This window comes from Ostrinia nubilalis, chromosome 6 (assembly GCF_963855985.1).
Source record: "Ostrinia nubilalis chromosome 6, ilOstNubi1.1, whole genome shotgun sequence".
NCBI lineage: Eukaryota > Metazoa > Arthropoda > Insecta > Lepidoptera > Crambidae > Ostrinia > Ostrinia nubilalis.
In genome coordinates this window covers 14576265-14720443 of record NC_087093.1, presented here as the reverse complement: position 1 = coordinate 14720443, position 144179 = coordinate 14576265, and the positions used below count along the sequence as shown (strand labels likewise).

The following is a 144179-nucleotide window of genomic DNA, read 5'->3' as shown; positions in this document are numbered from 1 at the left end:
TCTTTAAGGCTGTCAGTCACGATATGTCCAAGATATTTAAATTTATAAACTCTTTCTAAGGGTTCATCATAGAGTTTTATAGGGGGAACTACATTAGGGCATTTACTGCCAGCCTTAAATACCATGAACTGAGACTTTTTGGCATTGTATAGCAAACAATGCGAGACAGCGAAACCTTCACAAACTCCGAGAAGCGCTCTTAACGCACTGACCGAGGGCGCCAGCAGGACCATGTCGTCTGCGTAACTGATGTTGTTAACGCACACGTTTCCATTATGGCAACCGACACGCATGCCGCTGAGCTCCCGAACCAGGTTCGTTCTCAATGCAACAGGTTAGTTACTGTAAATCCGTAGACTCTACCTATATTTTCGTGTAATTCATGACTACTAAGGCTGAGTTGCACCACCTAATTTTAACAGTAACTATGACGATAACCGGTGCTTTTTGTATGGAGTTTGACAGATTTTTGACGTTTGTCAAAGTTAAAGTAAGATGTTGCAACCCAGCCTAAGAAGTCTGTAGGTAAATGTCTGTAATCTTAAGTATTATTGTCATTCAATGTAACGTTTAGAAAATAAATACTAGCTTGAGTCCGCGGCTTTTCCGTTTCACTTACATTTTTACAATCGCAATTTTAAAAAAATCTTGCTTTTTTTATATTGCGCCATCTTTTCCCAAGCAAAGCTTGTTCTAATTCAAATTCTGATAATCCAACCAATTATTTTCTTCCAAAATTAAAATAGATTGTTCTGGCTGATTCTTTTCAACTATCCGGTATGAATGGAGACGTGAGCAGACCGGTTCCGAGATTACCCGCCGGTAATTATCAGGGGTTTCATTATGACGTTACGTGACAACCCTGGGGACGGTGCCTTGCAATTTGTTGGCAGCATTAAATTATAAAGTGTGCGCTCATATTGCATGGGCGGAGTGATATCGGTATCTAGTTTCATTATTACTTTAAATAACTTCAGCACAATCAGTGTCGGTGTGGGAAAGTATGGATTGGTAATTAGTTTTCATTTATGAATAATGATATTATGAATGTTTTAGTTATCTATTGATATTATTCATATTATTATTTATATATCATGTATTATTTTTAGTTCCTTTATGAAAATATATCTGTAGTTTCAATGCCGAGATCGAATCCCCGCTCGAGTAAAGGAATCAGAATCTGATTCTTCATCTAATGAAAATTAAATGACTATTAGGTACAATTAATAAATAAATAAAAAAGCCTTTTATTTCTTACTATACACAAAATTAACAATAAAACTAATAAACATGCTAATAATGAACATACTAATATTTAGAAGTATACTTTATTATTGAGCAAAAAAAGAAGTAAGAACCCCCCGTTAGTTGGAGGCTTGGAGGTGAAGGCCTCCTCTAGAGAATGCCAAGTGTCCCTGTCGCCTGCCACGTTCATCCATTGCTCGCCAGCCACTTGCACTATGTCGTTAGCCCAATTACGTTAGTTAGGTACAATTACGAATATTTAATTATTTTCCAATATAACCATTGAAAAAAAATATACATACAGCTTATATTTTTACAATATATTTTAATTCAAGCCCCCAGCGAAACGATCTCACCAATATCCTCAAACTTAATAGATTACAAACTTATTCGCCACCCGTCCATACAAATTGGTGTTTTATTCATAATGCACTCCCGAATTTCGGGTGCATTATGGTAATGACGTAATAATGCGCGGACGTCGCTCTATACCCTCGTCAAGTCTAAATTGCCTTGGTTATGGAAAATAAATGGTAAACTTGGGATGTTTTAGGATGCAGCCACACAATGCGTCGTGTCTAAGGCTAAATTGCACTACCTAACTTTGACCGTAACTGTAACGATAACTGGTGTTTTGTATGGAGTTTGACAGATTTTTGGCGTTTGTCTAAGTTAAAGTGAGATGGTGCAACCCAGCCTTAGAGAATAAAAATTTAGTTTTGTCATGAATAGACTTATACTTGTTTTCTTCATAAATCCCTAATTTTCTAGTGACCCCTATGATAACACATACCAGGAATTTTGTTTACATAGGGGTCACTTATAAATTAGGAATTGATGGTGAAAACGGGTATTAGGTACTTCGTTCGTTCGTTCGTTTCAGTCGAAAGACGTCCACTGCTGGACAAAGGCTTAGTTAGGTACTTAAGTTTAATTATTTAATTGAAATAGTTTTTGATTACAAGACCTACGAGTGTAAAACTTTTACCAAAAAGATTGATACAAATATTGCGATTATAGTTTACCATGATTATGGCCTTAAAAGAGAGCAATTTCAGTTTAAAAACTGTGCCTCTTATTGTACTTGAACTAAAAATAAACCCTTGTAGACTGTCACCAGAGTAGATGTTACAACTAACATGACATAAGATGACCAAGTGAGCTGTAACAGCTGACATCAAATAAGAAGAAAAAAAATTTCTCAGACGTGCTCATGGTGTACCGTTACATCATCTTGTCCAGCGCTGTCAAACGCTGACATTGTCACAAAGTCAGACTATCGTCAAAGCGGCGACACACCTGAGGCATATGATTATAGCTTAAATCATTGTTAAAAGCCCGTAAGCATTATCAGGTTCTGTAAACTTAGAAGCGATCGTTAATACGCACACAACAATGTAATATGAAGATCGGTTCATAACTGAGGGCCATTTAGGAGTCTAGATCCAGATATTTTTCCAGTCATTAGCATATTGCCATAAACTCATGTATTTAATACAACTTTGTCAAGATTCTTAATTGTGAGGCTACTAGATTAAAAAGTTCCAGCATAATGGCAATCAATCAGACTCTTTAGATGAAAATACATAAAAGTAGCATATAAATAGGAAGATCTAGTTAATGACTACCTGGTTCAGACCCATAAGGTCCCAAGTTCGTTTCTAGGGGGGCAAAAATGTCTGCTTTGTTTGGTGGGTAGTAGAACTAGTTCTAAGTTATTTAAAGTTACAATAATATGTCGTTGCTGTATCTTTTTCAATAAATAAATAAATAAGCCTGCCTGGCTAGTTAGCACCATCTTACCTAAGTCGCCATAACAACAATGTTAACAGTATTGTTGTGTTCCTTCAATTAGAGGTATGATAGCCAGTTCCTCTGTGGTTTAGGATTCCGGGTGAAGCATGCTTCCACCTTCGCCCTGATCATCACTCTCCATAAGGTGAGATAAAGGCTAAAGGTCGAGTTAACTACGCACCTGCCATTCAAGTCGACTCTCTGGTACGGACGAGGTGAAAACTGGGAGGTGTGTGAATGAGTGTAAGGGAGAGTCGCATTCTAGCGAGGTGCGCAGTTAGCTCAATTTTAAGAGCTTCCTCGTGTGTAATAAAATAAAGTAGAGCTAAAAAGTAAAGATAAATTAAAACCATGAAACGGTTTCATTGAATACTTAGGTTTTATCAGTAACCATACCACACGACAGGGAAATGGTCTCGCAATAAAAAACACCATCTCTTTCTAATTGGCGTTTAAATTAATAATGATTGAGACAAAAACTTCTCAGAATTACATTTGAATCTCCAATTAGGGTATAAGGGGTCTTATCATGAAGCCATTAACCGACAAGAACGCGTAGGGAGGTTTATGAGTTTTACTACACAAAATCGTTGGCAGCCATTTTGAACAATCCACCGCCGATTTACAACCAATTAGCTCAATAAATACGGGGGCTTGGCTGTAACGTGGGCCGCGGTGTGGGGCCCCGAAACCAGCGTCGAAGTAGGGCTATATTTCACCGGGACACCATGGCGGCGCAACCAGTCGCCGCTACCAACAAAATGTATAGGTACAGCTTTGCGCAACCAAACGGACACCAGGTGAGTAACTCTCTATGTATAGAGCTGCATACATTTTGTTGGTAGCCGGCGACTGGTTACGCCGCCATGGTGTCCCGGTGAAATATAGCCCGTAAAGTCACCACTCGGTGTTGAATCTATCCTACTACTGCCATAATGTGACGACGCTTTGCAACGGAGGGAAGTCGAACCTTAACTTCGTTGTTCTTCTGATTAATTTCGTTGCGGGTCCAATGACAGTTTAACTTTCCCCCGGGACAAACTTGACCTTCACTGGTTGGGTTTTTATTGGCGGTCAAGCTGTAGATCCTGGCTACACATGAGTTGCAGTGGTGGGAACGAGAGGTAAGAATAGAGCCGTTGCCATAATGTGACAACGACAGATACAAGTGAGAGTAAATTCAGGCATGTACCATCCTAGACATCATCTCACTTAATATCAGGTGCTATTGCAGTACTGATAAATTAATAAAATGTGACCCAATGATATGGAAACTGCACAAAGAAAATTATTTTTATTGTAATTTATCAAACAGTCATCTAGATATTATTATAGTCTCTGCTTTTTCTCTGGCCCAACTTTATGAATAGGCAGTAAAACTAATCAAATGTGAACCAAATTGACGAATATAGCTCGTTTATATGAAACTCGGCTTGAGACAAAACGGTGTCTAATTGAACATAAAATAAGTAATTATTGACGAAAACCGAACGGTAGCGACGTCTGTATCACGAACTATAAAACATTAAAAGCTTTCCACATACTTAATGCATTCGGCCACAAAATTACCCTAAAAAGGATTGATTGATTCAAAATTACCCTAAAAATTTCGTGATTGATGGGACAATCAAGATAATGGTTAGACTTATCAGCAATTTATGACTCTTTTTAAAGTAAAAAGGTTTCCGCCTTTAAAGCTGAAAGCCTCTTGCGGAATGGTACTCATAGCCATGAGTATGGAGGATACCTACTGCATTATATCTTCTATTAATTTACTTAAATGAATGAAACCTGAAGTTATCATACTCAGGTTCAACAAAATCTAATATTCTCAAACATCTCTTTTTCATCTGTATCATATACATAAAATTCAGATTTTCGCGCACAGCATTATGTCATCATCATCATCATCATTTCAGCCATAGGACGTCCGCTGCTGAACATATGGCCAATGACTTCCACATCGCACAGTTGGTAGCGGCCTGCATCCAGCGCCTTCCTGCTACCCTTATCAGGTCGTCGGTCCACCTTGCCACCGCCACCAGCATTATGTACTCTTGTTAAAATTTATGGACATCAAGACATCAATCTACGTACGAAATAGTACTATTTTGGTACAAAAACATTAAGTATGATTTGCAGTTGGCTCTACTTTAAGTAAGTTCGTATAGAGCACATAAACAAAAACTCTTTTAATTCATAGCGTGTGATATTATCACTAAAACGGTGATACTCTTTATACGTGGGCGCAGCTGTCTTTTTATTTCAACCGTAATCTGGTTTCGTGTAACGTACGCCTACAAAACACCGGTCCATTCAGAGGAAGTGTCTACTATCGACCTGACACGGCCCGCTTCAGGCTACGCTCTTAATGTTCACAGTAATCGGAAACTGCCTTAATTTTAGTCATTGAATTTGTGAATGCAAATCAAAATCAACCACCAACCAAAATCGATCCTAAAACATTAACATTAAAGATCCTAATCGAACAACAGGAATGTAAAAGGTACAATATCCGGCCACTTAGTAGCCTCCGGCAATAATTTATTAATGTTCTTGTACCCACATTTTGATAGTTCAAATTAGACAAAAACTGTACCATGTTTCTCTGAAGAATGAAGACTTCAATGTAATTTTTGAGTTATGGTACTATTGAGACGAAAGCCATAACATTACGAGTATCAATCATCTTTAGAGATTTGAAAAAAGGATATTACCTACTGGCCAAAATGGATTGAGCTGTATGTTTCTTTCTTTTCCTCTTTTTCGAAAATGACTAGAAGTAAGTACACTCAAAAAAAATAGAAAATAACTTTCATTTTCTAGAACTCTTGATAATTTTGAAAAAGTGAAAATTTTAGAATATAATAGGTTATTTTACTACGTTTTACTTTCATCGTATGAAAGGGGTGTGGTATATCAGCATTGCACAAAACTCTAAAATGTAACGAAACCCTAACTTTCCTTATTGAAAACCATAAAGGTTTCAAAACAATTTGATCAATAACATAAGTAATTCTGAATTCAGAATCAAACTTAACGAATAAGGTAAGGTTAAATTATTAGAAAACCAAAACAGCAAAGTACATATTCGTAGCACGTGTTCATCGATTAATGTATTTCAATAAGCGTTAACTGAGTAACTGAACCAAACCAATTATTCAATCGTGCTCAAAAATTTTAATAGCAAATTCTGAACGAATTACTACTCGTCAATTGATTTGCCAAATAGTTCTGTGATGACTTTATGACTGACCACGTACGTTTCAAAGTAATTTAATTTCTCTGTAAATTAAAAATTTGCTACGTATTCGAATCAACAAATAGGTGCGTCCGAAAAGCGGATTCATATAAAGTATCAATCTATAAATTGAATAACAACGAATTATTAGAACTTTTACCTCCGCGATAGCATCTGGCACATTCCGAAATAATTTTAATGTACGAGCCGGCGCGTGCGGTGCCTTCTATCGGCTTTCATCTCTTGTAATAACTATTCATTGTGTATAATAAAAAAAATCATATCTATGTTTTGGACGGCCGGTTTACCGTAATAGCTGGAAGCTGATTTCGGTGACTGTTTATTGCTCTTTTTATTATGTATAACCACAAGGAGAGATTTGTTTAAATCATTGTTGTGATGATGGTAGACACATGCCATTATTTGACGCGTTTTGCTTTTATTATGGTCAGACCATTTGGATTGGTGATGACCGTATATGGACCATTGGATGAGTCAAGAATGATAGTACTTTTAGAGCACGTTTCTTCTCAATAATTGGTAGTTTAAGGTTTGTTATGATGATACACTTTGATATTTAAACATCAAATACACGATGGTAAGACTTCAGCAAAAATAAATACAATACGAAGTTACTTGAACAAACTGAAACAACCTCGAATGAATTGGTAAGTTGCAAGCTCACCCATAGCCGAGGATAACGAAGCTGGTAATGTATTGTGCAGTAAATAATGATATTCATGAACGAATCTGTTGACAGTGGTATGTCGTAAACCAAGTAACAATAATATTTTACCAACAAGTTCAAATTTATTCCACCATATGGACGGGCGTGGTGGCCACAATAACGTAGCATCTCACCTGCCAGTAAGACTAAGTGTGGTTCAAGTTAGAAGTATGATATACCTAACCAAACAAGACCTAAGCTAAAGGAAAAAGGAGTCGAATAGTAATCACATCTTTGATTAATACGGGACTATCCTACCTCGCTAGGATCCTAGCTGGGATCTACAGGTTGACCGTCAATAAGAAGGTCAGTTTGATTACGCATCATCATCATTTCAGCCATAGGACGTCCACGGCTGATACATTCCTCCCAATGATTTCCAGATTGGCTGATTGAAAGCGGCCCGCATCCAGCGTCCTTCCAAAGTGCCAAAAGTGACAATGTAGAGTCCAGTCCAAACGATTGAAGAAAAAGAAACAGCAGCTGAAAATTTCATTCTTTCATGCATTACGTGGAGTAACATTAATAGCAGTTTAAATTACTAGAATCAAATTCTGGAACAACATCTTCTAAAAATGAAGATTACAGAATCAGAAAGGCATCTGATAAAAGAAAAGTTTGAGAAGTTCTTGATTCCTTAGTTTGACTCCTCCTTTTCTCTACCCTTCCTGATAAATCTCTCAGGATAGAAGAAGAATTTAAAAAATCTGCCAGTAAAATCATCAGCCAGTGACTTGCACCACAAAAAAAGCCCGCAGGCAGACAACACCTGAGCTGATCTATAGCTGCAACGGTACTGCGGGCCAAATTGTTACTTGCAATAGTGTTTTAGTTTAAATAACATATGAACACACGCATAACAGCCTCAACTAGCAAACGAGACGGTGTTTTTGAAGTAGTAATATAAATTATTTACGTACCGGCTGATGTCATTTCTTTTGATTTTTGGCTCGCTTTTTTTCTTGTAATGATATGGAACGCCTCGCTGGGTTGTGTCGGGTAAAAACTTGTCCACGAGTTGAAGTATTTGCGTGGTGTTGGACCGCATTATCATTTTGTATTTACGTCCCTCACTTACAATAAAGCTATTTTGTATTTTTAGAAGTCGTAATTTTAACCTGCAGAAAGAGCCAGTCTTTCCCAATTAACTTAAAAGGAGAGTGCCATTGAATTTACATCTTTATCGTTTTTTCAACGTAATGCTGTCTACTGCTGGAAAAAGGCCTTCCCACAGATTCCACAACGGTCAATCCTGTGATGCCCGCATTCAGGTGCTTCATGCAACCTTCAACAGATCGTCGATTCACCGAGTAGGAAGTGTCCTAATAAGTGCACCTAGCACTAGTAGGTATAGGTTTACTTAGTCGCACGAGAAAAATTGAATTGAAAAGAGGCAGATATTATATCAATATCAATAGTATTACAATTGGCAATATTTATTTATTAAAACAACATATTCACCTTATCCTAGAATTGGGCATTCATTTCAGTTAAATGATGTCAACAGCTGGACAAAGGCGTCCCCCAAGGATTTCCACAACGGCCGGTCTAGCGCTGCCCGCATCCAGGTGCATTACTAGTAGGTACAACTTTGTCGAAGCCCAGCGCATCGTCTGACCTCATCTCAATTAAACTATACCGTCGCTGCTCTTTGATGTACAGACACAAATTAGAAATCAATTATTCAGATCAAAACACACCCGTGAAATTACTATCTTAACCCATTCCAATCAGAACACGGTAGCTGTAATTAAAAGTAACATCTGCAGGGATTTATGTTCTGCAATTTTTAGGCACATTATAATCAAGAAACTATGATTTCTATGTCGTAAAGATAGCGCCGACGGTGAATGTGTTAAGCGGTTTTTTTAAATCACGCGAGGTCGCTGAATTTTGTGTTGATTTTTTTTCTATGGGTTCTTCATTGTGTTTTTTTGTGAAGAAACTACAAATCGAAATATTCTTGACATAGTTTTCAAGTAATTTTAAGTTTTCTTGTAAATGTATAAAATTGTTTATTGAATAAATCTGTTCCTTGACATAGATATGTACCTGACTGGAGCAGGTACTATTGACAGATATTATCAGGCAAAAGTATGCACGTATTGCACGTACGTTCAGACTCAGTCTACAACCGACTCTACACTTTTCGTCGGCCTACAAGAAAAAGTTGACTACAAAAAAAATGTTAAAATCGAAAGATGCCAACTCACACGCATTCGCAGGTTGACGAACTATGTATTTAAACGTTTATTTGTTTTCGCATAAACAGAAAAGGTGAAGTAAATGTGACCTTCACCACCTTAAACTCAATTGTTTTTGGAAAACTAAACAGTTTATTAAGGTTTTCCCATTTCCCATTGAACCCCAAACTGCCACGGGCCAAAAAACTTGATTAATAGCTCGCACATTGGTAAAACGAATCACGTATTAACCGAGCTGTTGTCTTAATAAATTAATTAAAATTGGGTGATCAACTTGTGCCGTTATAATGGACAATTATGAATAGATTGATTTGTGATATATCTAACGCGATTTCATGCTTGAGCAACATAAGTAATGATGCTTTACATTGTGACTTTGTGATGATATTGGTTTATTACTGCGAAAAGAATAGGATAGATTCAATAAAAGATATTATAGTTCTGCATAAATTAAAAAGCAAATAAGTGCCTTCCTTATCCACATTACAAAGGTTAAAATGGTATCACTGATTTATAACACCACTTGGTAAGTTGTCACTACTATTTAAAGAAATGCTTGTCTTACTAAATACATCACTTTGTGACAATCTCAATGTGACATATATCTATTATTGGTGAACTAACTTTTGCCCGCGGCTTCACCCGCGTGAAATTTAGTTTGTCACAGATCGTCATAAATTATAGCTTATAATGTTATTCTGGGTGATAAACTATAATACTGTAAAGTTTCATTAAAATCCGTTCAGTGGTTCTTGCGTGAAAGAGTAACAAACATCCAGACATCCATACAAAATTTCGCCTTTATAATATTATGATAAGTAAGGTCAACACAACTTCCAGGTATAGTCCTACATTTTTATTGGAGAATAGCATCTATGACTACTGCATAAGATGCACCTTGATGTGCTGTCGTCTGTGAGATGTTTAATGATTAATTTAATACGCAAATACCATTTTCAATTTAATGTTAGTCATCTCGCGAAACTGGATCTTTATCAGAGCATTTTATCGATATGGAACACATGATAAAAGTGCCACCAACGTTGTTAGAAAAAGTTGGTTAGGCAGCTTTTTGTTCCTAATGAACATATTGATGGCCCACAAGGGCGATACCTAAATATGAATGAAATATTAGGAACCCAATAAGAATACTCGCTGTCTTTACGTATGAGTGAAAATGAACGTAACCATTGTTTAATTTTTTTTTTCAATCAAATCAACAAAAATGTGTGGTATCTACCTACCTGGTAATTGTAAGCACAAAACGTCTTAATTGTATTTGGATTGCAAAATCCTTTACATTTTAAACATAGACAGTAAACTCAGTATATCCCTTACTAAATGAGTAACACAATAAAACACCTAACTCTAAAAGTAACCCTTTACAAAAGCCCCTTAAAGAAGGACCATTTTGTACACTACAAATTTAATTGGGGCAAAAAACCCGACTTCCCTTGCAGACGAAATATCCAATATTATCAATAGGCCGTATGCTCCATCGACCATGTGTCGCGCATATGTTACCCATAATGATACATACATATTCATAAGAATCGGGTAATTTTTACTTATAGCACCTTTTGTGCGTTTTTTGGTCCACCCTTTGACATGTCGGCGTAGAATGGTAGCATAGCGAGTCAATTATCAGCATTGTGTTGGCGATGGAAGATAGATTGGTGTTTCGCTCCTAATGCATGCCTTTGAGATCAATAGAGAGAAGACATTCCTGAGGCGTTGAAAGGAATTTACGGATGATTTAACGGATATTATGGACGGAAAGTAAAAGTTGCGTCATACTTGTAGTATAGAAGGATCCGGAGTGAATGTATGAATGTACAAACTATGCTCCACACGGTACATCACAGCAATCATTGTGGTCTTAAACTTAGAACTTGTACTAAAAATATCTGGACATAATACTATGGACTTAGAAAGCATTCATTCAGATAAGAAAACATTGACTCGGTTGGTAATCGAATCCCAGATCACTGATGTAACTATGAGCACTGCGCCTCTAGGTATCGCTAAAAAGGTAGCGACACATTTTTTTCTTATTTTTAGCTACTAAAATGATTTAAACTAGAAATTATAAACGTAAAAACACCAGTGCTTTCGGTATCTTAAAGCTAAAATTTCTACAAATTAATGATTCTAGACGTTTCAATAACAATAACTCCTAACAGATTTTAAAATCGATATTGTACGATAACGCCTCCTTTTTAGACGAACAGGAAATTGTTTCTGTTAGTAAACAACACAAATAAAACTACTTTATGCTACCACTACCGTCCCTTGTACCACAGAATAATCTATCCATTTAGTTGGCAAATGTTCTTAAAAACTTTCTCCAAATTCATTGAGACTTTTTCATAACGAGTGCCCAGATGTTTCCCTAATACAGCTGCATTGGATGGAATACATCTAAAACTATTTTTATCATTTTTAATTTCAAGATTGGAACCAGATTTTCTTTGTCCATAAATTGTACCGTCGTGTGAATTGACCACGCCTCCCGGACGGATCCAAGCAATCAGAATACAATAATTATTTTATTAATATGCAGCACCTTTTCGCCTATTTTTCTACAGTGATTTATTGTTAATTATGAAATAACGTCGTATAAACGGTTTTTGCCATTTATTTTGTTTGAATCCAGTTTTAGATTCATTAGGATATACGAACTTAATAATTAAGGTTCTTATACAGATTGACCTATATGGTATTTAAAACTCATTTATTGAGATTTTGTGGATTGACATGATGACATTGCTTATAATGTGTCCAAATATCTATGAAATTGTATAAGAGTAAAATTACTTTATTAGTTTCTTTAAACTAGCAGAGTCCACAACAAAAACTATGCCTAAAAGTAATTCACTCTCAAATATCATGTAACAAATCAATCACAAATCATGATTGGCTCTTCAAAATAGAGTTTTCGACCAAGATTGTTAATTTCAAGTCGGAGGCTATCAAAATTACTTTCGTACACTCTCCTTGTTATCCAAAGCAATTTATAGACCAATATCGTGACTAATCCATTAAAATTTACTTACCTTTGCCGAAGTCCGGTAAACGTTCGTATCTACTAGAAGTAGAGTTTAATGCGGTATAATAAATCATTACTAGTGGTCTCCTTCGATAACCAGAGTCGGGTTTTTAAAGACTGCGTAGGCGATTGATAGGGATGTGCAATTTTGTGATTAACATTTCTGAATATCGATCAGAGCAATTAAAATAAATTAAGTAAAAAATCCTTGTCTGATCCGGAAAGAAGTGGATTTTGGTGCTCAAGTATAACATTTTTAAGGGATCAAAATCAAAATATAAAAAATGTTCTAGATATTAATTAGAGGTTGTAACAGCTGGCCGAGCTTTTGATATGGCGAAATAACTTTCTTTGATTGATAAACAGGCTATGAATTATGTAGAGTGCATTCTTGAAACGTCGTTTTTTTATTTTATTACATAATTTTATATCATTATTGGAATTTCTATGGAAAATCCATTGTCCTGGACACAGGAGGTTCCGCATTTACTCAAGGTTACATGACTTAACCAGCAAAAAACATGTAATTTATTAATTCATTCATGATACCTATATGCCTTAAAACTTGTACGCCAGAAGCCCCGTATCAATATGTACATAATTTCATCCTAATTTTGTATAGCACGCGACATGACACAGCACGGGCTTAAGTTATTCATTATCCGATTTTGGCTGACGTTAAATCGGTGTGAGAACGAATATGGATACTAATCGATAAAAAAAGGTTTTCGATCATGCGCGGGCACATCCCTATAAGACGATCCGTAATTAAACTTAGCGTTACTCGATATCGATCACAATAATGACGGTGGCTTGTCGAATAGCATATTTTACGTTGATCTCTTTTAATCACACCCACGTTGGATGATTGAGAAATGTGTGAAAACTGTTGTGTTGATTAACAAACACCTGGCCATTTAAAAGAAGGCACACAACAGTTATGCAAATGATGTCGGTTGCTTTTGACCACGAAATATTGTCAATTTTAAAGTAGAACAAAGTTTTGTTCTCACGCGGGACTTCATTTCCTTTTATTAATGTATACATGTAGTAGTACAGGTTTTATTTCAAGTCACATTGTATTTTATTTTTGTGTTTGATATTGAAGTACTTTTATTTTTATTGACCTTTGGTTCACATTGTCAATATAGGTTTTAATAAATATCTCATTCGTTTACAACTCTACTTTATCCGCTTTAACATAAATATTTTAGCGACAATGCACCTTCCTTCCTCTTTTAAACTCATCTACGTAACGTTTCAGAAGTTTAGGTTTAGGTTAAGGGTCAAAATTTAACAGGCAGACAGAGTTAACTTTCATAGTCATCAGTATCATTTCATGTAGCCAAGACCTCTACAGACTATACTGAACATAGGCCTCCTTTTGTCTAACTGCTTAGGGTTCAGCCTTAAGATTTTTAGACTGGCCATCGAAATTACTTTCGCATTTACAATCTAAATATAGGTATTGCAACTCAAGGGTGACTGACTGACTGACTGACATAGTGATCTATCAACGCACAAACCATACCACTGGACAGGTCGGGCTGAAATTTGGCATGCAGTTAGATGTTATGACGTAGGCATCCGCTAAGAAACAATTTTACGAAACTCCACCCCTAAGGGGGTAAAACGGGATCCACACGTACGAAGTCGCGGGCGGCCGCTAGTATTACTATTAATACGATATCAATGTTGCTTCTACCCTACCTACCTGTCGCCTACCATAAATCAAATCAATACACTATCGTGCACCGTGAATACTAATCGCCGAAGCGCGTCAGTTTTTGTGCGCCGGCGCATCGTCACGGTGTCGCGTGGACGGATTTGCTGTGGTCCAGCGCACCTTGCTTCACTTTTTGGGTGCAAAAAATACACGCGGCTGTCGAAGGGTTCTTTAGAAATTGGGGTCATTTTTGTTGCGATTGAAGTTTATGGGTTGTAGAAAATCGTCCAAAAAACCGTATTTTAAAATTACCAAAATATCTATTAAGTCGTTTCTACATGTCTACAGGCTACTAAAATAGATAAAACTTAAATTTTTGTACTTTATTACGACAAAATAATAAATTTTAGGGATATTGAAATGGATATTGATTCTGATTTGATTAGCTGTCATTAAAGTTCTATAAAAAGCATCACTTGGAGAGCAACAATTTGGAGAGTTTTTATGAATGAACAGCTATGGACCATTATGTTGTAGAAAATCTTGTAAAGTAAGAGGCAATAAGTTTAAAATGGACTCTAAATTTCATTAGTGCCATAAATATACCTACACTTAGCACAACTTGTCTGCGTTATAGGTGCTTCCTTCCTTATTGCCAGTTAAACGGTGGCCGTGGCTTTCAGCAGTTTTTAACTAAAATCACACATAATTTCGTCCTTTAATTCGTTGCTTGATAGAAAAATACTTTCTTAATAAGTCACATCAAAAGCCGTCACGAAAATTAAAGAAAAGCGATTGATCCCCAAACATCATGGGACCCTAAACAGTCACCTAGTCAACGGTGACGAACGCAGATTCCGTGGTCCTGGCACGAGCGACGTAGCGTCTTTCCGTTCTATACATAGCCAGAACGCAAGGGTGTGAAACTAATCGAGTATAGTTTGGAGATGACTTTTTTTACTAAGCTCCTCCAAACTATACACGACCAGTACGCATATGCTGCGTACTGCTCGCGTATACTTTGTAGTGACTTAGGGCAAATATCTTACTCCAAAATATACATCGCCAGTACGCATACGGACTAATCACGTATGTATTGTAATAAGTGCGTGATTACAATTTATACGCGAGTAGTTGCATGCTAGTCATTTTGTCTTATTGACCTTTTTTATTACATATTAATTCATATCTGCGTGTCTACTTTAAACATTGAATCATCTTTCGACACGTATTCTGCCATAGAAAAGATATTTGTTTTGGGGCTGATATTTAATTTTCACCAATTCTCGAATAACTCTTAAATTAAGAATTATGTAGGTATGGAAATATTTTATGTCAAAATTATTTTGTTCTTGAGATAAAAGTTAATAAATAAAATAAATAATAAATAAATATCCTTAGACATTTTACACTGCGCTTCTAGTCCCAAACTAAGCAAAGCTTGTACATAATACTAAGTATTAAACATACATACTTAAATACTTTTTTTTTGTAAATACATACTATACATAGAAAACACCCAGTCCAATACAAACAAATATGTTCATGCACACAAATGTTTGTACTGTGCGGGAATCGAACCCGCTACCTCCGGAATAGTAGTCCGTTTCGAACCACTACACCAAACGGCCGATAATACAAACCTAGCATTTAAAGTCTCGCATAATGTATTAATAATGCACGTTGAACTTTATTAATTCTCTCACTCTCTCTCATTTTAAATGAATTTATGATTACACTAATAATTGTTATTTAATTTGAAATCTACCTAATCAATTTAATTTCAAAAACCACTTACAATAGTGTTAAAAATCTAGATTTATTATAGATTCAGTAAAATAATAATAATATCGAATAAATGCAATTTTAAATATAATTCCATATTTTACTAAATCAATATCAACTAAACACACTCTAGTCAAGTGTAAGTGGTGTAGTAGAAACTAATCGAGTATAGTTTGGATATGACTTTTTTTACTAAGCTCTTCCAAACTATACACGATCAGTACGCAAAATTCGTGTATAGTTTGGAGTCACAGATTTACAAACGGGCACTACAAAATATACACGAGCAGTTTCCTATGGGTGCGTTCTGGCCATGTATAGAACGGAAAGACGCAGCGACGTAACGACAGACCGAAAAAAATGGTTCCACCACATTGAGGACCAAAAGATCGTGGCTACCACTTAATTCGATTGCTATGAAATTAACCGCTGTCCATTTCAATTCGAATCGATATGTACAAAGTATGATTTTTTTAGTTAATTGCCAATCGGAATTACATCTTCGATTACAGATTTGATTTGTGTAAAAGCCTAAGAGTCCTCACAATAGATAAAGGACAATGTTCGTTCTCCATACATTGTTCGCCTAAAGAACCAACAATTTTGACATATTACTACCCGAAAGCGAAATAATACGATTCTGTGTGTAAGAACAATGATTCCTGATGGACACTTGCCATAAAATTAATGATTAAGAATATTAAATCACAGCGATTTTATAATATGTCGTTTATGACAACATGGCGTCTAATGTATTGTGTGAATGTATGAACACCGATTCGCGAAAAATGTTTTGTATTGTCGTCACGCCGAGTCGCAGCCAAATAGTATAAAATAATAGAACAAGTTTTAGAAATACAACTCGGCATTCCACTTTTACAATATGCCCACATATTGCACGTAAATAAACAACATGAATCGTAGGTTGTTTCCACCCTTGTCATCTGACACATGAAATAAACTCCTATTGTATTATAGATATCGAAGCCGAATCGTATATAATAATAGAATGGGTTTTGGAGATCACTCGGGGTTCCACTTTTATAAAATACCTACATATTACATAAAAATACCACGAATCATGAGTTTTCTTTTCACCATTTACATCTGACACGAGATAACAAACTCCTATCTCCATGACTACCATCGTAGTCTATGCCAAAGACTACAATATTTTAAGCAAGAAGTTTCAAACCTTAGCGGCTACGGTAACCCCTGGGCCACATACATCATGATAACATTCGGTCGACACCGGAACGAAGTCTTGCGATTATGCAAAAAAGCATCGTATTCTAGTGCGGCTATATCACGTTCAACCGGGGTTTTAATTCGACTAAAGTCCTGACTAAAGACTGGAAGAAAATACGCCGCATTGTATGAGCACTTCGTGTTCGTTAAAGCGGCTTCAGATCTAGAGCCCACATAGTTTTCTTTCCAATAATATCCGCAAGTAGCGCTGCATGATCTTTACAACAAAAACGGCAATAGTTATTAAGGTGCCAAAATTATATGATTACTTTGGCACGGTATTATACACGTGCGAAGATTTGTCATTTTCATTCATTTCTTCATCATCATCATCATTTCAGCCACAGGACGTCCACTACTGAACATAGGCCTCCCCCAATGACTTCCACATCGCACGGTTGGTAGCGGCCTGCATCCAGCGCCTTCCCGCTACCTTTATCAGGTCGTCGGTCCACCTTGTGGTGGGTTGACATTGCAGAATATGACTTTTGATAGGTTCATCATAGAATTCGGCGGGGATATCCTCACGGAGGAAGTTCGTAAAAGGGCGGAACAAGATCTTATAATAATGCAAGGCCGAAGCTGTTACGCGCGTGCTCCTACGTGTAATCCGGCGAGTATGCAATAAATAGTAATGTCTGGTAAATAGTGGTAATACGTATCGTTCGTTCGTTCGTTTCAGCCGAAAAGACGTCCACTGCTGGACAAAGGCCTCCCCCAAGGATTTCCACGAAGACCGATCCTGCACCGCTCGCATACAGGCACCTCCCGCGACCTTCACCAGATCGTCGGTCCACCTAGTGGGAGGCCTGCCCACGCTACGTCTTTCGGCTCGTGGTCGCCACTCAAGAACTTTCCTGCCCCAGCGGCCATCAGCTCTACGAGCTATGTGCCCCGCCCAGTCTATGTCTGTATGCGCTACGATTACAGGGTATCATTTTGCATAGTCGCAAGACTTCACTCCGCTGCTGTCAAATCAATGTCGCATAATGTTATCGCAATGTGTGTGGCCCTTGGCCAAATCACAGAAGCCTATGCGAAGAAAGAGCACTTGAATGACAATAAAAATCAGGGTTACCATTTTATAAGATTTCCTCACTATTGAGGGTAACAAAGTAACATTAATAATCTAGCCATTAATTACATTTATTACCTATACGAGAAAGTAAAGCAACATGCGGTTTTATTTTAATTTGTAAAATATTAAACCCCTCATATTTGTAACAGTTTGTTCCAAGTTTAGTTTTACTGTTTTGTTAACAGTATTGCTGTTTCAGCTGTCACTGTGAAGCTTTGGGAAAATAAATAAATAGAAAAAATATTAACATAAATATTTATTTAAGTTTTTATGTTCATTATCATAATATGCCAATTTAAGTTACACTGTGTGACAGTCTTTGACACTAAACAAACTCTTCAGCTTAATAATACCTACCTACAGGGCGTTTTTATAGTTACTCTTGCTGATGAAACAAGAAGGGTTGATTCTACTACTGAAATACAACTACTTTTCTTACAGGACCAATATCAAATTCTCAAAAAAATTCACATCCTCGTGATGGTGATAATTTCTATGGAGAGGTTTTTTTTATATTCGGTCTCTTGGGATAAGTTATTCCATTTGAGCAGTAGAATTAATCCTTTTTATTCGATCACATATAAAAACAACACAAGTGTTTAGGAAAACTTCTTCTTTGGTATGGTATCACTACGGAGTTATAATGTCGGCAACTCTGTATCACTGACTTGTAACTTTCAAACAGCATGAATAATAAGGGCACCACATTGGTTTTCTTTCTGAAAAAAGGCTTTCAGTTTTAGTACTAACCCTTTAGCACTATTTCATTGAAATAAAAATACAATAAACGCACAGAAGACTGAAATTGAGTCAACTGACGTGACATTTATAATTTGTTGACATTATGACAGTTTGACAAGACTAGGGATTGAAAAAGTTTTAATTGAAAAAGTAAAATGACAATTTATTAAAACGATTCACATGGATATAATCGATTAAAAATATTTATAAAATGTTCTGATACTTGCCTGTAGCGATTATCCAATCCTGGTTTCTACTGAAAAACTACCTCGTGGCAAGATTTTAATAAAATAATAAAATCTTTATCTTCTCTTTCACAATCTATAAAAGTTCATTTGGTCTATTATTATACATGTGCTATGAATGAGGGTTTTCGCGATTGAAAAATCCGCGAGATGGCAATACGTAGACGCGAGGTCCAAATGCTGCATGATTGGTGGATATCTGTCAATGTCATGTCAAAAATAACCAATCATGCAGCATTTGGACCTCACGTCTACGTATTGCCATCTGGCGGATTTTTCAATCGCGAAAACCCTCATTGGCATAGATTATGAGAGACTGGCAACTATACTAGGTTGATATCAGGTGATCCGTCTGCTCATTTGCCTCCTGTCACATAAAAAAAAAATATATATGTTTCTCACACTTCAACTGGCATTGGATTCAACATCGGATTCTGACACTTTTACAGTTATGATACCATGAATATCAGTTTATGGTCCTAATTATTTTTATTTTATTTACGACCTTCGACCAGTTGGACACTTTAGATATCTTCTTGTAATAGTGTCAAACTGTCAATATCTTTTTAGCTTTTAACGCAAATCTAGTCTTCAAAGCAGTTTAATCGATTTATTTTATTTTCAAAATCGATATTTTATTGTCTATGATGGCCGCAGGAACATCACTATACATGGACTCCCAGCAATAAAGTACGGTAATGCCTCGTACAGATTTTATCGGCAAAAATTATGGAACTTGATAGGTTTTAGACCATGCCACGCACCAAAACGTCCGGAAGTTGTAATAGTATTATAGAATAAACGTTAAAAGACTTATTTATTTAATTTTTCAATGCTTAAGTGTCCATTAGAATGAAAGGGTGCTTAATGTATTAAAAAAAATAGAAAATAATTATGATGGGTTAATGTTTTTGGGCGGTTTTTTAGGCGGTTTCTGACAATGTCCTTTGTGCCGTTAATAGACTTTTTGAAAAGTTGAATTTGCAGTCGATTTTGCAGCGCATTGCAGTCGAAATAGTCATTTCTTGTGTAGAAAATTGTAATAATATGATGCTTTTTGTGCCGAAAAACGAATAGAGGCATAGGCGAGTGCAATTTGGTAATCGATTTTCTATAAAAATTTTGGAAAATGATTTAGCTTTATGTTGTTATGAAAGCTTGACCACAGAGTTTTCAAGCGTTTAAGTTAATGGTTTCTTAAAGAAAGGATGCATTTAACTATTTTTTTTATCGATTTTTGTCTCATGTCAAATTCGGTTTAGCAGACAAAAGCACAACAAGCCAAACACTATCGCCCTTATTCACAAACGACGCTTGCTTGAGTGAAGCAGAAAATCGAACGCACAGCGTTGAATAGACCTCTGTGATTCGTGTGTCACCCTGTGCGTCCACGCGCACTGTGAGACCACATAGTAATGTTTGTGAATACGGGCGTTACGCATCTTAATATCTCCTTGTAAAAGGTACTACTTATTTTGCATCAAAAATATACAGTCTGATGTGCCTTTACAAGTAGTTTATAGCCCTTATATCTAATATTCAGTACCACCTTGGACCATCAAAATGGCGGTGGACGAGCGAAATGCGGTTACGACGGTTGGACCATTTCCGTTTTGGCTGTCTCAATAATTTTAATAGCGGAAACTTTCTTAAAAACGTATCGTAAAATTGTGCAATGAACGACGATTTTTAATAATATCATATTTTTATGTAGCAACAATAGGTAAGTACTTATGTTTAAAACGAAGTAGGATTACTATAGTTATTAAAGTATTTTTAAATGATTAAATTAAATTGAACCTGCTTTTTGCTTCACTTACTTACTTTAACTTTGACAAACATCAAAAATCTGTCAAACTCCATACAAAAAATAAGGTGGTACAACTCAGCCTAAATATTTTGTACTGTAGGTACTAATCAAATTGCAACAACTGACAACAATCATCTCAACGTAACCCAAAATAATTCAGTCATTACATAGTATGTAAAGGCACTCCTTAACACTATTAATATAAACACTACCTTATAAAATTCTGACTACGCTAGTCGACTCGAGGCAAAAATAAAGAAAAACAATTCGAATTACACAGTGTCATTATAACCCGTTCATTCATAGTCACATCCCAGTGTGTCATTAACCACCACATTGATACAAAACCATGTCCAAACGTAGAATTGTCTAATTTATGCAACACCAGACCTCTCACCGAGACCATAATATAAGTGGGTAAAGTAGGATTATATTTCATATCTCGTACACTATCACGTAAAAAAGTTCTACCACATAAAAATACTTAGCTGAGCCTGAAATTTGTCGTCTTATTAATGAATTCCGTAATTTGGTTTGAAATAATAACTGAATAATAGCTACTGTATGCTCTTTTGACCAATCTCAGAAACTCTCAAGTAAAGGGCTGGCTTTCGTGATACTTGCGGCCTCAGTGGTTTGGTATTTCAGCACCAATTGCGTGCATTTCAGCAGCAGTAATATAAAAAAAAATGTACTAAATCATGTACCTACTTAGTTTGGTATTTAGACACGTAAATTGTCTGGATTGAGATGGATTGATGATTCGTATGCTATTTTTTTTTCAAAAAAGTGCTTTAAAAGGCTAGCTTAACCGCTTGAGTCCCAGACGGCATTAATTAATGTCATAACAATTGATTATTAATATCTATCGTGTCTAGATTCGCGGATCTTGAAGGATTAAAATACACCTACTGAACGAAACTTTACTGCGCCCAGACGTTATTTTCAAGACATTAGCAAACGCTCTACATACGGCGTACAAAAAACGCGAGCGTGCGGCTAAGTAGATAAAACAACAGCAGCCGTCAAATTTTCTTTAAGCATTAATCACACTAGTATGTTCGCTAAGCTGCTGGGGTGACCATGGGTTCGTGGATGACTGAGACCAAAATACAAATTAAGTGGACACCTCTTCCAGTAACTAAATACATTGGCTTACATACTTAGTATTCAATAATTATTGTCTGCTTTTTCTCAAACTTTACGTTTTGATTTAAAGTTATTATTTCAGTCATCTTCCTAATGGAGGCTGTCGGTAATTAAACAATAAATCCCAAAATCTATAACTTCTCAACTGAAAGTGTAAAATCAAAAAATCAAAATCAAAAGTATTTATTCAGTTTAGACCACAAGTGGCACTTATGTAGTATTATTAGCTAGCTGCAATCATAATTAATTTAATGTCATCGCAGTGATTTAATATAATTATTACCACGACTAAGTTGAATTGGAATATCCACATAATTTAAGTACCTAAATCAATAATGCATGAACTTTTTATACCCATAATTTTAACATTCGTTATTACTTACATTTTCTATGGAGTAATGAAAATATCCGATCCCCATCTAATCTCACACCCGCCCTACCCGAATTCTATTACAAACTTCCCCCCCATTTCCAGAAAAACCGCGTCATGTTCAAGTTAAGATTACCATAAGCCATGGCCACCCTACTCGCGTGCCAATGCGGTCGCGAGCTTTCTACCGCTAACGGTCGGCGCGTGCGCAAAGCACCTGTCCTGGGACCCCGGCCAGTGTTGTTACTATTGCATTTGCCTCATTACTATTGTGAGGCTATTGGGGTTTAATTCCACTGCTGATGAAAGGTTTTTTCGCTTTGTGAAAGATGGTAGGGAAAAGAAAGCATTTATATTGAGTACCACTTATTAAGTAGAGGACTGTTGGGGGCTAATGAAAGTTTTTAAAATACTAAAATAGAGAAAAAATAACTGTTTCAGAGTTTTAGTCGGTTTTAAACCAAATTCGTTAATAAATGATGATAGTTGAAGTAACTAGAGCTATATCGCGTCACCGTAAAGGATCTGTAAGTGACAGTACCTTTGCACTTTCATCAATTTTGTTTATAAAACAAACGAAGGTTGCCTTATTTCGTAATGTTGGTCCTTCGAGCCGGATGCAAAAATATTTAAATTTAGAAGCGTCTTTCAGCCGTTAAAAATTACAATTACCAACACAATTACCCATGATTCATACACCACCAAAACACCCGATCGTAGTCGTTACGTCATGTATCTTAACGGTCGCGCTGCGCACGCGCAACAGGTGAACTCGCACCTGCGCCAACGGTCGCCGCTTCCTTTATGCTGACATTACGATGGTTAGATTAGACTTATGGACAGCAGGTATATGAGTTTTTATAGCAATCCCCACTTAACATCTTTCTAGGTATTGAGCAGATGAGGCAAATATCACCCCGTCAATTAGATGCTTACTGAGTGACCTATGTAGGTGAGTAGGGGGATGAAAATTTTATTCTGCTCGTGCAAACGTAAAAATGGAGTATATTTTAAAGGATAGCCATATTTTAAAACTAGCTTTCCTCCCGAGGCTTCGCTCGCGTGGAATTTTGTCTGTCACAGAAAAACTTTATTCTGTTTCAAAAACCGGGATAAAAACTATCCTTTGTCCTTTCTCGGGACTCAAACTATCTCTATGACAAATTTCATAAAAATCGGTTGATTGGTTTAGGCGTGAAAGCAAGACAGACAGACAGCTAGACAGAGTTACTTTCGCATTTATAATATTAGTATACCTAGATTGAAGGAGTTCCTATATTTTTATATTTTTTTCCATTATTTTGTTGAACTAAACTAATATTCAAGCGCTTAGAGTATTTTTTTGTTACGTCAAAGGTCGGTGAGACATCAGATAATATGTTTGCTCTTCGTTCGTTCGTTCGTTTCAGCCAAATGACGTCCACTGCTGGACAAAGGCCTCCCCCAAGGTTTTCTAGAATGAACGGTCCTGCGCTGCCCGCATCCAGGCTCTTCCCGCGACCTTTACCAGATCGTCGGTCCACCTAGTAGGAGGCCTGCCCACGCTAAGTCTTCCAGCCCGTGGTCGCCACTCGAGAACTTTCCTGCCCCAACGGCCATCGTCTCTACGAGCTATGTGCCCCGCCCACTGCCACTTGATTTTAGCACTTCTGCGAGCTATGTCGGTTACTTTGGGTCTCCTGCGGATCTCCTCATTTCTGATTCGATCACGCATGTTTGCTCTATCCCGTCATAATATAAGTCAAAATCACCCCTCACGTGCCGCTCCCATACCTCAGGAATTGACTAAGTTAAGCGCTATAACTATGGTAACGTTTCTTGTCAATACTGTTTTTCCTACAATATTTAAAAATAAACATGACCTCAATAACATAATATTCTACCATGTCAATGATCTATCTATCTATGTCAGCCTTTGGGTTCGCCTTCGAACATAGGCCTCCTCTTCAACCCTCCACCGTTTTCTGTCCCTGGCCACACGCATCCAGTTCGTAAATGGAGATGGGCAGGACACATTGCACGGATGAACCAGGATCGCTGGGCCAGAAAGACCCTGGAGTGGAGACCCCGCAACAACACCCGCGGCAGAGGAGACCGCCTAAACGATGGACAGACGATATCCGGCAGCAGGCTGGAGTGAACTGGATGCGTGTGGCCAGGGACAGAAATGTCAATGATAAATGGGTATTATTTATTTCGTACTGTTGTCTAATTTTAAGGTTAAATAATGAACTTACTTTATCAGTTAAAGGTTTAAGACAATGAGGCTGAGAAATTACACTGCAATCAGAAACTTGAAGTTTTTACTTTTATGGTTAATTAATATAATTGATCCATAATTTACAATATTTTGGTGACATTTTACTTATGCAGAAGAAATTCGATGACATATAATTAAATTCTGACCATGAAGAAGATTTTTTAATGTCACGCGTAAATTATGAGGTAAAGATGATTCGCTTATGTAATTTTTTGAACATAATGTTGGTAATGATTTAGCAAATAAAAAAATATTTTAAAGAACCTACGAGTACTATAGAAAAGATAATACATAGACTAATTTTCAACAATTCTGGCATGAAATATTTAAATACATAATAGGTAAGTACTTACTTAAGTAAAAACAGAATAAGCATCCTCAGTGTTTTCAACCTTATTATAATTTTGCAATCTCAGTGTTTTCAACCTTATTTTAATTTTGCAACTAAGTATGTGTGGTTCTTGAGTCTTTAAAGGATACAGACAGGTCGACATAAGTAAAATTCATAAACAGTTTTTTAAAGACTATACTAACGATTTGAACAAAATCTCCTGACTTCCTTGAATTCCTACCTCATCATGCATAAAAAATAGTTAGGTATTCTCTTTTTCTATTGGTAAATAATACCTATTACCTAAACCTGGCCCAAGGAAGACATTTTGATAGTATTTACCTCAAAATGCACTAGAAAAGCAAATACACGCTCCTTAAACCCTTAAATTATTACTTCCCGGTGCAAAACAAACAAACTATTGAGGTAATCAGCACCTCAAACAAATAATATGGCTACGTGAGTACTATTCTAGAGCAAAATTACTGTTGTTTGAATTTCAATCGTAAGTTCAAGACTTCAAAGTTAAATATGGCGTGGAATCCAATAATACTGCATTATGGTAAAATTGTTTTCGCTGTGGGTTGTGGCACGTGCCTTTTTAGGATAGTTCTAAGGCAGTTGTATGTTTGACGTAGGGTTGTCTATTTAGAACACTGTATTGTACAGAAAGAGTCCTACAAATAGTTTTCAATATCATATTAACAAACATAATACTTAGGTCTTTAGGTACCTATATTAAAATGAAAAGTTGGTCCTAACCAACCTAAAAAGTGATTTTTTGAAGTCTTTTATATGATTAATTATTCACTTTAGTTGGCAATTTTGTGCCTAAAGATAAATAAATATTTATTTGCGTAAAGTTTTGTTACAACATTTCAGTCCTATTTTTTTAAATAAAGTTTGAATTGAATACCTACCTAAAAAGGTATTTTTTCCCTCAAACTTTTATCATTTACCTAGTTAGCCATTTTTATCTAAGTGCCAACCCTGAAAGAAAATAGACTGGAATGATATTGGCACGCAACTGGTCATTGTAGTTTTTGCTCAACATTAGATAAGTCAACCATCTTATTGTTTTGCCCTAGAGTTACAACTAACGTAGAGTCAGGAGGTTTTCTACCAACAGGGGGCGAGTGTGAGTTTATTTCAAACGCATTCGATGTTGACTGCGTAAAAAAGTGATAATAATATTAAATGTATGACGGATTGTACAGCGCCCCTAAACGGAAACTTTCAAGCACTAAAATCTTCATATTGACGACGTTTAATGTAAACTTACACTAAGCCCTCAGGTGTTTGAATAGTAACAGGCAAAATATAAAGAACTCAGTAGACGATTCTTGGGAAGTTGAGATACAGCTAGACATCATCAACATAATTTTAGCCGAAAGACCAATTAGTATTTCAGCCACAGGAAGTCCACTGCTGAACATAGTTTTCTCCCCCAATGATTTCCAGAGTAGCCAGTTGCTAGCGGCCTGCATCCAGCGCCCTGCTATCTTTGTGAAGTCGTCTGTCCACTTTATTGTACATGGCTTCCACTCCGCAACTTTAACCTTTGAGTCGTGAGAGTCTACTATTAAAATGTTCACTGTGGTTCCGCTTACAGTGTATTGGTTAATGTACGCATGTTTGTTTTCCATCATCTACGTTTGATATTTGCACGTAGGATGATTGCATCAAGCATTGTCTTTTTTTATTTGTTTGAGTTTTGATTTTTATGAGCTACGTTAACCCTTCAAGTACCCGCGAATCGAGGACACATTATTGTTACCGCGGCTCATGCGACCGCTTAGGCTCGGTTGCACCATCTTACTTTAACTTTGACAAACATCAAAATTCTGTCAAAGTCCATATAAAAAACATCAGTTAACGTTATAGTTACGGTCAAAGTTAGGTGGTGCAACTCAGCCTTAGAGTTTGATGGGTAAGGATTACACTGGATGCGTTCTGTGACAATGTTGTTGTGATGCGGGCTGCGTTCACTTTGACCTGAGTGAAGGCAAAATCTTAAAGGACATTGTCAGAAACCGCCTTAGATTCCTGGGCACATCAGTGAAGTATCAAAATTAATCTCTTACTTTTTGAATACTTAAATATTAATTAGATTGTAACGGACACTTGAGGATTAGAAAATGAAATAATAAAAGTCTTTTATATGTATTCCATAATACTATGACGACATCCGGACATTTTAGGGCGTGGCCTGCTCCATATCCTATGAAGTTCCATAATTTGTGTCGATAAAATCTATGTAAAATCGGCACAAGGCAATGCCGTACTTCATTGTTAGGAATCCATGTAATAGTGATGTTGACTGCGGTCATCATAGACAATAAGATACCGATCTTGTAAATAAATTAAATCGTCCAATTGCTACAGTATGACTAGATTTTAATTAAAAGTTAAAAATATATTGCACGATACTACAAGAAGCTATCTAATGTGTCCAACTGGTCGAAGGTCATGAATAAAATAAAAAGAATTGTGATCATAACACTGATATAGACAATGACAACAATATGGGATCATCTTTAATATATCTGTAACAGTTTCAAAATCCGATGAAAAATCCAATGCCGCTTAAAGTGAGAGAAATGTCTAAAGTTCTAATAGAATTGAAAGTTTTATTCGCTCAAAATGCTTATAACAATAATTGGTAATACATTTCAAATATTAAGTACCTTTATAATGTATCGATAGAACCAAAATGATGTCCTCTCAGCTTGGAAAGGGAAACCCAGGATTGGGGGAGCGCTCCAGGCAATTTTCAGAACATTTCATAGGTGGTAGTAAATAATATTTATTTTATTATTAAAATTGAATATTTTGATATTGATAAAATTGAATATATCTTTCGATTCAAATACCGAATATTTTTCAATCGATAATAATAATCGAGAATTGTTAATAATATTCAATTAAAAGTTGTTCAATCCCTAGTCATGCATAGACTAAGACGGTAACCATGGAGATAGTTAGTTTGGTAAGTCACGTGTTAAATGTCAAGAGTGGAAAGTAAACATAGGATTCATGTTATTTATTTACGTGCAAAATGTAAGTAAGTAAATCATAAAAGTGGAACGCCGAGCTATTTCCAAAACCCGTCTAATATTATAATACAATTTGGCTGCGACAACTACAATACAGAACATCTCCCAAATCGAAGTGCATAAAATAATATAATACAATACTAGTAAGTAAGAGGTTATGATAACAATATTGCTATCAATAAGTTTATAGAATTGGTCCGCCAGGAATAATTGTTCTTACATAAAGATTTGTGTCATTTAGAACCTAGAAAGTATTTTTTCGGCACTGTTGATCTAACGGCGAACAATGTATGGAGAACGAACATTGTCCTTTGCATAATAATATTATTGTGAAAAAAAAACTCATTTTTCTGAAAAGTTTGCTCGTCAAATGCCTTTTGTTTACTTTTATCCCATTTCCCAATCTCTTAATCCAAAAATACGCTACTGACTGTGAAAAATCACCTCCAACATCCAGAATCATTATAAAAATCCGACGTTGACCATCATAAACACGGATTCGCGACCGAAGAGTTATGTACTCGTAACACGCTATCCTAAAGCGATGTACTTCACCGATAAATTAACTCTTCGCACCCCGATAGTGCTTTGTGCAAATCGAACATCGATGATTTATGAACAATTATCGATTAATTCAAGCAGCGATCGTAAGTTTAATCGATATTATTAAGGCGGCTCGACGCCGGGACCTGACAGAACCTAAATCACGTCCGCAGTTAACGTGTTGGGTAATTAGCGGTTTGTAAATTATGATTTTGATCGTGAACTTGAAATGAGTAATTAAATAAAACCATTTTTGTCATTTAGCCCTTTGGACTTGTACGAAATCGAAATTTCGAAACCAATTTCCTGATATTGTATTTACTTCACATATTACTGCCCCTGTGGCAGTGTGGATAACAAAAACTCCTTAACGGTTGAACACAGTTTTAAAATAAAATACATATTAGGTACATAGTTTCTTGCTAAACAATCTTCCGTCAATTTTATAGCCTGTGTTATGTACCGTGAATGTTTTATACGAACTGAAAGGACAGAAGATATTATTATGTTAAAACTGAAAGACATTAGCCAGAGATTGTTTAGCAATCCGAAATAACCTAGAGGACCGAATTTATTTAAGTAAGTAGTTTGCATTTCTGAATTTTATTTCTTATTCAAACATGCCTCTTTTTTGTCCCGAAGCAGGATTAAAGAATAGTTGGACCTGTTACAGCGTTTTCAGAAAGCCTATTTGCAGAAAATAAATGACTATTACTCCATGACCACTGTGCAAAGGCAAGCGAAATTAAAAACAAACACGATCGTATTGCAGCAGTAACCCGAACGGTTGCTGTCCGATTGTGCCCTCAGACGTGCGACCGATCAGTTTTTTGTCGGCGAATGGGAGCACTACTCATCAGATAACTTAACAAAAACCCGATGACGGGCACAGACCCGATACAAAGCCACCGTCAAGCTTCGATTACGTCCTATGACAAAGCAGTTTGCTCTGAACAAAACTCCATATTGATCCAAACAACTTGTCTATTTCGCTTGGGCATTATTGGATTTTTTGTCTCGGAGATGGGCTGATAGGTTCAGGCCACCAGTATAAGATGACCCTTTTAAGTACAGTCGTCTTCAGCAATTGAATAAATAAATAAATAATAAATAAATAAATAAATAAATATCCTTAGACATTTTACACTGCGCTTCTAGTCCCTAACTAAATGGTATTATGGTATGAATGGTAGTAAATATAAGACCATCGGGAATCCACCAAAATATTCATGATTGGTGTATTATTGTCAACAGAGAGAAATTGCTGAGGATCAATAGGTAATATCGCCTTCACCGCCGACGTTGATGTTTCTACGTAACCACGACTTCAGAGAAGAAGAAGCACATTGGTCAGTAGGTATAATTAAAATTATAGCAATGTTAAGTTACTCTTTAGTTGCTACGTTTATGCTGAGTATTCTGGGTATTCATATAAGTTCGTTCGCCAAACGACGTCCACTGCCGGACAAATGCCCCCGCCAAAGACTTCGATAACGACCGGTCCTGCGCTGCCCGCATCCAGATTGGTCCACCTGATCCAATTTCAGGATCTTCTTCAAGTCGTGTCTACAACAAACCTACACAGTTTCAGCCCAAAACTCTGCTTCAGGATGTTAAGTTTTGAATCTTATTTATAGTACTCTGTAACTGTGACAACACTCTTCAAAAAGGTATATCAAGCAAAAATGTTATAAAAGTTATTCAGTTATAACGACGGCGACTGTAACAAATCTAAACTTATCCATTTAAATTTATACTGGCCAGTGCGCGTTCGCTCCTGGAGCGCGATCTATGGCATTGTGCGCCCGCGCCGATCTAAATTGTTGGTTTAATCGAACTTTTTGTAATCACCGTTTGAAACGTGAATGCAATACTTCTGTTGGTATCGCCCGGTGTAAAAAGTGAAATGAGAACGCTAAAAACATTTCGATAAGTATCGATTAACTGAAAATAATAGAGAATGTACCGCACGAGTTTTATACAGTGATCTTTGTTGGGATGACGGAATGAGGTTTGTTCGGATGTACTCAAGAAAATAAATACTCACGTGACAATTATAAGCTGTAGGTTCAAATCTCTAGCGTGCAAATACTTGCAAATAGGATTGTGTTACAACATCTAGTTTCAAATGAAAATAATATAGGAAACCTAAATGCAAGAGACATCCTACGTGCGAGTCAGAACATGGTCTGATGATGATGCTTAGTATAATAACACACTGTGAATGAATATTCATAACTGCGATTTTAAAAGTATTTGAATCAATATTCAGATGTTGGTGGGCATCAAGAGACAAAACATTTCCAATTGTTTGTCTGGAGAAATCTTTAAACTACTTTACGATTTTAACATAATGTTATAGAATACTCGCTGCCCAATCCACGGTTCTAGTGTCTTATACAAGCTGCTAAATCTCCCAAAGAAGACGAAGTCGTTAACAAAAACAAAAGCCTACGCTCCAATTGCAATCAACTTAAAATAGGTTAGAGAGTGCATAATTTGAAGTGGACGACACCCACGCACAAACGGATAGGTGCAATCATGGTGGTTCTATTAATAGCTTAATAGTTTCTCAGTAAGTTTCGTGATCGAATAGAATATCATTAAGTTGGAACGTTTTGGTGGTCCGAAAATGGACCACCAATGACGGTAATGCTATAATTGTTTCTGTGTAAAGATTTATTACAGCGATGATTGACCTGTTCGGACTCGTTTGGGTGTACATGGTTTGTTAGACAATAGGTTTGCTTGAGTACAGTCGAATGCACATCGAGTTATTCGTTTTTGTTGCGGAATATCACCTGTTACGTCTTCATGGGACTAGTATGTAGTCCGTGCAGTATTTTTAAATTATTTACTCAAATAATAAGCACGCTATACTGAAAATAATAGTGTTTAGATGTGAAATATTTGTTTTGATGAGGATGTTACAAGCATATTTCCTTATTTATGTATTAGTATTCCTGATTTATGTATAAGTATTTATTATTATGTCAGTGTATCGGTTTTATGAAGTTTTTTTAATGCAGAACAAGGCAGGTATTTGACCGCAATCGCGCCTGATGTTAAGTGAGATGCAGTCTATGAAGTAATTTTTTTTTCTTTATTTGAAGTTAAATAAACCAGTTTGATTGAAACTCGACTCGAAAACATTGGTATTAAACGTCCATTATTATTAAAGTACTTATTACTCTTTATCAGATGGTTGATTAATAATTTAATATCATTACTTGTTGCAAGATTAATTGTTAATCCGATCAATAAGACGTTTAGTGAAAGTTAATTTAATGATCAAAATTTAATTCATAGAGTCATTATGTTTGAAGGCTTTTATAGTAGGTAGGTACTTAGATTCTGTACTATCGTACTAAAGATATTAATGTAAACGTAAAGAAAAAGTGTCATTTTCAATTATAATATCAATCATTATATTTGTTGTGTTCCGGCAGTTAGAGGTAAGATAGCCAGTTCCTCCGTGGCTTAGGATTCCGGGTGAAGCTCGCTTCCACCTTCGCCCTGATCATCACTTTCCATCAGGCTAGATACAGGTCAAGAGCTTCCTCGTTGTGGATAAAAAAAAATCTTACTTAACAAAATCACATTTTTGTGTTCTTGGGCTAATCTAATCTATTAAAATTAACATGTTTTTAAGAAACAAAACTTGTGTCGTTTAACTTCCCACAATTCGCAACACTTCGGCTGAGTTGCATTAAACACCTAACGTTAACTTTATCGATAACCGGAGCATTTGTATAGAGTTTGATAGATTTCTGACGTTTGTTAAAGTAAGATGGTGTAACCCAGCCTTAAACTTCTATTCAATTAAAAATTCTTTATTAATAGAATCAGTTAAAAAGAAGACCGAATAACGAGCCGCACAGCCCTATAAATACTCGAACACTTCCTCGGGGAATGAAATGTTAGAATTGCTTTTATCTGGACCCAGGAGCATGTACAGCCCACAGGACGAAAGCATGCTCCACGGCAGGCACAATTAAGACTTAATACTTCCAAGTGAAGTTGTTTTATGCAAATCCAAACGAGGTTCGCGTGTTTGCGACGCCTACGTAGGGGTATATTTAAAAGGGGCAATAAATATTTTGTACGGATATACTGCTGGGATTTGGTGGAACAATGGATGGCGATAGAGCGTTTATCAGGTGATGAAAGTTGTGTATGATGGAAATATTTGGCCGGTTATTTGGAACTTATTGAGTACGGCTGCTAGAATTTGCAAATACTTGCTGACTAAATTAAGGCAGCTGTCTGGTACTAGCTTTTGCCCGCGGCTTCACCCGCGTAAAATTTAGTGTCATAGATCGGATAGGTATAGATAAATTGTAGCCTATATGTTAATCTGGGTTACAAACAATATTGTAAAGTTTCAACTAAATCCGTTCAGTAGTTTTTGCGTGAAAGAGTAACAAACATCCATACAAGCTTTCGCGTTTATAATATTAGTAGGATTCAAGATCAACAAGTGCTGTAGCAAGGAATATTGTTAATTCATACCACTACTTGAATCGACACAAAAATGTAATAATCTTATGGAGAGCATTTACTTGTAACAGAACAATGAAAATGATAATGAAAAATGAAAATACTTTTATTAAATAAACACTTTACAATGACGGCTATCGTTTTAGCGCTCACCAGTTAGCGCCACTGTAGAGTAAGGTCCTGTCACTTGTTAGTAGCGAAGACAGTGGCACCAACTGGTGAGCGCTAAAGTGGTAGGAGGACTATCGCATTTGCACTCATCAAGATGGCGCCACTGTAGAGTAAGGTCCTGTCAATCGCCAGGGGTGTCAACTGTTAAGTATAATAACGATAGCCCTTATTACAAGATATGTGCCGAGCAGCTGTGAACAGCTCTATGTTATGTTCTAGGGTCAGTGTCAGTGTCATCTATACACGAACCAAATAATAATATCGTATATTTTACCTGTATTATTTATACCATTCGTAAGTTACATTACACAGAAATGCTCTAGTGTAATACCCACCTTTACATTCAATTTTATCACGGCTGGAAAAAAGTTACTCGGTGTTATTAGGTAACTACGTACTTTTATTTCAAACTTTGCATATTCCACAGTTTTTTTTTATCTTTAACTTACGTAGTACTTATCAGTAATTTTAAGGTAATTACATAAAAGTTTTTAGTTTAACTTTTTTGTCATATTTTGGGAGGGTTGTAAAAAAAATACCATTTTTAAGTAATGAAAAATTTATTTACTCGAATAACTTATCTAAAAATATAAATAGTTTTCCATAAATTATAGATTTGCTGCAAGTAAGAAAAATATTTACAGTCGTTTTGGACGGTATATAAATCACAATATACGTACATAGTGTAAGTATATGATAAGATATTCTACATAGAACTATGTAGTAACGCTAAATATTTACAAGTTTAATCTATTTACAGAATAAATAAGCTTTACTTTAGCTCCAAATATAATGGAATGTCAAGTTTTGTACAGTTTCGATTGTACAATGTTACGATTACATACTATGTATTTCTTTAGTAAATAACATACAATATACGTGCCAACAAGCATAATGTTGTTATTAAAACTTTATAAGCAAGCATTTTCAATGCTAAGGTTTTACAATTCAAATTGGTTCAAAGCCTGTGTTTTTTTTTTTCAATATTTACATCCGTGACACTTTGACACCCTAGCGGGTAGCCAACCTTAAATGACACATGTTTTGTCATTGTTAACACCACGGGAGTCATCAGTGATCCCCTTTTATTACTACACTAGATACGTCCTGCGGTCCACGGTCAGGGCAAATGAACGTAGCCCGCACCTGCCTGTGTATGAACATAATCCTCCCCCAATGACTTCTACATCGCACGTTTGGTAGCGGCCTGCATCCAGCGTCTTCCTGCTACCTTTATCAGGTCGTCGGTCCACCTTGTGGGAGGACGTCGCACGCTGCGTTTTCCGGTACGTGGCCTCCACTCCATCGGGCCATTTCAGCTTGGTAATCCGTCGGGCTATGTCAGTGACTTTAGTTCGTTTACGGATTTCTGATTTGATCTGGTAAAGAAACACCGAGCATTGCCCTTTCCATCAATATTATTCATACAATATGTTGCGAGCTGCGTGACCGCAGACCTCAGAACGCAAATTGTGTATCAAATTCTACTTAGTGCCAAGTTTTTAAGATCATAAAAACAAAAACCAATTTTGATCTTTTTTCAACAAAAAAAACTTAAAACTTATTTTTTTAATTCTTAAGTTCAGAAATGCAGTGTTGTACTGAATAAGTTCTTACCCTATAAACTGCTCGAGCTTAATACGCTTTTACCATGAATAATAAATTAAAACTTAATATAATTTATGAGCTAGTATCACACATTTTATTTTGTATACCTATAGATATGCAAGTACTTTACTGTTTTGTAGAAGTATATTATTTGATAAAAATCATCATTTTAGTGTCTGGGAAATTCAGGTTGCTTCTCTCGCGCTGTTTCTTTGATGTTTAGCTGTAACAAAGAAAAAAAATACCTGAGGTTTTGTTTATTTTCAATTTTCTACACTGTGACCTATTATATTGTACGCATTTGTTTTCAGTGCCCTGAGCATGAATGACTCTACATCGTGCTTATCTGAGAGCTAGAATAATTTGAGAAATTCAACTAAGAGTTTTTTGTGTTACTTAGTAGATAGAGCAAGTATCTGAAGTTCAAATCCAAGAATCAGGGTCCTGAAGACCAGGTTCACTAATTACCTAAGTCAACTATTGACGTCACTATCTGTAGTGTTAGAGCCATAGCACACGTTGCGTTGCGCCGGCAGTGCGACGCCGAAGCGATGTTGCTGTATCGCCTTACATAGAAATATTTGTAGCGGGCACACGGAATACGAAGCGTGGGCAGGCCTCTCACTAGGTGGACCGACGATCTGGTGAAGATCGCGGGAGGCGCCTGAATACGAGCGGCGCAGGACCGGTCTTTGTGGAAATCCTTGGGGGAGGCCTTTGTCCAGAAGTGGACGTCTTTCGGCTGAAACGAACGAACACGAGTGTTGCGGCGTCGCATGCGCGATACGGCGAAATCTTTGCGGTGCGACATCGCAACGCATCATGTGCTTTGGCTCTTAGTGCTAATGTCAATTCTTACCGGTATGAAGGAACAGATGGTTCTTCAGGTTGGTATGCTTGGAGAATCCTCGGGAGCATATGTGGCACTTGTAGGGCCAGGAGCCGCTGTGGACGTACATATGGGACTTGAGGTCCCCAGGAGTCGGGAACGACTTGGAGCAGAGGCTGCACTTGTGAGGCTTTTCCTGGAGACAAAGAAATGAGGAATTAGATAGGTGTACGTAGAAATTTTTATTTTTTCGAGTAAGAGAAGTTTTAAAATTCCTCCAGCAAGGTATTCGACTCGAGTCCTAATCTAGGTCGTTTTGTTACGATAGGTCTACTTCACGATTGGCATACCAAACTTACGCCCATATTCACAAACATTACTATGAGGTCTTACGATGCGCGTGGTAGCATAGGGTGATACAAGAACCAATCACAGAGCTCTATTCAACGCTGTGCGTTCAATTTTCTGCTTCACTTAAACAAGCATCGTTTGTGAATACGGGCTTTAGTCAAATAGACTTTATCATCTAGAAGTCGATAACGATATAAATATTCCTACCAAAAGACATTTTAAAGATAGACTAATCTTCTCAGTAATAGTGGTGCCCAAACTTCGTTTGTCCATCACGTTTACTGTTCTTTTCAAAAAGTACCTACTTTAAAAATTGACTACTACTAAACTTAATGATATCGTTTCAGCCAAATGACGTCCACTGCTGGACAAAGGTATAATGAACGGTCCTGCGCTGCCCGCATCCAGGCTCTTCCCGCGACCTTTAACAGATCGTCGTTCCACCTAGTAGGAGGCCTACCCACGCTACGTCTTCCAGCCCGTGGTCGCCACTCGAGAACTTTCCTGCCCCAACGGCCATCGTCTCTACGAGCTATGTGCCCCGCCCACTGACACTTGATTTTAGCAATTCTGCGAGCTATGTCGGTTACTTTGGTTCTTCTACGGATCTCCTCATTTCTGATTCGATCACGCAGGGAAACTCCGAGCATAGCCCGTTCCATCGCAATGATATAGGTACCTTAATCAAAAAATTATAATCTGTAAAATAAAATGATAACATTCCAAAAGCAATTCTAATTTAAAAATAATAATATAAACGTGTTGGTAGATATTGAAATCCTTTCAAATCATCCTCTTAACACTTCAAGCTACAAACCAGTACAAAACCAGTCCCCATAACCCTCTGGATGGTAATGACCAGAAAAAGTACACAGAATCAATCTGGGAGACAATAAAATGGCTAATAATCATCATCTTCAATAATCAAAGTCATGACATCCCATCGTGCGTGCGCGCAAATGAATTTATAATGGAACGCGGTTGCTGTGTGTGAGGTTTTATATGCGTGAGTGTGGTGTTTTATAACGCTGAAAGTAATGTGATTGTTAGGGTTCCGTAGCCAAATGGCAAAAAACGGTTTTATTAGAGACAACTACTTTTTTATTAGAGACAACGTTAATAAACTTCTACCGTATTCCGATCCTTTTGAATTTTGCCTTCAATTATTGCTTGCAATGGAAGTGAAAGTAATAAAATCCCAAAAATAGGGTTATGTTTTAGATTAAGCTTTTATTACTTATGCTGCTGTTTGATCCTAATTTTTAATTAATTTGTCTCTATAGATGCCATTTAAAAACGTTGAACTCCAACTCCCTGATATATTTATTTATTTTATTTTATAGAAACCAACAGCGATACATTGAAAATGTTAGTTATAAGATTTAGACTGAATTGTAAATGTATTAATGAAGTTTTGTTCTCGTGCTCTACATTCAGTAGTACAGGCAAGAGCACATCAAGCACCACAATGTAGCATCCTAACTTGTTGTAATAGATTCTAGTTTGCAACAAAATGTCCAGTCTGTACCGCCAACTGTCCATTAACAGAAACGACTTCCGAATGAAAAAATAAACGTCGTTAGAAACATTAGCATCAGAATTCAAGTACAGTCTCTGATGGCCATCAGAGAGTTTACTGTCCAGTAAACGCTGAACAAATTGAATTCACCGTGACGTCATTTCCATGTGGCTTCCCAGGGCTACAAATTGCCTTACTCTACTTTTTGGACTGGCTGATAATTTGGGCTGTGGTTAAACGTTCTCTTTGATGTAGATACGACTAAATAGGTATATATTAGATTTAATCTACCCCTTTAATGGTGTTTCTTGTATTGACTGTTGCGAGCATTTAGAACTACATATATGGGAAATTAGTTTTTTCATTCTTAATCTGCTCCAAACTTGTTAAGTCAATATTGTATTCTAGAAATTAACTTTAATTACTAGCTATAATTTATTCTTTAAAACAGTCATATTAATATCCTGTACATAATCATCTTTAAAAAACCGTTAATTGACTTCACTCAAAAAAGGCAAAAAGAAATGTTCCTCCCAGTTCATTTTCACTACCCTGCCTACAGTTCACACCCACCAATCTAATTCCAACGTGTCTAAATTAAAACTAAAAAGGTAATTTCCAAATTCACAAAACAAAAAAACTGGCGGTAGCTTTATCAGGAGTCAGGACAAAAAAAAATGGCTTCCGATATTATTTTCGACCTTCCCCGCTACCGAATATTGCTAAATAAATCAATAAACAAAGACCCATTCGTTGTCTGACAATTTCCGTTGGATAAATCACGAAGAGAAAAAAAAAACCGGTCTCACGTACCGATAATGAAGCAGCCCTTGGAGAAACGATATTAAACCGATATAGGTTTCCACCAACAAAACGCACGGTGTGAACATCTGCATCATTGTCGAGATATAAATGCAAATTGTATATTTATACGCCCGCTGTTAATTAAAGATTTATTTGTTTGCTAAGCTGAAAAGGCATTAAGATATGAACACGCTCCACTTAACCATCGGTAGTGTTAATTTTACAGATAAAATTGATTATGCGTTACACAGAACTAGATTCAGCCCACGCGGCTTCTTTATTGGTTTGCACTTGAACTTTGCATTTAAAGCACAAACAATATGAAAACCAGCTTTCTAGTTGTAGGATGCAAAACGTTTTGTATCAGACTGATTTTCTCTATGAAAGTGCAAAATTAAATGTCGTAGTTACATAATTTTATTAATATGTATGTGTACCTACTAAGAATGAAAACCAGAATGATTACAAAAATTCAACTGTTTGATCCCCTAGAATATAATTTGCCCATTTATAAACTTAAAAAATTCTTAACTTATTAATACGAGTATAACTCTATAGTTAGGTAGGTACCTAAGAATCTTTGCAAAGAGTAAAAAACATATGATGATTCTTTCTTTCTGTGATTACGATTTACGACATGTAATCTTAGTAATTATATTAAAATACCTTTTAGTCTTATGGGAGTCAAATTAATTACTTAAAAAGACTTTTAAAAAGTTAACCAACCATGAAACTCCTTATCATTCCACTCGGCCGTCTAAATCGAAACAAGCCCGCTATCATAATCACACGCTCGATCACCGATCGTACCAGTGACGTATGGCCAGGAGATACGCCCGCTCTAGGGTTGCTAGGTCCAAAAACAGAAGCCGGACTGCCGATGCTTCATTTGGCCGGACACTTTACCCTAAAAGCCGGACATACCTCTCTCTCTCTCTCCATAGGTTGTCTGCAAGAGATCTCTGCGTAGCGATAAGTCCGCCTAGTTGTACCTGTCCATGTGTTTCTTTTTTTTCTGTTCTTGTTCTTGTTGTGGTGAGCAATAAAGAGTATTTATTATTTTTAGTATTATACCTTTTTTAATAGCTAACATGCTATGTCACGAGGGAGGTGGAGCAATTAGTAGTATAGCTAGCTCATGAGTGTGTACATAGGGAGTATCATCTATCGGTAGCCCAACATCCTGATACGCGCATGGTGTGCTCGATATTATTTTGTGGCTCGACTTTCGACTGACGCAACACTTGAAAAGCCGGACAAGTCCGTAAAAAGCCAAACATGTCCGGCTAAATCCGGACACCTGGCAACCCTACCGCTCTGCGTTATGGAAATACGATGCAAATGTGATGCGCCTTGGTTAATTCAACTAAATAAATTGTTCGGGTACGGTATTGCTCGTTAGCGGTCTCGGCAGTCAGGATATGCGTGACTTGGCCGTCTAATCACTGGTTGCATTTTGAATGCTGACAAATTTGGTAATTGACACAGAAGATGTAAATTAAAACAAAAACTGCGTTTAAAAAACCGACTTCAAAAACTTAGCCGCCTCCAAAAAAGTCCACTAAAAGTATAAAAATAATTACGTTATTTATTTATTACATTACATGATCATGATTGATATTATCGGAGTCGGTGCCAGTCTGCCAAATGCCAAGCTCATGAAATGTACTAAATATATCGGCATCTCCTTTTGTTGAAGTCGGTTAAAAACTAAATTATTAAATTACACCAGCTTATACTTATACTTGAGTTGGATGTATGTACTTTAACTGTCTTAAATCATGGGTATCTCAACAAAGAATTACTATTTTTTATTAATTTTAACCAATTTGTTTTAGACCAGCCCCGTCGCCCGCGACTCAGTACGCGTGGATCCCGTTTTACCCCCTTAAGGGTGGAGTTTCATAAAATCCTTTCTTAGCGGATGCCTACGTCATAACATCTACCTGCATGGCAAAATTTCAGCCCGATCCGACCAGTGGTTTGGGCTGTGCGGTGATAGATCACTATGTCAGTCAGTCAGTCACCCTTGAGTTACATATTTAGATTGACTCTATTGACTTATCTGGTAATGTGTGTGACTTCTTGAAATGTTTCAAGCACTTCTCAAGACTTCGATATTTGAAAATTCGTCATATTATTCTGATAATTACTATTTAAATTATCTTAACTTTGATCAATAATACAAAAATAATTATAATCGTATTACGTTCAAAAGAGCTTAGCTGTGTCTTTACAACTAAGCCAACGCCGCCTCTTTCAGATGCACAAAATGTCAGCTGCACTATCAGACCTATCAATACCGTACCTAATTAAAGGCAGCCAATTATCTCTAGCAACGTTCATCAATATCACGGTGTCGGTACTAAGACAAGGAGCATATTAATTGGGCCCTCGTATATCACGATAGTTCTGTTATGATTACAAGAATATCCATGTAAGGAGTTTGTACACTAAACAGAAACAGTTATTTAACCGCTACACGTTCGTTAAAACCTACAAAAAAAGGAAAAATAAAAAACAATTGAATGGTAACGCACTGATGAATTACCGTTCTTAAATTAAAAAAAGAACTTTAGAATGTTCCTTTTTCAAACAATCGAGTGCGCTATTACAATCTGGTGTTACTTTTTTTTTATTTGAGAGTTTATAAACAACCAGCTTTTTATTTGGATTACCTACCTTAGGTATTCAAGTCACTGACGCAATTCGCGTAATGAGGTAGAATAACGTCTTTTACCTATCAATATCAGTTAAACTACTTAGGCCCGATTCGACCAAACTTTTATCCGAGAATAACTCCTGGTATAACTGGCACATTGACAGTTTCAGTATGGGAAATATGGCAAAATGACAAGTTTATTCCGAGAATAATATTTACTCTTTTGGTCTTCTTGTATATTTACTTGTTTGGTCGATTTTATCACAAAACTTAAATAATAATTTTCCATCGTATCATTACTTGGATAATCCCATCGTCCGCTATTATCTATAAGAAAAAAAAAACTAAACAGAAGTTAGAAAATCAAGCCCTTAAGCTATTCAAAATCCGTTCCCACCGATCCTGCAGTATATATTCTCCTTAACATTGGCTTTTTCATTAAGTCACCTCTGGAATAATTTAATCAGTGAGGGCAAAAGGAGGATAACGGATGATTGATAGTGTTGTGCCGACGCAATCTGCCTCCGTTCTGCGTGCGTATGCGACTTATTTTGCCGGTCGTTCGATGGCCAGTTGATTCAATATGGTATGATAGAGAATTTATTATTGGAATAGCAGTGGTTTATTTTAAATAGAGGGATGTTTTTTCTTTTTATTTTTTTGAGCGGCTGTTAAGCTAGGTCAATAGAGTCCTAGTAGGTATCACTACGACCAGTATTCATCTACTATGATGTGATCGCCCGTCAGTTCGCCTTTGAGTCCTGCATCTACTATGTAGTGCTGTATCTTTTTTGAGGACGATAAATGTTTTACATGAGAAGAAAGATGATATTAAGGCTGGGTTACACCATCTTACTTTGACTGTAACAAACGTCAAAAATCTTTCAAACTCCAAACAAAAACACCGGATATCGTTACAGTTACGGTCAAAGTTTGGTGGTGCAACTCAGCCTAAGATTCTACAAAAATACAAAAAACAAGTTGAATGCCAATTTTTATCTTGCTATAAACATGATGGATTTGGTTAAAACTTTACATCCTTTTTCACTTCTTATCAGCTCAGTCACAACTTTGTAGCAAATGACCAGTAAAATTACCTGTCATGTTTAAGTTTCACGTAAATTAATTTAAAACTTTTTTGGTTTACTTTGTAAAATAACCTTTGGTTTTGAACATAAACCCAGAGAAAGAAATTGATATTTAAAAAGTTTGTTTACAACAATTATTTTTGTGTTTTTAGATAGAAGTATCATTAATGTTTTACCTTAGTCAACCAACCTTACAAATGTAGCACTTGTCTGATGCCAAAATAGTAGGCACACATAATATGAAAACTCAGGTAACTAACGCCCTTAGTTTGTTAACTATTACCTATTAAGGCTGGGTTGCACAATCTTACTTTAACTTTGACAAACGTCAAAAATCTGTCAAACTCCATACAAAAACCACCGGTTATCGTTAAAGTTACGGTCAAAGTTAGGTGGTGCAACTCACCCGAAGAGTAGATGAGTAGGTACTTTTGTAATCCTATAGCTTTTAAAGTCTACTTTCTTTCAAATTCATTAGTAACGTTCTAATAACGAGTCACTCATCAAACTTGCTCTAATAAATCAATTTCAAAGCGATTTTAAAATAATTAAAAATAAAAGAATGCTCCAGATTGATACGTGGGCGATGATAAGGGCCCTATACCGTCATTATTCGTTTTGTGTCTTATTGCGCGATATTAGAGATGGTATTTGAATAACCATACGGATATGTAAATCATGTAAGCACTACTAAGTATAGAATGACATACCCAAAAAGCGAGTACTTAACAAGCGGCTTAGTGAATATAGGGTGTTGATAAACTTCCAAAGAAAAACAATAAAAATGGATCATCTGATCATACAACATTTTACAAAGATGTTGGAATGTATAATCTTTAAAAAAATATGAATTATTAGTAGTAACATAAAACAAAATGAAATGTTCAAAAAAGCTAAGAGAAAATAAAAAGCTTTTTATTGCACTAACTTCAAACAACCTAAACAATAGGAAAATGTGTCGATGTCAATTGAATACAGGATCTCTAATTTTTAAATATGTTGTTAAGTATCTGTAACATACTTTCACTATAGGAAAAATTATCACACTAAGAAATCTGAAATTTTTCACAAAATAATAAGTTTGATCACCCTGTATTATCTTTTAATATTCAATTCATCGCACCGAAAGTGTGAGATAACGTCAAGACGTGTACTTGTTACATAGTAATTAGGTATTTGATTGCTATTCGTATCAAAATCAAATAAGCTGAGTGAAAAGCTGTGGCTTGGAATATTTCTAATAAGTGCAAAGCAAGAGCTAAGCGCAGGCCGCTACTAACCGGGCAGCATGGAAAGCATTGGGGGAGGCCTATGTTCAGCAGTGGACATCCTATGGCTGAGATGATGAAGAGCTAAGTAATTTCTTTACCTAATTTTTATTAATTAATTAGTTTATTCCCATAATCAACATTTCTATTCACTAAATTACTTAAAGTATCTACTGTAAATGTGTTTGATTACTTTGCAACCTAATAATTTTGGTGTTTTAATATTTAAGTTATATCTACAAGCTGACCACTTCTCTGAATATGGAAATTAATGTGCTATGATAGTACCTATCTATTTACTACGTTCATTTTAACTTAATCCAGTCCGCTGCTGGACAAATGCCTCCATGGATTTCCACAACAACCAGTCCCACACATCCCGCTTCTAGGCGCTACCTTCGACCTTCACCAGATCGTCGGTCCACCAAGTAGCAGACCAGCCTATGTTTACCAGCCCTACTTATGCTTTAAGTAATCCGTGACAAGATTGCAATACAATAGCCACCATCATGCGATCGTTACGAGGAAGCTGTGTAATTGACACCATCTTATGTTTTTATCGGCGCATCATTATGCGTTCTCAACTGAAGCGGAAAATAGTATTATCTGCACGCATTTCTTTGGGATGATGAAAAAAATGTCTAGCTTAGCGTAAAGTTAAAGGTTCTGTATAGTTCCTATTTGAATATAAAGCGTCCTTTTACGACACCCGCGGGAAGAGAAGGGGTTGATGACAAATGTATTCTACTCTGACGCCACCACACGGCAAAAGGCGACTATTACATATTAAACAGAAAACTGAAGGATGAAACTATCAGTTTCATAAGCTTTGCGACTGAATGTAACTATGAAGTTGTAGTGTTCATCCTTTGAAAGAAAAGTTTAATGTGAACGTATTTAGATTCCAGATCCTTAATTACGTACAGAAGTGGAGCACATTTTGACACCCGTTATCTTTTTTTCATACACATTTATTTTTAATACATTTCTGCAAGCGTGAAAAAGTTCATTACATAAGCATTTTCAGTGGATGTCATACTTTTTTCGGTATAATTTCAATGAAACCAAACTACTTCTTTCTCAAATCGAAACAATATTTTACTGCCGTTCCACCCGCTATCAGCCGATCTCTAAAACTGCGAAACTGTTGACACGTGCTCGATTAATGCAATTGTAGTCATTATTTGTAGATCAAGAGCTGCAGGTGGAGTGCGCACGCGACGCTGATGGCTGTTTGATATGCAACGCTTTGGAATGTTTGACAGTGGAGATATTAATTTGCAAGCATGTGAAAGGGTACCGCTTTGACCTTTGTTCTTTAAAAACCTTTGTGATTGAATGTGGCCCATTTATAGTCGACACTCTATTTAATGCAAAATTTCACTTTTTATAGTCCTACTATAAGAACTACACTGTTTAGGTAGGCTTATCTGAACATTAGGTTTACTGAATATTGCCAAAATTACATATTTCGTTAATTTTTTTTTTGTTTTCAGCTCGGTTTATTATAGGGACTAGGAGAGGATAACTCTTTATGTACTTGAAATTAAGAACATAAATTAGTCAATGCTAGAAATCTAATATAGTAAAATTAGGCTACCACACCAAAACTCAACAATAAATAGAACAAAAGTTATAGCTGAATCATTTCTATATCCTTTGGCATAATCTAACATTCAATGTAAGTTTATTAACACCTGAACACAATGGTCTATGTTTATAACATTGAAAAACTGTCATATTCAATAGTGCGTATCCAAATAACTAACGCGAGTTCAAATGAAAGAGCAACAAATCTTGGAAATCGTATTGTTTACGGTTCAGTAAATGTACTATCTGGTAAAATATAGATGTGAAATAATGTTCATCAACATGTAATGTAGCTCAGGTGTTTTAACACAATAAGCACAAAGCGTTGATCAGCGTCTGGCTGGTAAATGTAGTGTAATTATGCACTGTAGGTGCTAATTTGAGTCGCTAGCCCCTAATAGCGGTCCGTTTCAGATTGACATTTTCAGGTTTTCGGACATTGAAAGCGGACTTTGGATAGCTACAGTCTCTGGGCTGGCTCATGTTATCTTCAACCTAAGCACAAAATCATGTTTATTTTCAAAAAAATAGACAAATTAAAGCAAAAAAAATCCCTAAACTACGCGCAGTAACTACGGGACTATTCCCACCTCTCGTTCCCCAAGCACTGCAACTCCTGTGTAGCCAGGATCTACAGCTTGACCGCCACAAAAACCCAACCAATGAAGGTCAAGAACATAGGAGGAGTTTGAAATTAAGGTTCGACTTCGGGATCCATTGCCAAGCGGATGACAGGTGAAAAACAAAGGTTTAAAACCTTTAAGAAAAGATACTACTACTACTAGAACTACTCGCAGTAACTACTGAGATTCGCTACAAACCTAATGATTCAAAAACCCACGACTCAATAAAAAATAAAAGCAGTAGGTACTGTCAACCTCGTTAATACAACCAAATGAGTCCAAAAATTTATATTGGCGGCAATCACTACAAGTCGGGCTTCAAACTAGTCTCAGCCTACTGGTTCGTCCGACGTTTACGAAAGCTGTTAGACCAATAAAAGCATTAATTGACTTCCTGTACTACGGACAGTTTTCTTAATTTTGTCGTTTGATTTGTTAAAGTTTATGCGTTTCGCCGGTTTAGGTGTAAAGGGTGAGTCACACTTTTACGCGGATAATCGATTAAAATAAACTTCGGGAATATATGGATGATTCAGTTAATGTATAATAATTAATAGCGTACATCGATGCCTGCAAAACATTAAATTTCAGTAAAATCACAATTTGAAGCTACAAAAAAGTTTAAATTATATATTTTTTTGTTATTTAACATTCTTGTCAAATTAGGACACATTTTTTTAGGTTATTGGATACATTAATAATTGTTGATTGTGCACAAATAAGTAATGTTTAATATTGTTTTAGTAAACTTGCAAAACTCAGAGAACTGTAGGTATTCCGCCTCTACAATTGATTTGGACGCCTCAACGTATTAAGCACTGAAACAACTGAGAAGAAAAAAACTTTGCAAAACGTACCTACCTACATACAAAAAAATAAGTGTGATAGTCCCCTTATTAGTTACGGTTTTCGTTGGGTGCGCCAAAGTTCACCTAAATTTTCAACTCCGAAAATTGGAAGTCCGAAAATGTTCTTCCTAAAATTTTTCATCCTAACAATCACAATTCCTAACTACTCTGTCTCTAATGTTCATAATTCCGAATCATTCAACTTCATAATGTCATTAGCAATAAACATCTATTATACTTTTATTTGTTCTTCTAGATTTTCTCAACATAACCATATTTTACACTATTATTCAAAGTCATATCTTTTTTGTTTAGATTTCTTTCTTTGACGATATATTAAAGTTCCAGAAACGAATCGGTCCTATTCATAATTATTTAGGTTAGGTTAGAACTGTGACCACAACGCACGAGCCGAGCGAGCGAAGCCAGAGTCCCGCTCCAGTCATTCAGTCAAGTTCCAGAAACGAATCGGTCCTATTCATAATTATTGGTTTAGGTTAGGTTAGAACTGAGACCACAACGCACGAGCCGAGCGAGCGAAGCCAGAGTCCCGCTCCAGTCATTCAGTCAAGTTCCAGAATCGAATCGGTCCTATTCATAATTATTGGTTTAGGTTAGGTTAGAACTGTGACCACAACGCACGAGCCGAGCGAGCGAAGCCAGAGTCCCGCTCCAGTCATTCAGTCTAGTTCCAGAATCGAATCGGTCCTATTCATAATTATTGGTTTAGGTTAGGTTAGAACTGTGACCACAACGCACGAGCCGAGCGAGCGAAGCCAGAGTCCCGCTCCAGTCATTCAGTCAAGTTCCAGAAACGAATCGGTCCTATTCATTATTATTGGTTTAGGTTAGGTTAGAACTGTGGCCTTACGTTTCAAATATTATGGTAATGTTTAGGGATAAAAGTGTTATGATAAAAAACAGTAGGAGTTTAAATATATTTACATAAATGATATTATTAATTACAATTTTCGGAAACATGAGTGTTATGAACATCGCCGGTAGCACTACAAATATTATGAATGAAAACTTTAGGATGAAAAATTTTAGGAAGAGTGATCATTCGGATTTAAAATCGTTAGGAAGAACAATTTCGGGTAAATAACTTTAGGTGAGCCAATATGGACCCGTTTTCGTTACATATTACTTTTATACCACAATCAGAGTGAAACTGATTTACTGAACAGCTCATTAAAGATTTCAAAAAGCCAATTACATCGGAACGGATTGATAAGACATTACGCGTATAATCACATGGAATCCATTGATAGTTGTTTATTTTAATAATTATACATCGTTCTATCTAAAAACCGATAGTTAAATAAGAAATTACCTGATCTTAATCGTTTTCCGGTCGATGTGTTGAAATAAAATGATGTGATCAAAACAAATGCAGAGCAAGTTTGTTGTATAAGTAATTAAAATGTTCTCGGAACTGATTAGCAAAAACTATAATTAAAATTGATGGTTCCAATAAAATGCTGGAGTAGATACTAGAGGACTTTATTTTTTTGTGCTTTGATTATTTGAAAGTTTGTTTTTGCAAAAATAAATTCAACTCATTTCAATATTTTCCCACACTGTTGTTTTCATACATTTTGTAATTTAAAACAAAATTAAGCGGTAAAAAACAAGTAGTTTGTTTGTACTTGAAACTGGCAAGAGGCTTAACAAAGCCATAAAAAATTGTGTTCTTTAATTCAAAACAAATTCAAAACTGTAAACATCTTTTTTACCAACCTTGCACAAACTTTTTTTTAACTTGACATAAAACGGTCAACAATTAAAACCGGCTAATTCAAATTTCGAACGCATCGAAAGCTCGGCAGGTGCAACGCAGGGTGCGCCGGCGCAGCCGTCTTACGTCATTAATGAGATTATAACGCAATATGGCATCGTAAAAGGAATGGATAAAGGAATGATTCACGCGCTCGTGAAAAAGGATTTTGTATAAAGAAACACGTTTAAAACCTTTAAAGAAGTGTGAACGTCAGTGATTGAACGCATTGATACTGTAATGTCGTAATTTTGCGCTTTTTGTTGGACTTTATTTATATTTATGATTGGAGTCCGTTACTCTAGGTTTTGTATTCATAGCAGGTGAAGGAAAGTTTTATAATAAAACCGTTTTCGCAAATAGATCGCTGATCCAAAAGTAACTTTAACGTATTAAAATGCATCAAAATATAGAATTTTCATTACATTTCGTACAAGCTGAGTTTTAAAACCGCTAACAGACGAGTTTTTTTGCTACATATTTTGACTATATGTATGCAACTCTTGAAAGAAAGTACAAAATTGTGGATTCTAAATAAAAGGTCAATAATTACATTACCCTCGCACTCATATTTATAAGATCATTGCAATTTTGTATTAAAGACCACAAAAAAAATTGTTGTAAATGCCAGCACAAATAGATCCTATACCCATTTTGTTCCCAGAACCTACTTCTAGCCTAAGGTCAATTACAACACCTGATGTCCCGTTGACAAAACGTCAGCTTGACAGCTGACGTTTGCTGACGCAAACGACGATGCACAAATAGCATGCTGTGGGTCTAGACAAAGTGCCATTATAATCGCAAACCAGTCGAAAAGTGGTCGAAAAGCCCCTTTTTTGTATGGAATTTGACGGATTCGATTTTCGATTCGATCAAAAAGTGCGTTTTGTCTAGGGGGGCTGATCCCAGTCACTCGCCCATCTTCTTGACTCCTCGTTACTTTGCGAGTTTGAACTGTGGGCGCAAGGCTTGAGCGGAAGCCATTTTGATATTTTAATTTCACCTATAGATAGATATACAAGAAGATAATCGTTTGTTTCAGTTTTTTGGATGGAGCCAATGGAATGAAGTTCATAAAAAATTGGTAAGTGCTTTACACTAGAGAAATCGATCCCAGGATCTTCGCATCCAGAGAATTCAGAGCTAGTAACAAGGAAGTGAGATGAAACACTGTTATGTTTATTTGCATAATTCGAATCTATCGACATCACTCTTAGTTTTCACTCAAAGTAAGATAGGAAAAATAATATATCTGAGAATATAGAAATAGGCTGAGGGAGTAGCACCCACCACTGATGACAAATTTTGAAGATCTATGAAAGTAAGCCTCAAACACAGCATTTGACACTATAAATAAAGCAAACTAGAACACTCTATCTCCAATAAAATATTTTCTGTTTAACTTGGAAAACTCAATGACTTATTACACAACTTTGAAATGATTTTTTTTTCTGCAAAATTGTATTTTTTTCGAAACTTTATAAAAACATGTGTAGTGATTTTTGTTCCCGCTCTTCGTTCATACCTTGTCCCACCAAACAATGCTTTGTGTGGGCAATTGTGCGTCACGTCCGCGGGCAGCGACAACAAACAAATAACGAACCCTAACGAGGGAGAAGTGTCGAGTGTACGGATTGCCGATAAGTCCCGATGTTCCATGTTGTAGTTATTCATAAATTGGAGATTTCGAAACAAAAGAAGTAAGATTCAAATGCCTAAACAAAACTTAAACTCAACTCAAAAAAATGTTGTTTCGAGATCCGTTTCATAATCGAGATTGAAAATGCAAGCCTTTTTCAATTCTTTGATTGTTGTCGCGTAGAATTTATTAAGACTTTTTCATTAGTGTTGAAAAATATAAATTGGTATTCTTACAGAATGCTGGTTCAATATTAAAAATCCAAACTTGGATACAAAAGTATCATTAACAAATCCAGATAATCCCAAATTGAGTAGCTTCATTAATTTTGTTTTCCAAACAAAGAAACCTTGTCATCAATGTGACATTAATAAACCAAACAGAAACTTATAGGGCTGTCAGTTGATTTTTTGGTAAGGCGAATAAACTTCGTGTAGCTTTAATTTTCAGTAAATCATTATTAACCGTTACAATATCCTTTCTAAATGATTTATCTGAGTCCACAGCCCTGCTTAGCAGATATAAAGCCTATTGTCCATCAGTCGTCAGCTAGCTATTGTGAATGATGCATTATTGCGCAGATCTTGCCTTAACTAGACCTTAATGTTCGAGACAGCTCAAAAGATCCCTTAGGTGGAAGAATGCCTGATCAATCAGGTCTGGACTCGAACAATGCCGAAGTCAGCAGATTGATATATAACGAGATAGAGTTTTTAATTTAGTAGTTCCAGGTGCAGTTCACAACTAAGGAAACTGCTAAAACGTTCTTCGGACAAGTAGAATGGTTTAAATAAGACGCTCATTTTAAAGCTGAAACTACTACATAATAAAACAAAGTCGCTTTCCTGTCTGTCTGTCCCTATGTATGCGTAGATATTTAAAAATACGCAACGGATTTTGATGTCTTTTTTTAATAGATGAGTGATTCAAGAAGGTTTATGTATGAGAAAAGCTGGGAAATTCTATTGCAACCGTGCGAAGCTGACAAGAAATTGTCGTACAATAGAAAACAATACAAAATAAGGTAAACGTCCAAAATAACAAAAAGAATAATTTTCATTTTATTTAATCTGCCATCCGGTTATCGCAGTATCATAGTAACTTAGTAATCTGTCATTTACTTTCAATGTTCAAGCATAATAAAATTTGACATGTAAGGTAGAGATATCCAGATACAATCACTAAAATAATCTATTCTTTCTCAATTTCTGTAATCGCAAATGAAGTCGCAAAATTGTTAATAGCCCTAACACAAGTGATGCCCTACGTCTTAAACCATACTCATACCCTTTGTTGACCCGACACGCTTGAGGATCCCAAAAATGTATTTCCCACGCGTGCCCAGACACCGGCACGAAGACGATACCTGAAGACTGTGCAGCAGACCGTGACTTCACACGTTGTGCGTGAACCATGTATGAGATGAGGTTCGTTAGAGTATCACACGTGTTTTGCTATAATATGACACATGAAGATTAACGTGCGATTGTTTTTGACGTTTGCGCAGCGCGGATTTGTTTTTCGGAAATGTCAACTTGTCAACTCAAATCAATGATTTCTCATTTTCCAATGAAAATTTGGGATTACCCCAATCCAAGTTAATCTTATTTTTTGACTGGCACAATACGATGATTTTGAAAATTTTGAAAGATTCTTGGCTATACAAGTACTCCATGATGTAGTTGAGTGAGTGAGCTCGAGCTCAATTACAATGAAAAAGCTCCAACATAATTATTATGATACCTTTCTTCACTTTATGGTATCATAGTGATGCTAATTTATATTCTGATTTCTTTAACTATGTTCTGTACCACTTTTAGTAGTACAAAATTACATAAGAAAAACACTTTTCCTTCAATTTTAAAGGTTCATTTCATCAAATTACAACCCATACGTCTTCGCCGCCCACGATCCAAGGAGCCAGCGAACCAATTCGTATTGACAACTCCTTCGTCACGCTCCCATGCGCAGGAGTGTTCCCACGTTGACCTGACCCTGTGTTATTTATTACTGACTATAAGTGACCGCAGGTGCACTAAGGAGCTCTAGGGCTGTGGGCGGAGATATATTGAGTGAGGTTTAAATGGAGGAAGGCATTGATTAAGGTTTTTTAATTTAAGATGAATCTGTATTGGTCCAATTGGTAACCAATACAGATTCATGACTATGAAGTCAAACTAAAGAATAGGTACTCTATTATTATTTGTTTTTACATACATTTTACGAACAGTTTATTTTATGACGTTTATGGTTTAAATTAAGATGGTCGCGAAATTGTGGTTTTCAAAACAGTGCGAAGTGCTTATTCATTTAATTTGACATTTCGACTAAATAGGTTTATTTGATGTAACTTAAGACTCATAATAAGTTATGAGATACAATAAACGTTTCCAGTTGCTTACGTTAGTTTATGCTCCACTGTCAACTGTTGCTTGCACTTCACGTCACAATCGCACAGTATACCATTTAAAAGTTGACTATTTTCTACCAAAAAGAAAAATGATCTAATCGTCTCAAGACATTAGTGCCAACCCTGTCCACTGTGTGATTTTCTTAAGTCGCGGACACATGAGGTCATAGTTAAATAAGTAAAAACTTAAGGTGGGGCGTTATGGGAACTGAGCACGGTAACATCACCGTGTAATGTGCCAAGCTTTACCGACCCGTAGTATAGCACTTAAGAAAATGTAAATCGTGTGTACTGTACTTATTAATACGCTTATGTTGTGGTAATTATGTTTTTAGGCTTTGTTATGCGAAGTTAGATCCAGCCGGGTTTAATTAACTTTGATTTAACTAAAACAAGTAGTTTTAGATTTAGTTATGATCTTATAACATAAGATGAATGATACCTACAAAATGTTGTTTATTTTGACGATAAAAAGAAGTGGAAGCTGAAAAAAGACTTTTCAAGAAAACACGAAAGTTTCCATAAAGCTTATTAATGCTTCTGTATTTTCATCCTGGATATAAAAAGGAAATCTACGAAGATTTAAAATCTTTCCTTTGATTTATGTTTCTATTTGTTTTTCAGGAATTTGCTGGTATTTAGGTGATAGTTTCTCCACGTATTCTATTTCTCTTTGAAATGCGGATGCACTCGAACAAATGCGGATCGCAAACTAAGAACCACAAGTACTTGCTTTCAAAGGACTTGCGTAACACTGAAATAATTTTTAATAACCCATTTTAATCTCTCTATTCAATATACGAGTAATAACCAGCGTTTAATACCTACTCGTCAATTCAATACTTCATTATTTACTATACAACACATCTCGCTATAAACCGACCGCGTAATTTCAGTACTTTTTGCATTAAAACAATAAAACCGGTTCATAATATGATACAAAAGGATATACACCTAAGAATCATGTGAATTATCAGTATAAAAACTGTATAACAGACCATTGTCTTTCATCAAGGATAACCATTTTTTATGGTTTTGTAAAGCAATCATGCCCATGGTGTCTTCTTTCCGTGATTAGGTAAGCGATGGGTTAATGATAGTATATTGCATATTTCATGGGGTTTGCATGGTAAGGGGCAATTATCCGACACATTACTGGAGCATTGTGATAGTGTTTACGATTTTCTTGTGCACCCTTTAATTAAGCTGAGGTATTATTATAGTTGATGATCCATTGATTCCTGGATGAATATATTATAGTTTTCTTACAAACATTACGATTTATCAACTAACATGAAAAGTTTTCTCTAAGGGTTTACCGTTGGTGATAATAAACAATTGAAAAAAGATAATATTAAGCAATAGTAGCGTTGCGGTATTGAAATCAACGCTAAGATTCTAACCTGTATGTGTACTTATTGAATAAAATAAAATGAAATAAAATAAAATGAAATAAAATAGGTATTCCCTGTAGATAGATTTAAGTATTTTGCAAAAAAAAAAAAATTTAAATGTCTTAAAATAATTGTAACATAAAGAGATTCTAGATTAGCAAGCAATTTCAATTAGTTTCAGGAACTGTTTTGTTTCTTACTGATATGAAATGAAACAACTAGAAAAGTTATTGAAAAATGGTTTAAAATTTAAATTAATACTTATGATGAAACACTACTAGATTCAAACGAAAAAATAATATTCTCACCATAATTAAATAACTTACAATTACTATTATAGCACCACTAAATGACGTGGCTCTGAAAATATTAGGTTTTTACAAACTGCGCAAAAACTGCAACTATTTCTACTCCTTATTTCTATACAATAAGGTTCATTATGTGTTTTTGGTAGCTGTATGTGCTTCCCACGCCGTCCAAGACGCATGACTTTTCCGGGCCGATGCGCATCATACTATATGGCGTTGTGTGAACTATATTGTGTGTGGAACAAAAGGTGAATCACATCACTGGGAAAATTGTGGTTTGAAGCTGAATTCTGACACGTACAAACAAAATAGTTCTGTGTGATTATACATATTAGTGATGTACTGACTCGTTGTTTCTTGGGCTTTACCAATTTCTAAGCCCTGAATGAAATAAATTAATTTTCAGGATCCTAAGTAAGCACCCCTTAAGTCTGGCTAAAGGTACTGTATGCACCATTTAGAATTAATAGAGTGAGAAAATCGCAATTCAAAAAACGCCAGTTATAAAAGCAGTCGAGTTAGACGATTCGTGGTTATAGGATTCGATAATCAGTTTGGGCTGACAGAGCTACTATAGGAGCCGCTCGACGGAAACTACTCCAAAGTCAACGCCTTGCATTGATTTTTCTTTGCAAAGCTTACAGAACTGTGAGCACGGAAGCTCTGCCAGTCCTGGCTGGTGTACTGCCGGTCGACATAGAGGTACAAAAGCGTGCGGCTATGTACTTCGCATCAAGGGAAAATATAACCTCCGATTTATTAAATAGCCGCGATCGTTCTAAAATAAGTCGATTATTTGATTCCCGAGAAGTCGTTGAAGAAGATTTACTTAATGAATGGCAGAAAAGATGGGATACGTCAGTCAAAGGACGTCACTTATATAGGTTCTTCCCGAATGTACGCGAACGTCTAACTAGGCGATGGTTAGAAATCGACCATTGCTCGTCGCAGTTCCTCACGGGACATGGCAACTTTAAACATAAACTTCACGAATTCAAACTAGTTCCGTCTCCTTTTTGCGAGTGTTCCACTGATGATGTCAGTCATGAGCAGTCTGCCCATCATATCTTGTGGGAGTGTGATCTTTGGAAACATGAACGTGATATAATGCTTAATTCAATACAACATACATCTGTTTCCGCAATTTATTACACCGATCTTGTCGCGACAAGGAAAAAGGACAATGTTCGTTCTCCATACATTGTTCGCCTAAAGAACCAACAATTTTGACATATTACTACCCGAAAGCGAAATAATACGATTCTGTGTGTAAGAACAATGATTCCTGATGGACACTTGCCATAAAATTAATGATTAAGAATATTAAATCACAGCGATTTTATAATATGTCGTTTATGACAACATGGCGTCTAATGTATTGTGTGAATGTATGAACACCGATTCGCGAAAAATGTTTTGTATTGTCGTCACGCCGAGTCGCAGCCAAATAGTATAAAATAATAGAACAAGTTTTAGAAATACAACTCGGCATTCCACTTTTACAATATGCCCACATATTGCACGTAAATAAACAACATGAATCGTAGGTTGTTTCCACCCTTGTCATCTGACACATGAAATAAACTCCTATTGTATTATAGATATCGAAGCCGAATCGTATATAATAATAGAATGGGTTTTGGAGATCACTCGGGGTTCCACTTTTATAAAATACCTACATATTACATAAAAATACCACGAATCATGAGTTTTCTTTTCACCATTTACATCTGACACGAGATAACAAACTCCTATCTCCATGACTACCATCGTAGTCTATGCCAAAGACTACAATATTTTAAGCAAGAAGTTTCAAACCTTAGCGGCTACGGTAACCCCTGGGCCACATACATCATGATAACATTCGGTCGACACCGGAACGAAGTCTTGCGATTATGCAAAAAAGCATCGTATTCTAGTGCGGCTATATCACGTTCAACCGGGGTTTTAATTCGACTAAAGTCCTGACTAAAGACTGGAAGAAAATACGCCGCATTGTATGAGCACTTCGTGTTCGTTAAAGCGGCTTCAGATCTAGAGCCCACATAGTTTTCTTTCCAATAATATCCGCAAGTAGCGCTGCATGATCTTTACAACAAAAACGGCAATAGTTATTAAGGTGCCAAAATTATATGATTACTTTGGCACGGTATTATACACGTTCGAAGATTTGTCATTTTCATTCATTTCTTCATCATCATCATCATTTCAGCCACAGGACGTCCACTACTGAACATAGGCCTCCCCCAATGACTTCCACATCGCACGGTTGGTAGCGGCCTGCATCCAGCGCCTTCCCGCTACCTTTATCAGGTCGTCGGTCCACCTTGTGGTGGGTTGACATTGCAGAATATGACTTTTGATAGGTTCATCATAGAATTCGGCGGGGATATCCTCACGGAGGAAGTTCGTAAAAGGGCGGAACAAGATCTTATAATAATGCAAGGCCGAAGCTGTTACGCGCGTGCTCCTACGTGTAATCCGGCGAGTATGCAATAAATAGTAATGTCTGGTAAATAGTGGTAATACGTATCGTTCGTTCGTTCGTTTCAGCCGAAAAGACGTCCACTGCTGGACAAAGGCCTCCCCCAAGGATTTCCACGAAGACCGATCCTGCACCGCTCGCATACAGGCACCTCCCGCGACCTTCACCAGATCGTCGGTCCACCTAGTGGGAGGCCTGCCCACGCTACGTCTTTCGGCTCGTGGTCGCCACTCAAGAACTTTCCTGCCCCAGCGGCCATCAGCTCTACGACTTACGAGCTATGTGCCCCGCCCCGTCTATGTCTGTATGCGCTACGATTACAGGGTATCATTTTGCATAGTCGCAAGACTTCACTCCGCTGCTGTCAAATCAATGTCGCATAATGTTATCGCAATGTGTGTGGCCCTTGGCCAAATCACAGAAGCCTATGCGAAGAAAGAGCACTTGAATGACAATAAAAATCAGGGTTACCATTTTATAAGATTTCCTCACTATTGAGGGTAACAAAGTAACATTAATAATCTAGCCATTAATTACATTTATTACCTATACGAGAAAGTAAAGCAACATGCGGTTTTATTTTAATTTGTAAAATATTAAACCCCTCATATTTGTAACAGTTTGTTCCAAGTTTAGTTTTACTGTTTTGTTAACAGTATTGCTGTTTCAGCTGTCACTGTGAAGCTTTGGGAAAATAAATAAATAGAAAAAATATTAACATAAATATTTATTTAAGTTTTTATGTTCATTATCATAATATGCCAATTTAAGTTACACTGTGTGACAGTCTTTGACACTAAACAAACTCTTCAGCTTAATAATACCTACCTACAGGGCGTTTTTATAGTTACTCTTGCTGATGAAACAAGAAGGGTTGATTCTACTACTGAAATACAACTACTTTTCTTACAGGACCAATATCAAATTCTCAAAAAAATTCACATCCTCGTGATGGTGATAATTTCTATGGAGAGGTTTTTTTTATATTCGGTCTCTTGGGATAAGTTATTCCATTTGAGCAGTAGAATTAATCCTTTTTATTCGATCACATATAAAAACAACACAAGTGTTTAGGAAAACTTCTTCTTTGGTATGGTATCACTACGGAGTTATAATGTCGGCAACTCTGTATCACTGACTTGTAACTTTCAAACAGCATGAATAATAAGGGCACCACATTGGTTTTCTTTCTGAAAAAAGGCTTTCAGTTTTAGTACTAACCCTTTAGCACTATTTCATTGAAATAAAAATACAATAAACGCACAGAAGACTGAAATTGAGTCAACTGACGTGACATTTATAATTTGTTGACATTATGACAGTTTGACAAGACTAGGGATTGAAAAAGTTTTAATTGAAAAAGTAAAATGACAATTTATTAAAACGATTCACATGGATATAATCGATTAAAAATATTTATAAAATGTTCTGATACTTGCCTGTAGCGATTATCCAATCCTGGTTTCTACTGAAAAACTACCTCGTGGCAAGATTTTAATAAAATAATAAAATCTTTATCTTCTCTTTCACAATCTATAAAAGTTCATTTGGTCTATTATTATACATGTGCTATGAATGAGGGTTTTCGCGATTGAAAAATCCGCGAGATTTGATTGATAGATATTAGATTGGTGGATATCTGTCAATGTCATGTCAAAAATAACCAATCATGCAGCATTTGGACCTCACGTCTACGTATTGCCATCTGGCGGATTTTTCAATCGCGAAAACCCTCATTGGCATAGATTATGAGAGACTGGCAACTATACTAGGTTGATATCAGGTGATCCGTCTGCTCATTTGCCTCCTGTCACATAAAAAAAAAAATATATATGTTTCTCACACTTCAACTGGCATTGGATTCAACATCGGATTCTGACACTTTTACAGTTATGATACCATGAATATCAGTTTATGGTCCTAATTATTTTTATTTTATTTACGACCTTCGACCAGTTGGACACTTTAGATATCTTCTTGTAATAGTGTCAAACTGTCAATATCTTTTTAGCTTTTAACGCAAATCTAGTCTTCAAAGCAGTTTAATCGATTTATTTTATTTTCAAAATCGATATTTTATTGTCTATGATGGCCGCAGGAACATCACTATACATGGACTCCCAGCAATAAAGTACGGTAATGCCTCGTACAGATTTTATCGGCAAAAATTATGGAACTTGATAGGTTTTAGACCATGCCACGCACCAAAACGTCCGGAAGTTGTAATAGTATTATAGAATAAACGTTAAAAGACTTATTTATTTAATTTTTCAATGCTTAAGTGTCCATTAGAATGAAAGGGTGCTTAATGTATTAAAAAAAATAGAAAATAATTATGATGGGTTAATGTTTTTGGGCGGTTTTTTAGGCGGTTTCTGACAATGTCCTTTCCGTGCTTTTAAGCGATTTTGTGAAAAATATTATTGGCAGGTAGTTGCTAATTGCTCATAAGATAGGCCCCCTTAATTTAATTTATTGTCCGTGGTGCATAATCTTTTCTTGAAGGTTTTAAACCTTTGTTTGTCACCTGTCATCCGCTTTGCAATGGAGGGAAGTCGAACCTTAATTTCGAACTCCTCTTATGTTCTTCTGATTAATTTCGTTGCGGGTCCAATGACAGTTTAACTTTCCCCCGGGACAAACTTGACCTTCATTGGTTGGGTTTTTGTGGCGGTCAAGCTGTAGATCCTGGCTACACAGGAGTTGCAGTGGTGGGAACGAGAGGTGGGAAAATCTGCAAGATTTTATTCAGATTTGTTAATGTGGGAGAAGAAAAAGCCATTAGTAGTTCTTCTTCCTTTCATGGCATCTTTCGAGCTCATTGTCGAAGTTTCTCTCACCAAGTAGGTAGCCCCTAAGTTAAAGAAGTACCTTACCTTTATATGCGTCATTCGATGGTAATACAAGTTGGAGCTGGCCGTGAATCTCTTCCCGCAGTGCTGGCATTGATGAGGCTTCTCCCCCGAATGTATCCTTCTGTGCGTGTTCAGACTGCTCGATGTACTGAACCCTTTATTGCAGACCATGCAGACGTGGGGTTTTTCACCTGGAAGAGGAATAAAGTTAGGTATTTATACGCTCGTATACACAAACGATGCTTGCTTAAGTGAAGCGGCAAATCGAACGCACAGCGTTGAATAGAGCTCTGTGATTGGTTCGTGTGTCACCCAGTGCATCCACGCGTTGTGAGACCGTAGTAATGTTTGTGAATTCGGTCGTTACAGTCAGCTTCAAATAGTTCATGACACCCAAAGTGGCCAAAAAGCAAGACAACCTTCTTCTTTGTTACAAAGACGTGTTGCGAACTTTTCAGCTACTTTGGGTGTCACGAACTATATGACGCTGACTGTATGTTGACATCGCCAAAAATTACTTTTGTAGTCTTACTTCGAGATGAGTGAGATGAAGATGATGATTGGTTATTTGGTATTCATTCATTTTGGTAACGCTTCCACCTTATTTAGTGATATAATAAAACGATATAATTTAATCATGATCATTAGCAAAAAAAAGTTCATAAAAGTTTTGCTAAGTGTTCTTAAAACGTCTAAGTAAGGAAATTCAAAAACAAAAATATAAAATTCTGACTACATTTTTATAACCTAAATCATCCATTTTGAGCAAGGAAAATACCATGTTTGTTTGCATCGCAGATGTTAATCTGTTACCATATTTGTAAACTTTAGAAACGTAAATATCACTTCGTAATGTTAATTATTTCATTAAAACCCGTATTCGGTCACATCGACCAGATTCAATTATTTTAATTTACTAACACAGGTAGAGGACGCGCCCAAATTTATGTAATTAAGACGTGTTAATTTGGATTGCATTCTAATTGATCCATTAAAGCATCAACTTCCACATTTCTGTTGAATATTAATTACGTAATAAGCCCCAAATTTAGGGTTTCAAGTAATTACGTGTAATTGCCCAAAGTTTGTCTACTTGCCTGTGTGTGTTCTCATGTGACGTTTCAACAGCGAGGGCCGGTCGAAAGCTTTCCCACAGACTTCACATGGCAATAAAGCTCTTTCTGATTTCGCCGGCCTCCTCTGAACTTTTGGCGTCATTTCTAATAGCTCGTTTGATGACCCCGCCGACGATGACGTCAAGGAGTCTCCAGAAACAGACTTGTGCTCATCCTCTGGACCGGAAGGAGGTGATATTGGCAGCAGCACTCTTGACAGCAACGACGTTGACAGGTCTAGCGGTGAGTCTGCGTGAGAATTGAAACATTATTCACACTGTTGTGTGAAATACAACAACATTATAGATCGCCAATAAAAATGCAAAGTTATTCAAAGGAGATGCATCAAATTATATCAACAAATCCATTGATCACGGACGCTACATCAAAGGGGTTAATAGATTTCCTTCGCTTTCAAACGCCGCTGTCGGAACTTATACCATGCAAATTTCACGGTGATTAGTTTGTGTGGGCGCTTTTTATAATTCAGATCAAATTATTGACATTAAATATCTCGGTCCAATCAAGCGAAATTTTTAATGAGCCAATATTTTACAACCGTAAATTTCGTTATGGAGGTCTAGACAGTTTATGTTTATTACGACCTGTTATAGATCTTCGGAACCAGTCTTAATTAATTTCGTTTTACTTATCGCTGAAGTCTAAAATTTGCTTAACTTTTACGGGGTTTGCAGCAAAGTTAATAATCTAGAGGTTTGTAATAAATCTATGTGTCATGAGATGGAAAGGATTAATTAGTTGCCGCGTGTTTCTATTCCAGATGGGGAGATATGTTATCCGTAGTGGGGTAGGTTATATTATTATTTCAAGATCTGCCGTTGGAAATTCTCGATGGCGCGACTACCAGACAGATGGTGGTACGATACCATCTCTCACTAGTTGGCTGTCTGCGCTTGGCTTTGCCTACTCTATTTGCAATCGTAGAACACATTCCGCTTCCTTGCGTATATTTATAAACGACTCGAGCAGAGTTATTTCCTTTTCAACGCAATATTGATCCTACATTTTGAATAAGTCAGTGAATGAACATTGGTTTTATTTTTTGCGGCTGAAATACGATTCGATTAACATTTCAATACAAAATATTGGAGATACTACTATGTCTTACAACTCCACAAAAAGTGCCTAAAAGTCAACCAGTCAATACTCAAATAAATTATCAATTAATCATCATAGCTGCTCTTTAAATATCATTATTAAGCGTTTGGCATATCACCGATCCTATGCATTTATACGTCTGCAAAAAGCTGTTTTTGTATATCATTACTTAGTATTAATTTACAGCCCAGATCATTATTGCTGATATTTTGCTCCAGTAGTCTCGTTAAAGGTCAAGATCGACCTTATAACAGTACAGATCGAATAAAAATATTAAAAAATACCCCGCTATTCGCACGTTAGGTGATATCTGCTATGCCGACTGGTACAGTCTCGGGCACTAACATTTATTTCGCATTTATCCCGCTGTAATAAGGTCCAAATTGACAGTACCGCTGGGCGGCGCTACAAAGGCTGCGCAGGCGTTTCGGTTCGGTAGTCGGTCCTCGCAATTGTTTTTTTCTTTCCTCGGTAAAGGTGCGACTGTATGGATGGTTAAGGGTCGATAAATATAATATTTCAATCCCTCAAAATATTTAGAGATGCTACAATATAAAAAGTTTTTGAATGAGAATTATTTTTTTCGTAGAGTGTAAAATTTTTTGAAGTAATTTGAAGTTTAGCATTAATATTAAAAAGTATGTTGGTACATAATATTGTTGGGCAATGAGTAATCGAAATGTTTAAAGAAACGTTTTGGAAAGATGAAGGAAAGGTGAAAATTGTTGGATATTTTAAAACAAATAAAAGTGTCAAGATAAAATATAATATAATAATAACTAGCGATTCGTTGCAAATGTTTTAATTTGCACAAAAAAGGCTCTACCACATTTATCTAAAACTAATGATTTGAGACATCCTAAACATACCAAAACAAAAAATCTTTGCATCTCTACAGTTTAACCTGATACAACCGACTCAAGGAAGCAATATTTCCACTCTACACACGGCTTTACTAAGATACCGCGGCGTCGTTTGCGTCCCGAGATCCGATCGCCGTATCGGTGATCCGGTCCGCTGTCAGCGGATGCTGTATAAACACTTTATATCTGCTACACTTTTGATAATGCCGCTGGGGACTTAGTTTTATATTATTTTATTGAACAAAGTATTAATGAGTTGAGGTGTGAGAAAGTACTGTTACCAGAAATTAATTTGTAAGACTGGATGGTTTTTTATAATGGCGATTTCAAAAATATAAAAATATTTAAGATTTTTAGTAATAGGATCCACATACCCAATATTTACGATTTTGACTATTGGTTTCGGTTTGGTTAAAAGGTGAATTCTGATGTGACTCTACTTATGGGCTAGCATAAACCAAATATTTAGTAGGTACTAGCTTTCCGCCCGCGTGGAATTTTGTCTGTCACAGATAAACTGTATCGCGGGCGTCCCTGTTTCAAAAACCGGGATAAAAACTATCGGTAGCGCATTTTCTTACATAACTTTTCAATTCCTATCATTGGAGGTCCGACAATATTTCTCATACAATTTGATACCATAATGATCATTCTTCATAAAAAATTTAAAACCTACATATTTAAAAACATAATCATTGATATTCATAATATCACTAATCATACACTTAGTTTTTACTAATATTTGTTTTCATATATTTTTCTATACTAATGATCGAAACTCATAATCATTCGAATAAATAACTATAATATTCATAAATGTGATGTATCCTAATATTTGTTTTCATAAATTTATTACTCATAAGTGTCCTATTTATCCATAGTATTGAAAATCATGATGTCTATATTCGTATTAAATCGTATTTTAACATTAAATTAATTTGAAATGGCCCAAAACAGGCAATATTTTGTGCCACAAAACTAACGTGACAGAAACGAATCGCTGCAAATCCGACTCCACGTAGTCTTGTCTGCCCTACCCCTAGAGTGTAATTTAAAAGCCGGAGGCGCGGAGGGAGGGCAGCCCTCGCCCGCTGTAACGAGGCTCAGGCGCCCGGGTGAGCTGGAGCGGCTGAGGCTGGTCGCCGAGGCGCCGAAGGCGCCGATGGCGATCCAAAAAGCCGAAGCTGCGGAAGCAAGCGTGGGTGCCTGAGCCTCGTTACGCAAGGGCGGAAGGGCTGCACATCCCGCAGCGCCGGAGACGAGGAGATACCAATGCATGCTGCATGCTTGCTTTCATGCTGCATGCTCTGCATGCTTATCTATTCTATTAAATTATATATGATTTTTTTAAAGATACGAGTATGTCTTTTATAAAGTAAATTATTCTGAACAACAACATTATGAGTTGAAGTATGTTCTTTGTAACAACATTATTAATTAAAACAATATGATCAATGAATGTTATGAAGAAAAAATATCTGAAAATAAAAATTATGTATTTTAAATGGTTCTTGGTAGTAACAGTATTGATAAAAAAAATATGATTACTAACTGTTATGAGCTCCGATGGTAGTAATAAAAATGTATGAATAAAAAAAGTATGAAAAATAAAATTATGAAGAGAGATTATTATGAACACAAATCGGTAGTAAGACAAAGAATAGGATTTAGAATTTTATGTGAGCCAATATAGAACCAAACTATCCTTTGTCCTTTCCTAGTAACTCAAACTATCTCTATGCCAAATTTCATTAATATCGGTTCAGTTCATAGATAGACACAATTTTATTACTTATTAAGTATTATTAAAATATTGATTGAAACTAAATTGAAAAGCGCCAATGACAAGTTAATTAATAAAATCAAGAAGTTGAATTACAGTAAGAAAACTAGACTAGATCTAGGTAATTTTAGCTATAAAGTAATTATAGCCATAAATACTCTCTCATTAGCACTTCCAGTGGTTATTCTGGTTCTGTTTTTAATCTAAGTCACTAGAACTTTACCTATACATTGAGATTTTTACTTTTTTGAGCCAATTAGGTTTTTAGTCTAGAAATATCTACGCATGAAATACAATTTCTTTGTTGCAGATTCATGCAGGCCGCTACCAACCGTGCGATGTGGAAGTCATTGGGGGAGGCCTATGTTCAGCAGTGGACGTCCTATGGCTGAAATGATGATGATGATGTTACAGATTCAACTGTCTGACGGCTGTCTATTTCGTATTTATATTCATATTCATATTATTTATTTGCTCACTAAGTATACTTCTTTTTTTGTGAGGTCCAAAACTGCAAAATCCGTAAGCAAAACCCTAATTAAATTGGTGAAGAATTTCAAGTCCGTCCTAAAATATGTATTTAGTTTTTTTTTACATGAACACTATTTTTGCTTAACTACCATTACCAATAACTCAATCAATCCAAGATATTTGGAAATACTCCATTTATCCCAAATTCCATTGATTCAACAGTTATGCTGCCGATTAATATTTTGGAGCGATTGATGAGTTATGTCCAAAGGTGAACAGCTAGCTCAGTTTAAAAGAACGCGCCAGATTTGATGCGTTTTTGTAAATGCCATTGCGAAGTACTTTTTTATTTAAGAGTATTTTTATAGATTCACAAATTTTCTGGCAAATACGTTTTTTATCATGACCTAATTTGAGAGAAATCCATTCTCCCATCAAATGGTTACTGAACTACTAGGTATTATATGAATTTATTCCTGTGTAGTGTAAACAGGCGGAAATTTAGGACTGGGCTGTTTTTTTCTAATTTTTATGGAAACGCACAGGCTTCCTCGATAAAATAAACATTTTGTAAGTGTTTAAGTTTGGGGAAGGCCAAGATGTCCAAACAGTGACTGGACGTCCTATATCGGAAAATTCGGAAATGATACTTATATTACTTAAACTCTACTAGTTCGATCTAGTTGGGATGTTGTGTGACTTGTGTGTGATCTATTTAGACTACTCAATTTTTATACAGGCACGGTCTATTATAACCATCTAACTTAATAATGTTATGGTGGCCATAAATACCGGACGTGCAGTTTTAACCAATTGCTCTACTTTCTCCCGATCGCGTTAAATAATAGCATCTGTCTGTACTCTTTTTATTATAATCTTGATTGTTTTAGTGCGCGTATAAAGAAAACTTTCATCAATGGTGGTTACGACTTTCAGTTGTTTTTTTCCATTTTGCGTAGTTAACGCATATTAGCGTTTGGTATTTTGTATTATTACCTACCTAAATGAAAGCTTCGTTTACGGCTTTAAACGTACATTTCCATCGGTCACTTTTAATTCTTAAATCACATTTTTTTGTGTGTGAACTAAGCATTATAAAAAATGTACTAATAACTTTACTACAGTATCTTTAAGCTGCTTTTTATCAAATCACTTTTCAAATGCTTACTTGCACAAGTAAACGAATTAAGTAAATTTTAGACTTCAACGTTTAAGTGTACCTTTTAAAAGTAGTTCCAATAAAATTCTATGCTCTAAGCACCAAAGCGTACGGATTTTGAAACTTGCCACCGAACGTGACAACCACGACCACTCTGCCAAGAGTGTAGCGACGAAGAAGAAGAAGTACAAAAGCTTACCTTCTAATATAGAGTCCATGGTTTGCCTATACAGGTTGTTCCTCATTCTTACGAAGAACATCTCTTCAGGTCTTTCAGGGAGGTAGTAGACCACCAGCTCAGTATGTGCTGATACTGGCTTGACCGCCTCGTATACTGGCTCTCCCTTGATTTTTGTGCAGACTAAATTTACCTGTATAAATAAATAAATACACTGTAATTTACAAATTAAATTGATATTGGGTAATTATAGCTCTAGCGCACTGCGCATAAATCAGTCAGATTTTTTTTTATGTGACGGGAGGCAAACGTGCAGACGGATCACCTGATGGTAAGTGATTACGGTCGCCCATAGACACTAGTCCCAGGGGCGTTACAGGTGCGTTGCCGGCCTATAAGGTGAAGATACGCGCTCTCTTCTTGAAAGCTTGCAGGTCGTATCGGGCCGGAAACACCGCAGACGAATTCCGCAGGCAATCAGTGCCTGAGGTATGATAGCGGCACGGGAGGGGTGACTTTGACATAATTATTATGACACACAAATCATACACTGATTGAGTTATGCGCTAGATCTATTAGTATGACGAAAATTTCATAGTAGATTAGCCCTGTCTTATAGGCCATGAAAATAGTGAGGTGCTCGTGCTACTGATAAAAACCTTTAAGCAGAAAATAATCAATATCGATCCAATTGGGCTATTACTTAAGTACTTGGGTTTAAAATAAGTAGGTATTAACTAAAAAAGTTTGCTTTGTCTATTTGCTACGGTTCAAAGTGACTAAAATAAAGAAAGTTTTGATAAAAAGCTTACTTGTGGCCCATAGTTCTCCGAGACCCGTAGAAACCTCACCCAATTGCAATGTCTTACTTGAACGCCGCCCGACGAGCATACTTCGTCGAAAAGTCCGAATCGGTGTCGAATCTGTAACAAAAAGACAGATAATTAAAGTTTGTTACAAAATAGCAATCTAAAAATGAGAATAGAAGTAATATAATTTCAGTTTCTCGAAACTTCAATACGCTCAGAACTATCTAGTTATCAACTCTGGTGAGCCATTCTTACTCATTTTGATACATAACGTACTCAGATTTTATCGATATTTAAAGAAATACCGACTTTCAAAGCGTATTATTTATACTCGTAAAGTCCACGCCATATTCTAGGACCAACCTTTAAATCATGTTGATCAGTTAGGGAATATAATATGTAGGTAAGTACACCCAATTATTCTTTATTGCTATTGGCATTAAGAATTGGATGGTCAGAACATAGAGTTGTAACAAAAAGTTGCTAATAGCTCCCGACAAAAGCTTTCACCATGTTGAAATACAAAACAACTTCTATACCGCTTTTCAATCCTATTCCTCCGATTTCCACAGCTCTCAATCCAGGATAAACGATCCGTGTAAATCCCACTTAACCTTCTATCTCATCCATTAATTGCAAAACGGCGGATTGAATCTTGCGGCTCCGTCCACCGCGTTCATATTTGTTGTAATTTTCACGTCATTACGCATAACCTCTCCGCTCTGGCGGTTAGTTGAAAGCTAACTAAGATCCATAGATTAAGGATCAAACGACGCAGATATGCCATTGCATTTAGAGAGGAAATAAACGCGGAGTTTGCAATTGAAAATTGGATTGTGCGGGGTTCTTATCGGTAAATGTTGATTGAGGTTGAATATAGCGATTCTTTGTTTTGTTAGACAAACATTTAGATTTAAAAACTTTCACTGTGTTAACCGTAAAGTAACAAAAATATCTTTTAGATCTTTTAACGAAAAATTTACCTAAAACCGGCTAATCTGGCAATGCCTATGTTCAATAGTAGACGTCCTATTATGGTTGAAATGATGATGATGATTATTAAAAACAGTCAACATTTTAATGTATAAATGTTCAGAAATGTAGATGTTAGTAACTGTAAAATCAATTTTAAATTCTTAAGTTAGTTCTTAACATCTAGTTAGGTAAGTAAATTGGATCAACAAGCAGATGGGCAGAGTTTCTAAAATACAAATGTTTTTGCAAGTGATCTTGTTCCATCTCATTTTGCATATCTACAAACTTTATTATGATAATCTTTGACGTGTGCGATTAGAGAAATGCACGCAATTTACATCATGTTATGATAATGTACTTATGCATACTGCACTCGAGTTATTTCGCTTGATACGATCCCAAATGGAATGAAACGTCTTATTGCTCTTAAGCGATTTCAACAAGGCTCAGAATCGTCTGTATTTGTTCGGTCGTGACTGTATAATTCCACGCGACTGTTTAGTTCAATTGAATGCGTACATAATTGTACAATATCTATTAAATGTTTTCTTACACACAAATTGCATTATAGAAAACGATAGGGTGTAAAAGCTTTCCGTTCGAAATAGGAAATTGGAAATGTAGACTACATTTTAATTTAACTACCTGCGACTTCGTTCAATGCTTTTGTATGTCCACGGTATATTTTCTTATAATAGCCTTTATTACATCAATAAGTACCTACCTACTTGATTGAAAGACTCAGAGATTGGATTAAATAATGATATTTTTAGCATTCTAAAGTTCTTTTTAAATTGAATACTGTAATAGTATCAGAACTTACGTTCATTAACCCAGCGTTTTATGGTGACATCCCCAAACTACGAGACCTCTAAAATGGGCAATCTAAAAAACAAAACAAAAACTTTAGCAAAAATGTGCCTAACTGTTTTAAAGCCTATAAAGATCCTTTGCCTTTTTGTGTCCCGATTGTCAACCCCATAAATCGTTGTCCCGTTAATCCAGGACTGAATAAATTGGGACCGTCTGGAGTTCTTTGTCGCAAAATTTTTTGTCCCACACCCTGTATTGTACAAAATGTATAGGGTGGATTTTCAAGTATTTTCAAGATTGTTATTTCAGTTTTTGCGTTATTTATCTAAATATTTATTAAAGCGTTAGCGAATGCCTATTAATACTCGTAATTGGCACATTTCCTGTTACGTTTATTTTGATATAAAATTAGGATTGTAAATACCTCATAAGGTTCTATTTTCCTGTTATTTGGAGTATGGACCGGAAAAGACATGTTTATTATTAAAGCCCGATGATACAGGAAAATATTAAATTTCGTCAACGATCCCCGTAATCAGTGGTTCCCAAAGTTGTCTGGGCTACGACTCATTTAATACAAGTTCCCAAACTCGGGACCCAGCTGCCCAGCGGTTGGATAGGTGGGGTGGTGTGTCGTTCTACAGGCAGGGCACACTCAATGTCCGCTCGCGACCCACTACTGGGTCGCTACCCATAGTTTGGGAAACCCTGCCCGTAAATATTGCTTTTATTTTATTTTTATTCATAATTAATTTTTGTGTCCTAGTTCATAACATGCTAATACTGGCAACTTAAATTTTAATGTAGTTGTTATTAGTGTTATTTTACAGCACAAAACGTAGTCTGACGAAGAGACGTCTGCGCATGTTCTTTAAAAACACTGGCCAGTATCATTTCATTTGTTTTTTTCTTCGTTTAATCATCGTGCTTTTGTTTTTCAACACTGCATCAAAGAATAAAGTGTACGTATTTGATTTATTCCTTAGCTTATTCTAACATAAAAGCATTTAGTAGAGAATGAGACTCGTTACCGGGATAGGCGGTCGAACGAAGCCGCCAGTGGCCGCATAACTGTCAGTATTTCACTCCTTTTGTCAGTGTTAAGGCAGGTCTACACAGATTATTCGTTAAAGTTTTATTTTTAAAAACGGTAGAGTTGTTGAATCTATCTTTTGATTTATTAAAATATTAGAGCTGTGGTTTGTCTAATTAGTGTCTTAACATCTTTTTAGAAGTAACTTAAAAGCTTGAGCTTTACGTGAACGTATTATTTTAATTGCTCTATCACAAAAAAGCAATAACTTTCATTCACTTAAGTTAACTTAAAAAAAATTTAAGTGTAAGTGAATATAATATAAAAAAAGACTTATTTGCATTTGAAAAAAGGTACATTTAGGTTGTTACAGTATCATAAAGCTCAGCTATTTCAGCCATCTATAAATGACATGCAATTTCTTCGCTTTACTGAACCTATTTTGGAGCAAAGCTCGAATCTCAAGATGTTATCGACAGCACTTATTATTCAGTGTGCCTACCATGAGTTTACGTTAGGTGTGCTCGCTAGCGACTGCGTAAAAAAATGACATTTAAATGTATGACATATTGTGCAGCGCCCCTAGCGGCTACTTTCAAGAAATAAAATCTTCATAGAATTTTTTGACGTATTCGCTAGCGAGCTCACCTAACGTAAACTCATGGTAGGCACACAGAATATTTTAAATAGCACCTATAAAATATACTGTGATACATCATAAATATCAGGTACTCGGATATTACTTAGTGTAAATTTTAGTGTGTATATTATTTTGCACCGCCTACTCAAATTCTCTTTTTGCTTAAAGTTAGCTGGGAGAGACCACATGGCATTAAGTTCGCCTTTTGTACCGTTTTTTTCTTTGTGTGACCGATAAAGTTGTTAAATTAAATCATAAAAATAAATCTCATCCACAGTGTACACCGCCCTTAACCTGCGCGCACGCACGCCGACGGCCGCGGCGCTTCTGTTCGGCCGTGATCGCTCGCGGTCACCGCGCCCGTAATGTGATAAGGGAAATTATGATTTTATGCCTTGACGTTGAGTAATCTATTCTTAAGATTTGTATGTGTGTTTTGTGATTGCGATTAGGGTGATTATCGGTTGGTAGAGTTTATACCAGATGGATGATTTAGGTATGGAGGTATAGTGTAATTACGGTTGACGTTTTGTTAGGTACCTACATACACTTACGCTGCCGTGCTAGCAATATCAGCAGTAACTCCAATTTTGCTGTTAAAAAACTACCGTCAGCTCATCTGAAATAGAGCTCATTATAGTTTTTCCAAAAAATGGAGTTACTGCTGATATCGCTAGCACGGCAGTACGGCACTAATGCACTTCCATTTAGAAAAAATTTAATAAGTCATGATTTTTCGAAGTTTTAATCTTACCAAATACAAAATTATTATTAATATTTTATAGTAGAAACAATGATTTTTCATTTTAAGTTTTATTTAATAATTCAGTAAGTATCTATCAAGAAATGGCAATGAAATGAAATCAAAATTAACTTGAATATAGCTCTTGAAATAATTCAAAATTGTAAATCAAGAGTGGGTAATCAGAGTCAAAACATTAAAAAATATTCCAAAGAATCAATTAAGGCTACGCTCATTATAATGTATTTTGAAATGATTTTGATTCAACTCGAGTTGACATCAATTAAATTTGATAGAGACCGCTTACGAAATCGAATGAGATCGATTGATCGCATCGGATCGATTGGAATATGGATTTTCTGGATCTTTAGCTTTTTGTCATAAAAGATATGCGTTTTTAAGAGGGCTTCATAGAATACGGGCCACATACGGTGATATTTAAAATTCAAAATCGAAATGAAGATCAAACTGTCTTGGGGTATATTTTGAACAGATATTTTGTGGTATCTTTAATCTTTATTTTTGATAGTAATCTCGAAATCACTTCATTGACTTCTTCTTTTTTCTAGATAATGTCGAGTCTGATACCAAGGTATAAAATATTAATATTTTGAATTTGTCACTTAGAAAATTTTCAATCGACTATTTTAAACAAAGTTTTGTGTTTGTGATGAACTAGCAATGAAGACTTGAACTAGCAAATAGATTACAGTCAATTTTCATTCCTCAATAGACATAAACTTCGAAATAACTTAATTTAAAAATCGATCAATAAATTCAGTAGTACACCAAACAGGCATACAGCCATAAGTGCATAAGTGAGTAATACATCAATTTCGAGATCGCGTTCTTAAACAGAAGCCGAAATGAACGTCCGGGCCGCAGGCGCACATTCTGACATCCACGCTTGATAGCTGGTTTAAATTTTAGCCGGGATATTATTCCAATGTTTAAAACGATACGTTTTGTTGGACTTAAAACATTTAAGATTTAGGCTAAAATTAAAATTCGCAACCGTAATTAAATGCAAACTCACATTAATAAAAGAATATACATTAACAGGTAGTAATTTGAAATAATTCTGTTGAAACATTTCATTATTCATCTTTACATAATTTATCAACTGAATTAAGATAATGAGACAAGGAATAAATATTTTAATAAATTTCATATTATAGTTGACGGAAATTTCTCAATATTGTAAAAAGAAATTGCACATACCTGCATCATATAAATATCTTTTAAATATGTAACAACCAACAAAATGTTTATGAATAGTTTCTCAATGGTTATAAATATGCTATCTAATAAACGCTTGTTTTACTAAGCTTTAGATGTAGGTAATGAACGGTCAATGCTTTGGACTTTCCATACTTCGTAAGTGATCGAATGACAATAGTTCTATTAGGATTTAATTTGATAAATAAAGAACCTTTATTACCTAAGCAAAACATCATCATGCTGGGTTGTTAGAAAAAGATCGTGTCGTAGCGATAGGATTTCGATGGCCTAAATTGTGTCGTTTCAATTTGCATTTGTTTTATTCGTCAGTTTCATGGTCGGCTCTAAGGAGTCTCTATCAATAAACGATGATCTGATAAGAAGTCACAGCTCTATCATCTACATACACCGTACAATCTCGACTTTCTATCCCTTCGAAGTCGAATGGACACGCGCTCACAGTATGATTGCGCTCGCGTCGCCCTCAGGCGATTATTTGCCGCACTTCCACCAAATTGCACGCGTTCGTGCGCGTACGCCATTACGTTTTGGATTTCGGCCAAAAAAACGTCCAGTTAGAATTTAAATTCTAAAGACCTTTTATAAGTACCACCAAGAATGTAACGCAGCTGACACAGTTTGCGTTTAATGTTTCCTTTGCCAACTGCTAATTTGGTGGAAATTAAAGCTAATTGATTAGGAAATACGGTATAGTTATAGTAATCACCAACAATGATACTGTTTATGTAAATACGAGTACCATTGACAACAAAAAGAAAGTTGTTAATGTTAATAATAATACTGATGAGAATGCTATAGTAAGAGTAGAATATGAATCATATGAACACACAATCTCAGACCATAATCCCATAACAAATAATGTTATCAGAAAACAAGAACAACAGATAGAGCTTGTAGAAGCGACCACAATTGCAGCCGATATAGCACGTGCCCCAAGAAAAGTGTTCGAAACAATTTCTGAAGTGGTACGAGTCGTGAAGGCCGGGGGTAAACAGTAATAACCCAATATTACCTGCAACTGGACAACGGGCTGTTGAACAAAACACAAGACGGAGCGAATTACATTCAAATTCAGATCGATTGTGTCGATCATTTTCAATATTGAGAATTCTTGCAAATGCGAATGTAAACCAATAACCTGGTTTGGAATCTGCTTGTTGTACATTTTCTATCAATGTGTTTCAATCAACTGTTTCTATTAAATATGTAAAATAGACTGACAAGGTTGATTTTAAGAACTTACTTTGCCTTAAATTTCGTTAGATTCTTAGAAGTGCTGGGTGTTAACTTCAAACTAATACTGAAGGGCTGGTGTCTTCTGGGGGATATTAATCAATTTTACTCTTTATACACCCTAGGACAATATTATTATTGAAACATTATCTACCTATATTGCGTTCCGAAAAAAAATGGGAAGAAATAATATTTTGTTAACAAATTGGCACAAAATTTAAGTAAATCATGATCGTTTGGTACATTTCTAAGGGGGTCAATATAGATCATGACGTGATATTAAATATTGTATTACTACAAAGAAACAAATAACTAATACTAAGCAGTCTCTAGTCGGATAGGATCCCGCTAAGTCCTCCTTCCTTGCACCTGTTATGACTGGAGGGTGACTTCGTAGTTCCAAATGGTACAGTCATGATCTAAAATTGCACCTCATTTCGTTTCCCTCTACCGACAGTTGCTGTGATTGTGTACCAATTCAACAGGTATCTGTAATTTGGATACTCAATGCTATAGTTTCACAATAAATGCTTGAGGAAATGAAAAAACACAACCACTGAGCACTTGCAGCATAATTTTGTGGTAAATCTTACAAGGGTTAAATGTTTTTCTTCTTGGATGAAATGATGGTAAACCTTTAAATGATACGCATAAAGAAATCTAAATGCTTACATTAAAATATTATCTAAATTATCGAGTTTCTTATTGTATTTTGTGCAAGAAATAGAGCATGATTTTGTTGTGATTTGAGTATAGAGCAAGATTAATCATTTTATTGATCACCTTCATTATCACAACAACACATTAAAATTAAATCATAAGTAGCATTGTGTACTAACCATTATCAATTTAACCCTTCTACGTCTGTGTCATCAATTTACAAAATGACGCCTGTGGTCTTTACGCCTATTACATTTTGCAGCACGCCTCTTCAAAGCTAAACAGGTGTGAACGCTATGGTCTATCAACCACCCTCCATAGTGCACGCACGTGGTATACTCAACCGTGGTGACGCACCTGATGTTTGTAAGTTATTTATGGTTTACTTGCAGGTTGTTTGTTTTTTGTTTTAGTGTTTTCTTTTACACTAATTCTAGCATCATTATTATCTTCATAATTTGTTAATGTTTTGAATGCATGTGATACTTTAAGAAACTAGTAGTCAATTATATCATACAAGTGACCTTTTTGTAAGGCTTTGCATCACAAAAACACTGTATTATATAATTAAGTAGGTGTATATTGCAATAATACATTGAAGCCAATGACATTTTTTTCAACAGTTTTTTTTACCCGATTATGCTAGTTATTTGGTGATTAAAAATGAGCTATAAATCGGTTTAAATAGGCACATAATAGTTTCCAATAAAGCAGTGATTGACACTTAAATCGCGCAAAGGGTTAAGCTTCACCTTGAAGAGCCTTCACATCAGAAGATCCCTATTTTACTGCGTGTGCGTCCTTCAGAAGGCTAAATCCCCAGTATTTATCATTTAATCTTGTCACAGGTGCATCTACGGTTGGCTGACTACCCCATATACCTCGCACGTGGTATACTGGACCGTGAAGCCTTCACGGTCGGTATTGCACGCAACAACCGTGTAAATGCTATGGTTAAAGCTAATTCGATTACAATAAAGATTAATTTGTTGACACGCAATGGCTGTTTATTATTGGTTTTGTGAGTATGGTAATTGGAATGTCTGGGTTGATTAAATCGTTTATTTATAAAATTCTTTGCTTCCTCACGGTAGCAGTGGTTCAGTTTTTTCAGTAAAATCGATGAATGAATTATGTATCTCAACATGATATATTTTGTCTATTTCCTACAAAGTAAACCATTGTTTTTGCTCGTACTTATTGTATGAATGTGTTTCCTAAACCCATCAATCCCCAAGCGGTCGCATAATAATTTTATAATATGACCGCGTAACAATTGATAATGTATTGTGTCTTGATTCGCGGGAATTAAAGGGGTACAATCCCTGGACGTACGTATCTACAGTAAGTTACTTATTTATTTGTTTATTGATAGATCTAATTATGATACGAGTATAAATCTAATTTGCTCAATCTTATCATATTCCTCGCAAAATAAAGCAATTTATTTTTTCATTAAGCAATAAATGCCCAGCAACTTAAATAAATGCTCAGTGTTTATAGGCGCCTATAATTTACGATCACCGTGTGCAATACCGTGACTAAAGGTATCGCACGCCAAACTTACACGGTATGGTTAACCATAGTAACTATGGGGTGGTTAACTGACCGTGTCCTTGTCAACACCTTTATTGCTTATTATGCTTGTTTGAAGACATAGGGTGAGTTATGATTGTAAGCTATTAAATATTAACCTGACACCTACCAAGTCCTTCTAAGCACAAGAGTATTTTGGAATCTTTTGTAATTCTATAACCCAACTTGATATGCTTTCATTATAAAAACTTCCATCTGGAACGTTTGGGGCTTCTTCCAAACCATGACTAAAGCAAGCTTAATAGGTACCATTATAACGATATTTTGGAGTACAACACAAAATGTCCACCCTAATGTCCCAGTCGTGATCCGTCCCAGTAGCGTAACCGTTAAATTGTAGTAGGTAGGTGTCTGATGTCGTCGTTCCGCTCGTGATGCCCGCGTCAATACTGTTTGGTGGCATTCGAGATGTTTAGTGTGGGGCACTGATTGATAAAAAAAGAAAAGTCAAATTACGAATTCGTCGCATCGCACGAGATAAGTAACACTTACGGACATTCTTACATGATTACGAGATTCAGAGATGAAAATTCAATTTTCAGATAACGCTCAACGGCCTGTCGTTTGATCCAAATGTTTAAGATATTCTTATTTACTTAGTCAAAGAATTACTGTCAGTTAGTACCTTTATTTTTTATTCATTGTCTGTACATTTGAAAATAAATAAGTACAAAATGAGGGTCATATTCACATTCAGTTCAATTAATTGAAATCACCTAAAATCAATGATAACCATTATGCAGCATTTCTGTAATAATTACATTCATAAATTACAGAGAGGCTGTTGACATCATCAGTGTGACAGTCACCCATAAACTATTAATTTGATTTCTCATCTAGAGTGGTATCAGCTTCAAGGATTCAAATTAAATCTCCTTTAAAATATTCCCTACCATATTCGCACAAACAAATTCGCGTTCAGCTACCGTTCCGAAAAAGATCTCGCTGGCAGATGCTGCGCGGGCGCAATCATCCCGTCACAATTTTAATCAAGGTCCGAGGTTCTATGCTCGACTTTTTCGTTTTGGCTTCCGAGGCGACGTAATAATTGCACTAAATAGAGGGGCGGGTCCGGGCCAAGATTCGCCGGTTGCATTCGGTTGGCGTTTTAGAACACGGAATAGCTAGAGTTGGTATTGTAAGGCAATGATGATAATAGTCGTGAATGGAGTGTAGGTGGGTGGGGGAGCGATAGACGTGTAATTTAAGTTTTGAAACAAATCGTGGACGAAATATCGAGTAGGTATAGTTAAGCTTAGTAGGTACCTTTAATTGTGTTTATTTATGAAACCAAAATCATTTTATTTTTCAAATTTCATCATCATCAGGTCATTTATTCTTCACTGCAGGAGGACGTCCATCTTTAATTTTACCAGAAATAAAAGTGAGGATTTAGCCTAAATTACCTACACTCAGGCCAGAAACGGGTTGTAGAGGTAGAATATAATGCACTAGAGTAATCCTGCTGATGTTCGCATATTCAGACGTCGACACGAACTGATTGATGAAAGATGCTGCAGCATAAAAAACTACAGGAAATATGACCAAATGACACTTTAGAATTTCTAAAGCCCAATTTCAAGCTCAGCAAATACCAAACGTCATTTAATCCTTGAATCTCGAAATACATCAATTAGCCCAAAAAATGCTCGAAACAAAACTCCGCGGTACATCCCGCGAGCATTTTAATTCGAGTTCCGCAGGTTTGTAATTATTTAGTGATTGGTGGGACGGTGCGCCCGCGCCGGTAGCCGATATATCACGGGGAGATAAACCTTGAGGCCGCCAGATAGCTTTGGGCTTTTTTCGCCTCTTTGCTTTGCGGTCTATTAAAATTTATGCTGTAATATAAGTATATCTGGTTTTGAATGTATGTTTACAATTTTAAAGTTTTGAAATCTTTACTTAAATGTATTGACATTTTCTACAGGCCGAATTTCATTATTCCGTGATCATCTACAGATGGCTCGAAATTATTGATCTTCTTTTGTTTTATTTACATTTTTGCAGTCTAATTGTTGCACTATGGGCCACACTTCCAGCTATCCATTTCCGGTCACGTCGTCTCGTTCTTTAACAAAGAATCGTCATTTTGATGAGAGCGAGAGAAAAACGGAAGTGGGTAGCTGGAACTGTGGCACACTGTACAGACGACTTTAACAGACTATACATAATTGTTTGTTAAAAATTCACCCCTATAACAACTACATAAGATCTCGTGGTGTTCACCTTAACGTGCTGTCGTCTGTGCCTATTATACCTACAGTCTTAAGTCCATTGTATAGCTAAAATAACCAAAACTATTTTCTCCCTACAATTTAGAAATTTATTTCGAGAATACTCCAATACATTAGCAAAGAACAGTGGTACTAAATTCCGCAAAGGACGTCCTACATAGTAGAACTAAACTGCAGTCCGGTCATAAAGTAGGAGCTTTATGTGCTTATCCCACTATTGAGAGTCGACAAAGCTACAAGTCCAGTGTTGGATAAAAATATTATGCGGGACAATTTTAGCAACATTTATTACTTCATTCGTTCGTTTCAGCCAAATGACGTCCACTGCTGGACAAAGGACTCCCCTAAAGTTTTCCACAATGAACAGTCCTGCGTTGCCCGCATCTAGGCAGGCCTCCTACTAGGTGGACGGACGAGCTGGTAAAGGTCGCGGGAAGAACCTGGATGCGGGCAGCACAAGACCGTTCATTTATTAGTTACATTTATTCAAATCAACGCTAATTCTTCTTCTGTTACCTTGTCAAGATCAAACCACAACGATTTAAACTGAATTTGGTAGAGAGATCAAGAGCAATAATTCCAAGTTTCTCAAGGGTACGCTCACAATAAAATATTTTTGTGATAGAAATTCGCGCGAATAAATCCGCAAGAAAAAGCTAGTTAATATTAAAAGAATCATCATCATCATCAATCAGCCACAAGACATCCACGTCCACTGCTGAACATAGGCCTCCCCCAATGATTCACATCGCCCGGTTGGTAGCGGCCTGCGTCTAGCACCTACCAGCTAAGTTTATGAGGTCTTTAAGGTAATATAAGAATAAATTTTAAGTAAAAGTTGGCTGGCATCAAAACAATAAAGTAATAGAGATATTGCAAAATGGACTGCAATCGTTAGACATACTCTACCACAGAAGTATCATCAAACTACTAAAATTTTCAATTCATACACACATTCGTGCAGAATTTACTTGTGATCTCACTTCGTTATAAACAAACTAAATAATCCTATACACTCTATAGCTTAAACCAGAAATGAAAGCATGGAATTCAAATGGATATTTTATTGCAAACCTCGGAAAGACAAAACATGTCCCGTTTGGCATATAAAACACAAACTTTATGTGCCACGTCAAAGCAATTGGGTTGGACTGTATCACTACTGTATCCAGAGCACGAATAAATATCGTTTCCGTTATAATCTTTTTTTATGAAAAACAAAGCAGCGCCTACGCGCATCTGTGGTTGCATAGGTAAGGATTGCGATTACGTGAGTCAGTCGTGCTGAGGGCACTGATAAAATAAAATATTTCAGTTACGCCCTTACAAATTACTGGAAAAGTAGGTTTTAATTTGTACTCATAATAAGTAAGTAATTAAATCATATGGAAACATTACATTATTGCTTTTACAGAATAAAACAAAGCACGATGCGTCTTTTTATGAAAGAAGGAATCACATCGCATAGAAATAATGCTTTTATCTTATTAATGAGTTTGATTACAAGACGACGGAAACAATTAACCAACGTTTTACCACCATAAAGCTAAATGCCATCGCCTTTTAATCCATTAGTTAATGATAATTAAACATAATATTAAAAATAAACAAAATTAAAGAAGCGTGATGCTCGTATCATAATTTTCACTCTAACAACGCATTTATCTTTCAATTTTAATACTTAAGTAGCCAATCTTTTTAAAATAAACGTTAATTAATCATGCGTCCTTTCACATCGGCAAATAAAAGTACTAAACGATCAAGTTATTAATTGCCTCATTAATCATTTAATAATTTCCATAATTACCGACAAAGCACGTTCTATTAAACAGGTAAAATCAAATAACTGTACTTACTCGTATGTTTGTTTATACTAGTGCTTGTTTTGATTATAAAGTTTATTACAGTGGATTGCACGATGCTTTTAATTAAAAAAGATAAGGTTTCTGCTAAACAGCGAGCGTTGCATAGATTTTGTTTTTAATTAAAAATCAACTCCTAGGTACTACATCGACAGCAAAATATGAAAACTATCGATACTTTCGATAGTGAGACTCACGTAAATTCTGTTAATATTTAACAAAATATTGATAGTACTCGTATCATAGCAGTGACTAGAGATATCGATAAATTTAAACCTTTCTCATGGTTTTCTTGTAGCTCTACATTGTAGTTCTAAAAAAAATTATTTTTATTGTATAGATTATTAATTATTTATTTAAAATCTTTATTACACACGAAAATGCAGTACAAAAACCGAACTTAACGTAAAAAAAAGTGTTTTACAAATAATTCTTCTTTCGACTTACCTATCTACAATGACTTCTGTAAGTAAATACAATAAAAAATTGACTCGTCGATCTCATTTCGACTGACTGGTCAACTTACAAGTAGCGAGGTTTCTAATCACGTATCTGACTTATCTACCGAATTAAACATCACTTAAGCAACGTACTTGAGATAAATGAGTATTGCTCCATATTAACATTCTCGGTTTACCGTTACTCGATATGGGTTCTTTGTCGAGCTTATTAATAGGGGAATCTGAACTTGTCTGTACTTACACGTGCTATAGATTAGAAATGGACCACTTTTTAATGCTAAACGCTTTTTCGATCGCACCTTGACCGAAACAAGTAGATATTTTTAAACTAATCATGCGGAATTCGGTCTGCAACTACTTTATTTGTGGTCTGCAACCTGTAAAAGAGCATCAAGCGATGCTAAGATAAGCAGAGTGGCATATCCACTCCCATTATTTACGTGTGTGTCATAAGAAGTGACTAAAATAGAAAATTATGCAAACATCAGGTCTTCTCAAACTGTCTGATCAACTCGGAAAGTGAGGAGGACGAATCCATCTTACTTCTTCTGAGGAAATTAAATGACCTGGTAATGAAAGTAACTAATTACAACTACTCGTAGAATAAGGAACTAGCATTTTGTTTTATCTTGCCAGACAACATTTTATAACATGAAAATAATCTTCAGTAAGCATAGAAACACATACAATACAACACCTTGACTATGCGTCACTTTAAAGCGTCACTATTTCACATCGGCCTTATAGTTCGCATGATAGTAAGTGATCACCACCACATCCGTGACGCAAGAGTTCAATGGCTATTGAATACTTATAAAAACAATAATAAAACTAACGACTATCCAGAATTAAAATTCATTAAATATTTGTCGGGACGGAACATACTCGTACCGATGGATATGAACGATGATTGTAATTCAGACTTGGCGAAGCCATGACTGTAAATGTATTTCTGTATCTTCAATTTAAAATACAACACATATTGAACATTTAGCTCGTTCGACCATCTATAACTCAAGAGTAAAGTATGAATACTAAAATAGCGACGTATGTTAAGAGTATTGCAATATTTTAAAAACAAGAAACTCAATCAGCTTTCCAATCGTTTTTCATTTTATTATTATCTTTGAACATTCCTATATCTATTGAAAAATGCCAAACATGGCCCGCGGCTTCTTTGATTATACAATCAACACTATTGGGTTTTGTAACGGCGAATACGTTTTTTTAATCAATAATTTAAACGATTATTTCAAGAAGACAAAATATCAATTTGCGGAAACGCTGTCAGCTTTCTGGGCACCGCTAACCTTCCTGATGGATCTGGGGATACTGATAAAGATGATAAATAAGTGTAACTTTATAATTAGCGATTTGTGAACGTGGTGAAAATATTAGTGCCAACAGCTCAGGTAGTCTTTCAAACTACAGCCAATTACATTTCTTTCAAAGTCAGTATGAAGTCAGAAAGGTCCTACTATAACCAGAAGTAGTAATACTTTTATTCGGTTTTGCTGACCTATCTAAGAATCAAACTAAGGATTCAGGACAAGAGAGCTTGACTCTAAGACAAAAAGTATTTTTAAACTATATAGGAACACTTACACAAAGCCAATATTTACATACTACACTTCAAACATAAGTAGATTTGACTACCAATAAATCCTTTTAAAATCAAAGTGTTTAAAGAACCCATTCCAATAAAAAATATATTAATTGCATCATTATCAACATCGGAAAGCGCCAATAAACTAAAAAATCTGGTCGGCGCGACACAAACGGTCAATTTTCGTCGAAAAAAGTGGATAAAATAAACAAGGTGACTAAAATAAAGCCATAAATTTTAGTGCCGGCACTTTTGACCTCGGATCTAACAAATTAACAGACCGATTAAGCTACCGATTCGGGTCACAAGTGGTCATGGGACATTAATGGTTCTGACAACATCGGGGGTTTGGTGACAGTCGTGTGGGAAAACGTGCTTCGGTGGCGCCTGAGTGGATTCGATTTGTCTTTTGGACCTAAAAAATGTTCTTTATCTATGCTTTTTGTGTATTGAATATTTGCATCAACTTAAAAGGCAGCGTTCAAACTAATGATAAATTATGGAAACATCTTTCTCCGTCAAATACTTAAGATAAATGTAGAAATTATTCAAAATTTATTCTTTGGCTACAAAAATTTTGATAACTATTTAAATAATTGATAGTTCTGTAAATTCAAATTTAGTAATACAAGCTAAATAGTCCAAATTATTCAGTCATGCGTAAAATAATATGAATCCTTGATTTTATTTTGTTGCGCTTATTTGTTTAATAGTCTAATCAACCAAGATTACTTTTCGGTAAAATCAACTTTCATTTCATTATAATAATTTATCCTACTTACATAAAGCCAGGCATAAATACTTCATGTATATACTTACCTACATATAAACAGGTGTGGTGGTTAAATTAATTGCTGCGGTGCTAATTACTTTCGCGAAAAGTTAACATCGAAAAGATTTTAAAAATTATAAAAAAATGCCTTGTATCCCTGATTGTACCTATAAATAATGTTGCCCAACACACGGGCGGCTTTTTAGATGTGTCCGATAGTGACCGAAGAATCCAAAAACTGATCCCACAACGATTAGTTTAGTATATAACTAAAATATTTATTTATTTTAATTTATGAAAATATTTAGCGATGCCATTAACATTCGGAAGAAGAGCTTCAATAATTAAATTCATATTGACGGGTCCAAATGTAAATATTTTGGCATTTATTATTCTTAATGTGGTTAGTGACTAATATTTAATTGGTTAAAACTTATATTCATCAGTAGCAATACAGTGAACTAAACGGACCACAGGACCGGTCGTTGAAAATCCTTGGAGGAGGCCTTTGTCCAGAAGTGGACTTCATTAAGCTGAAACGACGACCTGAAGTTAAAAGAAATTGATATGTAGATAATAAATAAGGAAACTTTAATCATAAATAATAGTGATTTCGCTTCACATTCTTAAATCCAAATGTGTCTTGGAATATTTAATACTGACAATTAAAAATGTCGAAAAAGTAACAATTTCTATCAACTTTCTAATAACCAGTATAATCAAATTTATTGGTGCAGCATTTCTGTAAAGAAACCAGTAAATAAGGTATACAGGAAGTACATTTCGCGGTATCAATATGTACGATATATCTCACCTTTATGTCTCTTGGCATAAGGTATAAAATATAACATCGATAAGATGTGATTTAGTTGACGACTTGAGCGAAATATAACGCGTCCTCGCGCAAAACTCGATATGACCAATTAAGTGCGTGAGAAAGTAGAAAAAATGTCTATAATTTGTGTGTGATCGAATAAATAAAATTGGGCAAATTAAATAGATCTTGCTGTTGAGTTCACACGGGTTTGTTTTTGGTGGAATTTGTAAACTTAACGACAGTCTGATTATGAGTAAGTTGATCTCATAAATAAAACTAGTCATTTTTCGGTGGAAAGCAATTGATTATAAAGTTCCTCATTATTTTTATCACAAATGCCAAAAAATAAAAAGCCGATACCTACTTTACCACCTCTTTTTACGGGCGACGGAATACCAAACTCAACTTTGTGCCATCATTAATAAGATCACTTTTCAACTTTTACGCATAGTCTGATATTTTATAATGTCAACAGCACAACAAAATACTTATCTAAACTATTTAATTAACTTAATTTAATATAATGTATAACCTACATTTATTATACATACAAAGCTCTACCATATTAACTCTCCATTATTTCCGAAAATAATACGAGTAATACTGTTTTCATATTATGAAACTCTACCATAAAAATCATATTGGATGTTTATTTTTATCAGTGACATAAAAAAGACAATGATACACGACTTTTAATGATCAATTTAAGAAACATGGAAGCCAAAATACATTAATAACGTTTATGATATTTCTGATAAAAATCAGTGCAAATAAATCACATTTCGTTGATAGAAAGATACGAAAAGATTGTCATTAATTAGCACTTTTTTGTTGCATATTATTCGGAATCATTAGTATTGGTATTTATAGCTGCATATATAAAATTACAGTAGCTAATATGAAAATTAAAAGAAATTGTTATTTTTAGACATGATTTAGGAGTTCTTAAAACGTTCGGTTCATTTAAGATTGATAAAGGTGAAAATAAAATGGTCTAAAATGAAATTAAACATTTTGTTTTACACAAATATACCCCTCATAATAAGCTTAATATTAATATGCTTGTGTTACGAGTATATTCACCACAATAAACCAGCGGCGGCGGAGTTCGAACCAGCGTTCCCAGGATTTCGAGTCGGCCAGTCGGACACCTTCACCGTTGGGCTAAGCTATTGTCGCCTAATTAAAATTATTCTTGAATTGAAATGTTCTCATTTCAATTCAAGAATAATTTCCAGAACCGAGCTTCTGTAATAAATCTAAAGATTTTGGAGCAAAGAAAGATATTTTTAAAGTAGCTATTAGGCTGAGTTGCACCATCTTATTTTGACTTTAACAAACGTCAAAAATCTGTCAATCTCCATACATAAAGCACCGGTTATTGTTAAAGTTACGGTCAAAGTAAGTTGTTTAAGTTTTTCCATAGGTTGCTGACGATCGATAGCCAGAACTTTGTTTTGCTAATACGCACCTAAATCTAGTAGCATTTGAGAGTAGTTGTAAAATAACTGTATATTTTTCCATGGATTGCAATGATGGTCCTCTTTTACTCATAGCAGGTGCATCTTTCACAGACGACTAATTTGCATGGATCCAGACCAGTCGTTTATTGAACCAGATTCCAGGACCTGTTTACTATTACGGGTAACTCGGGATTTATGAATAAGTATGACGGTGTATGATCGGTCTCCAATCGCATTCTGATTTAGCATTAATTTATTTATGTTATGGGGCATGGGGTGAATTATAGAGGCTGCAATTTATAGAAGTGATAATTTTGAACAGTACAGTTGATTCTTATTAAGATCATTTTTATAAAACAGTACCAGTAACCTTGTGTATGCAAAGTTTTCTTCAAATTCAATGCTTTAATTGTTAACAGTTTCATGAGAAACCTATCGATCTACTGAAATATTTTCACGAAATTAACTGAAACTAGTCGATGTTAATTAGCAAATATTCTTAATTTATATCATAATTTGCACAAACTTATTGATCAGGCAAAAATTTATCGATGATTGAAAATAAGCCCCAGTTCTAAGATGGTTAGATATATAAGATAATATATGAAAAATAGAACTTATATCACGAACAAAAGAAAAATAGAATGAACAATGTCATCAAGAATGTGGTATGACACCTTCAGTATCAGATGCCACCTGGTAAGGTTCTGTGGTGAAATATGAGTGAATTGTTTGCGGTGGGTTATGTCTGCGGCTGGGGATGCGCACGATCAAATAGGTAATCTTTTTTATTGTTATTTATTTATAAAACAGCTGTCAAAGGTGGTCAGTTCAAATTTTCAGCATAGGCTTGGCGGAGCATCTAGTAAAGGTAAGCTACTGCTTACAAAGTAGCGTTCGTGACAGAATTAACGCCCGTATTCACAAACATTACTATGAGGTCTTACAGTGCGCGTGAACGCACAGGGTAACACACGAACCAATCACAGAGCTCTGTTCAACGCTGTGCGTTCGATTTGCTGCTTCACTTAAGCAAGCATTGTTTGGGTTTGTTAATTTCGTGATCGCCTTGCTTATTATCTTTTTGTACCGAATGAGGGTTTTGACATAATTATCTGTCAATGTCATATCAAAAATAACCAATCATGCAACATTTGGACCTCCCGTCTACGTATTGCCATCTGGCGGATTTTTCAATCGCGAAAACCCTCATTAGATCGCTATTTGCTTTTATCGTTTACACTTGACTTTGAGATGTTTTAATATGACATTGCTGTACTAAATGTTCCTTTACTTCATGCGTACACGTAAATACCAGTACAGTTTTTGACATTTCCGCACTTTGATTGTGGTTATTGTGTTAGAAAACCGCGCTTTCCACACAATGACAAACATAAATGATACAGCTATAAAATATAATGCATTTCTGCTGACACTATAATCTAGACCTCTTCAAAGTTCTTCTTAAGACTAAAATGGGATTGAAATGGATCTCTAATAAAATAGAGTCGACAGGTTTCTTAATAAAACGCTTCCTGTAAAAAAAGTCGGCGAAGATAAAAGTGAATCTACACAATGAACTCCAATCTATTTAAATCACATTACAAATTAATATGTTAACATGTAAACTGCGTAATAACCCGAGTAACAAATTATGAATCACCATTTAATTTCTGTCAAACAATATACTAAACTTAATGCTACGGATTTGAATCGCTAAACAGATGCAAATGTATCTGGCGATGGTTATTTATGGTGTTAATCCTAACATTATGGGACCGAAACGCTATAATTCGACGATTGCGGTAAAATGCCCAATTTCTCACATATATCAGTTATAACGACTGCATGCTTCCGACACAAGAGTTGTTCTTGGAGGAAGTGGCGTTACTTAATTGAGATTTTATTGGGCATTAGTTAAAATACTACACGCAGAAGTTAAGGAATACAGGGTGTCTTTGTCAGATATAGGATGGTTTAATACTTGCAGATATTATTATGTTAGTGCTTTCGGTTGGTGAGCTTTCATTTATGAAAAGTGTCATGAAATTAGCAAGTGCCTAAATGTTAGCTAAAATGATACTAATTGCAATTTATGTTGCGTCTAAAGAGTGTAAGTTTAAATATATTTTGTTAAAAAACATGACAAAAACAAGAACTTTATTTGGTTTTATTCTGTGTTTGAACATTAATTCAAGTCGATTGAAACTTATTGTGGTGAAAGGCTATTAAAAACAGAATGGATTAATTCTATTAAATTGTTACTCGTATTTCCATTTCTAATACCAATTATGTTACAAATTGGTACTTATAATTGCTTTAAAAGGTGGTACAATGTTTACTTTTATATGACGTCTATACAAAGAATGCAAAAAAATATATAATCAGAAGCTCCTAATAAGCAAATGAATCATTTAGCAAGGCAATAATATTAAATCACTGATGTTAGCAAGCATATTAAAACGCCAACCCGATGTATTTTTTACCTTCGCCTTTTTTTTCAACCTGTATAATTCCGAAAGAAAACCTTAACGGTAGGCGACAAAGTGTATCTTTTGAAAACATATAAATTTATGATTTGGCTTCCGTCCGCGTCGTCATAAATATAGGTATTTGTCACATTAATTTCGCTTGTAATATTATATTTATGATCGGGGACAGCTTTTTAAGTATTTTATACCTTTTTGATGCGTTATTAAAAATCTGTTAATGTGAGAACTGCTTGTATTTTGGAGCATCAGAAATTGATATCATTTATCAGAAATCAGGTTTTAATTAATACAATTAATTAGTAGGCTTTCGATTTATTTATTTCTTATGAAATTTGTGGAATCTTGTAAAAAGCAGCGTACAAGTTACGCAATGTATCGATGTGATTTCTTTGTAGAGAATTTTGACTAAATTAAACTTAGCCTGTCAGTCGTTTTAGTCCACCCTGGAATAAAAAGCTTTCTACAACGTTGTCAGACTTTTAATTATAACCATCCTTTTCACTCAAAGCTTTTGACATGAAAGTTGGTGGCAGGAGCTTTACTATTATTTCCACTCTTACTCACTGCTGCAACCCCTGTGAAGCCAGGACCTGCAGCTTGACCGCTAATAAAAAATCTGACAGCGCAGGATAAACTTGCCCCAGGGGAAAGTTAAACTGACAAATTGAACCCGGAACAAAATTGATAGGAAGAGTTCAAGTCGAGTTGAAAATGTTAGACTTATAATTAAATTAATTAAACATTTAATTGTGAAAAATGGGAAAACAACTAAAAGCTGTGTAATTTTTGTTGCAAAGCATAGTATCCCGTCATTAATATCCTATGGTAATATTAAGGAATTATCATATAAATATAATTATCGGCCCGATTAACACGATATTTTTCTTTAGCTATTAGCGTTATAAATGGCCTGTTACCATGTATATTAGGCAAAGTTTTGATTCTCACCGTACGTATGGTAAAACTTTTGATTAATAAAGTTTTTAGACGGACCCGCTAGGTGGCTAATGTGTTTGACCTCTCGTTACGGTGTTAGCTTTTGAACTATGCTCTTAATATAAACCACGAATCAGCGTCTAAACACAGACCATTACTTGAGAAGCAGTCACGACATTATTACGACGACTAGCCATCCATCAATTGACATGTAAATTCGTGTAATGCAGCAACCATTACTGGTTTTATTTGACCGATCAAAACGATTCACCATTGCTGAGAATCATTAGACGGTAATATCTAGCGATACAGTCGATTTATCAAACAAGCGTATAGAAGAGAGTGTGATGTATAGACATACGTCAAACCGAAAATCGTTATAATAAACACTCGTTTTAAAATTAACAGGCGATATTGAATACATTTGCGTCAATTTTGTATAGCAAGACCGTAAATCTATTACCAAATTGTGGGAGTACTAATATGAATACACGGTTTGGTTTATTCAGTGATTGTGCTAATAAAATGAATTACTCAACGCACATTATTGTCAATCCATCATCATGAAAGTGAGTGAGAATGTTTGGTTATTTTATTCGTATTCAGTTTTTTGTTCGCAGTTACAATTAATCAATCAAACGCCAAGTGAATGGGTGAGATATCACACATCCACAAATAAAATCAGGCCTAGAAATCTCTTCAATGAATTAATTATTTTTTACCTGACCTAACTGAATATGAAAGGTAATTTCAATAATATTTATCTAATTAATGGAGTTGCCTTAAGTAAGCCATATCACTAACATCTTCGGACTATGATGAGAATAATACGAGAGTAATTTTAATTTCAATTTAATTATCTCAATTTAATAGATAGGGGGAGTTAGCTATTCTCTAGGCTAAGACCTAACTGCTATTATAGATTGTTAAAGAGTAAAATTTGATAAAATTATTCAATATTAGCATAATTTCATTCATCACTTTTATGCTAAAAGCCTAAACGTTTTGGGATTATTTTATAGCTATTTGAAAAGCCGAGCAAATTCTCACGTAGGTCAACAAACCATTAAAACATCGGTAGTAGTGGCGATGTAGAGTTCTATTTTATAGTTTGGTTCCGCATACAATAAAGTTAGATAGATCATATTTTTTAAAGTATTAGGACGTTATGTATTTTAAAAAAGCTATGGTATCTTGACTGGACTCTTTGAGACGGTTATCAATTGGCTTTTTGATTGTGAATGTGGGTACAATTGAAATAGTTACAATAATAAGATGCTTTCAAATGGACTCAAAGCTCGTCTTGTAGAGTCTTTTTTTTTAAGTTTAAGCAATCTGAACCTTGCTGCCCCATCGGCCGTCAGTTCTACGTACTATGTGCCCTGCCCATTGCCAGTTCAGCTTGCTAATCCGTCGGGCTATGTCAGCGACTTTAGTTTGTTTACAGATCTCCTCATTTCTGATATTTCCGCTACCAACCGGGCAACATGGAAAGCATTGCGGGAGGCCTATGTTCAGCAGTAGATGGACGTCCTATGGCTGAGATGATGATAATGATTCATCATCATTCTGATGATAGTTAAATTTAATAATACTTGGTTGCTTTGTTGCAGCCCACATAATAACTAATCATACTCGTATGTATGCACATAAAGTTTCGGTGAAATCATTTTGAGGAACCCTAAAAACGAGCTTTTATAGGCTCCGAACCAATAAGTTCTCAGTGCAGAACTAGATTAATAAATTTAATGCCATAATTATGCTAATTGCTTGAGAACCGAGACAGGACGTCCGTCGTTGGCCTACCGTAATCCAGTTCTCGTTCATGGGAATAAAGCTTTTATGTGCTTTAAATTATTTTAAAGGAAAATGGCAGATCAGCTGATTAGTGGAACGCTTGGATTGGTAGTTAAATAGATTAAAGGTATTTTGAGGATATTGAGTAGGTTGTTTACTAACTCAATTTGCAGTTATTTTACCATTCGGTACTCTACTTTAAGAAAGTAACGATGCCGTTCTTGTCTTCATTTCAATTGAACCAGAAGAAGCCCACTGCTGGACTAAGACCCAAACAGTTCCTCAACGCTGCAAGGATTTGGATTGACGGTTTTGCGCCTGTTTCCATCGACCTTTCCCAGATCGTCGGTCCACCGCGTGGAGGCCTGCTGTGACGTAGTGTACTACGTCTATTAACCGGTCTATTAAGTTATTTTGTCTGTACTATTTAATTTAGGTAAAAGTAATAATTGGGAGAGACACGCAAAATTCTGTTTGGTGTATACCCACACCGAAATCCTAATAAAGTCCGAAACCACGGAGCAGTGGCCAACCATATCCATATGTATTGACAAATGAACTTAAAATATTACAAACTTAGGCTGGATTGCACCATCTGACAAACGTCAAAAATCTGTCAAACTCCATACAAAAATCACCGGTTATCGTTATAGTTACGGTCAAGTTAGGTGGTACACCTCCTCAGCCCTAGTAAGGCATTGTTAGTTTTTATGGCTTTCAGATCATTTCTAGTATCTGATAATCACACCTGATATCGTCACTCGATATTCGTCCTCAAGTAACAGTACGTCCGTCACGGTAGACATCCCGTGACTTTCCCATTCCCATATCACTGACGGGCTCTCATGTGACATTGATATGTCCATGTTCTACTGACGATATATTGGTCCAGTGATTTGAGATTTTTTTTTATCCACAACTAGGATGCTCTTGGCCTGTATCTCACCTGATAGTAAGTCACGATCAGGCCGAAGGTGGAAGCGAGCTTCAACCGGAATCCTCAACCACGTAGGAACTGGCTATCTTACCTCTAACTGACGGAACACAACAATGCTATTAGCATTGTTATGGCGATTAGCGACAGACTTCTCATTTTTAAGGAATCTCAGGGTTAAAGTTGCGAGAGATTAAAGACAGATTAATATGAATTCCAAAGTGACTGTGAAATCATAAAAATCAATGGTCTTAAAATTGATGAATGAAGCGAACAGATGAAAGTTTACAAATTTTATTAGTTGAAAAAGCTACGTTATTGACAAATATTTAGATAGATGAAGCAACAATATTAGTATTCATTCATGTAAATTAGGTGATTGAGTTGAGATACTTACATTTCAGAGTTGAACATTTTGTGTATTTATTAAAATTGCTATTCCACTTAGAAACTCTACGTTAGTGCTATACTTTAGGTTTTCATTGTTGTTCCAAAATAACCTCTATTATAACCGCACACAGTGTATTGTTTTCTTTGACATCATCATCCGAACCTTCATCAAAGTGTCCATCAATTATAAACAAAAAAACATCTACTTTTTTTTCTTTTGTTTCCAAACCTCGCAGATGCATCATTCTAAAGCAGTATCCGAATATGCCTTAGCCACATTATCGCATCTTTTTTATCGTTGCCACATGTCAATTAATCGAACAAACTATTCGGTCGCAGGCGCAGGTAAGTATTTTTTTGCGAAAAGGCAACTTTCGAATTCGCACCGCAACATAATGATCATTTTTATGGCTTTTATTATACTAACGACGCGTCGGATTGTTACTTCCGGGCTTTTTATGTTATTTTTATACCTGTTCGTTTTTGTCGTTTTAAGTAAATTCGATTGATAAAAGTAACGTTAGTGTAGAATTAATTTATTCAACTGCTAATAAAAAACGGCGTGGAAATAAAAAAAAAACTTGTAAGATATTTTATCTACTTTTTCTTCTATCTTGTGGGTTTGATCTATCACTGAAGAAAGCACCATAACACCATAGTCAGTCAAATGAACCGCCATAAGTAACTTCAGTAGCTAAATTAGACCAACAGCTTTTAAGAGCGAATTAATTGTATTTATTTTTGGTAAAATTAGGTTGATTTAAGATCTGCTATATCCAAACCAAATACATAGACCTAATAATTGCTACACCAGGAAATTGTAGGAGCTCCACAAGTCTTTCAAGTCGTCCTTAACACTCGATTAAAGAGATTATAGAGCCTTATTGCAACCTAAAGTTTTTCTACAATAATCAGATCTACTTACTGCCATCTTAAGTCTATTTTTTGTTGTATTACTAACTAGATTCCATATTAAACGATCAATCTTTATTATTAAAATTCTTTTATAACACCACCCTAGTTAAGATATCAAATCATTTTGTCATCAAATTATGAATCATCATGTAGAAGTAATAAATCTAATATAACTACCAGAGATTATCGCCTCAACACAATGGAACAACATTGTGAAACGACATAACTAACTGAATTTGTGCTTTAGTGTGAACAACTCAGAGTTTCAATTTCGGAAGCAGTTTTATTTGTTAAAAGGCAGACCCACAAATCACAATTTCAATGGAGCAAACAACAAATTGGTTTCGTACAAATAATTATATTTTATAGCAATGTCCGAAGTGATAGCAGATAGTACATAATTCTAAACGGAACCCTAACTAACTAGTCGGGCTGGTAAACTGTCGTAGTATAAAGAGGTTAGCCAGTTTTTTATGTACGTCTGATGGAACCAATTTGGACGTCGCGTTTTGCAACTTAGTTGTAATCAGGTGGTATTATGCTACAATTAATTACATAAAAGTAACTAAGGACATGAAAAATCTTGCTCTACGTACCTAATTGGTCTGATTATACTACACCTCACCTTGCCTAGTTGCATTTTGGATACTTTTGTACATACAAATTATATCGGTTTGAAAAATTTTACCCATGTACACTTCATCATAACTTAGTTACCATAAGTATTATGGTCATACACATGATGCCATCAATACCCAATACATTTTCAATCGAATGTTCTCCACCAAAAGTATTTGTAACGTACCTATGCGGACAAAAAAATTGGCAGCCAAAGCTTACATTTAACGTAATTAGTTCAATCGAAAACAAAACACCAAAGGCCATGTCCTGGCTGAACATGACCGAGGAAACTCTGTGCAGATTCTGCCATACAGAAGAAGAAACGGCCATGCATGTTCTTTGCTCATACTTCCCGCTTATGAGCAAAAGAAGTATCCATCTCGGGCGACACATCATGCACCCGGATGAGATAGCAGATATCACGCTGCAAAGAATCTATAGACTCAACGGGACTAAGCAGTGAACTCTAAAGACAAGGGCTGCCACAATAGATCAAACCTGGTCGAGTTGGCGCAAGTAAAGGCCCAAAAACCAATAATAATAATAATAATCCTGGCTGATCCCACTTTGCTTTGTTGTAGTGAGAGTCTGTTATTAGATTTATTTTAAACCATTCATTGTATTCCTACACTAGCGCGGAAAGAGACCTGCCGTAAATTCTATTGGCTCTCGTTTTCAATGCTACCATATTGGGAGGATACTGTGGGTCCTAGAATAACAAAACTTATTTGCAATTACAGACAAAATTGGAGCTTACATAAAGTCAACAATTGTTCTTATGACTTATTTACTTATGACAACGTGGACCGACGACATCATAAAGGTAGCCGGAAGGCGCTGGACGCAAGCCGCTGCCATGGAAAGCATTGGGGGAGGCCCATGTTCGGCAGTGGACGTCCTGTGGCTGAGATGCTGATGACTTACTTGGACATGATATTATTCTCTTACTTACCAATATTAAGCAATTGAAGAGGTAAGTGGACAAAGGTCTTAACTCTTAATGAGTTATGAGTGTTTGAAAATGTTAATCTACTCATACCACATTTGAATCCTGAAATGTATGAATGCTTGTCAGATAACACCTTTGTTAAGGTTTGACACGTAACAAAATTGCGTGTTTTAAGCTCATTAGTCGATTTTATCCTCACTTAAAACCTATGTTCATGCAAAAAAGTCGATTCTTCAGTTTTGTCAGATAACACCTTTGTCCACTCACCCCTTCAATTCTGTCCTTGGTTAGACACATCAAAAGATTAGAATAGAATAGAATAGAATATTATTTATTTGGCACAATACACAATACATGATGAAGGCACAATACAAGATTAAAACATAGAAAAAACAAAAAAGAAAAATAAAATAAAATAGATTTTAAGTGCCCTGTGCCAAAAAGGTCCCTGACTCAGCATTAGTCGTGACAAAGATGCCACGACACTGATTTTCAGCAAGGACCTTGTGGGCACTGGGGTCGCCGTAAAAATAAAAAAATAAAAAAACAAAGAAACACACAGATTATACCTAACATAAATAAAGATTACAACTAATAATGAAGTCAAAAGTAAAAATTCGAGCGTAAAAGTCCATGGTAACTATCAACTCATCGAAAACCATCGACATCGGAAGTCGACGTTCCGACAACACCAATCCGTATCACGTTAATTTACAATGCCCCTAAAGAAAAGGCGATCGTTTAGCCATAAATATGCCATAATAGAAATGCTCGGAGCAACTTTATAATGGTCTCTTTCCTAATTTCCGAACTTTAGTTCCCACGGAGTAACAAAAATGTACTGCCGCAGCCTTCCGTCGTAGGAACGCATCAACCGTTCATAACGACGCTGTGTATTTATAGCCTGATAGCATCTGATATGGCTCTTAAAAGGCGATTTTGATCAGTTACTAATTGCATCCCAGATAAACTGTCATCAGATTGTGTAGTGACAATATAAAATTTTGTTAACATACCTTATTTGGGCACTTGTGATAAGTAATAGTTGATTAGATGGATCTTTATTTTACTTGGAGATAATTTATTGTTTAATGATTTACAACATTTTTACGAGATCTTCAACTGTAGAGCGGGCTGATTAAGATATTGTGAAGTTTTCTGTGACAGGGAATAAAATAAAAACAAACTAAATGGACCGACTATAGCTAAAACAGTATGAATTAATAATAATATCGATGTTATAAAGTATCAGTAGGTAAGTACAAATACATTTATTACCTACTCAAGAAAAAATAAAGAAGTAGAGAGGTATAACATTCCTCCTACAGTACTGGACGATTACCAATTCAAAAGCAAGATATAAAAAGGCTCTTATAAAAGTAGCGCCATTAGAATTAGATGCCCAATAAAACTTAATATGGAATTATGCCATTGAGATGCGAGATAAAACGTATAATGATATTCGGAAGCAACAAAATGATATGATCGGTCACGATATAAAATCGAACAGTCTGCCAATACTGGTTTACGATAGATACGAAATTGGTTCATAGTTCTGGGAGTGAATGAAACTATAAAGAACTTTTGATCACTTTTATTCCTTGAGTGATAATAATAAATATCAAGACCCAAACTAAACTAAGGCTGAGTTGCAGCACCTTATTTTAACCGTAACATTGACAATAACCGGTACTTTTTGTATGGAATTTGACAGATTTTTGACGTTTGTCAAAGAGTAAGATGGTGCAACTCAACCTAAGTACTGTACCTACAAGATAAGGGATGTTAATCTTACCTTTATACAATTTCACTTGAAAATTACCTACTTAGGTACAGTGTACACAAATGTATAAAGTATTGTGTGAGGATGGTTATGTGAACTACTAGACGAGACTGCTTACGTAGGTACCCAAGTATCAATAAAATTAATGGAACTTAGGACACACACGACATAGAACTGTTTGCTAATGCCAACCCCCTTCTATTTCTTTACCTGCTCAATGGAGTCAATAAATACTCTATGATCGTTGCCTTTTTACAACTAACTAAAGAGCTTTTCCTGTTTCAATGACAACTAGCAAATTGCTTGCCAATTAATACGCTAATTTGCGTATTAAATCTATAGGTCATTGATATTATATTTGTTTGTATCATTCATCTTTGTTTTGACTTTTACTTCTACATTTTCTAGATCCATAGCAAATGGAATCTAAACGGTCCCGATAACCTTTAATGTCCATTTCGTACTGCACAACGTTTTAATTGTGCATTAGCGGTATCAACAATAGGTGATTATAACTCTGTATAGAAAGCAGTTGCACTGCGGGTAATCATTGTGCTTGTGCGTTCGAAAAGTTAGGCGAGTGCGGTTTACACGGGACGAGCTTTAGCGTATAATGTTACTCAATCACTTTTATTAATAACCCTCCTTCTGGCGCAGTCGGGTAGAAAGGGTCATTTCTTTAGATGGACATTCTTAACATACTGTACTATTTTCTATAATTTGTTTGAAAAACTACTTTGGTACAGTCAATTTATTGTTAAGAAACTACCTTAAATATGTATGAGCTAACCGAAAGGAGTATCTGCGGTATAGTGAGTTTTAGGGAGGCTCCTCGTTCCTCCTTCTTTAAGCCAAATGACGTCCACTGCTCGACAAAGGCCTCCCCTAAAGATTTTCTGTCACTGCGACCGGTCCTGCGATGCCCGCATCCAGGCTCTTCCCGCGACTTTCACCAGATCGTCTGTCTTCTTTAGGGGGTGTGTAATAAAGATGTTTACAAATGTCTTGAGCCAATAATTTTGGTCACGATTTTCATCGAGTCGTGTAAACCCAACTTATCGATGAATCTCGAATCGAAATTTCAATTACAGATCGATTCTTAATGCGAACAGGCTAACAAGGAACTATCTGTTTTCAATTAATTACACTTTTAATTAGGGTTGTGCAGGATATGAAAGTCCGGATATTGATAAGAATGTAAAGTACATAATAATTATTGCTCAATAAATTAGAGATAATAAATTATCAGAATCATTTTTACAAAAAATAAAGTTAATGTAGTTATTAATATTGCTAGCGTTAAGAACTTGAAGAAATCGAACTGCCCAAGGTTCATCCAGTGTCTAAGAAAGAGCAGTCGCTCGGCAAGCAAATGTTGTGGGTTCGATTCCCACCTTAGGCTGTTCAATTTTTTTCAAGTTATTTATAAAGTTATAATGTAATTAAAAGGTTTCAAAAATGCATGCTTAATTGAGTTGTTTATAAAAAGAGCTTTTGAATTTTGCAACTTGCATTGTGATTGCATTTAATTATACCTACTCCTCTTTTTATTATTCGTAGTACAAAAAAGATACGAAACAAAATGGATTTCCGATTATTTCGTATAACTTGGTGTAGGTAACATCACTATTAACCAAAAGATCGCTTTCGGTCAACTGTTAACGTGTCTACGTGAAGCCTTTTTGTTATTTCAATTGAACTATTGTGGACTGGTCGAGCGTACTTGATTCGGATATTTATTGATTGTTTGAAAGGAATCGAAGATTACACTATAATAGATTTGATGAAAATATTTTCACTGTTTGAATTTGTTTTTTTGTTAACTGATCAGCATTATGATTTTCGGAGTCAATTCAGCGAGATTTTTTGTTTAAAACTGACCTACAGCTCTTTCAAAGAAAATTTACTGTTTTTACAAGATTTATAATGACTTCATTTAAGAACTTGCTTGCTTAGCTTGTACCTATTTAATTTTATTCATTAAAGTCAACATTTGTAAGTACCGAAAAAAAATTAAGTAACGTTTGAAAAAAAATACGTCTCTACCTCTAAGTATGTGTCTTAAGAAAATGAGAATATATTTTTTAATATTTTTGACCGTCAAAAGTTCAACTCACAAAAGTTCATTAACTCATATTTTGGCAAACCAAATAAAATCAAATAAAGCTTCTATCCAAATAGACATAATTTAAGCAGTTTGAGGCCAAATCCAGCCTATGGCGTAGTGTTCAAGTGCTGCTGATTGGCAAACCGTATATCACAGCATTGGCAATTGCTTATTCATGCCATGAATATCCCCCGGGTGAGTACCTGGACCGCTTAATGCCAAAAAATGACATGAAATAATATTATAATTTATGACAACCGAACTAGTCTACGTTTCGATCTATGCAGCTTTCGAAATGTTGTTTACTAGTGTATTATGGAATAATGCGGTCGGTACTTTCACTATTTATTGTAAAACCCAATTGAATAATTTTAAAATGTTATACGAATACAGTCAGATCTGGAAAATCAACAAGCCAATTTACTTGTCTAACATTGCTGGTAGACATAACAAAAAAACTATTTATAAAAATCGAATGGTTTAAAAAAGTTAAACACTTAATCAAAAAGTACATTGGCTAGATTTTTTTCAAAAAGGCATATTTTGCATGCTTGTTTTTGAATAAAAACTCATGAAAAACGCTCTACTGAAACAAACTGTACCAAGCCCGATTTTAGAAGGCTTTCATAAAATGCGGCAAAATGTTAATAAGCCGGCACAGAGTAAGTCTAGGAACCTAGATGCCTTCAAAATCGATAACACTCCACAGCACTAACTTTACACGGGTTTATTCTAATCAAATGGAACTTGCGTGCTCTAAATATTTATACGCGTCTCTCGCATAACGCCGTCCTCATGAATAGTAAGAGGTGGACACTTGCTTCTAGTGTTGAGAAAGATGGAACACGAAATTGAAAAACATTTACTGGAACTGTATTACTACTTGATAAACAAGTAAAAAAATTAAGTACTTTTTTTAGATTCAACTACCAATCCATAAAATTGACTTTAGTTATATTTTGAGGTTGAAAAATGATCACTTTTAAATAAAGCTCAGATTATTGAGTTGTCTTTAAGACTAAATAATAATTAATTTGTGCTAATGATAACGAACCTATTGAAGGCAATAGTAAAGCTATAGGAAACTGATGTCATATACAATATAATGCACTTGATCAATTAATTGTGATATTCATCGATACTTCGTCTAACATCGATACTGTGTACCAACCAATATGTCCACAACACTATTACTTGGTCCTGGCTCCTTTTCGCATATCGCTGTCCATTCTGAAAACTCGTCTCATAAACTTGCAGTGATGCGTTATTGTATTATGCAAACCGACATGTTTATATTTGCTCCGTTGCGCGGCCTACGGTTTTTCTGTGTGGGTCTTACGCCGGTATTCACAAACGATGCTTGCTTAAGTGAAGCAGTAAATCGAACGCACAGCGTTGAATAGAGCTCTGTGATTGGTTCGTGTGTCACCATGTGCCTTCACGCGCACTGTGAGAACTCATAGTAATTTTTGTGAATACGGGCGTAATTGAATTTGTTTCTGTGCAAATAAGTGAAATCTCTAGTTTTAGGCGATTTTAAATTCTTTGGTTAGACAATTCTCAATCTTATCTAGTAAGTTTTAACTGCCTTTTTGGTTTAGTAACAGACAGTAATAAAAATATCCATATAAGTATATTCGTGGGATTTATAGTTCAATTCGACTCAGGTAAAAAAAATAAACTAGATGAGCTAGTTGATGACTTTCTTACTTCAATTTTGCTACAATATTTTGACCTTTTAAAGACGTCCTTATTTCTTGGAAGTTAAGTGCGATTTTGGCAGTAAAATTTTACTCTTAATGTGCTATCGACTGCACCTCTCTGATTTCACTATGCCTATATTTATCTTACACATTTCTCTCATTAATTATATACAAATAAAACCACCTACTTAATTATGTCTGACCGCTTCATACCTATTTACTACCCAAAATTATATCAACTAGCACGAACTATTACAGTTAAAACAAATCTGTCTGTTTGTCGTGAATCATCAATTAGTCAGACGTCGGTAATTGCCGAACTGTGTTTATGAACGCTTTTAATTATAAATGAATATGAATTTTAAATGAGAAACAACGTGTAGGTAATAGAGTTATTTATACAGCAGGGTCACGGTATCACTGTTTCTTTAAACAAACTCCAATGGGTCGGTATTGGAAAACAGTTTATTGGTAAGTATACAGGGTGGAAACGATAAGTGATCTCACTCGATTATTTCTAAACTATACAAGATATCAAAAAACTAGTTACTGATCCTGAAAGTGCTTCATGAGCTCTATCAAACGGTATTAATAATAGGTTACAGAATTAACTGGTTCTATCCAAAAATTCAATGTTTCCAGCTACCATACATTTGGTAAAGTCACATTATTTTAAAAACTACACATGATATCGTAAAACTGATTACTGATTCTAAAAGTGCTTCACAAGCTTTATCCAATGGTATTAATAATAGGTTACAGAATAAAATGGATCTATCCAAAAATTCAATGTTTCCTTCTTCCATACATTTAGTACTACCACAGTTATGACACTCATCTCTTAACAATATTATAGCAAGTAAAGCCTAAAATCATTTTTTTCCATGAATAATTTTAAATAAGAATACAATTTACGAGTTTATTTTAACAGTTTATTATTCAATAAAAAAATTACACGTCTAATATTGTGTGTCTGGCATACATTTAGTATGGAAGCTGGAAACATTGAATTTTCAGATAGATCCAGTTTATTCTGTAACCTGTTATTGGTACCGTTTGAAAGAGCTCATGAAGCACTTTCAGTTTTTCAATATTTTGTATAGTTTAGAAATAATCGAGTGAGATCACTTAACGTTTCCACCCTGTAGACAACAGAACATTAAGCTTAGCATTGTGGTGTTTTATGCATTTAGAATAGATGTTATTATGAAACAAAATTATATAGTCTAAACTCTAAAGTGCTATTAAATATATTTTCAGCAAAGTTACATCAGAATTTTGAAGCAAATATGAGCTTTATTCAGAAAATGATTCAACTCTCTGACGAATAGCGAATGCTAGTAAAAACCTACTGTACGCACCTACTAGTATAAAGGTACACTTAAAATATGGAAATGCCAAACCAGATATAAAAGCGATCTTGTTTGAGGACCAGGAATTATCAACATAATTAATTGTTTATCCGTTAAATATAGATTGGTGATTTGGTGATCCAAATAACATTACAATTTACATTTTGAAAGGCATAACCAGTAGGAATCTATTGAGGAGTGTGTAATAAAAAAAAGTTTAGATCATTATTATTAAAAATAAATATTTTGTAATTAGTTCAACCGATTGAAACCACGATAGCCGAACGGTGAAGGGACTCGTGATCCGAGGAACGCGGGTTTGAACCCCTTGCCGCTCGACTATTGTAGTGAACACAAGCATATTTAGCTTACCACGAGGGGTTAACGGAATTAGTAAATAAATTGTTTTTACAAATTGCTAATATTGCTAATATCTTGCAATATAAATGTTCCGTTTTTTAAATGAGTGAAAAATGCTTCAAAGTCAAAAAACATTTGAAAGATTCCAAAGTGAAAATAACCATTGCACATTACTGGTACGAGCCAGTAGATTTCCTTAATAAACTCGTTCTTCCGAACGATATAATTACAAAGCTTATGAATTTCGTGACTGTCCGTCACCTGTCTTCTAGAAAGCCTGCAAGTGTAGACGTTGGATGAATAATTGATTTCTGATTTGAGTGATACATTATTGAATACAAATATATACGAACAGATACGAAGACTTGAGAGTAAGAAAAATCTTTATTTTAGAAGTAATTTGATTCTCAAGAGTATCAAGACCAATACAAACAGACAAATCAATCTCTTTAGTCTCTGTTTATTAGAGACTTATAGAATCATAATTTTTTTCGTTCGAAACACTACTTGCGTTCATTTTTCGTTAAGGGACGCTAGCGCTGGTAATTCAATTTGGACTATTCGCGTTGGGATATTTTATTTCTCCTCCCTACGTCGTTTCTCAGTGACTCTAGGCTCTTTAAAAGCTCATGCCTTAGGCATTAGGATTCGAACTATTTTTTCAGCTTCCATAGCAGCTATTGAGCGTCAATCATATCTCCCAGTGATTGCATAAAGACCAAACTTTGCATCTAAGTATTTTGTATCTTCATTGCTCCTGGCTAAGCAGCTTAGACTCTATATTTACTTTAAGCTTGAACACTTTTGATGACGTGGACATAGCTCAGTAGATTAATTTTTTTTAAGGGACTCGCGCCTGTAGCTTGAAGAGCTTTTCCAGTTTCACCGGGCAGAGTGACGAGTACAGAAGGTACCTACTCTAGCCATTTGGCGATCGTCGGTGCGCGTGCCGACGAGGCCGAGTCTGGGCAATCTACTCGTAATTTAGCACCAACTTATACTCATTAAAACAGAGGTGAAACGGGCGCGTATTGTCAAAAACTCAGGAAGCCATTGGCCAACACAATCGCTAATCTGCCCACATGTTCCAAGTTCTTCACCCGCCTGTGTGAACTTCGCCGTAAAAAGCCATGTGTTACCACACTAGAAGAGAGTGCATTGTTTCAAAACAAAAGCGAAAGTTCATTCAATAGTTATGTGATGTGAGTAATTAGGTGTTTCACCTGATTACGTCATAGTTTTTCCCTGATTGTTTGGACGGTGAACTTGTGGATGGAGGTTTTTGCGGTATTGTTGTGCGACGGAAGTCTGAAGGCCAATGCACGCGATATGGGTGATTTTTCTTGGGTTTATGAACGAAAGTTAGAGTGTATTAATGATGGAAAATTTTGACGAGGAATTATGCAAATGGACACGAATAAGTTTGACTAGGATTATCTGTGTGGTTGCTCAAATACCTGCCTTGTTAAGCATAAAAAAATATGCAGCCAAAGAGGCAAAAACAATTTTTTAGCGCTACAATAAGAAATGTTCAAATGACAATTGACAGCCTAATTCATAATTTTTAAATTAGTTTGAGATGCAACTCTTAACCCTTGGCTACTACTCAAAATATTTTTTACACGATCACTACTCAAGGGTCATTTTGACCCTGCTATAAAACTTTGTATATCTTCAAAACTATTGCGGATTATGGAGTAAAACACATTATGTAATAAAAAGGGTTTATAATGCAATGACATAACAACTTGAATTGTTAACTAAACAGTTTGGACAAACATTAATTTGAGCATGTGTTGCAAATGGGTATTTTACACGAAGAAAAAACACTGTTGGGTTTGCGACCTTTTTTATAGGGACAAATGCCGCAAAGCTTCCTTTTAGATACCACATTAGAGACAACTGGAACAGATCTTTCAGGCATAGGCAGTTTGTATATCCCTGAAGTTATCAGACGCAATTCTCGGGGAATCTTTTCATTGCAAATTTGCTGCTGAGCGTAAGGTACGCAAAACTTCATATCAAGCCCTCGTAGGAAGTTTGGTCGATTTACTGATGCTGTGTAAAGAAGCAAAGGTGGAGGGGCCTTGTATCGTGGAAGTATCCACCTCATTAAAATCACCATCATCAAGCAACAAAACATTGACAATTTCTTTATCCGTGAGCGCATTTCTACCCCCATACCTATGACAAACCAAACCAAAATGAAGAAAAAGACGACGACAAAAAGCTACACAATCATTGCAAAACAAACCCTCAAACAAATAGTATTTTACGCATAAAAAAAACGTAAAAAAAAATATCACAAAATATTTTTTTATCGCCTGTCCCTACTACTCAAGGGTCACCGTGACCCTGTCTTTGCCATTTTGGCGCGAAAAATGCACCGAGCCACTGGAAACACCCACCATACGAAGCAGCGAGCGCCGTACTGAAAATACACGGGCGGGGGACTCGCAGTCGTTAGGGGCCATTGCCAGTAAACGTAGGTTTTAAAGTTGGCAGGGTCTCACTGACCCATGAGTAATGACCAAGGGTTAACGCTAAAAATTAAATATTTATGTATGTTTTCCAAATAAAATAATTAATAGCATTTAAAGGAAAGAAAACATATTAGTGTTTTTTTTTATTTTAACTTTATATTTTATGGGTTACTTTTGTTCAGCATTTAGTTAGTCTCGGAAACCATTTTACTAAGTGATCAAAATCTTCACGAGTAAAGTCGCGTGATAATGCTAGTATTAAATAATACACCAGTCATATTCTGCTAACAAACTATCACACTATTCTCCCAATGTCAATGCTCTACGATTTCTTTCTTGTCCACCGTTAACAAATCCAATCCTATTGTATGGAGTTTCCCACGTTTTTCTCATATTTCTACAATGCGTTTTATAATGTTTCCTAATATAGTAATCTTAATTATATAAATAAGATTTTCTTTCAACAATATCTTCACTCGTTAATGATAATCGCACGCTGCTTGAATCAACTTAAGTTTTTTTTTATTTAAGTAGTTTTTGTCATAAGGCTTCATAAAATTTTAGAGATAACAAATTACACTTTTTTTTGTCATACCAAGGAATAGAAGCCAGAACCTTCGAAGTGAATAATAATGTCTTAAAAGTGGCTTTCGAATACAATATTATAAATTGCCACATAAATAAATTACGTTAAAGTTGTACCTATTTCCAACTGCATAAAATTAAAAAAAAAATACTAACAATATAAAGCAGAAACACATAACAAATAGCATACCAGAGCACCTAACATCCAAACCTTTCTATCCATTGAGGCGTCGACAATAAATGCCATTATAAATGGGCGGTGTCAAAATATTCAGAACAATCGTAATTAGCCCCTTGTGCCGAACAAAGCGCGCAGTAATCAACGTGCGCGTGCGCCGCACAAAAAGCTACCAGGCTGTGTGGCTTCAGTGGTGAGATGAGCGATTTTATTACACGAACTTGGTGTACTTATTTACTAAGGCTTTTTTATTTTGGATGGCTTTCGAACACTACAGAAAGACATGGCTTAGGTATTACAAAAAAGTTAGACGAGTGTGACGAGACGATTTGTTAAACAATTTAAACATTTTTGTAATCATGCCAATCATATGAGGCATCAGGGATTGTAGGTATTGGGATCATAATAAATATTTTTTATGCAGTTTGGACTTTTCGAGTTAAAAAAATTAGATGACAGATTTTTTAAATATCTTTTTTACGTGTGATATTTCTATTTTTCTACCTTTTTGTCATTTAAAGATAATAAATTAGTATGTGACTGTATAAGATATTAAATCATGAGGCCTAGTTATTATTTCCAAACAAGCACCAATATTTCAAACTATAATTATAAATTCTGTACACTTCCTCAACTTTTTAATGGTCATTTGACAGATTCTTAACATACCTGTTTAGAATCTATAAAATAAACAATAATTTACCACAATTTCACATGAAGATCCGAATAACAAAAATTTATCATCACTCTACAAATAAAATCAATTAGACTCACTCACTAGCATAACAACTTTACCACAGTCCAAATTAATTGACAGTAAGGACACAATTCCAATGTTTTTATTTTCTCTTCACAGTAAGGTACAAAATTAAGAAAAGAGTTAACTCTTAAATATTTCTTTTTATTTATTTTGAATACCTTTTGCGGCGTATTAAGGTTTTAAGAATCTTGTGATTTGATAATGTGTGTATTTATATGAACAAATAGCAAAAAAGACAATAAGAACATCTACAGACACGTCATTTAAAACAACTGTACGGTAACTACATTTAATTAGTAGATAGTATTGCTTTGTATTTTGAAAGGTTTCATACCATTTCATACTAAAATATCGCAGCCTTCAAAAACAGGTATTTTTTTCAGGAAAGTATTACTTCACTACACATTATTTGGTAAGTATATTTCTTTAATTTTCTTTTCTTGTTTTATGTGGCGTATAATAAAGTGTGTTCTAACTAATCCTGTTCAAACTTGCCATTCTGCCTCTACCTGCACTGTGGCAACTTGACACTTCAAACAACCGTTAAGCACAGCCACTATTTCACTATTTACCGAAAAATAGAAAACGATACGTCGTTTTTCATTAGCCGTTTCCGCTTCCGCTCTGTCTAGTTCTGTGTTATCGCGCAGATTATTCAATGTATGGCTAACGAAGGTAAATTAATTATGGACGTCCTAGGCAAATAGTGCTATAATGTTTGCGGGACTTGTGTTAAGTGAACCATCTGTCAGACTTCGAGAGTTTAAAAATAGGTTATTTTTTATCCACAACGAGGAAGCTTTTGGCCTGTATATCACCTGATGGTAAGTGACGATCAGGCCGAAGGTGGAAGCGAGCTTCACCCGGAATCCTTAACCACGGAGGAACTGGCTATCTTACCTCTAACTGCCGGAACACAATAATCCCACCAAAAACATTCTGTAAAAAACTAGCCAAGTCTCGATGGAGCTGCTTGTTTATCTCTAAAAAGTAATGAAATCTAGACAAAGTCGTGCCAAGTCTATGGTTCTTTACTGCGATTTCTTTTTTATTATAGTTAATGTTGTGTGACTTGGCCGTTGAAGGGTACAAAACCAGGTGCTCCATGACACCATTGCACCAATCTGTTGCCAGAACCACTACCCATTGACGATGGAAAATTGCCACTTGGAAAACGTTGATTTAATTACCAGTGAATTGTAGGCTTAATAAAGCTGCGTATTTCAATAATACTTATGCATAATTATTGATTATCTTAATAAAGATTGTTCAACGGCCAAGTCACACAACATTAACTATAATAAAAAAGAAATCGCAGTAAAGAACCATAGACTTGGCACGACTTTGTCTAGATTTCATTACTTTTTAGAGATAAACAAGCAGCTCCATCGAGACTTGGCTAGTTTTTTACAGAATGTTTTTGGTGGGATTTCACTTCTTTTTGTAGAATGTGGCATAATTATTTAACGTCGTCGTCCTTTAATATTATCGTCATTTTTTTTACGATATTAAACACATCTTTAAAAAGGACAACGAATCAGAATTGATTTAATAATAACTAGAGGGGAAAAAAAATCTGGACACCGCGGTGCAGAAAATCGACGCTCAAAGTGCTAGCGCCATCTAGCGGTGAGCGGTACAGGCGAACACCACGGCGCCGGTGTGGCGCTAGTAGTATTGATTATTATGAATGTGGTGTTACTCCAGATCTTCGATTTTCCTAGTTTTTATAGTTTTCCCTTTATGTGGCCATTAAACCCTAACTCTGTACCAAATTTCAGCTCTCTGAGTTAATGGGAAGTACTAGTTCTATTTTGATGATCATCAGTGAGTGAGTGTCATAAATGCGAAACTTTGCTTTCGCTTAACTTCGGAACTAATTGACCTACAGACTTGAAATTTTGGATTTTAAGTGTGTGATTATAGCTTACTAGATGACGAAAATTTCTGCGTTCTGGTCTTATCTAAAGGTTCTCAAATAGAGGCCTGAAAATGCGGCGAAATGGTTCCAGTAAAGGATGGTACGGCAGTGTTTGCTTCGCGCTCGACTTGGCGGGGGCACTGCCGTGCCCCCAGATGCTCTTAACATTGTTGTTATGGCGACAGACTAAGGTAAAATGGTGGTAGCTAGCCAGGCGGACTTAGAACAAGCCCTACCACCAACCAAACCAAACAGGAAAATCCGCCGCCACTGGGAATCGAACCCGGGACATCTGAGTCTCAAGCAGGTTGTCTTACCACTAGACCACAGAGGCGGTTTTATAAATGAGAGAAGTAAAACAACTTGAGGTTCCAGTTGCAATCTAATAAGTTATCCATTATCAAGGCCTCAGTATACCAGAGTATATTTGGTGTAAAATTGAACCTTTAAACTAGTGATGGGCCGACTATGGTCTTTGCCGACTAACCGACTAGCCGACTAATCGGTTTTCAAATTGCCGACTAGTCGGCCGACTAATCGGCAATGCCGATCATTCTAATACCTACTTGTCCGAAGAAAATATCTAGATTTCTGAAATAAAAATATTATTATGTAGATTTCTAAAGAGATAAAATATCACTTCTTAAGAAATGAGATTTTTTTAAAAAACAAAAAGCAACATTACAATTTACAATCACCTAACAGAACCTGAGGTAGATGTCATAATTTTCGACGGCGGAGGGGTCAGAGGAAGTGACAATATGATCGCCTCCTGCTGGGTTAGGATGCGCGCCGTGATATTATTCTTACTTATCGACGTCAAAATGTATGGGCAAAATTGCGCTTATCGCGTCACGCATCCTAGGCCTACTGATTCCTCTCCACTGGTCAGCGAGTTGGGGGCATGGGGGTACCCCCGCCTACATAGCACGGACTACCACCACCGTCGGATAGGCAGGGCCCGCCATACAGGTGGGCAATTGCCGGGACGGACTGTCATAGTTGATGGCTTTGTCCGGATTCCCAAAGTTTTTCACACTAAGGCGATCGACGGAGCTCAGGGGCTATTATTTATGTGGGTATTCCTCATCCTTCCGATGAGAGGAACCTCACATAATCTACCACTTCCCTGCAGGATAGGTATGCAATTCCATGCATATTTTCCCCGAAAAAAAATGTCATAATTTTTATATGGACAAATTACATAAACTTTATATATTTTTGATGATTTCATGGTTATTTTAACTAATCTTAACTTTGTATGAATCAGTCTATGATTGCCAAATTTTAAATCGGGTGAAACCACTTTTTACTGATTTTTTGCAGTCAAAAGTGGTTTAGACAAACGCCCTTGGTCTACCTCATAATCATCTTGGTGACTATGAGTTTTATTTCATTCACATATTTAATTTTGTAATGTGCCGATTATAATCGGCATATTTTGCCGAATAGTCGTCACTAGTCGGCCGACTACAAATTATGCCGAATAGTCGGCTTTCCCGACTAGTCGGCGACTAGTCGGCCCATCTCTACTTTAAACCTAACTGTCAATTTAGTCTCAAATCACTAATCAATTTAGTCAAGCATAACATTACTGCAATGCTTGCAGTGATTTTATTATTAGAAGTATTGGTAGGGCATGCTATATTTAGGACGTGTATAAGCGCCCTGAAACGGACCTAAGTACTGAATAAATTATTTGATTTAATTAAACAATGAATAACATTTATGTTGAAAAATTGCGCCTATCATGCAACGATGGCACGAATAGCTTCATTTTTATAAAGCAGGTCGTCCATACTTATTATATCGTAAACATTTGCGTTTTTTAACCGACTTCAACATTTAAGGAGGTTCTCAAAGGTTTTCGCGTATGAAAGATCCGCTAGATGGCGGGACGTGTATGTGGGGTCTGACTGCTGCGTGTTTGGTGGATTTAGACATAATATCTGTCAATGTCATGTCAAAAATAACCAATCATGCAGCATTTGGACCTCGCGTCTACGTATTGCCATCTGGCGGATTTTTCATACGCGAAAACCCTCATTCGGCTAGTAGGGGAGAGTTCGGTATATTGTACCGCCGGGTAAATTGTACCACCCTCATATTTCGTAAAGTATTTATTGAATGTCTGTAATTGCAACACTCAGCGATACACAACTAAATTCAATTAATATCGGCCATGTGGTTTTTGCCGTGACAACGAACACGTGTGTTTTATTTTGAAAAGTATTTTTTCATTGTTTTCAAGTAACTTTTGACAATGCATGTTTAGTTTGTAATTTTGTTAAATTTAATCACAGGATGTTTCTAATATATTATTTAGAAGCGTAAATTAGTGTGGATTACAATTATATGAAACATTTTTCGGTATTTACAAGCTATATTTTTTTCCGATTTTTTAAAAGCACTAACACCTAATCGGCTAAATTGTACCACATCAAGTTGTATGGAACTTTACCAAAGGATTTTGATTTTTTTTTTAGTAAATCATATTTTGAAGTTATAATAGCGTAGTTATGTTTGACTAACAATAAATGAAAGCAAAAGACTGGCAAAGTAGATTAGATACAAGTGTGCGTTACGATAATTGGAATTACAAAATTTTTACTCAAAATCGTGATAACGTGTAAAACAATATCAATTGTCTATGTTATTAACTACTGTTCCTTTTCGTTACCTAATTTGTTAAGAATGTATCGTATAATATTTTGCCATAGTTTTTTTATAGGCTTGAAATTTATTGAAATCCAATTTAGTAACCCTGTGGTACAAATTATCGAACCGGTTGGCTTAATTGGACCGAAGCTCTGAACTCGTATTTTGTTGATTTGTGCTAAATATACAACAATTGTGTTGATTAATACCTACGAAATAGTAAGTTGAATAATTTCTCTTTAATTATATACCATGAACATTAGCAAAAACAAAAGAAAACTATGTGTAAAATGGGATTGAAAAAAACTGGTCCAAATTAGCGGACTCTCCCTTATGTTTTTTTTAATGATGATGGGATACCGTTATGATCAAAACACGCATAATCATTTAAAATCGGAAGTGTTATGTAGACAGGCTTAAACAAGGTATTCAAAATAAAACAAAAGTTCACACATCGTGACGCTACTGCGAAGCTTTTTACTCATACAGTGCACATCAAGTCATACATTTTATTGCAAAATAACTCTTAATCCAAGTACTTAAGGTTCCACAGTGTATAAAGCTTATGTGCTTTTGTTTTTACATAGTACTACGTGAGTGCGCGCCTCATAGCCACTTGCGATGGTATGTTCCGCTTTGCACCGTGATTTGCACTTTCTTGTCGTTTTATAATACGTCATGCGTGTTTGGTACAATGGAAATCAATTGTTTGGCGCTGCCGGCGGCTCGTATGATCGTTGTTACAAAATAACATACCTTACATTACTACCGTATTCTATGCCAAATTGCTTCAGTATTTGGATTTGCATTTACGTCTGTTAAATTGCCAATTTGCTTAAGGATTAGTTTTAGATGCTTAACTATAGCGCCATTTTGAGTCAATCAAAAGTATCTTTCGCCCGTATTCACAAACTATGCTTGCTTAAGTGAAGCAGCAAATCGAACGCACAACGTTGAATAGACCTCTGTGGTTGCTTCGTGTGTCACCCTGTGCGTCCACGCGCACTATGAGACCTCATAGTTAGGTGGAATAATCTGCGGTTACACATTGCGATATCGCTCTTTGTATAATCGATACTGCATCAGTCTTGGCACAATTTTTGCAGCAAAACACCATTTATTACCACCACATAAGATTGCACCATACGCTTGATGTGCCATCTCTGTACTACGCTTAGCCCCCGACTGCGCTCGCCCAAACCAGTCCATTCAGTGAAAGTTCGTGTGCATTCGACACCTGATCGTTTCCGGTTGTTTAGAGCCTTGGGTGTTATTTAGGTAATTACCTACTGTATTAAGTTTTATTTAGACCGTCTGCCATAGTAAGAGCTCATTAAACTATTTCGCTTTGAGCAGACAGCACAAAATACTTTATTGAAATGTTTTATTTCTATAAAAACCCTTTTAGGTCACGTTACGTATCAAATATGGCTTGGCATTGATAACTACCTTTTTATCCCACTCACATTGACGACATAAAATTACAGGTCTTGATTTGTACCAGGATATGAAATAACACTACGGTATCGAATCGAGATCCGAGGAACGCGCTGGACTATAGTGGTGAACCAACTCATAAAACTATTTAGCTTACCACGAGGGGTTAACGAAACGAAAAAATTCTGCTGACCACTGATCATAGTAAAATCATAACACCGATTGGATCCAACGTTGGTCCCAACGCCACTTGTCTAACGTAAAAACCTAAAATACTATTGGAACCAGGGACTAGATAGCAATTATTCACACGTTGGAAGAGTGACGTTGGGATTAACTTTGGGGCCAATGTGTAGACCTAAAGTATATTAATTGATGCATGTTTAAAGAATTAGATCAGATTGTGAAAAAATGGTATTTAGAAACAAGTTGGTGAGCACATTAGACTTACTAGAGCGACATGGTAATTTTATAAACATTGACAAACCCAACGTAATCAGTTGAAATAGCGGAAATCCTTTGACATTTGTCTCGGTTGTAAATATGTAGATTACTACGATAAAATCTTGTACTTGAGTAAATATTATTATTTTATTGAGATTGTGAATTATGTTTCTTTAAAATAATTCTAATTGATATTTAATTTCAGTGAAGTGACTATGCAACTCTATCAAGATTGTATTATTCATCTATATCATGGGGTACATTACGAATATACCTATTATTCTGTGTATTAGGCATATGGACATAGAAAATTTATAAAATGAGTCATTAAACACAGTATTATTAATAACAAACTATTATAATAACAAATCGCATTTTTATATTAAGTTTGAAATTAACAATAAATAAAAATACAAGTTGGGTGTCAAAAATGGACGTTGACAAATATTTTCCTACAACAAAAACTTCTAAATACCTATACAATAATGATATTATTATAATACTGTAACTGTTCTTAATAATATATTTATGACCGTACCAAGTAAACATGCAAATAAAAATAATAAACACAATAAAATGGATAAAAAAAAAAAAAAAAAAAAAAAATCGTTATTACTGACTGATCACAATATTAAATCAATTATTAAAACGATAACCGATATTTTACAAGCGTGCGTTCAATTAATCGAGTTTTCCTTAATCATGAACATTTCCGTGGATTTTTCCATTGGATTTATTATGGTGATGATCACAATGATTTTATTGTCTTAGATGTTTGTAGGTTTATTGTCTTCGGAAAGATACAATCATATTTAATAGCATAAAATATTTACTTCAACTTTCAACTGTTCTTTCCCGATTCTTCTGACAGGGACTATTTTCTAGCAATAAGACTTTCTAAATGTGCGAAAACTAATAATTAAAAACATCTTTTGCAATATTAACAGAATTTCGATGTTTTTATCTACGAATTTTTTTCGAAATTTTTTGTCATCATGGAATTCGTTGAAAAAGAATATTGCCTATTAAGGTTTTTTGCAACATCGACGAAATTCCGATGGCAAATATTATTGCCACCAAAAACAAATATGACACACTAAAACTATTTCACCCATACAAAAAGGGCCCTATTTCCAGTCTATGCGTATAAAAAGCAGATTTCCGGAAAGCGTATGATCGTGCGGTCTGGGTTATGATAAGCAGTTTTTGTTTGGTTTGTAAAAAGGCTCTATCTCATTGGTAACCGCACTGTACGTGCCAGTGTATTGGGTTCTGCCGAATAGAACAGCCAGTCCAATACAGTCGACATACCCTATGAGTCGTGTCGACTGTTAGAAGATTTGTGTTTTTGATACATAAGACTTAAAACTTTGATTATTACTTAAGTGCAAAATCGATATAAAATTATCACTTCACGGGATTTATTGCAACAATATCTATTTTAACGGTAAATAAGATATTTACACTCCCGACGTTTCGGCTCGTTTGCACGAGTCATGGTCGCGGGCAGACAGATAATTTTATAGTAAAAATGCAACATAATAGTTTAAAAAATCGATATAACTGGGATTATCTCATTACTAATATGATAAACAGGAAAGATTTGATTTTTTGTTTGCTTTTATTGAATAGGCTTCAAAAGTACTGGACCGATGCGAAAAATTCTTTCCATATTAGAATCTCACATTATTCCTAATTAACATAGGCGGTACAAAGTTCGCTGAGATAGCTTGTTACTTCTAAAAGAGACAGTGTGAACTTAAAGATTAAATTTAAATAGAAATATAGAGTTGTAGCAACCCCATTTGATCTATTTTGATATTGTAACTGTGATCTACAAGTCTTTCATCTTATCAATCGAAATGAGCTGTCTGTTATATTTGTGTAAGGGTTTAACTGCACCTCCGTTGCGGTTTTACGGCAAGTAGGCGTTCGTTTTGTAGGGTCTGGTTGAAAACAAACAGCGATCAAGAAGGTTGAATGATAATGAGGGTACATCTAGCTTTTAGATCTAGTATTTGATAGGAAATCGTTGCTAGAACTAGAATAGAACTTATAAAAAAAGCGTATAAGTTCTGTGCGTAATCTAAACTAGAGACGCAATTAAACCAGTGAATGCTTTTAGTAAAGTCGTGGTTATATTTAAATAAAAAACACAAATTACGAAATGTTAGCTAATATAACTAAAATCAAACCTTAAAAATATAATTTATTTATTTAAACTTAGATATCGATGCGACTAAAATTAATAGAAAGTTGTAGTGGTGGCTAAAAACTCTACATTGAGAAAGATCGCTAAACAACTTTATGTAAAAGCTATTTTATAACACTAAAAAACTTTAAAATACTATTAATCTTATAAAGTGTTAACTGAAACATTGCAAGAGATACAATTATTTATGTCTTCGGGGCGCAAAAACGTAATAAAATGTCTACCACGATAAAAACTCCATATTCCACATTCCATAAAAGCAATTACAATTTGATTAAAACATAACCAGTAGTTCTACCCTTTGAGATAATACGAAAATTTGTCAAAAATTTACATTCGGTCCACTGTATCCAAGCACGAATGTGATATAATTATACTAATTTTGCTCGTTTCGCATAATTTAGCATTTTTATACTACATTTACATAACGCCGACGCAATAAACGCTTCTAATATCTACGATGAAGTAACGCTTGATATAATTAAAAACAAAATGACCATGGATATTTAATAATAGTAATGATAATCTTAAGTAAATCTTGTTAATTAAGGTTTAATAGTTAAGTGACAATTTCTCACCGAACCACGGCAAAGTTGTTAATATTTATGCGATGTAGAAAATGACAGCTTCCCGCATAATTTGATTGGCGATACATTTTTCATTAGCACGCCTTTGTAGAATTATCTAACACTAAAATTGATTAGGCTCTTAATTAAGTTTTGTAGAAAGCAGATTAAATTATAATCAAAACTAATCAAAAGTATAACAATATCGTTGAAATAATTATTGGACCTGCGACATTACCGTAAAAATCTCATTGATGTGAAACGACGTTAATTGCTTCTGGTAAAAAAATACGTTGGTACAGTGAGTGAGGGACAAATTAACAACGCGTTAAATAAAGAGATTTGTTTGATATCTTAAAATAAACAAAAGATAGTATCAAATCCGAAACAATAGCAACAAAGTTGAATGCTGATTAAGGACAAGAAATATTTTAATATTGTAAGACATGCAAATATTTACGCAAAACAAAATCAAAGGAAGTCTCAGGTTCACTCTGATTAATCAAAGATGTCGTCTGAAATGACAAACCACTCCATCAAGGTCTCGTTTGCGTTTAATTTAACATAATTATGATCGCACAAGCGATAAAAATCAACGTGGAAAATTATTTTCTAAGCTAAACTTTTTTTCAGCAAACATTGAAAAAAAAATGAAGATGCATGTACTGAAATGCTTAGCGAGAAATTACTATGCAAATTGGCTCTGCTACTTGCACTTACAAGTACATGAAGTCCGAAAATAAAATGGGAGAAAAATAAAAAATGCTGAAGAAATTTTATAAACGGTAACAAAATGCGTTGCGTACGCCTTTTTGTATTCAGAGCCTGAAAACGTCGTAAAAGCTCTCTTCGAAAATTGTTAAGCTTAAAGTTATGATTACATTTTTTTAATTTTTACTGCCTGCCCACTTGACGTCCAAATAAGATGCAAGTAAATAAAAAATAAAAGAATATTAAAATTAAATACGAAAAAAATAAAAAAATACGTACGTCATGATCTGGAATGTACGAGTAGACATGGAGCTTATCAATCCTGATGGTGCCTTGAAAGGGGTAGAGCAGCGTCCCCCTCTGGAGTTCTGATGATGTCCACACGCTGACCGAGGCCTCGCGCCCCCTTGCACCCCCTGGCGTCAAGGCCAGACTCAACTCTTGGGGAATCAAAACCAGCGTCTCCATTCTCACAGGCACATACCGTCTTTGCAACCAAATAAAAAAGTTCTTATCAAAATAAAAACAATTAGTCCAATTCCACCCACAGTCCTCAACGTGTCATAAATGAGTAATCTTTAAGAATGCGACCAGTCTCGTCCATCACACTTAATGAGGATAAATTTATTAAAAAAGGGACGTCGTTCCGATTATCGGACGAGAATGTCACCAACAAATATCGGTTCGTTGCGTGATCGATCGCCCAGTGAAACGTCGGAGTGTATTTATCACGTGTTATCTCTGTCCAATTCACTGATCCAGAATCCGATTTAATTCGGTGCCACTAATTGTCTTTGGAGGTGTCAAAAAGTTCGTTAACCCGTCCAATGCCGACCGGCGGTTCGGAACAATATTAGTTAGGCGGGTACTGCACGGTGCGCAACGCAGGATGCGCGCGCGTTCTTCTCTGAACGTGCACTGAAGGAAGCGCTAACATTGACCTTAGTGGCGGCCGTGATCGCGTTTACAGTTCATTTTTTGTTCGATAAAAAGGAGAGGAGTATAGCCCTACAACTCGAGGAGTTTTTCTGCTGTTTGATTCTCATCCTTATTCCCATAACTTTAAGAGTCTTGGGAGTGGTGAAGGTAAGTTTGTAAGGTGTATAGTAAGGCGCCCCCCCAAAGGCGGCACCTGCCTTTGCGCGCCTCCCGTCTCACAACGGCACAGAGCGTCGCCGTGCGCAGTCGCCGCACTTGATACCACCTGTCCGTTTTTTAAACGATTAGCTATCTCAACGTGTTTTTTTACGATGACATTTTGAAATGAGCAGGTGATTTTCTTTTGTTAGATGCGATCCACACGGCGTGTGTCGGGTTAGGGTGTTTGTTACGGTCAATCTTAATTAATTGTAGGGTTTTTGATTTAGGGGTAATGCATAATGCTAAGTTCAAGCTAATGATTTTATTTTCCATATCAAAATATTTCTTTAATTTGGATTGAAAAGGGCTTTTTACGTTTATTAATTTTATAGAGCTTTTCCAAACTTCGCAAAATATCGCTACTTTGTTATCTTGTTTTCTTTTTGATTTCACATTAATTTTTTTTATCATTAACGTTATATTGCAATTAATTACACGTGACTATAAATAGCGTGTGAATCTCCGCACTCACTCTAGGGTTATAAAAAAAACCGGCATATTAAAACTTTTTCCGACGATTTTTTATTGCACCCCATACAACCACGGAAATAGTAAGATAATTCAATGTAATGAATGAACCTAGGCATATTTGCGCGAGACTCATCTTCATCGTCGTCACAAACTCTAATGCAGAATCCGTTTTGTAACGAACGAGTTACAATTTTAAACAGCTGAACTTTAGGTTCAGTTTCATAAAACAAAACAGGTTACACATGATACAGAAAGTCGACGACCTAAACGCACCTGCCGCCAACCGCAGTACCACTCGGCTACTGGTATGTGTCGGAGTTTTAAGTGTAAAACAAGATCTTTAGAAGCAAAATTATAATAACGATTTTTATGAAAATTGGTGTTGCATCCTTTTTGTAACATCGTCACGATAAAAATATGATTAGTTATTAAACTATGTAGATGGATGTTAAAAATATTAAAGATCGTTTTTGTTCAGGTTATTAGGTATACTAAAAATGTTTTAATAAAGAATGAAATATTTTATTACAAGCCTCAATCTGTTATTATCGAATAATTTAAAATAAACTCAAAAATATTCGCGTGGTCAAATTGTTTCATTCTTTTTTAAACCCTTGGAGTTAAATAAACATATTATAAGTCCTTTCATATTTTAAGTACAATTTACGTAAACTTCTCAAAATTCTCATAGTGTTGTCTGATTTACATTTGAAATACCTACTAATTAGGTAACATACGACATACAGTCGAGTAAAAATATCTTACATCTATTACAACACGTGCGTCGAGTGAAAAAAATGTTCATTAAAGTAAAACAATAAAACCGCCGCATTTTTAATCCAAACACGATTTCAAAAACCATACCTCATCAGCCGCGGAATTTCAAAGTTTAATCTGAACTGCATCCAGTCAAGCTTATAAAACCAGTTTAGTTTAATATCAATGACAGGACAGACATAATAAATGACTTGACAATTAATGCAATGTGCTCCAGCTTATGCTAAGATGGATAACTGAAAAAAAGAAAAATTTTGAGATACGCCACTTTTAATTAAGGCTAGCCAAGTAAAATATTATATTATAATATAATTTTGATCTTAGATTCTAGCCAAATTCACAGAAATTTAGTTTTTCAATAATATGGATCTTAAAAATGGGAATTGAAATGAGACTTGAAGATCCCTCAACATTTTTGAAATAAATATCGCTACAATCTTGACAAACATTTGCGGTAACTTGATCGTTTTTCATTTTTAGTCATTATCTGGAATAAATAAATAAATAGTACAAAAGCATGTGACGTCACAATTTAAGCATGCATTAAAAATCATAAGTCATAAATAATCAAAAAACAAAAACGCATCAACAATCCCAACCCTCCATAAATAACTGAAGTTCTTACTTCGAATAACCATGTCAACTCTATACAATGCACATCGTATTGCATTCCGGCACAATACTGCACATGTCGATGAATGAACGTCATGTTGTGACGTTTTTTGGCAAAACGATCAAAAAATCAACGTCACATCCGCGCAAGTATCACGAGGGCGGGGTCAGTGGGAGGGCGTGGCCTGGACTGGCCGGCCTCTGCGCGCGCGCCGTGCGGTATTGTTGTCAGTTTTTGTTGCTTTTCGGTGATTTACTTGTCGGGTTTGAGTAGAAGAATAGATAGCGATGAAAATTTTATCTTTGATCTTAATTGATAGAAAACTTTTCTTAAATAAAATTCTCAATTAATTTCGGTGAGACTGTATAATTAATATTTTCAATGTTTATTAGATTGAAGATTTTAGGGGAAGAAAATTAAAAAAAATACGTTACTTGCCTATGTGAAGCAGCAAATCGAACGCACAGCGTTGAATAGAGCTCTGTGATTGGTTCGTGTGTGACTCTGTGAGTCCACGCGCACTGTGAGACCTCATAGTAATGTTTGTGAATATAGGAGTAAGCATGCATGCATTTAAGAAACTACCTAAGTCATTTTTATTATGACCGTTTTAAAACCACTGTCTTCTATACGTCTCTTTCTACTTACTACTCGTAAAGCGTAAATGCAGGTCTGTTATTGCTTCAAATGTATAGCAAATGCCAGACTTAAGTCATTTTAAATAGTGAAGATATTAACAAAATAAGTAGGTATACCAACATTAACAAATTATACCTGTTGCACAGTACTTAATAGCGTCTTTTATTTTGGTTTATGAATGAAGCCATGTCAACTTTAGTCCCGGTGACACACGGCCTACTTTTTGAGCTTCAAACGATAGTTATTAATGCAAGTTATTGAATGGAAGAAAAGGCTTGATTAGTTTATTTGCTGCCTGAATAGTTTACAGGATGGCTATTTTAAGGTCAAAAGGCGTAGTGTATTACAAAATTAGTAAGAAAATAATAAATTCATGCTGTTTTAAATAAATTTCAATAATAAACTTTAATAGCAAAGTTACAAAACTATACTTCTTATAGTTCAATAGTGAAATTAAAAAATGTAAAATAAAACAAAGTTAAATGGAGCAATGATGCTTTTTTTATTATAAACTTAAATAAAAATTGTTCCCAAAACTAGTTTTTTTTATATTATGCAGAACAAGGCAGGTATTTGACCGCAATCGCACATGATGTTAAGTGAGTATCGGAACCGCTCCAAAAATTATTCCGTATGTTATCTGCTTGACCGTTTGAAATGACGTTAAGCGGCTTCATGCCGTCACGCGTCCGGTGTGCAGTCAGCTTAATCGTCATTGATTTTGACTCATTTCTGTGCAGCACCGATCCCGATTCAACATGCCGAAAGATTAAAAGCATAAATGAAATTGGTGGCAGAAGGTTTACTTCTTATACGTGCGGGTACCACTCGTTGTTCATTCTCAACATGTTCTTAGGTTCTTTAGAGCCTTGAATCAAACCAACGACTATAAATGATAATATGGGTTTTGATCACATAACAAAATGCGGTAAAAGTGGTTGTTTTTACAGCAAATAGCATAATAATATTTTATACCTTGTTTAGTCAAAATACTAAATCAACTCAAAAAAGGCCTATTCAAAACAGTATCTTTATTTTTTGTTTTAACCCAACCCAGCAATTATTCTTTGTTGCTGGGTCCTAAACTTACCCTAGCCTTTCTGTTCCAACTTTAACTGTAACACTTTAAACCAGTATTGTCCGATGGAGTGTCTTGTGACGTCTCTGAACCGATTAAGTCATTTTATTTCAATTTTAATGACGCGTATGGATTTAAAAATGTAAATCTTTTAAATATTTTTTAATAAATTGTACCAACTACCACACTAGTTGTGGTATTTGAAAGATACGAGTATAAACTTCATAAAATTGCCTTGCGCCCGTATTCACAAACGATGCTTGCTTAAGTGAAGCAGCAAATCGAACGCACAGCGTTAAATAGAGCTCTGTGATTGTTTCGTGTGTCACCCTGTGCGTTCACGCGCATTTTGAGACCTTATAGTAATGTTTGTGAATATGGGCGTAGAACACCAAACTGTAGTAGGTACACCAGTAAAAATAACTTGACACCGGTTACCAAGGACAGACAAATTAGATCCCTATTACTCTCAGAATAAGTTTCACATTTACCCGAAGTCCCAGAGCCCAGATGTCGTGTCGTGTCTCATAAAAATCATCATCATCATCATCAACAGCCCAACAGCCTCCTCCACTATAGTGGAGGGTTTTGCCATAATCCCCACGCTTGGCAGGCGGGTTGGAGATCGCAGTTTAAAAGATTGATGTTTTTCAGAGAACCCTGCTGCCCGTTCTCTGTTTGATGTGTAGTCCCTAAGTCGCCTCTTACGACACCCGTGGGAAGAGTAGGGGTTGGTGACAAATGTATTCTACTCTGCCGTCACCACAAAAAACATAAACGCCTCCAATCAATCGAAGGCAATGTCCTCATGTAGAGATATTGCTCTACGTATTTATTTTTTGTGTTTAGGTCCTAGATTTCCATTGAAATAATCTACAAGAAGAGTTGCAATATAATCTAGTAGTGTACTATGATGTAAATAATAAATTAAAAAATGTATTTTTGAAGTCTAAATCATACGTCTTGTTAAAGGAAATACCAATCTCAACCAATTCATACATTAGACATCAACGCTTTACTCATAGTACCTCCTATCGTTCAATACGTAGACACCTCACATTGGCCAAAGTGAAAACCAACTTCTATTAGATATGCACTTAAGAATATTGTAAGTCTTCCTTATAATAGGCTAGATGACAAAATGATGCTGATGATGATACTGAGTGGATACCTTTTCAGTATCATTGTAATTACCTACTCATTAAATAATTTTGTCGATGATACTGAATAAACCTCTTTTCTTTCAAAATTTCAATTATTTGTCCGTCAGACAGTAATTAGAAATTATTAGACTCATATTTTTTATTTTCTTTCATAATTAAAAAATAACAGTCAACTCAATGTAGAGTTGAAATGGCACGTTACGTTACGCTTGAGAAGAATTTTTTAGAATTTCGATGTCATTATCCAGTCATCATCCCTATTGTTTATTATTACATTGTTTACTTGTTTTCATATTGAGTGCTCAACATACAGGCAACTTCACTTGCTAAAACTTACGAAATTAGTCATCATATTTGCAATGCACATAGCTTTTAATCTGCTTGTGAACTATCAAATATATCTTTCTCTTTAAAATAAAACCTTCCTAATTTATGGTACGATGCATATTGGAGCATCTTCGATAGATCCTTCTTGCCCCAGGCTCGGAAGTGGACAGCACGAAGGTTCCACATGCGATCTGCGTAACGCCGGGAGCGGGAGCCAGTTAAGGAGTGTAGTTTTTAAGGTTGTTTTTTGAACAGCACAAAAAGTTGACCGATTGTGCTTTTAGGGTTCGAGTCTTGGATCAGAAAATATCAGACTGAAAAAATATAATTAGTGCCATGGGTGCTTGGTGCGTGCGTATGGACTCGTTTAACGTCTCTTTGCGCCATTCTAAATAAGTATGAATGAGTATTCATACTTATTTAGAATACGGAGTATTTACTAATTGAACTGATAGGTATGTATGTCATGGATATTGAGTAGAAACACTGGTATTTGAGCTATTAAATCCCCTTTACACACAGAGTATTTCTGTGTAGCACGACACAGACCTTAAGCCTATGTGCAGACCACCGACTTTTAGTCGGCCGACAGTTGGGCCCGATTCTAATTTGTATGAAGAATCAATCGGTGTAATGTGCGCACTTCCATACATGCCTAAGCCTATACTAATTAACTGCCCGACTAAACTGTCGACTGATAAAAAAATCGGTGACCTGTGTCTAGGCTACAGACTTTTTGTCAGCCGATAGTTGGGTTTCGAATTTGTATGAGGGATCGACCGATACCAAATCGGTGTAATGTTGGCACTTCCTATAAGCTTGTTGTTGTCTGAAGGTATTTTCAACTGCCTACCCTAAGTTTGAATACCATTCCTAAAGGACTCCACACAAGCGAAGCCCCCAGCGCAGACTAGCCAGAAAACAGTAAGCCCAGGCTATATTTAGAACCATTTTCGGTTAAACCTTCCATAGGGACAAGAAAAATATCCATAGCCACCGGGGGTCCGCCATAATGAATTTATAATTCGTCTCAGAACAATTAGAGATCCCGCGTAGCCGCGGGTGCAAATTTGAATGTGAAATGGCCGCTATTCACTGGAACCATCCGTTAGTTTTTGTAGACCACCTAGAGATATGCTAAATAAGATGATACTTAATGTTTGGAATGCGAATATTGTCTGTTTGTTTCACCTGTTAAGTCTTTGTTAAGATCTAAAACTACAGCCTGATTAAACAACTAATTGATTATAGCGAAATGTAGGTTTCTTTTATGCACAAAGTTTGAATTTATATTTAACTATATTTTTTTAATAGATTTTAAAATGACAATCAATTTACAATAATTTTGATAATCATATTAGTACTTAAGTTGCTGAGCTAAAATAAAAATAAATCTTTTTACTTGACTATCTCTTAAACAAGAATAAAGCTACGTTTATGTATAAGCCTAATGACTAATATTAAAAAAAACTATTAAAGGGAAAAGTGGTAGCTAAAAATATTGATCACAGCATGAAATCGATTAATAGAGAGTTAAAAATTCATACATTTATGCGAATAAAGACATCCACGTCTTCTTTCTTGCTACGTGCTGTCTTCTTGAGAATAATTTGACTAAGCAAAACAAATAAGTGGAAAGTACGTTCTTTTAAATGATAAAATGCACCAATTAGTGTTCACACGATTTTCAAAGATTTTGCTTTGAAAATCCTATACGTTTAACTAAATATTAATAATTACGAATAATTCTTTTGTCGAGTGTAGAGTTTAGTAAGATTTTTCAGTTCTTTAAGAAACTGGCTTAGGCTGGGTTGCACCATCTTATTTTAACTTTGACAAACGTCAAAAATCTGTCAAACTCTATACAAATAGCACCGGTTATCGTCATAGTTACGGTCAAAGTTAGGTGGTGCAACTCAGCCTTAGACTACAATATACAATGTATGATTTGCACTTTAAACTATCATCATTATCTCAGCCATAGGACGTCCACTGCTGAACATAGGCCTCCCCCAATGACGTCCACATCGCACGGTTGGTAGCGGCCCGCGTCCAGCGCCTTCCTGCTACCTTTATGATGTCGTCGGTCCACTTTAAAGTATACAATGAATTTATTATGAGAGGCAACTTTTAACCGATTTTGGTGGTCACTCTTGTCAAATGGTAGTACCACCCAAAACATTATCATCTCTACACAAAGCTACCACGGTTAATAAGACAGAACCATAAAGAGATATATTACACATATTAAGTTCAGTAACCTTACTGGTATGTACGGATATTGTGTAAGGGACGTAAGTAGAGTAGACCCACTCTTAAGTTGCTTAAGATTATACAATACGCATACGACCCTGGTAAAAAATATTTTAAAAATCAAATTAATGGTTTCATCATCATCATCATCATCATCTCAGCCATAAGACGTCCACTGTTGAACATAGACCTCCCCCAATGCTTTTCATGTTACCCGGTTGGTAGCGGCTTGCGTCCAGCGCTTTCCTGCTACCTTTATGATGGATTAGCAAGCTGAAGTGGCAATGGGCAGGGCACATAGATAGTACGCAGAACTGACGGCCGATGCGGCAGCAGGGTTCTGGAGTGGAGGCCGCGTGCCGGAAAACGCAGCGTGGGACGTCCACCCACAAGGTGAACCAACGACATCAATTAATAGTTTACTTTAATTTAATAGTTCGATAAACTTAAAAATCAATATTTTAAAACAGAATGTGTGAAATTGCACCGAGCACCGAACTGTTACTTGCTTTACCTACTTCATAGTCATGAAGCAGTGATTGAGTCAATGTTAAACTGGAGCATGCTAAACGGATATTCAAAAGCAACTCTAATGCCCGTTTTCACCATCAATCCCTAATTTTTAAGTGACCCATATGGAAACGAAATTCCTGTTTTACTAGAGGTCTCTTAAAAATTAGAGATTGATGGCGAAAGAGGGCATTAATGACCATTGTAATGACTGTTGTCATATCTTCTGAATGTAGAGAAAAAAAATGAACTAATAAAGAGGGTGGGCTCTTCAGATTACTAGTGAAGAGCAAGCCTACCACATCCCGGTCCATTACTCCCTCACATCTTGTCAGTAGCAACATCGCATCAAGTTAAGTCATCGCCGTCGGCGGGTCCGCCTACAAAAATAATAATTGTCAGCCACCACACACTACTATTTTTCAACCCATACAGTACGCAGACTCCCATTAAAAACGCATAGACCAGATGTTAATGATTACTCCCATCCATTCCGTTCGTGCGTTGTGCAAGTCTATTTATCATTGTGATTAAATCAGTTGATAATGCTATAATTGATATTTGAAGTACCTGAACTGATTATGGACTTCAAAATATCATTAAAATAGCAGACCACAACCCATTCACTGCTAAAATGTGTGTTACGGGACTATTCCCACCTCTCGTTCCCACCACTGCAACTCCTGTGTAGCCAGGATCTACAGCTTGACCGCCACAAAAACCCAACCAATGAAGGTCAAGTTTGTCCCGGGGGAAAGTTAAACTGTCATTGGACCCGCAACGAAATCAATCAGAAGAACATAGGAGGAGTTCGAAATTAAGGTTCGACTTCCCTCCATTGCAAAGCGGATGACAGGTGACAAACAAAGGTTTAAAACCTTTAAGAAAAGATTATGCACCACGGACAAATGTGTGTTATTATTAAGTATCATATTATTATTTTCTATTCATATTATTGCGAACATCAGGCCTCCCCATCCAGGTTTGAAAGCGTGAGGAGTATGGGCCCAATCCTCCATTTACTTACCTCTGGTAAATTAGAGAGGATTTACCAGTGGATTTACCATTTTGTCTGAGCAGTGGAGACTTAAATTAAATGACCTGATGATGATGATGATTTACCATTACCATCCTTAGCACTTATCTTTGCAACAAGCCATTATTTTCTGAAACTAGAAGAAATCGATGTGCGATGTGGAAGTCATTGAGGGAGGCCTATGTTCAACAGTGGACGTTCTGTGGCTGAAATGATGATGATGATGATGATAAGAAGAAATCTCGTTATTCCATGCTATTTTCTCATAAACATTGTATTCAGCAATATTATATACCTATGTCATTCCAATAATCTAGATAAAATTAGAAATTGATAGGTAGAGCTAAACAGAGAGCTGCTGCAATCACTCAAGTCTCTAAACATATTTCACGCTTCTTTTCTTTTTCCAGTCTTAAACATGCAAAAATACTCGCGTGCATTCATCCCGAAATTAAATCGAAACAATTTTTTAAAACATCGCCTACGGTGGGGGAATGGCAACCGCCATTTAAGCAATACCATGATGACTACTGTTGCACGAGGAATCCGTAATCGGCAATCAGATTTGGAGTTTCGTATGCAAAACGTATAACGAATTAGAAACTTTTAACTTATTTCAACGAATCCGAATCGATTGGTCACGATTCTTTCGGTATTAGATTGTAATGAAAGTATAGATAGAAGGTTCGTTTTTGAGAGGTGATGTTAAGGAAGATCTATTCATTTTTAGATCATGACTTAATATGTACAGAACTTTATTGATACTATAAAAATACTTAGTTATACAATTAGGGTATTTTCTTACAATTTACTTGCAAAAAAAGCTCGACTGATAATTATTTGTAAGTGTTCATTTATTACATTACACCATACAAAAATATAAGAAATACACTTAGATTCCAGCTATCATCAGCTGGAATTAAATCTCTATACAGTTCTGTTGATTTTTGATAGTCCAAGTATTCTAATAAATGTAGTATGTTGCGGGTACTGAACCTCCAGTAGGTACTTACAATGTAGGTAGGTACACATAAAGTTTGATCAAAAATATGGAGTCTTCTTAATCAGTTTCATTTATGGTCAGAAATCATAGTAATTGGCACTGGTGCCTCTCTTCTGTAGTTATTTTGTGATAGCGTTGTAATATCACAAACGGTATTATTGAAATGATTCAAATAAAAGTAAAGATCTTATTGATTGGGTCTGTTATTTCATGTTTAAAAGAATAATTTATTAGTTTGAGGCCGAAAAATCTGAGGAAAAAAATTAAAGTAAATGGTATCTATCATTCTTTCGCTGAAAAATTTTTTTATGCATAAAAAGGCAGTTATTTGACCACAATCGCACCTGATGTTAAGTGAGATGCAGTCTAGGATGGTACATATCTACCCTGTAAGTGCCTATTTACTCTCGCCTAGAAAAGCAACTAATTTTCCTACTCTACGTTATTAATTTAACATTATAACAAAGTATGTCATCCTTGAAACGTGGAATTAAAACACATCCGTTGCGAGTTTTCAGACTGACTAAAGATCGTTTTCTCTATTAAGGAATAAGGAAAGTAATTAATAGATTTTTAACAATAGATTAACTACCTACTTCAAGTAGACACAAAGCGCAGCTGTTTGAACTTAGATAAAAGCAGTTACGTTGTTGTGTCCCAGACACATACCTACCACATTCTTAAAATTCTCCATTATTATTATCTTTAATTAAATACCACCAAATACCCTTTCCACTTATAAATGAATACTTATTTGTTAGTAAACGATCTTTAAAGGTTTGCCCGCACATTTCACTTACGCGTGCTAATTGCAAGCAAAATGGACTTATAAGGCTGCCTATTCACGGTTACGTTTAACACGAAAACTTTTAATCATTTCCCATTGTAGAACTTTATAACACAACCTTACTGAAAAGATTCCATACATATAGCTCTACGACTACTCCGGATTGTATTTTTACGGATTCAGATACAGACAATACTCGTATAAATAATACACTTGTTTTTTTAAGTACTAAGTAGGAACTAACTGGTATATTTAAATAGGAAGACACGGGTCTTAACGCGACATTTATTATAGAGTGAGTGAATTTTAAGTCGAAATAGTACGCGAAAGTATAAAATTTTATATGTGGTATATACCAACGGTAGCTTAGGCAACTGCGTTAAATTGAGAAAAACAATGTATTCTTACTTTTTCTTTTGTAAGTTGATATCTAAGTCATATCTAAGAATAGCTAGGGACTGGAATACGTTGCCTGCTGCTGTCTTTCCTAAACTCTATAACCCGGGCTTTTTCAAGGCGTCAGTGAAAGCTATGTACCATCCTAGACTGCATCTCACTTAACACCAGGTGCGATTGCGGTCAAAAAGCTCACTTGTCTTGTAAAAAAGTCGTTTCGTGAGTAGGCCGCCTTACTACACGGGCGCTCTCTGCGTCTCTCCAAGATAAGCAGGACAGCCCCAAAGAGATCCGCCTGCGATATCCGTCCCCAACAATTAACAATGAGACATTATACTCGAGCACTGCCGATAATTACCGAGCTTACCGATTTGCTTGCCGACTTAAGTTATAGCCACTTGTTACATCGTTTTAATTGACCGCACCAGTCGCTCGTTTGGGAGTTTTTGCGTTATTGTTAGAAAATTTGTTGGACCTCGTTAGCTGATACGCGAGAGTTATGGTAATTAGTTCACGTGTCAAGTATTGGTTTTACTCATGTGCAATATTATAGGGGGGTCTCTACATACTAAGGTCATGAATCCAAAAGGAATCAAGGACTTGAACTTTCCATGACTTTTGGCAATGCGTCGAGCATTTAGTGTATAAGAAAGAGTTGACTATTAGCAGAAAACTTTAAAGTCTGAACTAGTAGATTCATTGGTAATTCTAGTATAGAGATAATAGTAGGTCCAGTATTATTAGGGAATACTTATTATTCAATAATTTTGTGAAGCACTTAACAAGGTAGAGTTAATATTTTATCGCAATAAATAAAACTTGTAAAACTTAAGACGAGACAATATTTTTAAATTTTATGATACCTAGTGTAGAGTAGAGCCATTACAAAATCCACGCGGATAAAACCGCATTCAGGAGCTAGTCTAAATAAAAATGCTATCTACATCTGAAAAATATATTTTAATGCCATCTGTGGACTAGAATGTTAACAGCTAACGATAACGCTTTGGCCATTTTAACGTTGAAGTTCAAAGACTTATCCATAGGTGGCGCTATCACACCCTGCAATAATAACGCCCTCTACCAGTCCTTTAACAAACCATTTTCCCATTTGCTCTACATAATGATGATTCTGGTTGTTTTATTACTAGATGGCTCCATTTAAAGATAGAATATTATAGAATTACCCCTTAATCGGAAATAATAATTTTCAAAGTTTTATTATTATTTTTTGAACCATAACACCAAACTATTAAGTTCAAAATAATCTAGGTAATGTTTTCATCACTGACCGGTTTACAGTTAAGGGCATTTTTATTCTGACTTGGACATTGTACAGTCGCGGAATGAAAAGGTTCGTCAGTTTTGAAATTGATTCCTTCAACGAATCGCGAGCACATATTACCTTTAGAAACTATGTTACAGAATAATCTCGAGATAGACAAAATAATCTTTAACTGTTAGTCAGTAAAGTTCAAAATTATTCAGATTAAAGTTGTTTGACATTTATCTTGTCAAGAAAATTTTTATGATTGATAAACTAAAACCTTCTTGTTGGTTCAACCTGCCATTATTATTTCTATTAAATAAAAAAAAAATACATTTTGTAACATTGCACTGATGGGACAGAAAAATAAGCAAAACCTTCTTCGTTAGCAAACGTCACATTTATTTAAATGTTAGCAGCACTGTTTCTTGCACTGGTATGTTGGCAGGTTTGACTCTTACAGTACCTAGTGCAAGCGAAAACCGACACTAAGGTGATGAACCTTTTCATTCCGCGACTGTACATTTAAAATTAGATCGAGATAGATAACAAGTTTTAAAGGTTCATTTTTGTTCGATAAAAATAATTATTAATATCTTGCGCAACAGTTTGACTAATTCACGGACTTAGGTTTTATCACTCGTCCTTGATAAAATAATTGAATCATACTGCTGGTTCAAATTCCTAGACTTGTAAATCTTTTTATCTTAATACTTACTTAGGTACCTACATTAATATTGTGCTGATTTGAAACAGGTAAACGTCTTCTGAAAAATGTATATAATGTATTTGATATTTTATGCCTTTTTTCCGTGATGCGAATTTCAGTAAGCAAACTTTCAAGAAGAGAATCTGATCGTATCTATCTACACTTTAAAAGCCAGCAACGCACATGTAACGCCCCCGGGACTACGGGTTTCTATGGTAATCACTTACCATCAGGTGAACCGTCTGCTCGTTTGCCTCCTGTCCCATAAAAAAACGCGTGCGGATCTGGTTCCCATTTCATTATTTCATGATACATGTTTTTCCATTCCGCGTGCGTGTAGCCCACAGGAAACAAAATCCGCATCACAGAAAAATGGCCCAGAAATGATTTACGTAAGTTTTCTAGTCAGCAGATGACGTCACACGAACATGATGTCTGACAACAGATAGAAAAGAGTCTATCTACTGTAATAATTAACTGTGTCCCTTGAAACCTGAACTGGTTTCCCACGCATGTTATTCACTGTTGGATAATTATGTCGCTTAACATTATTTTAAGATTAGTACATTGGTTGGTTATGGATGAATGTAGGTATATTATAGCCGACGCGAAGTCCTAAAGATAGGTCGTGGCGTTTGCATCACAGTTTCTGTATGATGACGCCTCGAAGATAAGCAGTTCAGAAAGAGCTTTGTTTTATTGCAATAAAAAATAGTAATTGAACTACTTATTACTAATCAAATCCTGACTTTTGTTATATTCGTTTAGCAATTAATTTAAGTTCGGATATGGATAATGCAATCAGTAGTATTAAAAATTGTTATTTAACTCCCTTTTTAACCGACTTCAAAAAAGGAGGAGGTTATAATATGTTCGACTGTATGTATTTTTTTTTTCTATGTATGTTCACCGATTACTCCGTCAATTGTGGACCGATTTTCAAAATTATTTTTTTGTTCGATAGGGTACACTTCTGAGGTGGTCCCATTGTCACCAAGTTAGGATCTGATGATGGGATCCTAGGGAAATCGAGGGCAACCCTCAAATTTTATAGGCACGTATATCGTTTTTCAAACTTTTTCTTAACTTATTCAAGTATTTGCTCCTGGAAATCATCATCTCATATTGATGAGCTGATGATAGAAGGTAAAACTCCTTAATACTTAGGAATTGGAAGATAATTCTTTTAATTTTATAGATAAGTATAGTTTCTAAAGTTAATCAAGTGTTTACATCAGATATTCATCATCTCATCATGATGAACTGGTCATGGTAGGTACAACTCCTTAATGCTTAGGAGTTAGAGGATAATTCTTTAAATATTATAGGTACAAATAGACCAACAGTTGTATTTTCATGTTTTGCAAGGTGGGCTGACGGTTTAAGGTCTTTTTAGGTTTCCTATATGGTAACCTGTATTTTGTAGGGAATATTATTTTACACTAGACATGAAGAATATGGTCTCAATGTACTGCCTACCTTCAGTGGTAACATCAAGGTAATAATTAGTTATAGTTAACTAAAAAGCAAGAAATAAGTAAAATTTTATAAAAAAAAAAAAACCGACTCCAAAAAACCTACACTAAAAAGTAGAAAAATAATTACTAATTACCTACTTATTTATTAGGACGAATTAATATTTATGTAGGTATACCATGATTGATACTTTTGGAGTCGGTGCAGGCAAACTTTACATGTTTCATAATCTTGGCACCGACTCCAGAAGTATCAATCATGGTATACCTACATAAATATTAATTCGTCCTAATAAATAAGTAGGTAATTAGTAATTATTTTTCTACTTTTTAGTGTAGTTTTTTTGGAGTCGGTTTTTTTTTTTTATTAAACATGATTATGTATTGGCCAAAACCTAGTCATGTCATAGATTAAAGAGTTTATGCTCTTTAATTTAAGATTTTTTACAAGTAAGATGTAATTACGATCAGCACAGAAAAAACTAGAATGAACTCTCGATCCATATTAAAAAGATTTGCCTACTTCCAAACAGTTAAACTGTTAAGTGTACCTAGGTATTTTGTAGATTTTATCATAATAGAAATAGCTGGTCATACGCCCACTGATTAGATAGTAGATTATTGAGGGATTTTTGGCAATCAGTACTAGAAATTCCGGGTTCAATTTCCACGCAAATCATACTTCATAATAATATTATCAAATCTCTCCTGATTTCATTGTTTGCTTGTATTAAATAGGTTTCGAAACTACTGAAGTGATTTGGAATTTTTTTTCTCCAATAGAATCTTACTTATTTCTGATAAACAGCGGTACGAAATTTGCCGGGCAGCTAGTTTTTTCATAATTTGTTTAGGATATCGCTGGGTTTAATCAAAATAAAAAATGAGTATTCAGAGAGAAACTATGCTTTGGAGTATAAGGTCTTCGGTCCTAACAGCCACGTCAAATGTCTATCATTACCCATAAAATCAAAATATTGTATCGTTATTAGCTTACAACCCACGTCGCTCATACTAAAAGAAGGTATAGTAGAGTAATAAAACCAAACGGCTCGTCCAACTTGTATTGAAACTAAAAAAGCTCTAAACAAAGCGCATGTGATGCACTTTGTAATAAAGAAAAGCTTCTCTCAAAGATAAAAGAAGACGGGATATCAATATCAAAAATATTTTATTCAATTTAGACCACTAGTGGCACTTATGAACGTCAAAATACAGTAAAAAAGGTAGCCCTTAATGGGCACTGTACATGTCTCCTTATCTTTTGGGCCCCACCAGCGCTTCGAAACAAACATTATGGCAAGTGCTGAGAAGAAACGCCGGAACAAAGAGATCGAGACCTTACACCTAGGTATCATCAGATAAATTACCTAATAAATCATCATCATCTATCTGCCATAGGACTTCCACTGCTAAACATAGACCTCTCCTAATAATTTCCATGTTGCCCGGCTGGTAGCGGCCTGCATCCAGCGCCTGCTACATTTATGAGGTCGGTTCACCTTCTGGATGGACATCTAACGCTGTTTTACCTATAGCTATCTCCCCAACAGAATCAACGCGTGAAAATCACGCTCGTTTGTTTCGTCATGTCGATGTGCGATATAATTTGTACCTTTGTAGTTTTTTCCATTGTCATAGTAATGCGAATTTTTCGCATGCTACAAACACGCGATTAGCACGCGACGAGAATTTCGCCCAGACACGCTTAATCCTTGAGTTCCGACTAATCGGATTTAGCTTAAGTAGGTACCTAATTATTTCCAGACTAGAGGCCCGCCCCGGCATCGCACGGGTAGACAGATATAGGCATACAAAAGTTTCCTCTTAATGATTTTATATCTTAATGATAATTAAGAAATATTTGATTGGCCCTACCTTACACGTATTTATATTAAAACATCTCTTGATGATACGACGCAGCCCTGATGCCTTGTCATTTAAGATATTTATAGAATAGAAAAATATAATATAATTTATTTAGTACACAATACATCATCATCATCATCTCAGTCATAGTACGTCCACTGCTGAACATAGGCCTCCCCAAATGCTTTTCGTGTTGCCTGGTTGGTAGCGGCCTGCATCCAGCGCCTTCCTGCTACCTTTATGATGTCGTCGGTCCACCTTGTGGGTGGACATATCACGCTGCGTTTTCCGGTACGCGGCCTCCACTCCAGAACCTTGCTGCCCCATCGGCCGTCAGTTCTGCGTACTATGTGCCCTGCCCATTGTCACTTTAGCTTGCTAATCCGTCGGGCTATGTCAGCGACTTTAGTTCGTTTACGGATTTCCTCATGTCTGATTCGATCTCGTAAAGAAACACCGAGCATAGCCCTCTCCATAGCACGCTATGCAACTTTGAGCTTCTGTATAAGGCCACGTTTCCAAACCATAAGTTAACACTGGTAACAAACATTGGTTGTAGACCTTAGTCTTCAGGCACTGATGTATTTTGGACGAAAATATGTTGCGTAGTTTCCCGAACGCTGCCCGGCCGAGTTGGATTCGACGATTGACCTCCTTCTCGAAATTGGACCTACCCAGCTGGATCGTTTGTCCGAGGTAGACATACTTGTCATCAATCTCGAGAATTGAGCTCCCAACCGAAACTGGGTAGGGCGCAACATGGACTTTGTTTTGTCCATATTCATTCGCAGGCCTACCTGTTGGGAAACTCTATTAAGGTCTTCGAGCATTGTGCCAAGATCTTCCAGCGATTTTGAGTTGGTTTTGAGTGTCATGTGCCAAAGAGGCCCTTGGCTCAGCATTAGTCGTGACATTAAGGTGTCATTTAATTTGTAAAGTAAAAAAATGTAATAGAGATAAGGTTATCTGGGCCAACCTTTACGAGTATTATCACTTAATCATTGCTCTATCAGTGTCACTCGTCATACAATTTAAAATACCGAAAATGAGGAATCACATTTATCATTATCATTTGTTTTCATTATGCTTTGTAAAATATTGTTACTGCTACCACATGAGTAAAGACTACTGAGTTTTGGTGTAATAAAATTATAACAATGAGTTATAACAATATATTTTTATTTATTATTATACTTATTAAAACTAAATCACAATATTTTTTTACAATTATTACAATAAATTCAAATGAGCAACTACTTAAAATAAATAGGAACTATTTTAATATTTACAAACTTATGACTAAATATTTTGCATTGTATAGCAATAGATCTACAAATTGTGACAAAAAAATTATTATTTTGTTGCAAAAAAGCAAATAACACTTATGATACCACAGTTAACTTATTGTGCCGTCATCATATTGTCAAACAATAAATAAGCAACTACGAGTACAAAATCATTGTCACTTATTATTTTCTTAACAAAACCTTATAAAAAGGAGGTAATTAAACTGCAGATCACTCCTGCCACAAAATCAATATTGATTTTCAAAACTAAACCAATAATGAGAAAAGATCAATGTGGTTTCTCTGTAACCGTAAAAACGTCAGTTACATTCTCGTCTTAGCCATGTAATCATTTGGTAAGCAGTTGTCCACTACGTCCACAGCTTTGAAAGCCAATTCTGGATCTTTCGGTGCAGATGGTGGTACCACTTTTAATGGTGGTCTTGATCCTGCAACAAAAGAGAAAAGATTTAGCAGGTAAGGTTAAACGAAAACTTTGTATTCTTGGCTCTGTATAAAGTTTAAGGCCAGTTTTTTTATCCGTAGTTACATTTATTTTTTCGTAACCTGAAACTATTTTTATGACAGCTTTTAATGTTAGGGTCACATTCGATTAGAACAGCCAACAGCACATTAGACTATACTTTTTTGTTGCAAAATGAAACCAATTAGAAGGACGTAAGATGCTACTGTGTTAAGCTTGCCGTGCTCAGCTGTTCTCTATATAAAACTTGCTGAATAATAAAAAATATTACCTCCACCCAAGAAGATCTTGATAATGCTTGTCAAAGGAGCATCTATGAATATGGTCAAACAGAAAGCCGCAATTACGGTCAGTGTGAAATCCACAAAGAATTTGTACATCTGAAAGAAAAATAAAATTCAATTATTTTCCTTGTTGAATAAGTGCATGTAAAAACATTAAAAATGTCATAATCGATTTCAAATATTGTAATAAATGGAAGCGTAGGACGTCCTCGCACAAGGTGTACCAACAACCTCATAAAGGTAGCAGGAAGGCGCTGGATGTAGGCCGCTACAAACTGGTCATTGTGGAAATCATTAGGGGAGGTCTATGATCAGCAGTGGACGTCCTATGGCTGAAATGATGATGATGATGATGTTGATTGTAATAAACTTACAGAGTAATTCACAGCGAAGTAAATAGGATGAAGTGTAGTGGCGTTCATCAAAAATATTAACGGGAAATGTACGATGTACATTGCGTATGAGAGACGGCCAAGGATCTTGAATATGTGCAGCGATAACACCCAGTTGATTGGACCTGAAACACAAAGGATAATATTGTATTTCGATAACGTAACGATTTTTAGAAAGTGTAGATATGATACGATGTAGAGTCACATCTGCTTTTTTAGCGTGACGCTATACATCAGATAGGTTCAAAACAAAAAAAAAACATAAAATACAAGACTCATTCTCTGAGGACAACGCTTTATTTATTTGTAATTTGTGTCAAAAAGGGCTGATTTAACCATCGCCGGATAATTTTTAATTGAAGAATAAACTTGTCATTTTGACATATTTTCCATACTGAAATTGTCAATGTCCCAAACTTATTATTCAGTTTAAAAGTTATCCGACGATGGAAAAATCAGCACAATAAAAGTAGCATGTATACTATACTTTTTTGGGCAAACGGATAGATAATACTAACTGATAGTTACATGGTAAGAAACTTCCATCAGTTAAGTGACCACAAAAGTGAAGAACATCATACTATTGATATAACACACTGTTGCCACTTATAAAAACTGAACCAAGAAATTCAACTCACCTGCATAGCCGCTCTTACACGCGAAGACCAGCCAACCAATGCAAACAGCCCAGGCTGGTCTAATCGAAGAGTTGATGATGTTATCAGCCAGCTGGTTGTCCCAGTCAGGCTGAATGTTGAAGTACGTGGTGAAGATGATCATGAATGATACTGCTGCTGCTACGAGCCAGAGGAAACCAGCTAATGCCTGGAAAATTAAAAAATGTTAAACAAAAGCTGCCTTCAGAAATTAATATTGCGATTTTATAGATAAGTTAAGACAACTTTTTACTGACGGTACGAAGTTCGCTAGAATAGCTAGTGTTAAATTAATATTGTGTAAAGCTTCAAATTGCGATCTCTTAGAACAAATAATATCATTCTACTAACTAACATCATCATCCTCAGGTAGTTCAGTCTCCGCTGCAGGAGCACGACTCTCTAATTTTCCAGAGGCAAATGGAGGATTTTACTAATTAACATGTACATAATCTACATATTCATCTGGGAACTTAAGACTAAGGCCCAGAACAGACGGTGAAACGCAACTGCAACGAAACTGCAACTGCTAGTTACTTTTGAGTTGCATTATGAAACCAGTTTGAAACTTTCAAACTGGTCGCGTCATGACGTGTGGTCTCTCAACAGACGCTATGGCAGAAACTTAGATGCAACTCAAAAGTAACTAGCAGTTGTAGTTTCGTTGCAGTTGCTTTTCACCGTCTGTTTTGGGCCTTAATCATCTGCGGGCTTATACGTAACAAGATATTTATGGTTTCTTTTAAACTAACATTCAAATATTATATCTCCATCTATTAGATAGGTACAAGTATGATTATATTGAATTTTATAATTCTTATCCATTACACAATCTATCAGATTTAAATGGCCATTATGATATAGATTTTGGCACGTGGATCAATTATATGAGAAATTTGATAAAATTAATGCCACTCACGAGCTTCTAATGCTAGGTACTTAGGTTTAGAAACTATATCGTTTATTGGAAGCTTTTATAAGCACAATGTAAATATTGATTAGAAGATTATGATTACGGTTTACGGTTAGTTTAAACTTATTCATTGTTTGATAACACATAAAACTGAATATCCTATGGAATCGTACAGATCAATTTTTATTTGTACTTGTACCCACAGCTCGTAGTTATGTCGGTTCATAAAGGCCTATTCATATATTTATTAAGCGTTATGAAGTCCTTATAAGCCTGTCAAGTAGGACAAATAACTGGACCAAGTCTTCCATTTGCTTTTGGAAAATTAGAGAGGGTCTGCAGTGGCAATTGTGATGATGATGACGGTGACGACGCCAAGCCTATCACACATTGGACAGATCTATGAATGAATTGTTCACTATAGTATAACTCAAACATACTTTTGGCATCCTGACTGTCTTCCCACGATACAGGTGAAGCACGTACCCAACCATCATTCCGATGATGAATGGCGAGATTCGGTTTAATGTGTGGAAGTAATAACTGCTCAAATAAACAGGTAAATCTGCAGCAGGTCGTCTGTAATAAATGGAAGCAGTAAAGTAGTTTGTATCAGAACAAGTCTGTCAATCTATAGTCCGAGATATTAAAAACTGGCATTTCTCTAACAAGTTGGTGAAGCCACAGAATTGATACGGAATCTTTGATTGCAAAAGGAAGTAACGCTAACAATACTTAAACTATTATTTTGATATTGTGGACTATACAAGTACGACGGATTAGCAAGCTGAAGTGGCAAGGGGCACATAGTACTCAGAACTGACGGCCGATGGGGCAGCAATGTTTTGAAGTGGAAGCCGCGTACCGGAAAACGCAGCGTGAGACGTCCACCCACAAGGTGGACCGACGACATCATAAAGGTAGCAGGAAGGCGCTGGACGCAGGACGCTACCAACCGGGCAACATTGAAACCATTGGGGGAGGCCTATTTTCAGCAGTGGACGTCCTAATACTAATAATACATACCCTAAAGGAATAACGGCAGATTGGAAATTGTTGATAAAGTTATACGTTGTGGCTCCAACAATTGCCGCGACGAGAGATGCGACCATGGCGCACCAGGCACTGAAGGAACGCTGTCCCAAGATCCAGAACAATATGATGGGAGATGCAATATGTAGTTGCATGTCCACGGCAAGATACCAGGTATGGTACAGGCACTGAAAAAAAATTGGAGTTTTAATGTTTTGTACATGACGTATTTTCTGCGGTGGGATTTAAATCTACAACCTTAAAAAACCTTGGGCAGACCAAACGCGGGGCAGTAGCAGCGCAGATTTAATGCGGGCCCGCGCAAGTTGTAATACAAGAAACTCTTTAAAGTGTGTTACACCGAACGCGGGCCCGCGCTCCAACCGCGTCGCACTGTAACTGCCGAACGACAAACGAGGCGGCACGGGTGCGGGTCAGAAGCGGCGCGAACGCGGGTCCGCGCTGTTGTATTACTATGGCTACATCTCACTTAACACCAGGTGCGATTGCGGTCAAATACCTGCCTTGGCTAGCATAAAAAAAAAAAAAATGGCAGCCATATTAGCATGACACACTGGACGCAGCGCGTTGAAAGCGGTTTTTTGACAACCGCCTGCGTTGCAACTGCTTTGAAACTGCGCTGCTTTCAGTGTGCCTCAGCCGCCCTGCAACTGACCCGCACTGCTTCTGACCCGCGTTTGATCTGTGGAAGCCTTTAACTTGCTGGGTAACTGCTCAGACTACTGAGACAAGAAAATATAAGTCACACTTCTTATGTTTTTAAGATTTTATTAAAAACTCACCTGGTTCAAAGGATTGACCCAATTCTGTATAAACAGCAAAGTACTCCACCAATTCGTTCTACAATCGTTGACGTTCGTGGTCATCACGTTCCAGTATGGACCGTCTGTGGTTCTATGAAGGAACGAAGCTTCGATCAGAACCATAGCTGCTAATATTGGGAACATACGCAGAATACGATTAAGGTAGAAGAGGTGGATTTTCCTTATCAAAGATCCTGGAAGAAAAGGTAAAAAATGAGTCAAGTGATAGTAAGGCAAATATTGAAGAAGTGGTAGATGGAGACTAAAAAAGATGTGACTATAAGACATGCCTTGAATCGCCAGATTTGCCTGCTTAGAAATTTTCGATTTTATTTAATTACAGTTTAAACACCAAATCTTTAAAATCTACCTTGATTCGAAAATAATTTAGATAAGATATGTAATAATCATACTAACTATCTTCGCCAGATATCACAAAATTAATTTACGGAGATGATTATCAACATACGTCACAAACTACGAAACAATAGAAAACGTGTATTCAACTTACTTCTTGATACTTTTGCTGCTGTCGTGTAGACAATAAGCAAACCGCTGATCATGAAGAATGTGTCTACGGTGATGGTTGCACTAGTGATCCATAAGCCCCAAAATGACTTCATAAACTAAAACAAAGATGCAAAATTTTAATAAATCTCATAAAATATGTAAAATCCTGCTTTCAATCACACTGATGAATGAATAAACAAGCAAAGTATAGGCACGAGTAGCTAAAATTTAGATCTCAAATACAATAAAGTCACGCGGGAGCAAATGTGGGAAAGTTTGAATAAGAATTTTACATAAACTTCTTGGTAGTATATCTGCTACTTACTTCAAGTATATCCAAAGGATTCTCTGGAATATAAGTCACTTGTGTGACAAAAGTGTGTCCCACGATGACCCACATCATGGCGAAGGAGCGGATTCCATCAAGGCAAGTAATCGCATTGGGATTCGAAGCGAAAACGAAAAAGTTTTTCGTGTTTGTGTAAACAGAAAATAGCGTGCAGATCTTATTGGCTCTCTTTGGATCTATAAATAAAAAAAACGTAGAATTATTCCCAATCCCACAATACTATGGTGGCATCCAAGTTCTTACAGCAATTTTTCTATTCTCCTTATAATTTTTGCAAGTGATTCATATTTCTAATCTTTAACGATAATAATTTACACGAAATAAGAATTTCCAATTAATTTTTAGATAATCTTTGATGATAAAATAGTTAATATTATTTCCTAAACCGATTAGGAAATTCACTTTTTAAAGCAATAGAGGTTCTATTTATTAAGATTTTGTTCTTGATAGTTATTTTTCTGTATGATTTTCATATCTTACCTTTTTCAAGTAGTATTGTATGTCGGACATCATATCCAGTGCTCAACACAGTCAAAAAACCAATTATGGAGAATATAACTCTGTAAAAAGAAAAAAAAACCTAAATAACTTCGAAACAAAATAATGAGCTTATATTATGGTATAGACTAATTCTTATATTTATATGGCTAAGCAATCATTGCAGCATGTTCCCTTTTCAATAGTAAAATAAGATTGAACTTGTCAAATCAAATCAAAACAATAAAATTATCCTCAAACTTTAGATAACACCACCACTTATTAATCTGTCTCGGAATTTAAAAACCATGCAGGTGCTAAAAGGAGATAATACTTTTGAAATAAAATTTAGTTAATAAATCAGCAAAATAATTGTAACGATGAATCTCGATAGTGTAAAAATGTATTTTTTTTTTCATTTGATTCGAATTTTGATTTTAATACTTACATTGCCACGTAATCAGCAGCTACCCACGGCTTGTCATTTGGAAGTCGGACGAAAGCTTCAGTCATGGTCAAGTTGCTAGTTGCATTGTTAGTCACGAAATCCAAAGCGTACTTTGATGTGCACACTTTTGGGATGCACATAGCCAGTTCCATTTGCATCCCAGCTAATGGACTATCCGCTGCAGCTCTGAAATCATCATTATTTATTTAGATTTAAGATATTAATCTGATTTTTAAAATGTTATTCCTAAGTCTAAGGTTCCGTTTAATTGTTTGAAACTTCACTACATAGTATAAAACAAAGTCTCTTTACGATGTCTGTCCCTATGTATGCTGAGATCTTTAGAACCATCGCAACGGATTTTGATGCGGTTTTTTCAATAGATAGAGTGACTCAAGAGGAAGGTTTATAGGTATAAAACATGTACATTATAGAAGAGAAAATCCGGGAAATTCCATTGCAACCGTGCAAAGCCGGAGCGGGCCGCTAGTGTAAATATAAAAGAGGTTAAGATCAACCGTTGATCTGATAGTGTCATATCAGACGCCTTTAGTGACTTAAAAAGTCTGATACAGGTTTCTCAGACCTAAACTCTGAAAGACTACATGATAGGTATACTGGAAACTGAATTACAGTTAATAAGCAAACTAACCTTGGTTCGATGCCGTCTCCCAGCAAAAAGTGCGCACCATACCTCATCATCTGATAATCATGGAATTTGGCAAACAGTTCCTCAGTGGATTCACCTGATTCTTCTTCAGTGCTATTTGGATTTGGAATAATAGGCCAGGTGATATTCGGTAAAGGGGGTAATTCAGGCCATTCAGGTATATCAGGTAAAGTTGGGAACTCAAAGTCGTCTTGTTGTAAGGGTATTTGTACAACAGAGTACTTTCCTCTGATGTCCATGTCTGCTGTCTGATGACTGATGTCGAGGCATTGGAAATAGCTCCCCGTGTCTCTCGTGTTGCCTTTGAGAATACTTCTAGGGGGGAATCTGAAGCTGGCGTCAATGACTGTAAAAAATCGTAAGGAGTTATTAAAATCTAGTAAGTTTTGGTATGTTAAGTTTTATGAGGAATATGAGTGATTTAAATCTATAAAAATATTAATATTTTCGGGAATCTTTAAAAATACTTGATATTTAATTTATTTGAAATCTCGTGACGTAATTTTGTGAACAAGCGCGTTATAATAACGTCATTTGCCGTTAATTAATCCCAACTAATCCCAACTAATCCCAACTAATATTATAAATGCGAAAGTAACTCTGTCTGTCTGTCTGTCTGTCTGTCTGTCTGTTACGCTTACCGATTTCGATGAAATTTGGCAGGGACATAGTTTGAGTCCCGGGAATGGACATAGGATAGTTTTTATCCCGGTTTTTGAAACAGGGACGCGCGCGATAAAGTTTTTCTGTGACAGACAAAATTCCACGCGGGCGAAGCCGCGGGCAGAAAGCTAGTTTCAAATAAAGCTTTAACGCATCCAATTTTGTTTTATTTGGAGTCCGTATCCAATAAAATAAAGAGTGTTCAATACATACATGAATACAGAAAAAATGCTACAGTTGAAAAAGTTATTACTTCGATGACTTGTTTATTAGCATTCATAGTTGAATAGTGATTTTAAATTATTTTAAACTTACATCGACTCATCAGCAAAGTATGGTTTTGTATATAGGCCAGTTGTTCTCCACATTGCTCCAAATCAATAACTTCTTCATATAGATCCCAATCCATGACATTGTTGCGGTTTGAATTTACAACAACTATACAGAGTGCACTCAAAAATAATTTAAATAATAAGATCATTTTAAAATAAATTAAACACTAATAATAAACCACACTCATTCATACACAGACAGCGTCTAATAACAAATAACAGGCACTCGCTAATATAAATGGGATAGTCAAATCTTATCACGTTCATTGTTAATTTCAGTAATTTAATGACTCAACACTACAGATTGATAACATTTAGACTTTAATCGGTGTTTCTTTTCAGTAATCTAATGATTTAAAACACAATCAAATTAAACGTCCAAGTTACACAAGATTTTTGAATTTATTGTACTAGTGTAAAATTTTTAAGTTATGCCTTTATTGTTAAAACTAAAACCAGGAAAATAAGTTAATGTCTTCCCCAGTTAAATATACGTACCTACGTTCCGAGTTAAATACCTGCAAACCTAACATGGGATTTTTAAACGCATGCTTTAAAGAAATTATAGAAGTAAAATTTTTGGAATTTTTTGATCCTTTCCACCATAAGTGTGATTCACATAAAGGTCTGTCCCCCACTGATTTTCACAACGACCGTACAGCCAGCGCTGCCCGCATCCAGTCACTTCCCACCATCATGACGTCTTAAAGTACCTATTGAGTTTTTCATACTTCACCTTTAGTTTCTGTGATCTGTGAAGTTTTTAGACCTGACTTCACTATGTGACATGCAAATAAATAATCTAAGGTGCAAGTTCATAGCGGAGTCCCTCAATAGCAGACATGTATAGCAAAAAAGATCTCGTCAAAAGATATTCTTCAAAATGCAAGTATCTATGAGTCAATGTCTATTTTGAAGTACTTCTATTCACAATAAGGTAAACGACATGGAAATTACACTTCTCTTTAGCCGTACACTTTGCACGATAGAACTTGAATCAAGACAGATAACAATATAAAGAATAGATTAGTTTAATGATAAATATATTAATAGAATCTCTTATTGCGAAATTGTATGACTAATTCGTGAGTAAAGGTAATTTACATTATTGTTTTCTCAAAAATATAATTCAAGATTTTGGTAGCTATTAGCATTAGAAACAGTGACATGACTCATTTAACTTTAAGAAAAAGGAAAATGTTGAAAAGGTAGTTTGCCGATTTTAAAGCTCATAGCAGACTTATCAACTCTGAAAGAGATCAACACCGTATCTTTCGAGAGCTGTCATCGCCTTTCGCGCACTGTCAATGAGGGCTATCGTTTTTATACTTAACAGTTGGCACCCCTGGCGATTGACAGGACCTTACTCTACAGTGGCGCCATCTTGATGAATGCAAATGCGATAGTCCTCCTACCACTTTAGCGCTCACCAGCTGCTGGCGCCACTGTCTTCGCTACTAGCAAGTGACAGGACCTTACTCTACAGTGGCGCCAACTGGTGAGCGCTAAAACGATAGCCCTCATTGCGAGGCGAGGCGTTTACGTTACGGTGAAGCAGTCCTGGATCTGTCAATAGGCCGTATAGGCCGCGGCCTAGGGGCGGCAGATTTCAGATGACGCTTACTCGATTTCAGAAGATAAAAGTTAAATAAAGATCCAACCCCACCCTAGCCTACGGGCGGCAAAACTGTAAATCCGCCACTGCGGTGCAGATAAGACGTGTGCGTTGCAGTATGGAGTTTCATACAAATAATACTGACCGCCTCGAGTTGATACGATTACGATCCCTTTTGAACAAGAATATTATTTTACATTGAAAACTGGACTAATGCCCGTTTTCACCATCAAACCCTTATTTTTAAGTGACCCCTATGAGAACACTTATCAGGATTTTTTTTTTCAAAGGGGTCACTTAAAAATGAGGGATTGATGGTGAAAACGGGCATAAGTTAATTACAGGATATACATTATTTTATGTATATTATACCCTTGTATAGGCTAGCTTGAAGAAGTACTACTTTTCAACTTTGTATTTCAGATTGCATTGTAATAATCTTATAATATAAGTAAAATCATATTTTATTTTGTATGTAACTTATATAACACCAGATTACCACAATCTTAAATGC

The 144179-nt window shown here is 35.8% G+C and overlaps 2 protein-coding genes across 2 annotated transcripts; both read right to left on the bottom strand.

Moving 5' to 3' along the window:
• Window positions 1–33797: 33797 nt before the first annotated feature.
• LOC135072983 (zinc finger protein 177-like) lies at window positions 33798–116129 on the bottom strand. Its single transcript, XM_063966983.1, has 7 exons — window positions 115497–116129; window positions 66775–66885; window positions 65984–66155; window positions 60372–60638; window positions 59296–59465; window positions 35681–35846; window positions 33798–35044 (listed from the first exon to the last, which is right to left on the bottom strand). The coding sequence occupies exons 1-7, from the start codon at window positions 115683–115685 to the stop codon at window positions 35007–35009; spliced, it is 1113 nt and encodes a 370-aa protein (XP_063823053.1). The 5' UTR covers window positions 115686–116129; the 3' UTR covers window positions 33798–35006.
• A 17763-nt stretch (window positions 116130–133892) lies between these two features.
• LOC135072679 (O-acyltransferase like protein-like) lies at window positions 133893–142262 on the bottom strand. The gene is made up of 13 exons (XM_063966687.1): window positions 142034–142262; window positions 141038–141401; window positions 140386–140571; window positions 139941–140020; window positions 139437–139636; window positions 139113–139227; window positions 138581–138795; window positions 137772–137965; window positions 137186–137324; window positions 135815–136001; window positions 135159–135301; window positions 134772–134880; window positions 133893–134465 (listed from the first exon to the last, which is right to left on the bottom strand). The coding sequence occupies exons 1-13, from the start codon at window positions 142197–142199 to the stop codon at window positions 134341–134343; spliced, it is 2223 nt and encodes a 740-aa protein (XP_063822757.1). The 5' UTR covers window positions 142200–142262; the 3' UTR covers window positions 133893–134340.
• Window positions 142263–144179: the final 1917 nt, after the last annotated feature.

Bases quoted from the DNA above. Each gene is read 5' to 3' on its own strand.
- LOC135072983 (XM_063966983.1), bottom strand. From the start codon at position 115,685: ATGGAGACGCTGGTTTTGATTCCCCAAGAGTTGAGTCTGGCCTTGACG. The intron at 66,886-115,496 runs GTACGTATTTTT...TTTTTGTTACAG, and splicing joins CGTACATTCCAGATCATGAC to ATTCGACACCGATTCGGACT. The intron at 60,639-65,983 runs GTAAGCTTTTGT...ATTCTCACGCAG, and splicing joins CATGGACTCTATATTAGAAG to ACTCACCGCTAGACCTGTCA.
- LOC135072679 (XM_063966687.1), bottom strand. From the start codon at position 142,199: ATGATCTTATTATTTAAATTATTTTTGAGTGCACTCTGTATAGTTGTT. The intron at 139,637-139,940 runs GTAAGATATGAA...TTTTATTTATAG, and splicing joins TACAATACTACTTGAAAAAG to ATCCAAAGAGAGCCAATAAG. The intron at 136,002-137,185 runs GTATGTTTGAGT...TTAATTTTCCAG, and splicing joins AGACAGTCAGGATGCCAAAA to GCATTAGCTGGTTTCCTCTG.